The 144,179-nt window shown below is 39.9% G+C and overlaps 5 protein-coding genes across 7 annotated transcripts; 3 read left to right on the forward strand and 2 right to left on the reverse strand.

The window, feature by feature from the left end:
* Nucleotides 1–1,338: 1,338 nt before the first annotated feature.
* On the forward strand, nucleotides 1,339–9,732 carry LOC125879626 (uncharacterized). The gene is made up of 4 exons (XM_049561588.1): nucleotides 1,339–1,497; nucleotides 3,645–3,968; nucleotides 8,731–8,865; nucleotides 9,033–9,732. The coding sequence occupies exons 1-4, from the start codon at nucleotides 1,374–1,376 to the stop codon at nucleotides 9,374–9,376; spliced, it is 927 nt and encodes a 308-aa protein (XP_049417545.1). The 5' UTR covers nucleotides 1,339–1,373; the 3' UTR covers nucleotides 9,377–9,732.
* Nucleotides 9,733–29,102: 19,370 nt separating this feature from the next.
* LOC125879537 (GTPase IMAP family member 8-like) lies at nucleotides 29,103–52,447 on the reverse strand. Its single transcript, XM_049561477.1, has 5 exons — nucleotides 52,371–52,447; nucleotides 47,405–48,161; nucleotides 47,000–47,012; nucleotides 33,952–34,021; nucleotides 29,103–33,763 (listed from the first exon to the last, which is right to left on the reverse strand). Exons 1-5 carry the CDS (start codon nucleotides 52,393–52,395, stop codon nucleotides 32,907–32,909), a joined length of 1,722 nt encoding a protein of 573 aa, XP_049417434.1. The 5' UTR covers nucleotides 52,396–52,447; the 3' UTR covers nucleotides 29,103–32,906.
* A 26,464-nt stretch (nucleotides 52,448–78,911) lies between these two features.
* LOC125879630 (NACHT, LRR and PYD domains-containing protein 3-like) lies at nucleotides 78,912–82,634 on the forward strand. Its single transcript, XM_049561595.1, has 5 exons — nucleotides 78,912–79,037; nucleotides 79,282–79,401; nucleotides 79,507–79,670; nucleotides 80,385–81,458; nucleotides 82,571–82,634. Exons 1-4 carry the CDS (start codon nucleotides 79,018–79,020, stop codon nucleotides 80,921–80,923), a joined length of 843 nt encoding a protein of 280 aa, XP_049417552.1. The 5' UTR covers nucleotides 78,912–79,017; the 3' UTR covers nucleotides 80,924–81,458; nucleotides 82,571–82,634.
* Nucleotides 82,635–105,596: 22,962 nt separating this feature from the next.
* Nucleotides 105,597–134,329, reverse strand: LOC125879637 (trafficking regulator of GLUT4 1). Of its 3 annotated transcripts, none has more exons than XM_049561605.1 (6): nucleotides 134,199–134,329; nucleotides 129,862–129,963; nucleotides 115,205–115,490; nucleotides 113,890–114,179; nucleotides 110,497–110,629; nucleotides 105,597–106,652 (listed from the first exon to the last, which is right to left on the reverse strand). In XM_049561605.1, the coding sequence occupies exons 3-6, from the start codon at nucleotides 115,434–115,436 to the stop codon at nucleotides 106,639–106,641; spliced, it is 669 nt and encodes a 222-aa protein (XP_049417562.1). In that variant the 5' UTR covers nucleotides 115,437–115,490; nucleotides 129,862–129,963; nucleotides 134,199–134,329; the 3' UTR covers nucleotides 105,597–106,638. The 3 variants fall into 3 exon arrangements, with proteins under 3 accessions (XP_049417562.1, XP_049417563.1, XP_049417561.1); XM_049561606.1 differs by lacking the exon at nucleotides 134,199–134,329 and adding an exon at nucleotides 130,238–130,260; XM_049561604.1 differs by lacking the exon at nucleotides 134,199–134,329 and having other exon boundaries at nucleotides 129,862–130,189.
* On the forward strand, nucleotides 134,169–138,847 carry LOC125879616 (zinc finger protein Xfin-like). The gene is made up of 2 exons (XM_049561578.1): nucleotides 134,169–134,361; nucleotides 135,255–138,847. The coding sequence occupies exons 1-2, from the start codon at nucleotides 134,169–134,171 to the stop codon at nucleotides 136,286–136,288; spliced, it is 1,227 nt and encodes a 408-aa protein (XP_049417535.1). The 3' UTR covers nucleotides 136,289–138,847.
* The last annotated feature ends 5,332 nt before the right edge of the window (nucleotides 138,848–144,179 follow it).

Consider the following 144,179-nt stretch of genomic DNA (forward strand, 5'->3'; position numbering starts at 1 on the left):
ATAAGACAAGTATTCTAAATTATCTATTAGACAGAGGTATCAAGGAAGAGAGAAAATAAGTACATTTATAACTCCATAGCTTAACAGTAAAATAATGTAATCTGCTTTCATTAAATTCACATTTCTTTAGTATTTCCATAGTCAATGCTCCTTTTCCCCTTCTCAACTTTCCCTTATACCTATATTCATCAAAGGTCACTCTCATTTAACTTTAATTCTGAAACTCCTATATTCCCCCTTTCCTTACTAGTATTCATATATAGGCTAATAGAAAACCAAAACATAAAACAGACTAAGCGCAACCTATATAGTCAAGTATTAAACTTGGGCTTAGTACCAAGTAGGAAAAAGATAAAAGCATTTAGCATATTGAACTGAAAAGGAGAGAAAAAAAAGAAGAAAAGAAACTAAAAAACTAACATTGAGCTACAAACACACTACATCACTTGTTATTATTTGCTTTTTTACAGACAGATGAAAGCTTCAAAATTTATGAGTGTGCTATTTACTGACGTATTTTATGTCATACAGCAAAATGTGAAAGTCTTTTAAGCTTGTGTTAACCACAGACCTTATTTCAGATATCTAACCAAAAACCTTTTCAAAAAACTAAAAATGCTAAAAATGCTAACTCATTTCCAGGTTTTAGGACTCATTCCTGGGGCACTCTACTTAGTTAATGTAATATTTATATATTTTTTAAAAAGTTCTTATTGCATCATTGTATATCTGGTGTTAAAGCATTTTCTCCCAATGTGGGTTTCTTGATTTGGAGTGCATTTCTTCAATGCTATTGAAAGAAAGAACAGTCAAACTGTCTTTTTTTAATACACACACACACACACACACACACACACACACACACACACACACACACACACACACACACACACAGGTGAGCACACTAGAGCACGGCTCGGGCCACATTTTCCTGACCGAAGCCTGTGTCACATAATGAACAAATTCCAGCACTTGAATAGGCCACAACACAGCAGCATGTCAAGTGGGCCAAACCTGTGCAAAATACCACCAAATACCGAAACCGATATGATTTACAAAAAAAACGTGAACGAATTTTGTCATACCGCCCGGCCCTAAGTGTAATTATAAATGTTCACATACACTACATGTTTATTGAAAAAAGCTAATAAAGCCATGATCTAAGCTATAATATATTTAATGTTATATCATTGTGCTATTTTTCAGCAATCCTCCCAAAGCCCAGAATCTCAATGAATCCTGCTGGGGAGGTTACCTGGGGTCAGAATGTCGCCATCACTTGTTTGGTCTCAACTCAAATTCAACAGCTTTTAAATGCAACATTCACTTTGACAAAGACTTCAGGTTCATTCAGAAAGACCCAAAGTTCGAGTATGTTTAACATACCTGCAGTCAACTTTGATGACGAAGGATCGTACCAGTGTCATTATCAGACAACGGGACCAAGTCGAGACTTCAGCTCCCCCTCAAGCGACTCTGTCAGTCTCTCTGTTGCTGGTAAGGAAATTAGTGAATGAATAAAATAACACAACACAACACAACACAACACAACACAACACAACACAACTAAGAAGGCAGAATAGCAATACCAAGATTATTCAATCAAAAGTAAATGTTGTATTTTAACATAGCAAGACTATTTAATCTGGTTTGAAAATTGTTTGGTGGCACCTGAAGCCAAAATGGTTCAACTGCCCAAATTAAATTACCCCGATAATCCAGGGATGATGGACACTATTTCCTCACTGCCAGTAGAGCAGGCCCCGAGTGCGTCTTCCCCGACTGAACAGCAAACTTCCACTTTAGTGCTCCGCTAACTTGAATGGGGATAAAATTGATTTAATCATGCTGCTCTTCTAGGCTTCCGAAATGTAATGGGATCAAATGGGTTAAATCCTGATAGTGAAAGGAATCATTTTGCAGGGGTTGTGATGCTCAAATAAATTTGTCCACTGATTCACAGACATCTCTTTCACCTTGTAAGTCAATGACAAAAAGTCTTTTTGGACCACAGGGCATCACGTGACAGACACCAGATATTGCAGTTTCACAGTTTGGCCACAACGAAATCTGGCTTCAAAGCCCAGCTCACTTACTGGAGGCCTGTTTCAGAACAGTAGGAAACCTGAAGTTTTTGCACATGGGGATTATTTCTATTGCCCCTTTTACACTGCCAGATTTTCCACGAACGTTGGGCCGTTTTGCCGGCAAGCTGCAAGCATTTAGACACACAGAGCCGGATTGGCGAGTTGATCCGAGGTGCCCAATTATCCGCCTCGTAGGGTAGACATATTGGCTAAACCTTTTTGGTTTAAAAAGAATGAGGCGCCTCTACTGCCACGGGAGGGGCTGTTGATGACTTGTGGGAGGAGCTGTTGAGCCTCTGGCGGTGGATAAACAGGAAACAGCTGATAGCAGGAATGAGCAGCTAGTACCAAGAGGGAAACGCAAACCTGAAAGACACTGTAAAGATGAGCAACTGGGGAGACAAGGAATTGCACACCCTCTTTGCCTTCGCAAATGAACAGGCCATTAACCGTCAGATGATGGGGACGGTGAAGGACGGGCCGACTTGCGAGAGAATTGCCGAAGGCTTCCCCGGGAGCAAGGCAAGTCATTAGTCATACGTCACTGTTTACATCACACGCTGATCTACACATTTTGTTAGTGGCTCAAGCCCCCTATTGCCCCAACAAAGGCAAAAGGGCAGGCGGCATTTCACTGCACTCCCTGATTTTGCTTTTATACTGCCAATGCTGAAAAAAGACTGATTGGGCTTTCCTGCTAATTTGCGCAATTCCTATTTAAAAAGGCTATTAATTCTGTATCATATGTTCACCTCAACATTTGAAATTTGGCCACGTTTAATATGAACATCCTTCATTCTAACACTCTTTAAGAGAGGCCTTTAAGACATACAGTAAAATACAAAAAGCATAATAGGTCCTCTGTTAGACTGAGGCTTCATCAGATTGATAAAACACATTAAGGCCTCACCAAACTATTTTTTGTTAGGCTATGTTAATATCTATTGTTATTGTACTGATAAAGAGTTTAAAACCATTTGCCTCTGGCTACAGATTTGTGCTGCATTGTTTTCACATGCTGCAGCTCTGATTCCAATCATGTGTCACTATGATCGCACAGCTGTTTAAGAGAAATGACCCAATTGCAGGTGTGGAGACGCCCACACAGACTTCGCTCCTTAAACCGATGATTTTAAAATTGTTGTTGCGTGCAGGGCCCAGTATATCTTTAAATGTGACTGTATCTATGCAAAAAAGTTAGTTCAGGATTTCAATACTCAACCAGAAATATATTTCTGGCATTGGAAATATTTCAAAAATGAGCTTTGTTAGTAGAGGAAATGCACTCAACTAAGTTTGTCAGACTCAAAGGAGACACACAGTGAGCTTTGGAGAGAATCACTGAATGTTAACATACCATTTGTTTGTTACAAGAATATTCTACAGGGTGCATTTACACTGTAATATTCACCGTAAGTGATATGTAATAAGAAAAAAACCAAACATCTTTGTTTAATAAAGGTTTCTGGATATATATATATTTTTATGCAGTCTTTACTGATTCATAAGAGCACAAATTTAATATTGTCTTGACACTGTTGTCTCTTTTGTCCTCAGTGCCACTGCAGCAGCCCAACATCTCCCTGACATCTCCTAACAGAGGGCTGGTCTGGAGTCCTAAAGGAGCAGAGGTCACCAGGGGTTACAGCTTCATCTTCACCTGCACCACTTCCTCCTTTTATCCTGGAGGAGTATTGTCTCTCATCTTCTCTGACTCCAACATCACTGACACCAAGCCAGCAGTCAACCACTCAGCCTCCTTTACCTTTCCTGTAGCTGAGTATGAACACCAGGGAAACTACAGCTGTGTGTATGAAGTCACACTGTCCTCAAGGAAATTCAGTTCTACACAGAAAGCACCCATTAGTGTCATCATTAAAAGTAAGTAGAATGTAGAATTTAAACTAAACGTTGTGTTTAATGAACAATAGCTGAATTATAAATAGACTACTACTGCACTTACTGTATATGGCTGCATCAGCAGCACAGCCTGTAAACCTTCAGTAGTTTAAACCTTCAGACTAACATGTTGCAGATTTAGAAAGAATTCATGCCAGAAATAAAGCGTTTCAAATGATCATTAAGCATGTGTTTGTAAATCACCCCTGCTAGAGAAATGAAAGTTTGTAAATGTGTGGACAGGATTTGTAGTTATAGAAAAAAATATTTTTCAATACATATAACCTGTCACCTTGATTCCAATTTCTGAAACCTGTATTAGCCAAATTAAATTAATGTAAAGAAAACAAAAAAATTCACTAAAATTGCCAAGAGTTTCCTGTCTAAACATGTACAGTTATTTTTGTAAACACATATTTTCCTCTACATTTTGGCCTCTGATCCACATGCAATCTGAGTTTTAGGGTGACTGAAACAGAGATGTAAAACTCCTTCCAAGTTGCAGAATTTTTAAAAACTCTGGTTATGGTTTATATGTTTGGACGAGCAACACGGAGCGTTTGGGAAACTATGACAGACTGTGACTACGATGGGGTACCGGTTAGCTGATGTTTTGTTGGCACTGTTTGATAATGTCTTCTTTATATTTAAGTAAGTAAGTAAGTAAGTAAGTAAAGTTTATTTATATAGCACCTTTCACAGATACTAGATCACAAAGTGCTTTCCAGTAGACAAAGCAAGTATAACAATATAACACAACATTAAAAACAAAGCACAAAACAAAGCATTAAAAACAAAGCAAGGCAAAAGACAAGGTATCTGCAAAATGCAAAATGTAAATAAAACATTAGATAAAAGAAAAATAGTAAGAGATTGATGGGGTGAAAAGAGTTAGTTAACCAAAGGCCTGGCTAAAGAGCAGTGTTTTCAGTTGTTTTTTAAAAGTGTCACATGACGCTGCAGATCGCAACGAAAAGAGGAGGGCATTCCAAAGTTTGGGAGCAACCGCTTGGAAAGCTCGGTCTCCACGAGTGACAAAACGAGTACGTGGAACTGACAATAGGAACTGATCCGAGGATTTTAGAGTGCGACAAGGAGTGTGAGGTTGAAGGAGGTCTGTGATGTATGCAGGGGCTAGACCATGTAGGGCTTTAAAAGTCAGGAGCAATACTTTAAAGTTGATTCGGAATTCTACTGGAAGCCAGTGCAAGGAGGACAGGATTGGAGTGATATGAGCCCTCTTATTGCTACAGGTTAAAAGCCGAGCAGCATTATTTTGGATAGTTTGGAGACGGGCCAGAGAGGATTTATTCAAACAGGTAAAAAGTGCATTGGCATAGTCTAAGCGAGAGCTACTAAAAGCATGAATGATCATTTCCATTTCAGCTTTGGACACAACTGACCTTAATTTGGCAATGTTCCTAAGTTGTGAGAAACAAGATCGGTTGAGTAGGCTGACGTGATTATCAAATGATAGGGCTTGGTCGAATATGACACCTAAATTACGAAGTTTGCGTTGGACACAATTGGTTAAAGACCCGATACAAGACTTCACGTTTGAGATTTCAATGTCTGGGGCAACAATTAGGGTTTCTGTCTTTTCATTATTAAGTTGGAGGAAGTTGTCTGACATCCAGATTTTTATGGCCTCTAAACAATCAAGTAAATTAGATAGTTTGTGAACCTCTTCAGGTAAAAATGAACAGTACAGTTGAATGTCATCTGCATAAAAATGATAGGAAATGCCTTCGAATCTGTCAATAATGCGACCTAGAGGCAACATATAGAGGGCAAATAACATAGGACCGAGGACAGAACCCTGCGGGACACCACATGACAAAGGTGCCGGGACAGACATGAACTGACCCACAGACACAGAAAAACTCCTATCAGTCAGATATGATTTTAAAAAGTCTAATGCAGACCCAGGGATACCATAATGGTACAACCTGCTCAAGAGGATCTTGTGATCAACTGTATCAAAAGTTGAACTGAGATCTAGTACAACGAGGAGAGAGCATTTCCCATCATCCGCCGCCATCAGGATATCATTAGTAACTTTAACCAAGGCCGTTTCAGTGGAGTGCAGCTTCCGAAAACCGGACTGAAAGGTGTCATACAACATATGTGAATCTATCAGTGAAGAGAACTGCCCAGCAACAGTTTTTTCCAGGAGTTTGGAGAGAAGAGGTAGCTTGGAGATAGGCCTGTAGTTTTTTAGGAGGGAAGAGTCAAGATTTGTTTTTTTCAGCAATGGCTGCACAACAGCATGTTTCAGCTGGGAAGGAACTGAGCCAGTTGACAGGCAGAGATTGATCATGGATACGATAGATGGGCCAATGGAATTAAAGACTTTAAGAAACAGAGATGGAGGTAGAATGTTGAAAGGGGTGGATGATGGCTTGATTTTTGACACCAAATTTGAGAGGTCATCTATAGATATAGGTGAGAAGGAGTTCAAAATTGTGGGGCTGGGGTTACCAACGGGCAGATGATTGGAGGATGGGGAGATGCTTGCTCTGACAGTGTTGACTTTATCAACAAAATACTTAAGAAAAGAATTACAGTCAGTGTCTGAGAAAACAGGAGGAGGTGGCAGAACAGGAGATACAATAGAGTTGATGGTTTCAAAAAGGACACTAGAATTTCCCTTGCTAGATTCAATAATTTTGGCAAAGTATGCAGACCTAGCATCTCTCACCATTTCATTAAAATGCCCTAAGAGTTCTTTAAGATGTTGTCGATGGATGTCAAGTTTGGTGGCTTTCCATAGACGTTCATATTTCCTACAGTCCCGCCTAACACTACGAATGTGGTTATCAATCCAGGGAGAGGATTTAACAGTAGACACAAGTCTGGATTTAAAGGGGGCCACTCTGTCAAGTATATCTGAGCACTGCTCATTAAATAACTCAACAAAAGTCTCTACCTCACTACAGTTAAAAAGTATGTCGGGGTTAAATAAGGCTGAGAAATTTTCCACTGTGCTCTGGTTGATGATGCGGTGGCGGGAGAAATGTTTACTGGGCAAAAGATCCAGATCAAAAGAGAAATTAAATAAAACACATTTGTGATCACTAAAATGGAGGTCCTCTAAGCGAATACTATCAATACAAAGACCATAAGAACAGACTAAGTCCAGGGTATGACCAGCTCTGTGTGTAGGGCCAGAGACATGTTGCTTAAAATTAAAAGACTCTGTAATGTCAAGAAAATTAGAGGCAGCCTGTGAAGTAGCATCATCGATGTGCAGGTTAAAATCACCAAAAATTAAAACTTTATCTAGTTTTATAACATAGGATACTTAAACCTACCCCCGGGTCACACTGCCTACATGTGAGCAATATGTGACGACTGCTTTGCTGAACTGCTGCAGCTCACACGTGTGTGGTGTTTCCACAGACAGCGATGCTGCTGCAGAGCTGCCTACTGCTAAAACTACTGTTCTTCCACAATTAAATACTGTATTGTCATTGTGCCTGAGCAGGGCTGGTCACATGGGCAATATGCCCAGCATTAATGTTGCTGCACCACTTCACAGATGAACAGAAATCTGCTGCATCCAATGTTTTTGCCCAAACTCAGTATCCATGGTTTGAAGTCAGCCAGAAAAAACGGTTTTAGATCAGGCCCAAGCATTTTGCAAAAGGTAACATTAGCCTGTACACTTCACTGTCATTTTTTAGGAGGTGTGACTTCTAAAGACAGCTCATGCCCGGACCACACTGCCCACCTGAGCATCGCTAACATGTGCAGTTCTCAGCCAAAATAGGCAGCGAAAATGGTATTTTGATAATGGTATTGACATTGTACCATTTTTTACTATAGTTTCAATGTTCGTTTCACTCATAGACATGAAATTATTAGTTTTTGTAAAAAAAAAATAAAAGCCCTCTGAAAATAGTTCTGTGGACAGAATCCCCTCATTTAAGGCTTTTTATTGTAAAATATTTGCAGGGCCGCGTTTTTGACAGTGGCTTCATAAATGAGTACAGTACTGGCTTTTAATTATGGAAATACCTTAGATACAGCGACAGGTGGCTCTACAGCAGAGCTGCAGCAGCAACTTTCCTTGTGAACACCACAAGCGTGCAAGCGTTTGGTGTCAGTTTTGCTTTTTAGTGTGGATGGATATTTTTTTTTAAAAGGAAGGTTGTGTGGACAGATTTTTTAAAATGGAGGGGGAAAATATTTGTTTTCAAATTATCTGTATATGTTTAGGCAGGGCCTAAGGGCTTCACGTTAGATAGAGATTGACAGAGTCTTCTGCCCATACTCATCCGTATTTGTACACGTTTTCTGAAAGCTTTTGGATACAGACGAGGTGGAGCAGTAGGGCTAGCACTGGAAATCATTGAGGCAGTGTGGCGAAGTTCAAGGGAGATATGACTGTAAGAAATTTAAGTAATTTCTAAATCTAAAATTTAAATAAATGAATCTTGAGACTAAATCTGAAATAGCTGCCAAATTAAACACTGCTCAACACTTTATATTTAGTCCACTAGGTGAAGCAGTCCCTTGGTTTCCAAGCCAAGTGCCCACAGACTGAGCTATCACCACCATGTTTGAGATCCTGAAAGCTTGTTCTTGACCAGGAACCATCCCCTCCAAATAACACACTAGAAGCAAAAACGCATCTTCTCATACAACACAGCAGTTCGTGTGTAAATACAGCAACAATAATCCCAGCAGCAAAAAATGGACACAATTTTCAGGTTAACAGTTAAATGTTTTTCTTTCCCAGTGCCTTTGTTGCCACTGGTCTTCTCAGTAGCTGCTGGGGGTCTGCTGTTGGTCCTGCTGGTCTTGATAGTGGTCTGTCTGGTCTACAAGAGAAGACAACAAACCAAGCGGCCTGGAACTCTCGTCCAAACTCAAAGTCTGTGTTCACCAGGACACACAGTGCATTACATGAAAAGACTAATTGTTTCTGATTGTTTTCCTTTTTTCTTGATACACTTTCATCACAACATTTGTGTTTGAATGCTTGCAAAGACTTTATTCTGATGCTCATGACACATTTTTGTCCTGATGCTTGTGTTTCAGTGCCTCTCAGAGTCAGGTATAAGTATGAAGATGATGAGGATGAGGATGAGGAGGGTGACTATCAGAATATGGATCCAGTGAGCACCAACAGGAATTTCAAAGAGGGAGCAGGGAGAGTGGAGGAAGAGGAGATTAATGATTATGAGGATCCAGAGAGTGATGACGATCACGATTATGAGGAAGCATGCCCCCATGCAAATTTCATAAAAGCCAAGGAGGACTGTTTCAGTGTCGAGGAGAGCACGGGAGAGGAAGAAGAAGAGGACGAAGAAGATGAAGAAGAAACCGGCGATGATGAAAACCTCTATGCAAATACAAACCAGCCCTTTGCGCTGCGAAACTAGCTCTGTGCGGGGTTCGCCACCCTGCACCGCGCCAGGAAACTAGAGGCCGACTTGCTTTAAATATGAGGTGTTTTGCAATCTTTTAAGTTAACTTTGAAAAAGACTGTATGCACCTAACCAGCAGAAACTGTACATTTCCTGTGAAAACTGTTTTGAAAAGGCACAATTCACATTGTAAGCGTAAATTGACACAGCATCCTGGAACATCAACAGCAGACGCAGGAGGACAGCATGTCATATGTAGACTGTCAGTCCACTGACCAAATGGTGATATTTGACAACTTGGGATAACAACATGTTGAGATATCATGTACTGGCCTAGATATCTGTGAACTACGCCGGATCAGCCCGAAATATGCCCCCCCCCAGAGGCTTTATCACTGTCATATGATAGCTGTTGGGTTCTGAGATTGTCCTCTTATCCAACTCTCAGCAAAAAAGAAAATGTTTTTCTTAAATGTGAAACTATTCCTCAGTTTTATTGGTTTCATTTATATAAATACCCTTTTTAGATAAATGTTTAATGTTTTTAAGTGGAAATGTTGAATTCAAATGCTTTATGTTGAATGTATCTTGCTTAAAATAAAGTTCTTGCCGATCTTTCTGCACATGCACACAGACTCAGATATAACCATTGGGAGGACTTGATGGTGAAATAATCACCCAGTATTTTAGAGCTGAGGAATCTGCAGCCACTTTATTTTTCCAGTAGCCCTCCCGATGACAAAAAGATTTGTTTCGTTGTTATTTTTTTTTCTTCTTTCTTTATTTACTTTTTCTGTTTGCTGATATTCTGGGATATCTTATGGTTTGTTTAGGAGATGTATAAATAAGCCTTTGGGCTTCAGCCTTTTCCTTTTTTGGTTAGTGATTGTGTGGAGTATATTGTGTGAAATCAGTGTGAATATGTATAATGTTTTGTATTGTTTTGTTTTTGGTAGTTTTAGATTCGCACAAATTGTTAAGCTTCGTTCCCCATAATGTATAACCAAAATAAATTTAATTCATTCATTCATTCATTCATTACTATTTTATTTTTTCCAGTCTGGTGATGTCTTAATGTATCCATTTTGAGCTCAAATGTGTGTTTCCAAATTGACATGAACACATGATGTAATCCAATAAAATAAAAGCACAAAGCCTAGAAATGACCACAGCTGAATCAACACCTTTGTGACACTGTTTAGGATAACTTTGTTTTTTTGACCTGGACCCTAGTTCCCTATGTAAACTGGTCAGAGACTGATGTGAACAACATTTTTTTAACTGGTCCAGTATTGAGCTGTAGCCACAGACTGAAGTGGCCCTGTGGCTTTTAAAAAGTTAGTCTGTGTCAAAAACAGTGAGGATCAGGTCTGAATCGCTGCAGCCCACAACTTCCTCTTCAGTGCTTTGATGAACAGCGCTCACAGTGCGCCTGTCAATATGAACTCTCCTGTGAAGGTTGTGATGCAGTCATCATGAAACTCTTTGTATATTTGATGCTGATCCACAAAGGCAAATAGTGATGGCAGGTATTGTGTGTTTTAAGCTTTAAGGTAAAAGATATTTATCAGCATTGTTTCAAACAAATGGTTTTCACAGGATTACAGTGAAGTACTCATCATTTGAGGAGATTAAAGATGAAAACATGTAGTACTTCACCATCAGTCAAACTGTTTCTACTAGTCACCTCGTTTTTTTTATATTGCACAGTATGACAAATTCCAAATTTGCCTGAAGGGGCTTTACAATCTGTCTTAAAACTCAAGATTCAGGTATGGAAAAACTACAGTACCTGGAGAATAACCAACAGAAAAAAAATGACAGTATAGACAATGCAATGAACAAAAAAATATTCATACATTCATCAGACATATTTTAAAACACAGGTGGAGCACAGCAAAAGGCCCTGCCAGAGATCCAGATTCACCTGTCTGAGCATTAATGACACCTATGCTGTGTCAGTAATGCTCTGCAGGTATCTGGTTAACTAGCTCATTCTGACAGCCACCAAGTGAGAGGTTACACAGTTGCTATCTACTTTTTCTGCACAAATATAATCACTGTAGTCTTAAAGCTATTTTATTGTACAACTGTGATCCTAGGTAAGAGGTAAGAGATATTTCAACACGTGAACATTGATCAGCTCCAATTTTTCCTTTAAATTCCCCTTTAACATTTTTGCCAGTGTTTGACATAAACACATAGAGCTTTTAGTCAGTGTCTGCTTTTACCAGCATATGATTAACTCCGAGTGATGCTGCCACCACCATGCCTATAGTGTGATGATGATGTGCAGTATAATCATGGCATTTTGTCCAATTGTCAAAAGTCTGGTCTGTTCGCTTCTTTCATCTGACTTCAGTGTCTCCCACGTGCCTTCAGGCAAACTGCAGCTCAGATGGCATGTTTATTTGCCACTCTCCCATCAAGCTGTAAATGAAGTTTAGCAAAGGTTCAGTTATGAAGACTTTGTTTACACTCATTTCATTCACATCTCTCCCTGCTTCACTCTGGCTTTTATTCTATCAGTTGACTATGGGCTTCACTTTATATTAATCCAACCAGATTTTGCTATGGTCTCCCTAAGCAAATCATATTTTGCTGTCAAGCTTTAAAGCTGTTCTCATCTTTGTTGCTGTCAGTTGTCTTTGTAGGATGAACAGATGCCCTCTCTTCACCTCCACCACCAGTGTCTTGACTTTATTGGTGGGAGTATTCCTAACCTAACCATGGCATCTCGACCCCCTTAATATTCACGTGACAATGGGGTCTAAACACCAAAGAACTTTTTGCCAGTCATATTGTTCATTTCGTAATAGAATATTGTTCACTCTCAAATAAGTGTCTCCTGATTGAACTGGTAACACACCAGTTAGTGAAGCAGCTGTTGTATGCAGTCGCTTACCGAAAAAAAAAAAAAAAAAATCTCACATACGCTGACTGTGCAAGCTGCTTTCTATGACCTTCACATTTATTTTAACGAGGCGCCTTCATAATAATCACTGCACAAGCAGAAACTTGACGTGAAAACAACAGTTTATATTAAACTTCAATATACTGCTTGTCAATCAGAGAATAAGCAGGTAGGTAAACCACAGTTTAAGTGAGTTTCTTGGTTTGGGGCCTTCTGAGACACAGGTTCAATCCAATACTTAGGCGTTGCACGATGGAGCAGAGCGCCGATAATCCCCTGGTGTCCGCTGAATACACACAAACAGCAAACAGCCAACACTTCTGTGAGGAGTCGGCTGTAGATAGGTCAGAACCGGCGTGGAGTTGAGGAACCAGTGGTGATGAGTGGATTCTGCGGCTCACACACAAAGGCTGAGTGTGCAGCCACATGGCAAGGTAATCCACAGCACTGGAAATCACAGGCAGCAGAACAGGTGAACTCAAAACACAGAGCTGACTGGCAGTCCCTCCGCATGGCCACATGGAACAGACGAAGAGAAATCAGGAATGTGGAAGCAGAGCTCAATGGTTTAGGACAGAAGGCTGAGTGGTTTACCAGGGAGCAGGCAAAGCAGGAAAGTCAGACCAAGGCAAGGTCAACAACAAGGAAACAGTCTGGGAACACATGCTGGAAAGTCTTGCATTGAAATAGCAAAGAACAATCTTAACCACAAAATTTCAAAATTAACTCATTGACCAACATTTTTAACAATAATTACATGAATAATCTTATCAAGTTTAAAGTTTACTTACGTGAAAATGAATGGAAGTCCAAGACACCAACAAAGTTGGAGTAAATGTTCTTTGAGCATCACACTTGTTTGCCACTCCACTGGCTGCCTAGAGCCCTGTGCGGGACTATTTTCTTAGGGGCTGAGTGACAGTTACAGAACATTTCCTGTGTCTGGGTCTGGGACAATTCTTTCATTTATTTGTGAAAAACACTCTGCCGGGTCACACCAGAAAGTGGCACAGCAAAAATTCATTTGCTTGAAAATTTGATGTGCTACTGTGGCTGCTAAGCTAACTTTTAGCATGCTAGCTAGCCAATAACATATTCGCTGTGAGCCTGGAAATTTAACAGGTTCATCATCCCAGGCTCATGTTACATCCATCCACAAAAATTTATGAAAATGTGCACAGTAGTGTCCTTGCTCACACACACACACACACACACACACACACACACACACACACACACACACACACACACACACACTCACACACACACAGGTAGACATACACATGCAAATTTCACCTAAAACATAACATTTTGGCGGAGGATTTATAAAAAACTGAGAACCTTATTTCACCGGCATACGATGGATTTTTATTTGGGACATATTGAACCTTCAAAAAATGTAGTATGCTGACTTTTCTTCAAAAATGTCAACAGGGTTACAGAATTTTGAATTTAGGCTACAGCCCTGACTATGTCAATTATTGAACATCCTATCACTCATTTAGACAAAAGTAGATCGGAAAATAGGGCCCAGGTTGAAAAAAACGTTAGTTCCCCTTTAATTCTTGGAGCCAGCAGGGCGCTGTGAAACTTTTTCAGTCTCTTTCACAAGGGTAAGTTAACATTTACAGACCACAGCAGTATATGTAAGAGATTTTGAGGAAGTGACACTCCTCCTGGCCCAGTCTTTGAAGAGTTGGGGTTTGTGTTATTTAAAGAGGAACCAGTGTTAGTTTCAGCCTGTTTACAGCTGTAAGAGAGAAAGCCAAATGCAGCTGTGGTTTCAGCAAAACGTCATTGTGTAAATCACACTGGTTGGGCTGTGAAATGAAAGCCTCTTAACTTTCTTCAATGTAAAGTAATCTCACAGTTATATGTAGGCTGTGGATTTGTAATTGAGTAGCAAACCACACTGCATCACTGCCTCTCTGTGCCTATATCAACCCACCTGAGCCTGGAAGCTTCTCTGTGTCACCACCTTCAGTGACCAGCATAGTGAAACTCACACCTAGATTGGTTTTTGGTGAGTAAAACATCCAAACAGGTGAGCTGCTGTTCCTACTGTGTGAGTCTGTAGAGCAGAATAATACCTGACAGACAGGTAGAAACTAGTGATGACCACTGTAGAAGCTTGCTCTGATGTGTGTGAGTCAAAGATCACACCAGCTTCGGGCAAAACTGCAGGATTTATTATATTTAACAATGCCGAGCAGACCAGGTGAATACCACTGACATCTCGCAAGTTTTACTTCCCGACTGTCTGAACAACAAGCATTCTGATTGGCTGGCTGAGAACAGAACTACAAATACGGTGGCTAGTAAGGGACAAACAGAACAACCATTTGGCCAGATGATCTACATCCTTTCCCTCTAGCTTGCACTTCCCACACAAAACATAGCATTGAGTGAATATCAATTAAAAACAACATTTCTACTAAACATATTGTTTCTCAGCAGTCATAAAACGACCAATTAATGATATTCCTGGTAAGACTTAAACCTAACCGTGGAATCAAGGTAGGTGAATATGTTACTCTGATGTGTAAGTGCATAAACTTAGAACATTGTGCAAATATCAAGTAAACATCACCTTTTAAACTTAAATCTCGTTATAAACAACTGTATTAGTTTATTGCAGTCCATAGTCTCTCTCACTCTTTTTTTTTTTTCATATATATTTTGGATTTGGCCGGCAGACACGACCTGAGCGTGTGATGTATTGTCTATTGCTCTTCTCAAGGGGGGGGTGAGCTGCGGGCAATGGCCGGAGGGGGGACTGGTGTGGTGACTGTATGGCATTAGGCTGGGGTGGTTGTGGAGGGGGGGGAGCACTGTTCATTGTGGAGGGGCTAGTGTCGTGGGAATCTGGGTCCTGTGCATAGAGCTGCGGCGGTGGTGGCTCTGAAACAGGAAGGATGTGGCGGCGATTCCTTCGGAATGTTCTCCCATTTGACTGGACAATGTAGGAACGTGGCTCTTTGCTTGTCTCTTTCACAGATCCAAGCTGGTCGTAGCCTTTGGGGTCTGCAGGCGTACCACTTGTCCCTCTGCCAGAGGTTGTAGTGAGCGACTGGACTTATCGTAGTGGTGCTTTAAAGTGAGTCTTTTGCTGAGGAGCTGGGCACTGATTTGTTGAGCATCCGCGGGCTGGTTCCAGTAGTTTGGTGCTCACTGGGATGGCTGCGCGCGTTTGTCGTGACATCAGGCGTTCAGCAGGGGAGCCCAATGTTGGATCGCGGGGTATGTTTCTGAGGTTCAGGAGATTTAGGAAGACATCTGTCCCATCCCTGTGTGATTTCTCCATTAACTGCTTGGCACTGCGGACCGCTCTCTCTGCGAGCCCGTTCGATTGGGGGAACTCAGGGCTGCTGGTGGCATGGACAAAGTCCCATTGTTTGGCAAAATTTTTGAAATGCTGGCTGGTGTACTGCCTGGCATTATCAGATATGAGGGTGTGTGGGGTGCCATGAACTGAGAAGTGTCTCTTTAATTTGGAGATCACAGCTGATGAAGTTATGCCATGGAGAAGGTCAATTTCAAACCATCCAGAATATGAATCCACTAGCACTTGGTAGTGTTTACCACGCCACTCAAAAATGTCTGTGGCTACTGTGGACCATGGGAGGTCTGGGACTGGGTGGAGATGAAGAGGTTCCTTTTGCTGATGACACTTGGTGCTGTTGCACGTTGCGCATGAGAGCAACACCTCTGTGATGTCATGTGACATTGCTGGCCAGAAAATTATGTTTCTAGCTCTGCGCTTGGTTGCTTCAATACCTGGGTGGCCTTTGTGAACAATGTTAATGTACTCTCGCTGCAAAGAGTGGGGGATGACTGTCTTATGGCCTTTCATAACAATCCCTTCCTCTACTGTTAGCTCGTCCCTGTAAGGAAAGAAGGGCTTGACAGCAGGCTGGAGCTGGTTTTCTCTCGTGGGCCATCCTCTTTGAATAACTGCACTGAGGGTCTGTAGCACCTCATCCTCTGCTGTGTGCTTTCTCAGCTCTTCCAGGCAGGCAGTGGAGATATAACTCACCGACATGACTTCAAAGCGTCGTTTTCAGCAGGGCTTTGCGAGGCTTGTGTGTTCGAGCTCTTGACAGAGTATCTGCCAGGTACATGTGTTTGCCTCTCTTGTACACCAAACTGATGTCGTAGCTTTGTAGTCGAAGCAACATTCTCTGGAGACGAGCAGGGGCAGTGTGAATGGGTTTTTTCAGGATGGTTACCAGAGGTTGGTGGTCGGTTTCCACGATTGTGGGCTTTCCATATACATAGTCTTTGAATTTTGTGCAAGCAAACACGACAGCCAGAAGCTCCTTCTCTATTTGAGCATATCGTGTCTCCGTATCTGTGAGGGTGCGTGAAGCGAATGCTACTGGTCTACCGTTTTGCATGCATGCAGCTCCAAGTCCATAGCATGACGCGTCGCAGGTGAGCGTGACTGGCTCCTTGACATCGTAGTATGCCAGTACAGGTGGGCTTGACAAGCATGATTTCAGGCGGTCGAATGCCTCCTGATGTTGTTGAAACCAGCACCATGCAGTCTCTTTATGAGTCAGGTTCCTCAGTGGTGCTGCGATGTCACTGAAGTTCGGAATATACTTGCCAAGGTAGTTTACCATGCCAAGGAAGCGCTGCAGTGAAGCGACATCCGTGGGGACTGGCATTTCAGTGATTGCCGCAGTTTTAGTAGGGTCAGCTTTCAGGCCTTGGTTTGTGAAGATGTGGCCTACATAACCTACTTGGTCCAGGCGAAATTTGCACTTAGCTGGATTTAACTTGAGGTTGACTTCTCTCACCCGCTCAAGCACTCTCTTTAAATTGGCATCATGTTCGGCTGCTCCACGGCCTCCAACGATGATATCATCAACAATGACTGAGCATGGGTAGCCAGCAAACAGCTGTTCCATCGAGCGTTGAAACACCTCACTTGCGGAGTTGATGCCGAAAGGCATCCGTAGAAATCTGTAACGCCCAAACGGAGTACTGAATGTCGTCAACATGGAGGATTTTTCATCAAGACGTATCTGCCAGAAAGAGTTTTTAGCATCCAGTACAGAGAACAGTGTTGCCCCTGACATCTGTGCTGCCACCTCCTCAACACTGCGCATTGGATGGTGGGGCCTTTTCAATGCAGTGTTGAGGTCTTTCGGGTTAATACACAGTCTTATTTCTGGCTTGTCTTTCTTATGTGCAGCCACCATGGAAGATACCCAGTCTGTAGGCTCGGTGACTGGTGTTATGACACCTATTCTTTGCATGCGTTCGAGTTCAGCCTTGACTTTACCTTGCATTGCAACTGGGATGCGGTGAGCTGGTCGGACCACAGGCTCTATGCTGGGATCCACCGTCATGGAGTACGTAACCGGAGTTGGCCAAGCTCATCATCAAACAGGTCACTGTATTGTGTAAAAATCTGTGTGCTGAAATTTGTGTTATTCTCCATGGTGACCTGATGGACGTCAGGACTTATTTTGATGATTCCCATGTCCACACAAGCACGAAATCCTAGCAGTGGTTGCACCTCTCTGTCCACTATGAAAAAGGATAATTGGTGGCATTGCTCCTTTAAAAACATGACAGTGTAACTGTGCCCTTGGTTTCAATCTTGGTGCCACCATAAGCAACAAGGTTTGTGGCTTTCTTTGGTTTTACGAGTTGCTCACCATTACTCACTTGTTTGAAAGTCTCTTGTGACATCACATTACATTTTGCTCCTGTGTCGACTTTCATTTCGGTGGGTTTGCCATTTATGTGGATTTTTACAAATCCCTCGTCCTGCTCATTGGTTTGGGACTTAACACAGTCAACATGACTGTCAGCCTGGACACCGTCCACGTAAAATGTGTCATCTTCACATGTTATGGCCTGGTCCACAGTCACTTCATGCACAGACTGTCTGTGACTTTTCCACTGTGAGTTACTTTGGCTTTGTGATTTGGACTTGCAACACTTTTTGTAGTGGTTTAGCTTTTTGCAATTATGGCATTGTTGTCCGTATGCTGGACACTTCTCCCGCTTAGCTGCGTGGCTGTTTCCACAGTTCTTGCATTTTGTGATGGTTTGGGAGAATGTCTGTGATTTTGACTGGTGCTTTCTGCTTGCAACTGGCTTTACTGCATCAACATTTATAGCTTGTGTGGCTAGCGTTTTGCTATTTTCCTCGGTCATCTCATGGATGCGGCAAACTGAGATGGCTTTGGCAAGTGTCAGCTCGCTATCTCTCAACAGAGATTTTCTTAAAGAGTCACTGATAATGCCACACACTATGCGGTCACAGATAAGCTCATCAGTCAAGTCTCCAAAGTGGCAACTTTTGGCTCTGATTCTCAAATCACTGATGAATGACTCGATACTCTCACCTTGTTTCTGATTTCTTGAATGAAATTTGTGTCTTTCCATTGTTTTATTGTTTCGTGGATTGCAGATTTCACTGAACTTTCTCTTCAAGCAGTCCGGATCCTCCCTCGACTCCGCTGGGGTGATGACGGCTCCGTCTTCCCCGGGTCCGCGCACTTCAGCTGCGTAGACAAATGAACGCTCCCGTTCAATGGCTTCGGGCCCGGCAAGGTTGAGGAGAATGTAGGCTCTTGTTCTAGCAGGCTTGTCGGAGTGTGCGGCGGCGATAAAAATATCATATTCCCTCTCAAAAATTCGCCAATTCTCGGCGACATTTTCGTCAAAAACAACAGGGTCTGGTCTGCGAAATCCATCCGCCATTACGTCCGGCTAGTGTATCTCCCGCTAGCGCCAGCACAGAAAAATGGTTGACCGGCGGAACAAAATACTCACAGGCGAGGAGTTCGTGGTGTATTCTGACACCATGTAGAAGCTTGCTCTGATGTGTGTGAGTCAAAGATCACACCAGCTTCGGGCAAAACTGCAGGATTTATTATATTTAACAATGCCGAGCAGACCAGGTGAATACCACTGACATCTCGCAAGTTTTACTTCCCGACTGTCTGAACAACAAGCATTCTGATTGGCTGGCTGAGAACAGAACTACAAATACGGTGGCTAGTAAGGGACAAACAGAACAACCATTTGGCCAGATGATCTACAACCACCAAAAAGTTCATAAACCAAATTCTTTTTTTTCTGAGCCCACTAGAGGGCACTCTCTGTTCAACAAAAGGTTGAAAGCACACTGAATTGAGCCTTTTTTTCAATTTAACCTAGAGCTCTATCTAGTGGCGTCAATAAATACAACCAATGATTCATGATGCTTCATTTGGACGTCTTAAGTAGAAACCTCTCTTTCCATTCATGCAACAAGAACATGTAAATAATATGTATTATGTATTCATTATTCAAATGAATAGTGTATAATCACCTGAAAACAAGAATTCATGGTTTTGTTTCCTTAGAATGAGCTGTTATATCTACACAGGTAGCAGGTCCTTGGTTATGGAGCTCACCATGTTCATCGCCATGTTTCTACAGTAGCCTAGAATGGACAAACCAAACAGTGGCTCTAAATAAGGCCATTCACATTTCCGCGTAAGCCACTGCAGTTAGAAGCCCATCTGCAAAGAGCGGCATTGGAAAAACAGTGATTTGTGATGTGAAACTGCTTTATTCAGTGTTTAACTGGATTAAATCAACTGGTCCATTTGTTCTGGAGAATAAGAGACCCCCAGTAAAAATGTCCTGAATGTCTGGATCTTAAGTTATCAGAGAAAAAAAGGTGAGCACACATTAGCATGTGATGGTTGAGCCGCCTGTCTGGGACATGTCAAACAGTGATGGAAAAACACTGATTTGTGACATGAAATTGCTTTATTCTGTGTTTTTACCAGTTGAAATAAAACTCTGAAACGTCTGGGTCAGTTAAAGGTGAGCACACATTAGGTTATCGGTGAAAAAGTGTGAGCACACAAGAGTATGAGACATGTGAGCCTGTGTTCAAGATGCAAAACAGCTTTGTAGATAGACTGATTTGTAATGAGAAAGTGCTTGCTTAGTCAACAACAAAAACTAAAGGAATTCTAGCCACGAAGTGTCAGCTGGTTGCAATCTCCAATTCCCTGCGAGACGCCACCGAATCCCCCTAAATCTTACACACTCAACCTTTAATTACAACTTTCTTCCCATACTGTTTGACATTATCACATGCTGTTTGTAGAGTTTTTCTGAAAACTGTGACACAACTATGTTTTTATTTACTAATACATGTTCAGCATTTCAGATTCTTGCTGCTCAGATAGTCAGGAAACAAAACATATTTCAGTATAATCTAAGAGGAGAATACAGTATATTCATGAGAACAGTGGTAAGAAATGATACATTAGCTAAGCCTTGACCCTCTTAATTACCGTCACTAAGCCTGTCCAGCTTTCCATTCTTACATATATATTATTACATACATTAACAGCAGTCATGGAGGCAGATTTACATTTGAAATTATTGGTCATTTTTGAAGGAATGGTTCGCTGATTTCAGACAGGTAGATATTTGTCTTTTTAAAGGCAGCAGGTATAGGTTATGCCATTTTTCTTTATCTTGATTAATTTTGCACATCTGTGCTGTCATATTTGATTATGTGTGCACGCAAAAAAATCAAAGCTACATTGCATCCCCCTTGTTAAAAATTAAAAATTCAACCACTGGGTATGGTCACTGTATCTTTGTTGCTGTACTCAGTTAGTTGAAACAAAACCCACACAAAAATACTGAGGACAGCAACAAAGAAACATCTCCGAATCACTTAGTCTGAAAAGAAAAAAAACCTCTGTACTGTTTAATTGAGTAGACAAAATGAACCTAATCGAGTTGATAAAGCTGGTGTCAGTTGATAGCAGACCAACATGACTGTGCTGGTGGAACATGTCAGATGGTTGTAGACCAGCAGTATTTCCTGAATTTGTGTTATAAAACTGCAGAATGCCATTTAAGTCAATATCAAATAAATAAATAAATAAATAAATAAATAACTACACTCAAAGCTTGATAGTCCTGTTGTGTCTAGTTACAGTTGTCTTTAAAACCAGGAATATGCTGATGGCTGTGTATATGTGGAATTTTTGCTTCTCACTTGCCAAAAATATTGTATCTTTAAATATTTTATTCTAGAGAATCAAGAGAATGAACTAAAGTTTAGGTAAATTAAAGGAATACTGCAGATTTTCAAAACATAAATGGCTCATAAAATGTGGTTAATGATGCATATATTCTTCAGCCTGATCAACTATGTTGAGAAGCTGACTGTCTGAAACCACACTTTGGCCATTAATCTTCCAAAAATCCACATATTCTTCTTTTGGAAAATTCAGAACAGAAGTAATTTAAAGAACAAAAGTGACATACAACAAATGAGGCTGAGGGCCAGATGACAAACGTTTTTCAAGTCTGAGAGTAAAGTCAGAAGTCTGATGTTAAAAATCAAGAGAATTAACTAAATTAGGGTAAATTAAAGGAGTACTGCAGATTTTCAAAATATAAATGGCTCATAAGATGTGGTTAATGATGCATATTAGGCTACTGTCATTCTGATCAACTGCTGCTGTGTGAAGCTTTGACCCCGTTAATCTTGCAGATTATTGAGAAGCTCCATTGTTATCGGCTCTTTTATCTGTAACTGCTACTTACTGTTTTATGTTTTAGTGTAATTTAATATCATGCTGCCAGAGCCTCTCCTCCTACTGTCTGTGCGTCTTGGCTTCTGCATCATTTTTACACACACACACACACACACACACACATAAACACACAAACACAGAGAAGAGATGTCATGGTTGAGACAGAAAAAGTTAAGATAACTTGAGCTGATGATAGCTAAGCTTGTTACTGTGAATGCAATAAAACGTCCATAAGGAAACAGTCAATCAATACAGCCGTTGAGCAACATGTAAACATGTAGAAATTGACATTTCAATCTGCTGTGTCTGAAGTCCTTCATTCACTGACGCTAATATTATGTTTTAAATAAGCATAGAGCTCTTCTCACCATAAGGAACACTTCATTTTTTAGTGTATCACAAACATTTAACATCAACACAGCTGGAAATACATGGTTTTCAGTGGACAATAAAAATACTAAAAATAAAATCTGAAAAGTAACTGAAGCTGTCAGACCAATTTAGTGCAGTCAAAAGATCAATATTTCCCTCTAAGATGTAGCCCTAAACTATTTCAAATGTAAGTTATACAATTGGTGTCTGAATTATGCAGTTTGTGTCTCTATCAAAACAGCCATTGTAAAGGGAAAGATGATTTGAAACTATTACAGTTTTTCTCAATTGTTTACACGCAATTTTGAAAACAGGGCTCCTTTTTTCAAAATATTCACACCACACTCAATTTGCATAACTCCTAGATTGTTTGCAAAATGACACACTTCAGTCAAAACATATACACATATTTATAAACATGCTGTTTTGTTTTCATCTCACTAACACAGTCTTCAAATGATCAGACACTATTGCAGACAGTTACACACTACAGTGATCAATACAAAATACATTTGTAAAAACCCCTATTTTAGGAAACAGCTGGTCTAGTGCTAGACTTTTTTGCCAGACATTTTTATGTAAGGGATAATTTAGTTGACAAAAAGATATTGTCAAACCCACAACATTCTTCATGATTACTTTGAGGTATACAGAGAAAGTACATAAATACAACAAACAAACACAACACTGATTGCAGACTGCTGCAGACTGAAAATATTTATTTCTTACCATACTCAGTTACAGTAACAGATCAACAATGAAAATCAGAACAAAATAGTAGTTTTTCTTACTACTGTAAAGTGTAGACAAATAAAAAATCCTCTATTGGGTTTAGGAATGGGGAGTATGGTGGAAGGTATAAGACTGCAAATTCAGGGTGCTCATGGAACCAATTGTGGACCACAGCAGATCAATGGAAAGATACATTGTCCCAAACGACAATGTACTGCATGTGGTCCACTTGGTTTACAGTAAGCACCTGTGTGCTTCCACACCAGGTGGATGTGATTATCCAGTTCATTCATTAGTGTGGTTGTTGGCAAGAAGGGGCTTTGTAATGAGAAGGAAGTAACCTCACAATCCTTATCTGTGTCTAAGGTGTGATAATGCGTGCAGAGTTTTGTAAATCACTGTGTGTAATGTTTTGCAAAAAGTGTGAAGCTGAGTCTGTGCTTATTGTTGTGCAACTATGGACAGGTGTTTTGCTTCTTGAGTGTAAAGAGCTGTTAATTGTGTGAAAATTTTTATTTTAGTGCGTAAACGACTGTAAAAAACTGTAATGGACTCAGAGCTGAGACCTGCAGCTGTTGCCTTTCAACTATGCAACAGTCCACTAGATGGAGCTCACTGATTCAAAAAGGAAAATATCTGGCGTGTATGTGTGTCTATTCTTTAAGTGTGTGTGTGTGTGTGTGTGTGTGTGTGTGTGTGTGTGTGTGTGTGTAAGTGACCGAAAGGATTGGAACACCAGCTTTCATGCATTCTTTTCCCATTAAGCCATTATTAGTCCCATACAGTTGGGGCCATATCAAAGGGTGAGAAACATAGAGCATAAGTGACTTTTGACTACCTTCACAGGACAGCCAAATCAAAAAATGACAATTTTTTTCCATCACATTTGTTGATTTTAATTTTTTGGATTAAAACATTCAGATGACAATATATTTAATAACCAATGTGTTGAAATTTAAATATGTATATATTTCTAAGTAAGTAAATAAGTGCAATTATGCCCTTTTTGGCCCCAAATAGTTCAGTGTGATCTGTGTTGTGTTGTGGTAAGTATTGGTTTTGAGTAATAACTCTGGATTGGTTTAGAACTCAAACGTACCCTTTTGGCTGTAGAAAGAGCTCATTATAACTCATTTTAACCCAAAATGTTACTTACACCCTTAAAAAAATACTTACTTCCTGATGTTTCAGACACAGAGGAAGAAGAATAGGTACAGAAAACCTGAGATGAGTCAACAGGAGCTGAGATTTGATGGCTGGCCTCTGAACATCTGGAGGAAGGAAACCTCATGTTCTACCAAGTTTATCTGAGCAGTCCTACTTGAAAATAATCTGTCATCTTCCTCGTTTGTCCTCTCTTCCATCTCTGTCCATCTTTGAGAGTTAAGCTATCACACAATAACATTATTAATGTACTTTCAAAATGGAAAATACATGTACTTATGCCCCTTACGACAGACCAGGGGAGGAGGGCCAGGGATTCCTGACAGTCATCGCCAGCACGACCAGTCAGGGCAATAATTAGTGTGCACCGGCTATCTCCCTGGCCAGCGCTGCTAGCAGAGTCCATCAAACCCCCTTAGCAGGATTCCCTCCCTCTGGCCTGAAGCACTGAAGTGCAGAGGCAGCCATACTACCAGACCGGTAGCTCACAAGACCAATGGTGAAGTTGCACATAAAACAGCGTGTGTGTTTGGTGATAATTCTTGAGCTCTGTTTGAAATATTAGGGTGGCACGGTGGTGTGGTGGTTAGCACTCTCGCCTCACAGCAAGAGGGTTGCCGGTTCGATCCCGCGCGTGGGAGCCCTTCTGTGCGGAGTTTGCATGTTCTCCCCATGTCAGCGTGGGTTCTCTCCGGGCACTCCAGCTTCCTCCCACAGTCCAAAGACATGCAGATTGGGGACTAGGTTAATTGATAACTCTAAATTGTCCGTAGGTGTGAATGTGAGCATGAATGGTTGTTTGTCTCTATGTGTCAGCCCTGCAATAGTCTGGCGACCTGTCCAGGGTGTACCCTGCCTCTCACCCGATGTCAGCTGGGATAGGCTCCAGCCCCCCCCGCGACCCTCAAGAGGATGAAGCGGTTAGAAGATGAATGAATGTTTGAAATATTGCATTTAACATTACAAATCACTTCAGATAAAAAACAACTCTCTTTATACTTGTGGGACCCCTGTCCGTAGCCAGCTAGATGCTGACTGACTGATGGACAGACTGACTGAACTGATGCAGTACCGCAACTGCAAGTTTAATGATAATGAGCTCTGTTTATATTGCGAGATACTTTGCAGAATTAGTACCACAGTGTAAAACTATTCCCTTGCAAGAGAGCTCTCCAGTCACCTGTCTGTCAGCTCTGCTAAATTTATGTTCTTACATCTATTTTGCATGTGTTGGTGGTGCTTTTTGTGGTTGGCTTTGGACGGTGGTGGCATGTAGCAGTGAATCACTCATTAGGATGAGGAAATCATCTCACTAGTCTGTAAACTCTCCTTCTGCCAGCTTCTAGCCAGCTGCTAGCTAGCCAGGTCAATGTTTTCAAATGTCAAAATCAGTAAACATTGAGGAAAGATGCAACAGAATAAGCTGAGATAGGATCCTGCTAGTCATTGTTCAGGTATTGGAAATAAACTGGACAACCTCTGTGCTGCATCAGATATTAATGATAATAATAATAATAATAATAATAATAATAATAATAATAACTAGAGAAGCAATTTCTGAAGAAATTGCGGGTGTGAATGCTGCGAGCTGAAACCACGCTGCAATGCTGCCTTGAATACAATGAAGTTTGAATGATTTGAATGTTTGAAAGTTTGTTGAAAAGCTGACTCCACACTGAATAGCTGCCTTTAATAAAATAAAGTTTGAATATTAGAATATTTGAATGTTTTACTGAGATTTATGAAATCCAATATGGCCGCCGCCTAGTGACGCCACAATATGCAAATTAAATTCAAATAAACACAAGAAGTTTGTGCTCTTAAAAAAAAAATAAATAAATAAAAGGGATCAGCACTCAGTGAATAACCTCCTAAGCCCTACGACAAGCTATTATGGCAAGGCTTAACTATACAGACCAGTGAGCAGTGATAACTAACATGTCTTTGGGGTCATCGGGTGGGAACCTCCTTTCACCGGTGTTTCATCTAGTTGGTCCCACGACACCTCCAGGAGGCTAGACAGTGATCTCTGGCGTCCCAGAGACACTCCCCTAATGCCAGGTCTCACTGCTCCCCACACTAAACGAACAACCTACTTTACCTTACCTATACTACCACAGAGGAGGTAGACCCAGGGAAGGAAGCCTTGTTAGGCTATCACACTCCCCCGCCGGGTTAGGCTGTACAGTCTACCTCCCCAAGACGAGCCCTCACAACTATGACACCTCCAGGAGGCTAGACAGTGATCTCAGCCCAAACAGCACTGCCACCTTCAACCAAACCCAGGCTCTGTTTATGCGAGCTCCAGGCAGAAGCAATGCTGATACTACATTTACTAGCACATTCACCGTACTCTATTTCACACGCTACATAGCATAACTCCAATATAAGCTAAAGTTAAAGGAGATAAATAAACTTACAGGATCAGCAAACACACTCACTTTGCAGCATGGTCTCAAACAAAATGGATTCAGATAGGCCACTCCCACACTTAAATAACCTTCCTCTTCCTGGATTTCCTCCTTACTTACACATGGCTTTCTCAGCCCAAACAGCACTGCCATCTTCAACCAAACCCAGGCTCCATACATGCGAGCTCCAGGCAGAAGCAATGCTGATACTAGCTTTCCTGTCACATTCACCATACTCTATTTCACACACTACATAGCATAACTACAATATAAGCTAAAGTTAAAGGAGCTAACTGGACTTACAGGATCAGCAAGCACACTCACCTTGCCGCATGGCCTCAAACATGAGTTAATTTACTCTCATCAGATTCATCTTCCTTTATTTTGAGGATGAGACGATAAAAAAAGCACAAAACAAAAGAAATCTGCTCTGCAAATAAAATGCTGTTTTACTGAGATTTATGAAATCCAATATGGCCGCCGCCTAGTGATGCCACAATATGTAAATTGGATGAGTTAATTTACTCCCATGACAAACTTTGGGTAATGATGAATAGTTTTCTCATTTACAGTATGCCTTTATCTCTCACCACTTTCAAGCCACAGCCTTTTGAAATGTTGAAATGAATATTTTCCTCAAATAACTCAACTAAAGGGTTAAAATGGAGATTCTGCCCCTGTCATGTCTGCATGTAACACACACAGACATCATGTTTCTGTGAGTCTGGTAGAAGAGCAGAGAGAGACAGACAGAACACAGAGAAGAGAGCTCTTTTAGAGGAGATTTAACTCCTTGAACAAGTTCTTCCCATACCCAAACTGTTGGTCCTATCATGAAAATAAAGTGATGGTGAGAGAGATAAACTTCTTGTGAACACACGTGTCATGTTTTATATTTCTAGAGTCAAAAATGTGGTCACAGGAGCGAGTTACAAATGTGTTGCACCTCAGTTGTTTTCCAGAAATTTCTCCTCTGAGTTTACATGGGAGTGAATGAGAAAAAAATCGGAGCTCCCGTCGCTTTGGAGCCACTCAGCAAAAATGTGTACGTGTGACAGATTCCATGTCAACATTTCTGTGACCAGGACAAATTTTCCTACGTTTTGTGGTATAAATTGTGTATGTTCAGTGAAAATTGTGGCCGTATGAGCAAGTTGAAGAGGAAATTCAAGTATGAGTAGAGGGCTGTGTGTGGGTGTCTGTGTGTGCAGCCGTTGTCATGGCAATTAATGACTTGCCTGCACTTGAGGGGCACACAGACCGCTCATGAGAGAGAGGATCAACAAAGGCTGTTTTTAATGGGTTTGAACTCCTCGAACAAATTCTTCGCATACCCAAACCGTTGGTCCCATCATGAAAATAAAGTGATGGTGAGAGAGAGCCACTTCTTGTGAACGCACGTGTCATGTTTTATATTTCAAGAGTCCAAAATGGGGTCACCAGAGTGAGTTACAAATGTGTTGCACCTCAGCTGTTTCCAGAAATTTCTCCTCTCAGATTACATGGGAGTGAATGAGAAAAAAATCGGCGCTCCCTTCGCTTTGGAGCCGCTCAGCAAAAATGTGTATGTGTGACAGATTCCATGTCAACATTTCTGTGAGCAGGACAAATTTTCCTTATTGGATGTGAATACTTCCAGCATTCACATCCAATAAGAAAAAGTCCTCTTAACTTAGAAATTTGTTTGAAATGTTATCACATTAGCATATGGATTCTTGAGTAATGGCCAATAACATGTTTTGTGAAGTCACAGTGACCTTTGACTACTAAAATCTAATCAGTTAATCATTTAGTCCACGTTGATGTTTGTGCCAAATCTGAGGGAATTCTCTCAAGGCCCTCTTGAGATATTGTGTTCACAAAAATGAGATGCAAGGTCACAGCGACCCATGCAGCCATGGCGACCATTGGTGCTGAGGTATAACAGCAAAAATCTACTCAGATGGGGGTACTGTATTTTCTTATCAATGTAGTATCTTGCATCAGTAGATGTACAGCTCGAATGAGCTTACAAGACAGACTATTAAGCTCCATGTGCATAGGCATGAGACCAAATATACAAAACATTAATATATTCTGCATATCTTCATGCCTTGACATGCATCAAATAAACTAATTTCATATTGTATGTGTGTATTTTTTAGTCTAGTTTGCTTAATTTTCCAAGCTTCAGAAGTGAAACTGGCCCAAACTTTGTCACTTAGTCCAATTTGTCACTTTCATCAAACCAAAAAACTTTGGGACTTTTTTTCTGCCTTCCTACAAATGTGCTCACATTTTTCCATATGGTGCATGCACTCACAGGCTGAGAGGGTGAAGGAGCTGGTTAAAGCCTGCACTGCTGCGTCCTGCAAAACCACACACGTTTCACCGGAGTGAAGGTTTTTTAGAAGCCCCCAGGTGCTGCACAGGGCATTGACAGTGAAATGCAGGACATCAAGCAAAAACAGTTGAAAGTGAGAGGGCATTCTGAAACATGCCTGCATTAAAACAACACAGTTGTGTTAGTGGAGGCATGTTGTCTCAGGTACAGGAGAGATATGAAACATAATCCATGAAGCCCAATATTGTATTTATCTAATTCTTTATTTAAACCTGTAGCCTCAGTGAGATTGGAATCTCTTTATCAAGAAAGACCTGTGTACAAAATAAAACAAAACAATACAGTTTAAGCATAAACAGATGATAGGTAATACATTGTCACAATTTAGAAAAGCATTTACAAGTGTGATTCCAAATGCATAAGTACAATCTTACAATACAGCCCACCACTTATAGTGTAATCACCTGGCACTTACAGTACATGGTAAGTCCTCTTAACTTAGAGTGTAACATCCTCATATGAACAAGCACCAATGCTTTGGTGTTCCTTCTTCTACTTAAATGTAGGTACAACAGAACAAGGTAGACACTTTTAGGAATTGTAGAGACTGACTTATACTGTAAGTATTTTGGAGGGTCTGTGTAGCTACAGGGTATTTTAGAAGAAAGGAGAAATTACATACTGTAAATATTTTGTAAGTACTGGGTATGATCAGCTGACAACAATGACAACCTGTGCCACATCTTAAATAATTACGGTATAGGCTACATATAGATGAAGTAGTCTAAAATAAAAACAACAACATTCGCCTTAGTTTATTGCAGATGAAACTCTGGTAGGCAGGCTGCATCAACATTCCAGGGATTTATTATGTGGTCTACTTCATTGTGATTTGGACTAAAACAGGTCAGGAACCATGTCTGTACCTGTATCTTTCATGTTCCTGGGTTTTTGTTCATATTCTGTTATCCTATGGACTTTATTTTGGAGTTTTCTGATTGTGTTCCTTGCTTCATGTTGTTCATCCTAGGGTCAGTTCGTTCTGTTACAGTACGTGTCAGTTCAAACAAAAACCAAACTTTAATGTAGCTGATCGAAAGCATCCTGAAAACTAACCCAGAAAAACAAGATGAACGGGGATGAGCACAGGAAAAACACGTGGATGAATGCAGGAAGGACAGCAGAATGCACCCAGGAGGAATACAGGAAGGACAGAGATACAGCTGGAGTAGGAAGACATGGGCAAAAGGAGATAAATGGAGATTGGCTTACAACAAGGGAGTGGAGGGCAACAATAGGGTGGAGCACACAAGACTAATACAGAACAGGTGTGAAGAGAAGACTTTGGGAACGGGGAGGAACTAACGAGACAGGCGTGACAGAAAACAGGCAGGAAAACACACAAAGACAGAGTAAAACCAGATCTGACACATGAAGAGAGAATCTACAAAAACAAGGAGCACAAACAGAAACTCCAAAATAAAGTCCATAGGATAACAGAATATGAACAAAAACCCAGGGTCATGACAGTATCCTTAGAAAATAAGAATGAAAGAATAGCACATACTTTGTTGTTTATGTGTAAATATGTGAGTAAGAACAGGAGAAAAGTATAAACTTAGTAATACAGCACACGCCCCCAGCCTTACAGTGTAAGTAAAATTAAGAATAGGATAAGAAGAGAAAACAGAAGATACTTTATAATGCCCCCAATCTTACTGTGTAAGTAAAGGATAATAACAGCGTAGGAAGAGAAAACAGCTGATAGTATATCAGCCAGCGTGCACTCCAACTTTTACAGTGTGGTAAGAAGAAGAGAACAGCACATACCTCGTTGTAACTGTCTAATTACAGTACTCAATTACTGTATTAATACATTATTATATGTTTTGTCCTAGATGACAATACAAGCCTCCCATATCTGTGCACGTAACAAAGGAGAGATTGCTTTCTACTCCAGCCAGCCCTTTATGAGCTGCTGCATCGCCTGCTTGGAGCTAATTTTCAAAAGTATAGATCCATTTCACAAGACATAGGCATAATAAATCCCTGGAGTGTGGGTGTGGCAGGCCTGTCAAAGGGACACCTGTAAGAAGTTATTGTCACAACCGCAATTAGTGAAAAGCATTTTTTTCTTTGTACACCATCTATTACTATATTCCATATTGGTAGCACATCACAACTGTGAAACACATTACGGGATAATTACTTCAGAGGTACCCAGTACGTGGCTAGTACTTTTAAAACACTTACAGTATAAGTTATTTAACCTTTCCTTTTAAAATACCTTGTAAGTACCCGGCACAAAATACTTACAGCTTAAGTCATTCTCTACAATTTCCAACTGTTACTCCCTCATTCCACTGTATCTACATTTAAGTACAAGAGGGAACAGGTAAGTATCATACGGCATTATTATACTGTAAGTTAAGAGGACTTACATATATTTTACAGTTCTGCGTTGAATCAACACGTAGGCTACGGCGTAGGCTCCAAGTCGACGTAGAGCCTACGCCGTAACCTATGCCATAGCCTGACGTGCACCTCCCCAGAATTGTAACTACGCGTCGCAGTGATGCAGACGTCCTTGTCTGTCGCTGCACACTGACACCATTTTCCCTCAGTGGAAACGAAGCTTGTATTTACTTTTAGTTCACAGATAAGAAACAATAAATTGTGAAGACAGTAAAGCCTCCACTAAAATAGCATTTTAAGTCTTGTGTGTGATTTATCCTTCAGGGATTTATACTTAGGGATTTATCCAGGTTTCATATGAGTAGAGGAAATCTCCGCTCGTCGCTAGGCTAATTTATATAATGTAAAATGCCATAGCCTGGTGCTAATAACGTTCGCATTTTGTATTTGTTTGGAAAACGTGTTTCGTGCAGGACAGTTGTTTTGTCTGTGAACCTTGTGAGTTGTAATGGAGCCAAACTGTGTGCCGTTACCTTTGTTAAACGTTGCCGTTGTCCCTGGTTTTATATGAGAGGATGAAAAGATTGCTAGCTGCTAGGCTAATTTATACAATGTAAAATGCCATAGGCTTGTGCTAATAACGTTAGCATGTAGTATTTGTGGGGAAAATGTGTCCGGATTAACATGTGTTTGTCTGTGAATGCTGCGAGTTACTGTATAGTGAAGCCAATTTGTGTACTTGTGTTTGAAATTGTCTCTATTAAGCCATGTTTAATTTGTGTTTTGGGTGTGTTTTGAATCAACTAAACTTAACAGCACTTCACAGAAACCTCCGCCACCGACTAGTGTTTTGGAGGTGTAACTGCAGAGTGACACAGTCACACCACCGCAGAAGTAAAAATGCTCACAACGGCACAGGCGAAGGTCAGTGCCCAAACGCTTTATGTATTCTACATTAATCTACCTTATTATTTTTTTATTTTAGAAACATAACATTTAGGTCAGCCACTAGCCCACTGTGTGAACAGCCTTCTGGTTAACATTATATGGAAAGGCAAAATAAAAAACAAAAAACTGAAGAAACAAAATATATACAAAGTCCACCACCATTATTTTTCCTTATTTTGCCTGTATTTCCATTTGTAAGAATTGGTTTGTCGTGCACACCTACTCTTCCAGTATATGCTATAACTCTGCTGAGAATCAGGTCCACGTCTACGTTCCCTTAGGGGAGGTTATTATTGTCACTCCCCTGCTGAGCTGATGTTAGGGTTTTACATGCAAAGTGGTGATGTTTAAGCTTAAATGCTGTGCATATTCTCCATTCATCTAAACTAGGTGATGTTTTTGGTATTAGAATTATCTATTCAAGGGTCACTTCATCCCGAGTTTCTGGACATTGAAAGACTTTTATTTAACCAGGTTTGGAGACATGAGCCTCTATAAACATCAGCCATCCCCAATATTAAAAAATATGGGAATAAATAATTTGAAAAACTTAACGAAATTAAACCAAAAAGTTAAAGAAATATGGAAATAACAAAATAAAAAAAATAAAATAGAAGCTCCATCACCATGATTTCCCCTTTACATTATTTTCACATGTAAGAACTGGTCTGATCAGCTTAATCAGTCACTTTGTGATGCAATTCTCAATGCCGTCTTTGGCAAGTATCCCTAAACCTGCTGTTACACTTGCAAATATTCCACCTGCTACACCTCCTAATGCAGCTGCTACCGTGGACGTCACCTGACCACCACCAGCAAGATACCCCATTACACATCCGATAGCTATCCCAGAAAAAGCAAAAGTTCGAAGGGTGGCTAGCTTGGCTTGGGCTCCTTCTCCTTTTGGATCTTGCTGTTTTTTCCGTAAGGCAATTTCAGCCTTGTGGAGCATCTCTGGGGTGTAGAAGTCTCCTCCTGGTGTCTTAATCCTTTTGTTGATCTGCCCCAGCAGAGCAGTGACCTGCTCAAGAGTCTTGCTGGTGTTGTCAAAAACATGGTATCCCCAGTTGCACTGTAAGAGTAGGTCATGGAGGTTTTTATTTGATCGAATAAATTCTTCTATGTCAGTGTCTTGCAGTCTACTTTTAAAGGTGAATAAGACCATAGTGTAATCCATTACATTTTTGCCAAAAGTACTGCGAATGATTTCCACCATTTCCATTTCTTCATCTGTGTATTTATCCCCAATCCTCAGCACAATCAGGAACACATGAGGACCAGGTTTGGCAAGTGAGATGGATTTCTTGATCTCTTTCACCAAATTCTCTGTAGATCTGTCAATGTGAAAAAACCCTGGAGTATCAACAACGACCACATCTTGTTCTCCAATTTTCCCCTTTTCCACATGGCACTTCATTGTGACAGCTGATAGACTGCGCTTGGAGGGGAATACATTTTCCATGCCCAGGATGGTGTTTCCTGAAGCACTCTTCCCAACTCCAACTTTCCCAAGCAGCACCATCCTCAGCTCTGGCTCTGTATCTGTTAGAAAAATATTACAGACATGAGTGAATTAGTGTTTTATTTGTCTCAGTCACTATGGAATCTTGACCCGCCCACACATGATCAGCTTTAAAACTGCTCTACTGCACCATTGATTTCCCATGTGGAGAGCAGTGGTTTCCAACAAGATGGAAGCCCGAGCTTTAACTGGCTGCATGTTATGTTACCTAAGCAACAGCCTCTTAGCTCATTTCCTGGATTCACATCTGAATAGGCCGGGCCAGAACTCGTCTCACCCTCGACAAAAAAGGGAGAAAAAGAGACCAAGGATGACAACACTATTAGTCAACATTGCTTCTGCACTGCTGAGTATGTGTCCCATTTCCCCTTCAGTTGCTCAGTTAAGTAGTCTGTGTATTTATCACTGAATACAGATGATGGTGCTGACTTAAGATTAGTTTCTCTTTACGGTAGGTAGCTATGTTAGGTACTTTGGTATGGCACGTATCCTTACACCGTTAATATAAATACCTGCATTCGATTCTTCCCTAGGTCTGAATATAATTTGAGGGAACTGGACCCCGATAGTTGCTGAAAAGTCCTTGGATGTGATGTTTAAGAAGTTGTGGGAACCCTGGTATAGTTTCTCCCTAAAAAATAATGTACAGTACAGGCCAAAAGTTTGGACACACCTTCTCATTCAATGCGTTTTCTTTATTTTCATGACTATTTACATTGTAGATTCTCACTGAAGGCATCAAAACTATGAATGAACACATGTGGAGTTATGTACTTAACAAAAAAAGGTGAAATAACTGAAAACATGTTTTATATTCTAGTTTCTTCAAAATAGCCACCCTTTGCTCTGATTACTGCTTTGCACACTCTTGGCATTCTCTCCATGAGCTTCAAGAGGTAGTCACCTGAAATGGTTTCCACTTCACAGGTGTGCCTTATCAGGGTTAATTAGTGGAATTTCTTGCTTTATCAATGGGGTTGGGACCATCAGTTGTGTTGTGCAGAAGTCAGGTTAATACACAGCCGACAGCCCTATTGGACAACTGTTAAAATTCATATTATGGCAAGAACCAATCAGCTAACTAAAGAAAAACGAGTGGCCATCATTACTTTAAGAAATGAAGGTCAGTCAGTCCGGACTTTAAATGTGTCCCCAAGTGGAGTCGCAAAAACCATCAAGCGCTACAAGGAAACTGGCACACATGAGGACCGACCCAGGAAAGGAAGACCAAGAGTCACCTCTGCTTCTGAGGATAAGTTCATCCGAGTCACCAGCCTCAGAAATCGCAAGTTAACAGCAGCTCAGATCAGAGACCAGATGAATGCCACACAGAGTTCTAGCAGCAGACCCATCTCTAGAACAACTGTTAAGAGGAGACTGCGCGAATCAGGCCTTCATGGTCAAATAGCTGCTAGGAAACCACTGCTAAGGAGAGGCAACAAGCAGAAGAGATTTGTTTGGGCCAAGAAACACAAGGAATGGACATTAGACCAGTGGAAATCTGTGCTTTGGTCTGATGAGTCCAAATTTGAGATCTTTGGTTCCAACCGCCGTGTCTTTGTGAGACGCAGAAAAGGTGAATGGATGGATTCCACATGCCTGGTTCCCACTGTGAAGCATGGAGGAGGATGGTGTGGGGTGTTTTGCTGGTGACACTGTTGGGGATTTATTCAAAATTGAAGGCACACTGAACCAGCATGGCTACCACAGCATCCTGCAGCGACATGCCATCCCATCCGGTTTGCGTTTAGTTGGACGATCATTTATTTTTCAACAGGACAATGACCCCAAACACACCTCCAGGCTGTGTAAGGGCTATTTGACCAAGAAGGAGAGTGATGGAGTGCTGCGGCAGATGACCTGGCCTCCACAGTCACCGGACCTGAACCCAATCCAGATGGTTTGGGGTGAGCTGGACCGCAGAGTGAAGGCAAAGGGGCCAACAAGTGCTAAACACCTCTGGGAACTCCTTCAAGACTGTTGGAAAACCATTTCAGGTGACTACCTCTTGAAGCTCATGGAGAGAATGCCAAGAGTGTGCAAAGCAGTAATCAGAGCAAAGGGTGGCTATTTTGAAGAAACTAGAATATAAAACATGTTTTCAGTTATTTCACCTTTTTTTGTTAAGAACATAACTCCACGTGTGTTCATTCATAGTTTTGATGCCTTCAGTGAGAATCTACAATGTAAATAGTCATGAAAATAAAGAAAACGCATTGAATGAGAAGGTGTGTCCAAACTTTTGGCCTGTACTGTATATGCTTGCAAAATATTTTTTTCTGTTCTCACTCAAAATAATATATTCATAAAAATTCATAAACAATTTCACTTAAACTTCCTTTAGTGCTTAGGCATACGTTTAATCTAGAACTTCATCTTTGTTCAGATCAACCTCTCAAAACCTCTCAAACGTCTCAACTGTACATTTTAAGCAGCAGGGATGGGAAGGAATGGAATACAAATAACAAAGTTATGTATTTAAATGATAAAATATTCCATTACAGTTACACTTTAAATTGGCGGTATTCTTAATACAGTTACTGTCTTTAAAAATAGATTACTTGAAGGGATTACTTTGTTTCGTTTCATTTGCTCTAACACTGTGTCCTAACTATATGCAGTGCACATGAGCTGGGGCCTATCCCAGCTGACATAGGGCGAGAGGTGGGGAACACAGACAACCATCCACACTCACATTCACACCTACGGGCAATTTAGAGTCACCCATTAACCTATCCCCAACCTGCATGTCTTTGGATTGTGGGAGGAAGCCAGAGTACCCAGAGAAAACACGGAGAACAAGCAAATTCCACACAGAAGGGCTCCCTCCTGGGATCGAATCAGGGGGTCCATGTCATTGGTCTGACAGCCCATTAGTCGGTGCTGAACGGCTCGCGGTGGGCGTATGGTGCGCCGCGACCGGCTCTGGGTCAGCTGGGAAAGGCTTGAGGCAGAGCAGGCTCACGGCTTATGTGTTTGTCACTTTCTTTTTCATTTTAACCCACACCATGATCTTTTCCTGACCCTAACCAAGTGGTTTTTGTGCCTAAACCTAACCAGACCTTAACCACAGGGCATCATGATGATTTCGGAATGGACTTTGGAACAATGGGTTTAATATGGTCGGAACAATGGGATGTCGAACCAATGGGCAGTTCCCGAATCAGGAACCCTCTTGCTGTGAGGCGACAGTGCTAACCACCACTCCACCGTGCCGCCATTGTTGGATATATTGTATGTAATTTCTAGTATATATCACAATATATAACTTGTGTTTTTTGTTTAGCAAGTAAAAACATAGAAAGGCAGAAAGAACAACTTTTAAGTGGTTACGTCCTCAGTCATGCACACAGCTTATAGGTAGCCTACTTGGTTTGCGTACATGATGCAATAGAAGTGCATATTTAACAGATTCAGTGGGGACAAATTACATTTTAGGGTATGTATTCAGTAATCTACAGTGAAATATGTTTTAAAAGTAACCCAACACTGTTAAGCAGGGAATATGTCATTTGTTCTCCTTTTTTTGGACTGAGCCAGTGCCCCTGAAAATGTCTGTTACTATAACAGCCCGGATGCTGCCCCGAACACCATCTGGCACGTGACACCTCACACCTCTTGTTTTGCCAAGGAGTATGAGGTTATATTTGCCAGTAAATGAGAGGCCCCGCCTACATCTGGTCACATCTAACTATTGCAAATAAAGGTGTGAGTTGTGGACAGTTTAACTTCATCATACCAAATAACAAGATACAAAGGAGTCCATTCATTTGTTGCACAGTGGGCCTCATGCAGCAACACTGTCTTCAATTTATCTTATAGTTTCTATTAAGAGAAGCTATAAGAGAAGTCGACTCCAGATGCACCAAACATTCTTAACCATCTCAATCTGCTTTTACTAAGGTGTGCCCAATGATGAATCCCACTTGATCATTAGTAACCTATTAGCATAGGTAACGGCCCCTAAACACGGACAGGTGTTGTGCCATGTGCAGTAAAAGTATTCATACCACATTTTAAAAGTAAGAGTATCTAATGCAAAAAATGTAAACACATTTTTAAATCAAAAAATTAAAATAATAAAAAAGAAAAACATGTTTTTGCATGAAAAATAATTTAAACAATTATCAGAATAGTTGCCAATTAATTTTCTAATGAATCAAGTAATTGTTTCAGTTGCACTTATATATATATATATTCTTGTGTTTTGTGTGGAAAAATCTTAATTCATATAAAGTAACAAGTTACTAAAGTTATTCAATAATTGTAGTGGAGTATAAGTAAAATATTTCCTTCTGAAGTGTAGTGCAGTTAGTGAAAAGTTTCATGAGATTAAAATACTCAAGTAAAGTAAAATTACTTCAGAGTGCAAAGATAAGAAAACAGTTTCATGAGATTAAAATACTCAAGTAAAGTAAAATTACTACAAATTGTGTACAAACAAATGTAAGTTAGATTCCAGCACTGGTCTTGCGTAGGATGCTCAGTAACTGAAATTACAGTAATTGATAATGATCTGTGATGTTAGAGACAAAGCCTAAAGTAATTACTCTGCATTCTGATCTAAGTGATTATTTGATATTCATGATGTAAGAGTGTAAGTATAAAGTAGCACATTTTGAACAAGATGTGTAACTGATGAACTTAGATAGAATTGCTTTGATGATGGTACACCCTTTATCATCCAAAAGCTAACAACTGAAAGACACACAACCACTTCTTCTAACATGCCAACTTCAAGTGGCAGAACCTGCTGTACTCTCTGATAATACAATGGAACGTAATGTCCCTTAATGTCCCTTAAAAGCAAGGCTTATCTTTACAGTCTTGAGCTTTAGGTTACTGTAGGATCTCACCTGAGATGCCTCTCCTATCAAAATGACTAAAAAACTAAAACATAAAACACACCTAAATCATGACAGACACATACCAGTCATGTAACATCACCTCTAACATATGTTAATGTCCACACCAAACGAGGTTGCTACCAATAATAATCAGGTTTAGGTAGGTATTTGTCATCAGGCCTCAATAACTAGAACCATAAATGCATGGCACTTTAATTATTAACAACTGTAATTATTTACTATTCAATATTGCATTAAACATGATGCAGAATCAAGTCTGTGTGTGAAAGAACAAGTGCACACAGACACACAGTCACAAAAATGTCCCTAAAAATCTGAAAGCCAATCTTAATCAAAATGGGTGCTGTAAAGTTATAAAATCAGAAACTTCAAAGTTGTAGATGTCCACTTGGTCAGTTAATATAATAATAATAATAATAATAATAATAACAACAATGATAATAATAATGATAATAATAAGTATAGTTAAGGGTAAAAGTAAAGGGTTAAAGAGCTGGTCTATGTCCGAAATGTAATTGCAAACATCATGGATGAAACAGATCTAGGAATTGATCATTGACCAGACTTCACTATCTCTAAAATACTACTCAAGTCACTTGTGTGAAGATGATAAACGTCTCCACTGCAGATAGATACATTAGGTAATATCTGTACTTCACCAAAAATCCAAATTTCATTGAAATTTTTTTAAACTAAATATAGATAGTTTCTGTCAAAATCAATTGTTAAAATTTACCCTAAACGTGGATCCACGAAGAGATTAAGAAGAAAATGAGCTGTTGATGAGCTGCTTGCTGATAGTTAAGGAGATAAAAATCCATGTATCAAATCCAGACTCTACCCTTAGCTGTAGAACTGCAGAAGAAAAATACTTACTAGCCACCAAAGTGTCCACCTCTGGCTTGGAAAAGCACCTCATCTTTGATGTCTTGTCGCTGTGGATGTCCTGTTCTGACTATTTTAATTTCCATCTATCCATTATATATTATAGCCTGCTTCTAGATCCCTCCCCTTAAATACACATCACCTGTTTCTAGCTAAGGACTGGCCAGTCACAAGTCAAATTGTGGCTGAAATCAACAAATCAGGTTGCTGAGCTGTAAAGTATATTAAGTAGAGTATACTTTAACAGCTCTACCTCCTCACCAGTTTCAGCTTCTTTTAGTTAAGTTCATAGAAAAAAAAAGAAAAAAAAAATATCCCAATGTGAACAGAGACCTTCCCAGGGACGCCTCAGTGACAAAAGCAGTTTTATGTTTAACTATTACTTAGCAAATAACCAACCGAATCAGGAGCACTTCTTTGAGCTCTTGTCACTGGGAAGTGAGCTAGTTAGCTGTTAGCTGTTAGTAGCCAGTGGGCAGCAGTAGTGTGTTGGCTGACGGGGCTACCAGCTTTGAGTTAAAAGAGCTAACAGCTAACGAAGCTAAACACAATCTGTTAATGTCTTTTCATTTGTTAAAGTGTGTGCGAGCCACTCATAGCATGGCCAATCGTAGCGTGGCATCAGCCAGCTCCGTCACAGGTCTGACAACTACACAACACTACACTGTACTCAGTAGACACTCCTGCAGTTGTTCAGATTCCTTCATTTTCAGGCTGGTTCTGTGGATTTTTAGCAAAATGTTGTGTCCAGAACATGTCTGATAATCGTATTGTTACCTGGAGATGTTGGAAGGAGATAGGTTTCTTCCCTGTTCCAAAACCAAAATCAATCCCTGAAAACTGTGGGATTAGCTAGCTAGCTGCTAAAGCTATAGCTTGCTTATCGTATACACATTACTTTTGTTTTTCAATATATATGACACCAAATAAAGACCTATCCTGCTTTACAGGAACCAGTAAAAGGAAACAGGGAAACTGCTGATATTCAGCCAGCTGTCTGTCATTGCAGTGTGTGCAAATAAATTGTGTTTGGTATCCTCTGGAGCTCCTGCCCATCTGACAGCCGAGGTGCTGGAGCTGGCATTGGCGCAGGGGAAAGACATACACTGTTCATCTGCACACAGTGTGATGACACAGCTGGATGGAAATCGGCAAGGCTTCCATTTAAATTCATTGTCTTCTGTCTTGATTGCCAGTGGTGTGGTGGTTCACTTTTACACTGTGATCTGTAGCCTATAGTTCAGCTTTAGCTTCTATCTATGTTTATCTTTTTAACCTGTTTTTGCTGCTGAGTGAGTTTGACATTGTGCTTATGCCTTTCAAACACATAGACCCCTGTAGTAGTAGACCCCTCTGTTTGCTTCTCTCTGGAATCACTTAGTGGTTTTTCCAAAAATTTGATATTTCTTCAGAGAGTGCAGTTAGTGACAGTGTGGGCTCCATGCTTACTGCGACAGCTTGACGGACCACCACAAACAGGCGGGGCTTAGCAAAGGGTCAGTTACACACGGCTTCTCTTTGCTTTCACAGTAGAATAGAATAGAATAAAATAGAATAGAATAGAATAGAACTTTATTGTCCACCAGGTGGAAATTTGTCTTTGGCCCACCAAACATAAAAACATAAAGAACATAAAACATAGAGCAAGATAGCACAGACAAAGTACCATTACAACATATTAAAAACAGTTCATTTCTGTGGTTTCAGCAGTTTTCATTCACTTTGTTGAATTAAGAATAGTGACGGCACTTTGAATGAAAGACTTCTTAAACACGTTTTTAGGTGCCAGAGGAACTCTGTAATGCCTCCCTGAGCTTAGAGGCTCAAACTGGCAGAAGAGAGGATGGGAGTTATTCTTTAGGATACTCTTTGCACAGTGATTGTCAACTGGTGGCCACATCTGGCCCGCCAAAGCTTTTCATCCGGCCAGCAGAATATTAATTCTGTATTTAGGACATCAAGTAATCAAACCCCAAAACAGTTGAGATGGAAATAATTTTATAAGGAAGGATTTTTCATGCCCAAAAATGTGTCGTTGACCTGCAGGTACTTTAGATGTTATAAATCCATTCATCAGCTTACTTTTAGCGGTTATGATATGCCAGGCTTGGTAAGCTTAGGCTACAAGAAAAAAATAACATCAACTGTCAAAAAGTGACAAAGCAGCGTAGAAACATTTTGCAGTGGTTTAACCTCCACCTTCTCTTCCCCTCTCTGTCCTCAATCCTGACAACTGTGCTAAAAAAAAGGTTGATTAACCCAGATGTTGCTGGTTGGTGTGGATTGGATAAATGATGCTGAAACAGATCTTTTATAAATGGGATGCTGCTTGGGTCATGTCTTAATGCAAGAATGGGGAAAAACTCATAGCGCAGTCCCCACAACCAGGTGATGATACTGAAGCAGCCCATATCAACAAATAATTTTACTATTCTGGGCAACAGACAAAACCAAGTAGGTCAAATAAAGATAGTAACACATCTTTGGACAACCCTGTTCACTGATCACACAGCTGATCAATCCATCCGAGCACAATGATGATGCAGTGAGAGAAACAGTGGAGTTTTTCCTCACAGCACCGAAGTATCTGATCCCAATAGATTTATAACTGTCTTGGCCCTTTTAGTTGTGGGTGCAATAGTAAAGTCCACCCCTGATAATTATGATGATTCTCTCATTTCATCATACAGAATACACCCAGTGATGTCATAGGTTATGTATCCTTCAAATGTTAAAACATAATCATGCATCCATGTAAAAAAAATATAATTTGAAAGCGCAGCCCCCACAGGGCCCTTAGTCAAATCTAGTTGATGGCCCCTGTTCTATGTGTTTTCAGTTTGGGCTTTGGCTGGTCCACTCAAGGACAGTTAGAGACTTACCCAAAGCCTCTACAGCATATTCTCAGCTGTTTGCCTTGGGTAGCTGACGTGCTGAAAGGTGAAATACCAATAAAGTCTGAAGTTGCATGAGCTCTGAAGCAGATTGCCTTTCAGGACCTCTTTGTATTTGGCTGCATTCAGCCTTCCCTCAGTTTTGACCAGTCTCCCTGCCTCTGCAGCTGAGAAGTGTCCCCACAGCATAATTTTGCCACCAAAATGCTTCACAGCAGGGATTGTATTAGCCAGGCACATTAACATGAAGGGCTGATTAATGGCGTGCTGCTGAGAGGGTTCTCCCATCTCAGCAGAGGACTTCTGAGGCTCTCTTAGACTGACCCTTGGGTACTTGGTTACCTCCCTGGCTAAGGCTTTTCTTGCACGGTACTTTGTCCTGGTGGTGGTTCCAAACTTCCTCTATTTCACAATTATTGGTACCATTGTGCTCCTGGGAATGCTAAAAGCTATAGAAGCTGTTTTATACACTTGCCTTGATCTATTCCTTGCCACATTTTTATTGCAGTCTACAGTTAGTTCCCTGGACCTCATAGCTTGGTTATTGTCTTGACCTGCAGAGCGAAAGGTCAGTTTTATCTATTTAAATTGAAATGTAAAACTAAAAGCGTATAGGGATCTGAATTCTTTTTAAAGCTAATGGCCCTCATTCACAAAACAAGCATGCAACTTATAACTGGGTGCATGGTCATTTCCACACAAACACAGGGCGCGGCCCCTCCTTTACGGCACCACTGGCCGCGCACATGTGAGTTGTCGACAGTGACAGCGTGTGTCAGCTTTGTCGAGTGTACCAAGTGCAGCACGATGCTGGTATGTGACAACAAAAAGACGGGGACCTCGACACTTAAGAGGCACATGACAAAGGCTTGCCATGGAAAGAAAGAAGCGAGTCAACATTCAATGTCCACGTTCGTATCCTAAAATGTCGGGTTTAAACCAGGCTTGGGCTCATAATTACAGTTAAAGGGACGGGCCGGGCCGGGTACGGACAGAACATGCACAGGCTCGGGTGGGGTCAGGCTGGATTTTTTGGGCCTGATCTAAGCGCTAAGGTGGTGCATCTGTGTCCCTTCCGCCACCTGTTATGCCTGAAATGGAAGCAGACCTGTTGCGCAGGGCGCATATTATTGATGTATAACTTAAATATATCAACCTTGAGTTTAATTGAGTCCAGCAGCGATTTCCTCCCATACTGCTTTTCCGAATTCCTTTGATGCCACGTTTTTTGGCTGCCAAATTGAAGCAGTTGGTTACATTGGACTTGGGATGTCAGTATTTTCATTTCTAGCTCAGAAAAGTTTCTCTTCTCGGCCATATTACGCCTCCCCATGTTGTAAACTCTTGGGGCGAAGCCTCAAAACCCAGAATATATTGGGGAGAGATATTTAAATGAAGATTGTTTTTAGCTGCCACAGTTATCAAAGCCTGATCATTCCTATGCTGTGACTGGTAATAGTAAGAGCGTGGATGCTGTGTCACATGCTCTCCTCAAGCCAGTGTGTTCTTCTTGTTGGGACTTACAACAGATGAGCCATTGCAGGCAGTATTTGAGGAGTCCACCTCTCCTGATGGTCATTTGAGAATAAATCTGTCATACTGGCTCTGTCATCAGAATGTTAAAAGAGTAAGAATAAACAAAACAAAAAATATTTTTCCATTCTTATTTGTATTGAATAATTTACTGGAGAGTGATTAATCCATCAATAATTTTTACAAGCAGCTGATCATTTTGTCACTTTTAGCAAAAATGCCAAACATTCTCTAGTTTCAGCTTATTAAATGCTTATCTTTGAGAACAATTACAAAAAGCATTATTCATATTACTTTAAGGTAGTAATACAAATATCTTTGGTTCTAGTCTGATGGTCAGATAAAACAAGGGATCTTAGGATGTACCTGGGGACTCTCATAAATTATGACAGGCATTTTTCACTTTTTGAAAAACCTTTTGATTGACAAAATGATTGACAAGAAATGTATCTGCAAATTAATCGATAAGGGAATATTAAATGCTTTCAAAATTAAGTTATTTTAAGCCTTATATACAGTCTCAATATATAGACTGTAAATGCTGAAAGGGTGGAACATAATATCTAGGACATACATTACAGCCCAGTAGGGGTAGGGTTAAAGCTTAGCAGGTCTGAGACAAGCTGCTCCAACCATTAAAAAGTCACTTCTCAAGAATTTAGGAGAGAGGAGGACTGCTTATTTTATCAAATTCTTTTGAAATTATAGGCTGAACATTTTTTTTTAGTTTTAATGAGTGTCATGAGCTCAGTTAACGCATTTGTAAAATGAGTGAGGCCTGATCAAAATATAATGCTGCTGGTTTGTGTTTTAACTGTGGATGCACAAGATAACACTAGTACACTGACCCTGCAAAGGCAGTAACATAATCAAATTTGGTCAAAACACTATGCTGGTTTATCTTGTTTCAGTGGGAAAGTGTGCTCTAGTTGACAGAGGAGGGCTGGGAGGCGTAATGATCTCACCAGTTTGTCAGCATTCTTGAGAATAGTTTTGGTTCTGTTGGGCTCCTATTGTTTATTTGTCTCCAGAACATGGAATCTGAAATGACTCTGTAAAATGCATTTACCAGTTTACCACTTCATCACTTAAACATGCCTGAAAACACACACACACACACACACACACACACACGCCCATATGCACGCACACACACACACACACACACACACACACACACACACACACACACACACACACACACAGTTAGCCCCATCGAATGCTACCATACTGCTCTGCTTACTCATCTACACTGAGGCACATAATATGCCAGACTTGGACCCACATAAGTGATGATGTTTATTTGGATTCAGCTGAGCCCTCTTTTTATATTTATCATCCAGTTAAAGCACATAAGGGGCCTTCATTTGTTCAAATAATGAGAGAAAGCTCAAACAAGGTGTCATCATACAGAAATGTTGAGTCATGTACTTTTAATAATAACCCCAAATGATAGGGCATGTTATCCCTAATTATAGTAGGGGTAGTCGAGGGGTAATATAGACATGTCTGTAACCACAGCTGGACAGAGGGAACTGAACACCAGATGTTTTTATACGGCAGAGATTACGTATTGGAAAAAATGACTTTAGAGGAGTCTTATGATTATGGTTTTGAAGACTTAAGTGCGTGAGCAGCTGCAGTGCCTCACATGTATTCTATTTTTTTTGATGGGAGCTGTAGTTTTGTCTTGTACTCAAAGTAAATGTTTTACTTGAGTGATTGAAATTTGATTTCAATTTCTAATATCAGCTGCTAAAGCCTACTATCAAGCGGTAAACACCACCAAAACATGATACATTTTTTTTATTTCCAGTAATCTAGAGGATAATAATATGTATTTATTGACTGGTATTCATTCATTCAGCTTTGACCCAAAGTGACAGGGTTTAACATCAACTGTCTTACAGGGTTGTAAAATCATTCTGGTAAATAATCCTGAAAATGAACCCTATGAAGCTATGAAAGACAAAAAGACACATACTGCACACTTTTGAATCATCTTTCATTTACTGATGTGATTTTGTTGCATAAAAACATATTCCTCTGATAAGAAAATGAATGTTGATAACAATGATTTAAAATTTTACACATCAATATTTGTCTTTTTAGAAAGAGTGCAGGAGTGATCAGATGCACTTTGATTGAAACATATTTCTGTAAAGATTTGATTAATGCTACACAATTACATATAGTCATTTAGTGCATTTTACCTTTATTGCATCATACACTGTGGAGAGACAACAGGACACATGGGAACAAAAGGTGGGTGGATGACATGCAACAAATGTTTCCAGCCACATTGAAACTACAGTTATAGTCTGAGACTACACCATGATATCACACACTGGTGTTTTATGTCAGTGAAGGATTAGTCAAAATTTTAAGTGGTAATTTGGAAACTGTCAAAACCTCAGCTCATTCTCATTGTACACATAAAAGGATAAGCACGTTCACATGTACATGTGCAAAAGATCAAACTGGCATACACTTTGAAAGCAGATAAAGCCAACTTTACAGCTTGCATGCAGTAGATACATGGCCTTCTTATATATTCATTTTAATCTCACCAGAGACTGGGTGGGTTTGTAGTTGTGATAACAGCACATTCATCAGTTGTTTAAAATCATGTTTAACCATTGAGGTCCCATTAGCAATGTGAAATAACAAACACATCTGATATGTATTTACATGTACTTTCCAGTGATGTCACAATCCCCAGTCTCCTACCAAAAACTTTTGCCAAATACACTTTGAAGGGAACACAATTTCTGCCTGGATTTTGTTAACTGAAAATGTTTCTTCCAGTTGGAGTTGTGTAGTTAAGTTTAGACAACATAAAACATATTTAACCAAGATAACAATCTTTCTTTCTCTAACCTGAACCAATATCTTAGGAAAACTAATTAAATACATTGTCAGTCAACATTTTAATAATCATTACATGCAACATGTTTCCTTTCTGGGTGATATTATGTTTCCTTCAAATTGTATTTGGTGTTGCACATTATATCAAGGTAATTTATACTAATACACAGCTGGATGTCATTATGTACAGTTAGGTTTCCCCACTAACCATAGTAATAATGCTGAAAGAAAGATAGAACATTGTAAAAGCACAACTTCCCATTGGTGTTAAGGCATTATTCCGCAACATGTCAATTATTTTAAATTTCACCTACTTATGTAAGTATATAGTGAATTTTACTGTTGATTACTAGAATAACTCCAGGGACAGAAGACAAGAGCTTCATGAGCTGTTGGTCTCTTGTCTGCAGCATCTTTGTTGAATTCTAAGCATTCAAATTACACAATCAGTAGTTTTAAATCACGCTCCATGTATCTCAACATACAATGAGTAGCCTTTAGAAAAATGTATATATGATAATTCTCTCTGTAAAAAATATAACACCTCTCTACCACTATGATTTCTCTATTCCTTTTTTTCTCAGTGTTGGTGAATCTTCAGCTTATTGTGGACTATGTGATGAATTTAGCAACTATCCCTGTCACAAATTCAACAGTATCCAGCACCAAACGTCCCAAAGGTTCACCCACGGTCCCAGTCAAAATAACAGTAGCTGTTTTATGCGCAATATCTTGTGCTGTCATGCCATTAGGTTGTACTGTCTTCATTTCCTGGTCTTTGACTTTCTGTGCCTCTTCGAACATTTCGTTGGTGTAATGCCCTCTGTTGTTTTTTTCAACCATTTTGTCAATCTTCTCCAGTAGCTCAGCCACTTGGTTGGTGGGCCTCTTGCCTGTATTGTCGAAAGAATGGTGTCCCACAACATTTTTACTGATGAAACTTCTCTGTATGTCTTTGTCATCAAGTTCACCTTCATCTCTGCAGGTGAACAAGGCCAAAGTATAATTTTTGGACTCTTTACCAAAAATCCTCTGAATGATTTCCACTACATCTTCATCATATGTTGTGAAAGCCTCTGGCTTCAACACCAACAGGAACACATGAGGACCAGGAGCAGCATATGTGATGCATTTCACAATGTCTTCCTTCACCTGATCTCTTGATCTTTTGGTGTTCATCACACCTGGAGTATCGATAACAACCAGTTTTCGTCCATCAAATTCTCCTTCCTCTATTATGCACTCTGTTGTCTGCGAGGAAGCCGATAACTTAGTCATACCAGGTCTCCCCAGGAGGGTATTCATGGTTGAAGTCTTCCCAACTCCAGTCTTTCCAACGAGCACGATCCTCAGCTCTGGCTCCTTTGACTCTGTTGGAAAATGTTATACAGTCATTGTTAATATTAAAAGTCTTTTGATTGTTTCAAACCACTAAGGTTCTGTCATAATTAAAGAGACCTGAGCACGACTGCATTTAGGGATGTCAAATGTTAAACATTCTCGGTTAACTGCTAAGATTATTTTTGAATGGTTATGCATGACGGTCCATAGGATAATTCTGCAACTCTTCAGTTTACTGCACTGCACACCAACTGAGTCTGGTGAGAGACAGCTGACCAGCGGAAACATAGTGGCCACTGCCCACCCTCCAACCCTGGTTAGCTGGCCTTGGACACTCTGCACTGTGCACCAGCAGGGTCTGGTGGGAGCTAGCTGGCGTTGCCACTTGTTCAGCGATTATGACAGGTAAAGCCATCCTGATCCAACAGTGTTACTGTACCCACCCTCCAGCTCCCCCCAGTTGCCTGGTAATTAAACCCCTTCAGCATCACTGCAAGCTCTGCTTGCCGCGTTAGCAGTGTCAGCATGGCTAGCAATGCTGACATAGTTAACAATGCTAAAGAGGTTTTGAGTGGCATCGCTAGCTACCTTAACTTCCACTCGACCCTGCTGGTTCACAGTGCAGAGCACCCAAGGCTATCGTTAGCTAAGCAGTGGAGATCACACTACCTGCACTAGTCTAGATGTGTTAGATTGAGGGTGTAGAGAACAGATCACTTAGGCTTAGTTACTTAGGTTCTGACAAGAATGTGGGGCCTGAGCCCCACACTTGTACAAATGCGTCTGACAGACAGTCTGTATATAGGCATGTTTCATATAAACAAAACAATAATGCCTCGGTTATACCTTCACCTGGCTCCGTCCATGAAGGCATTTATACCGCATTTTCCGTTGCAGTATTCGCTGCAAAGACAGGGGGGTAGAGAAAAAATACTATAGGAAGTAATAGAAGCAGGCAAAAAACAGTAGAAGTAGAGGCAAGTGGAAAACAATGTAAACAGCAATGATGGTGGCATGAAAAGTATGGATTGCAGAGCAGGAGGAATTGTTATGTTTATGGCTTTTGAGCAGACAAAAGCATTGCAAAAGAAGATGATCTGTCCGCCTGTTACGTGTAGCGAGATATCTGACTGGGAAACACAGCCAGCCTGTGAAGCCAATGCGGGCTGTAGATGAAGAGATGCACTTCAGCTAGTCCTCCCTCAAATTCCTCCATTTTGAACTGAGCAACACTAGCGTGGCTCACAAAAAGTTTCAAAATCCTGGAGGTGCGCAAGCTCGCAAAGCGCCAGCGTGCGCGATTACGTCAATTGTGGCGCACAAACCTTGCGCACTTGCGACTGCGTCAAGCATAAACTAGGCTTAAAGCTATAGTGCGTAACTTCTACAGGTCCGTAAATGTCCGTTTCACCCAAGCCATTACTAGAGGAGATGACACAATGCTGATTAAGCCGATCGGCTCCTCTAACATCTCGCGGTATTTTTCAATATATATCATTTTTAGTATGCGTGTAGACCGGCGACATTCCCGCGCTGGCGCACAGGAAATGCTTCCTCACAACAAGAAGGGAGGGGGAGGACAAGCAGAGAGTGTCACAGCAAGAGGTAGAGCGCAGGTAGAAAGAGAAAGCAACATGGCGGAGAAGCAGCCAAGACACGGTTCAGAAGTGGATCCTACCACAAAGGCAAGTGTCACTCTGTGTACGGTGTGTGGCGACTGGCGAGTGTTACTCTGTGTACACGGAAGTACCGCCGGCTTGTAATAACGCATTATCCGCTGGGAGGCGACAGAAGTTACGCACTATAGCTTTAAGTATTGTTGTGCATTTTCAGTATAACTCTTGAACCAGCACATGTTGAATGCTCAGAAAGACAGTGTGTACTCTGTGTGGGCATTTTGACCAACAACATAATGGTAACCTGATCAGTTCACAGTGACACAGTTCAGCACTATCTCCTGACTGTTTTATATCATCTTATCTATGTTCTTCTTTTGTTTTTTGTTGTACAGAGTGCCACTACACTTAGTACAATAAGTGCAGCCTCCACCTGTCCAAGTGTAATTTAACATAAACTTGACCCTGTGCCAGTGAATGACAGTTTTTGGGAGGGTCAAATTTCCTGTACATTGGACACAGTGGGGGAGTACTTGTTCCTGAAAAACATGAGTTTTTAGCTCATATACATTACTTTTAATGTACTACCCCCCCTTGGTGGCTATATTTATTATTATTACTATTGCACATCTGTTTACCCTCCATAGCCGACACCAATCATTGCATTAATGTATTTCTGTACATCTCCATCTGCCTCTTTATATTATGGACATTGACACAATTCCTTATTCAGATTAGTCATCTATTTGATTCTCTTTGTTTTCATGACTGTACAGCTCTTACTATAAATACATATTGAACATATTTTTTATAAATGTCTTTTTTATTTTTCAGAGAACTTTTTGCTGTACTTGTATTTTTCCTCTACTTGCACCCAAATCACAATGTTTCCATATTCTAAGTAAAACTTATTTGAACACACACTTTGATCTTACCTCACCCCATCCACATGGATTTTCTCCCTAATGCTAACTAAAATGAAATGTAACCAGTGTTGTCACATCATAAAACAGATCATGTAAGGTCATGGACCAAAAACACATTTTGTTTTCTAATCTGAAGGATTCGTAAAAAAACAAAAAACAAACAAACAATTAAATTGTTGTGTAGTGGGTAATGACCATCACTGCATTACTAAATGCTGACCTGCCTACAGACTTGTATTCTTTTTTTTTTTTTTTTTTAAATTTTACTTCAGTAATCTTAAAGCAGCTCGGTCATGTAATATTTCTCTATATGCTGATGATACTGCTCTCTTTATGTGCTGTAAAGATAAGAGTATCTATGTGCAGAGCCACAAAATAAATGAATATTTAAATAGCTTGTTTCATGGTAACAGGACATGTCTTCACCCGTGGAGAACTAAACCTACCCCCTAACCTCTTTCTTTTAAAAGAATTTCCATATAGGAAAAATATAATTAGTGCTTCTTTACTTTTTCATTAAATATGAATAGTTTATCATATTTTTGATTTGACCCACACAGGCATTTATCAAAATCTGTCTTTGAAAGCCTTTACCAAGGTTAATCGGTGGAAAGCTGCTTTTCCTTTAATTGAAAGCCATTCTGACTGTGCCACCTATTTCTTTACTGCTCTGCCAGCACAAGTCATTAAATATTAGTATCAACAACCCAACTGCAGGGTTAGACTAAATTACTCAGTATTCCAGAAAACAACCCAAACATTTGACCCAAGTCAAGTTCCCTCATGGTTGGTGTAACAATTACCAAAAAACAACAACAGTGCACAGTGCAGGTCCTTAAAACACAAAATTTAGAGAATATAATGGAGTTACAGTAGAAAAAAATACTCCTAAGAGTATGTTGCTCACATACCAAAAAGTCAAAGGCAATGGCAAGACATCTAATGAGTTACTTATTAAGAATTTAAAATGCATGCAGTTACTTCATAAAATAGCACTGAGTTAAAAGGCAAAGCACACACGCAAAAAAAATGCAGCAGTACGGTGGAATAATGTCTCTAACTGGTAGATGCAAAGTAGTCCATATTTTACTCTGTATCCTTGATTATTTTTATTGAAATTAATGGTTTGTTCTACAAAATTGTGTCCATATCATCAAGTAAATTCAGTCATTTAAAACATAACTCATTAAGCCATCAATAAAATTAGTTCTATGAGTTCAGGATGATGTAAGTACTGACGTTTTCAATCATTATTCATTTTTTCATTTGCACTTCTGCACTTTGCACTAGATTTGTCTGAAAATCCTAATCACACAAAATATAAAAAATGTCTAATTTTTATCACATATTTACATATATATATATTATTTTGATTTAATCAATGACACACAAATTCTAAGTCAGACTGTAAAAGGTGGAGTTGTTAAAAGTTAAGTCATCGAGACATATAAAAAAAAATAGATTAACACACAAGCTTAAAAAGTAATGATATATAAAGCAATGCAATTATTGCAGATATGAATACATTGTATCCATGTTTTCTTACATGAATATAAGAAAAATTATGTTTCAAAATGTGATTTTTTAAAAAACATTTGATGTTACTGATATGTAAAAAAGAGTAGAATAAGATGTTGCTCTGCTGGTTTATCAAACACAACCCTGATTAAGAGTACTATATATGAAATATGCTTACCAGGTGATGGAAGTTTGCTGGCCATCTTTGTCTTTTAAAAGTAGTTGATCCGTGATGTCTTGTTGCTGTTGGTGTCTTGGTGTTGAATAGTTTGTCATTTCATCTTTATATATTATAAAGACTGTGTAGTTCCCTCCCCCTAAACACATGTCATCTGTTACCTAGCCAGTTTGAGGAAAGACGGCACGGACAGCCAACCAGTCACAGGCCAGAAACCAAAATGTAGCTGCAAACAGCAAATCAGGGGCAGAGCAAAAGTGCATCAAACAATGTACATTTTCTGCTGGGTTTGACCACTACTTTACCACACATTTAAGTTCTATTTATTGTTATGTTTAAGTTATTTATACAGTGGATTTGTATGTACCATTATTTCCTTTCATGTAACAATTCACCAAGGGTGGGAGTAATGCATTACATTTACTCTTGATACAATAACAAAATGCGGACTTTGGTAGTTTGTGGACTTTTTTGAGTATCTAAAAAAATGGGTATTTTACTTTTGTTTAAGTACTTTTTATCACAAGTATTGTACTTGTCTACATTTCAAGTCCCATCCGTTACTGAGTGAAGCCAAAAGGCACATGATTCGGTCCTGATTAACTCTGAGAATGGAACAAAAGAAAGGAAATCAATCAGCAGCTGCAACAGAGAAGAAGTTGCAGGTGTGTCTGTAACGGCAGGAGAGCAAAACAAGAGAGAGGTGACAGTCTGCATTTAGCTGACACCCTGGGAAGATTCATCTTGTAAATGTTTACTTCCCAGCCAACATTTGTGTGTGGGGTCTATGTGGGTAGTAAATGAGTGGTACCCAAGTAGCCATAGCATAACCCATGTGTGGCCCTCCAGGGTAAACCCACCCATGTGGGCAATTGGCATGGGGCCATGCCAGTGTGGGAGTGGAGAGTGTGAGTGGGAGTGTCAGGGAGTGGAGAGAATGAGGAAATAGAAGTTGCACCTGGGCTGTGGCATAGCAGTGGTTATGGTTAGCATTAGCCCACTGTACCTTGGCGGGGTAAAAAAAAAAGAAAAAAAAAAGTGACCCAAATCACACCCATGAAGTTACGTTACACAGGTGCAGACTAGCCTGACCCAGGCTAACATGCTAAAGTGTTCATGGGATCCACCAGCAGTGACTTCTGCTATCACTGAGGAACTCTTACCTTCAGCGAGGGGTGTGAGGACTGTTTTTTAAACAATCCCTGATGTGACTGCGTTCAGATCTACATGTTGACAACTTGGAGTGAGCAGTAAGACAGAGATAGACAGGGAAACAATTTATTCCATGGCACAATGCTGCAGTGGTTAGCAATGTCACTTCACAGCAAGAAGGTTCCAGGTTTGAACCCACTGGCTCGCTGGGGCCCTCCTTTGTGGAGTTTGCATGTTCTCCCCATGTCAGCGTGGGTGTCCGGCTTCCTCCTACAGTCCAAAAACGTGGTTAATTGGTGATTTTAAATTGCCTGTAGGTGTGAGTTTGAGCACGCATGATTGTCTGTCTTTGCATGTGTTAGCCCTGTGGGGCAACCAATCCAGGATACTGAATGAAAAGTTTGTCCTGCAAAAATTCAAAAACCAAAAGGGGCTTGATTCTAAGCTGGTATGAGTAAGAGTCTTAGCTGGAATATTCTGTCACTATATATGTTATATAAATGACGTTCTACAATACAACAAGCACTTCACTTTAAGCATATTGACGTCTCCCAGAGAGAGCCTAATTGTCCACAAGTGGAAGCCCCCTAAATGATTAAAGGTTAAACTTTATTTTGGGTCCAAAGGCTATTACGGATGTTTCATTCAAATTTTTCTAACAAAGCAACCATTAATACCACTTTAGGCCCAGACCACACAGTTGCAAGGTAACAAAATGTGAGGTACATTTTTGATGAGGTCAGCCCTGATCAGACAGAGCAATTTTTTAGCAACCAACTAGTGGTGGCAGTTGCTGGAATAACCATAGTTACCATTGTATGAACAGAAAACAGCAGGCCTGGAGGCAAATAAGTGTGATACTTGAGCTTTTAGGTAAGCTGTTTTCATTCATTTTAACTGTAATAATTTCATCAAGAGTACAGGTCACGGTTTGATGGTTTGTGTTAAGAAGAACTTAGAACTTTATTTTATTTTTGTCCCCAATGGGACAATTCATTCATTCATCAGTGTGGACATGACATATAACATATAACATGACATTTAAAACAACAAAACACAGAGGCAAGGCATAGATATAAACAAGCTAACGTTATCTCACTTCAACACTGCTGAGTCATCTGAACAAATTACAGCCTCAATTACTTTCTATTGTTAAGCAACTGATAAGCTGCTAGGTAACATCCCTTTTGTCCTGTAGTGCTGTTTTCTGTTCAGAACATCTTAACGATGGTTCGGAAAGTCATAGAGCTCCAGGAATTAACAGCAACAGCCTCCACTAGTTTGTTGCCATTGCCACCACAGAATGCTCATCTTTCAATTCATACAATTAGGGAATGGGGAAAAAAAGTGGTAACGCCCAATAGGGAATACAACTCAGGTTAGAGCTGCTCTCAAATGGATTCTGACCACAAAATGTAAGGACTATTTATTGGGGTGTGTTCTTTGTTGCCTTTACAGACTATGTCCCCTCTGGTTTATCAGGATACAGCATAGCACAAATAGGAGTTGTAAAGCACAAGTGGTTTACCAAATTGGCGAATGATCGGTTTACCATCAAGTACAAACCTTGACCAAAGGCAATGCTAAAAACCAGTCTAGAGTTCCAGACTGCAAACACTGAGGCAAACATGTACACTGTCTCATAAGCAACCACCAGTCCTGATGGACTGAATGACTGGTTCATGTCATAGGCAAGCTGATCCAGCACTCTAGAAGTTATACCGGTGGCTTTAGATAGGAAGCTGGCTAGCCTCCTCTTCCACAGGAAACACAAGGGCTTCCCTAGCAGTAAGTGAATGATCCACTCACAATTCAGCATGTACAGAACTGGGGCTGTACTTCTTTGCTCGTGGTTGGGTGAGGATGTGTGGGCCCTTATGTGGCCAATGTGTAATTATGGCAAGGCCTGAGGTAAAAGCATCACATGTTCTTTCTATCGACTTTTTATCCAGTGGTAGCAGAAGATGGAATCCAGAGCAGGTATGAACACTTAAGATGAACAACAACTCATGGGAGCCTCTTTGTTTCAGGCACTCTTATGTCTTGATAATGACCTAATGTGGATTGCCTTTCAAAATATCACTGAGCTGTTACTGGCTGTTGGGGCTCACCACATGTATGAACAAAGGACAGGCCTATTTGCAACCCCAAAAGCCTGAATAGCAGCCTGAATGTAAGTTCAGAGGCCTAAAAACAAAGGAAAGGCACCAAGATCCCTTCAGACCATGCAAATCTCACCTGGGTTTGAGATTTCATTTGAATTCAGATCTTGGTGCTCCACTGGACAAGACCTGCGGGAGCTGCGGGGAACCCCTGTGATTTGACCCTGACATCACTGGGGCTCTGGACCCATCACCAAATCCGCTGCAACACCAGCTGCTACAGGAGGCAGTCTTCAACAAACCTAGGTAACAGTTTCTTTACATTGCTGGATGAGTAATAAACTGTTTTTGTGTTCCCAATAACACATTTTTGGATCCTGAGAAGATCGCTGCACAACCAGCTGATCTTCAATTTTTTCCTACAGAAGGAAGAAAGGGACGTTTTCTTCAACAAAACGAAAAATGACTTCTGTGCCCAGCTCCTTTTGTTTTAAGTCGACTCCTTCTGTTTTCCCTGATGCCACTCAGCTGCTGTTTAATCTGCTGATGACAGGACTTAATGCCCCGTCTTTGTCCAACCTCAAAGGACCTCCGCTGGGCACATTGGACTGAAAAAAATTCTCATCGCTATGAAAGTAAAAGGCTATTGTCTGGGTAGACACAGTTTATGTAGTATAAAATTTTGTTGTGCAAATTCAGTATCTTACTGTGATTTTAACAGGTCACCGTGTCTTGTTGCTGATGTAATAATAACATTATTGTGAATCATTACTCAATGTGTTGTTTCTCATGTTTAATGTTGATTGTGTTGGGCCATGACATTGGGCTCTATTTGTGTTAGTTAATGCCACTGCCTGTAAAGTCATTAAGCTGCCTTTGTCAGTTAAAGGACCAGCGCTGACAAACATGAAATTTGTGCCGGATGTCTGAGTGATAAAGAAACAATTTGGGTCTTTATTGTGTTGCTTCGGTGCTTTCGTCTCTCTTTCTCACCTCTTTCTAACACAGACACACACCTAGATGCCCTTACATGCATTCACGCAAGTGCACAGATAGAGTGGTGGCACCGTTCAGCTCTGCTCTAAACCACTGTAAGCCTCCGACGGACTGAGATTTTAGCAGTCTGATAAGTTCAGTGCAGCTACACTGTGTAAAATGGATCTAATAAACTTGGGTAAGGGGCGGCACGGTGGTGTGGTGGTTAGCACTCTCGCCTCACAGCAAGAGGGTTGCCGGTTCGATCCCGGGCGTGTGTTCTCTCCGGGCACTCCTGCTTCCTCCCACAGTCCAAAGACATGCAGACTGGGGACTAGGTTAACTGATAACTCTAAATTGTCCGTAGGTGTGAATGTGAGTGTGAATGGTTGTTTGTCTCTATGTGTCAGCCCTGCGATAGCCCTGTCCAGGGTGTACCCTGCCTCTCGCCCGATGTCAGCTGGGATGAGCGACCCTCAAGAGGATGAAGCGGTTAGAAGATGAATGAAACTTGGGTAAGACACCAAGTCTAATGTGTGTAGACTGTATGATGACACCACCTACTGAATCACAGGCTACAATGTGGACTTATTACTTCTCCAACTGTGAAGCTCAACATAGAGGGTCACATTATTAAATAAATAATAAAGTTCTGTAGGCACTATAAACTGTGGTGTGTCTGTGTGTATGTGTTTTCTAGCTGCTTGGTTGCTCACCTGGCAGCTGCAGCTCTCCACTATTTCCTTCCATGCTTCATCTTTCTCTGCGTGATCATGGTAAGAGCTGGAGGACACATCATACAGGCAAGGCTTCTGCTGCCACAACTCTACAAGGTTTTCCTCTTTGCTGAAATCCTACACGTCTTTCAGCGCGTTTTCCCTCCATGGCGAGCTGCCTTCCATCTGTTTGTCTGGGTTTAGCACCAGTGCATCACTTCAAGCTCCATTTCTATTGGTTGGTTAGTAGACATGGTCATCCAAAATTTCTGACACTTTGATTGCAAGACCGTGACAATGGCCATCTTTGAACCTCTCTCACTGTGTGATGTAGGACCACCGTTTTAGAGCCACGACTAAAGAAATCGGCACATTTCTTTGACGTTGGTCATCTTTCAGCTGGGATGGCCCAAAATTGCACAGTGTATACTGCAATTAAGTGTGTCTCTCTCACCCACCCACACACACACACACACACACACACACACACACACACAATCAACATGCTTGTTGCTGTTTAATGCTTGTTGTTGTTTGTTGTGTTAGTTGCTTTTTAGTTATAGTAAGATAGCAGATGTTTATTAATTGAAGTTTTATTGATTATTGATCATTTTTGCGTAAGTTAAATGAATTGTATTGTATTTTAAGGAGCAGTTGCCTGTGATCAGTTGTGTATATTCTATTGCAATAACAGCTGGCTGTAAAGGTCAGTACTCAATTTCAACCCTTCACTGTTCAACTTATAAATATAAAATAGTTAGTGAACACCCAATTTTTCCGAGAATGCATCCACGATTTGGCCCCTGATCCTGGGGTTGTGCCCTGCATTTATGTACTCTAATTATTATTTTGTTAATGTAGAAATATATTTTTGATTTTTGCTAATTACAAAACCTGCATCTACCCAATCCCTACAAGGCTAAACAAAGTAGTCTTGGCATTCCTCTCCCCAGGTCCTTCTGAGGGATCCAAAGGTGTTCCCAAGCTAGAGAAGTGACATAATCTCTCCAGTGTGTTGTGTTCTCTTGGGTCTCCTACCAGTTGAATCTGCAAAGAAAACCTCCAAAGGAAGGTGCACATCCTGATCAGATACTGGAACCCCCTCAGCTTGTTTGTTGTAACGCAAAGGAGCAGCAGCTCTACTCTGGATGGTGATAATTCATTTTTACAGCTTATATCCCTGATCTACAGCAACACAGGTCTGACTCCTGTGTCTGTGCAAAACTCACTGTGGAAAGGATACCTGGTGTTCTATCACAGTCGACCCAGGAACTCCAAGAGCCTCAAAAGCTCTAACTTCAATTGTAAGAATTCTTACAAAATTGGTTTGAGAAAATGCTCACCAAAGGATGGTTATGACTTGAAATGGGTTCTGCTCCTCAAGGCCCATCGAATGGAGTCCCTTTGTCAAGATTTCAGCTTGATGCTTATATGTTACATGTTCCTGATGTAATGTGTTTAATCAAACTACCACACAGCAAATCTAGAGTCAGGTCATATCTCAGCACAGGGTTAGTATACACACTGCAGAGAGACAGGGCCTCCACAGGCTTATTTTTTTTTAGAGTTTTTATGAACTAGTAGGACCATAAAGGAAAATAAGATGGGGCCTAAGATACAGCCCTGTGGCACCTCAGGAAGAGAAGACAGAATACTGGATTTAACATTGGATAGTCCATTAGAGAGCAATGGACACCATTTGACTTGGAAACAATTTCCTATATGGTAAAATACATCAATCCTTTGTGTCAAATATGGTACAACTTTGATCATGCTTCAGTAGCATGGTTATAATGACAGAATGAAAGTTTGGTCTCTTTTAGCGAATGCTATTTTTCATGAATAAATAAATGAATTCAGATAAGTAAACATAGAAAGTATGTATAATGATATTCTTCATGTCCTCATATAATGTTACTAACATGCTGCACTTCATTGTGCTTCATGTCAAACTTTTTCACCCAGAGTCCAAGAGGTCTGAGCTGCAGAAACACAAGCACAGCTTCCTGCCAAACCAAACACCAAAACTGGATTTCACCACCTGATTTCCATCAACATCATCTGATCATCATCAGATGAGTCATTTGGAGTCAGGAAAAGCTAAACTGCAAAGTTATTGCAGCTGCATTTGTGTCAGTGCTGGCTTTGTGCAGATGATAAGGCAACAGGCTCATGAACTGGGTGTTACTTGGGTGCAATGGAGATCAGTGTGTGGATGTTTTGATATCCTTTTATTAACACACAACTTGCACTGAGCACCAATGTTTTTTTCCTCTTACACGCAATTTTGCCAATATTAATATGATTGCTATCAACAGATTTCCTTATGCCCTTCAAAAGTATATCAGTGTGTGTGTGTGTGTGTGTGTGTGTGTGATATTACTCAATAGTCAGATTTGGCTTTCCTCCGACTTGCTAAAAATGCTGTTTTTTCTTCTTTTGGTTGTTTGGAGGAAAACACTTCTCTGAGCCTCCCAGATGGGAGAGTTGCAGTCCAGGACGGGGTGGAAACAAAGGCTGTCTGAGATTTTATTTTCCTCCAAGGATTTATGTGCAACAACGCCCACATTGTCAGAAATGAAGTTGTGCAATGCGTAGTGGGAGTCATGAGTTCTGTATGTCCCCCGCCCTGTCTCTGTATGGTATTCTGTGATTCTGCTCTTTTTCTTTGCTGTGTTGGTATGGCAGGCCGGGGAAATGCCCTCACAGTTTGAGGAAATATTGGATGTAAATTCTGGTTTTGCCATGAGCAAACCTTTTATCATTCCAGGCAGACAGTAGACATCTATGGGGTCATGAAAAGACAGTTGAAGATTCAACCTGCTACTTAACAGGACTAAAAGTCTACAGTCATGCCAGCAGCTCTGTGAGACGGTACGAACACACAATGCTGCTTTGACCTACATTAGCTACAGAATACATGCTTTTATGATGCAGTTACACCATAACTATATTTAATGAATATCGAAGATAACAAATTAAGCTGCCTAAACTGTCAAGTACACCCTAATGTATCAGTCAAAGATCAAATAAAAATGTGATAAATCCAAGAGAGAACAAAGACAAATTATCATGTCATTACAGCTCATTCTGAAGCAGTGCCCATGTTGATAAGATTCCTCAGAATGTGGTGGTAAGCTAACTTATATTAATGCCTAACAATGTGTGATAACTGCAGCACAATGATCCCAAGTGCATCAGATCTGCACTTTGCATTGTGTTTATCAGCTCTGAGTTGATTACACAGCCAATAGTGGTTTATTAAAATATGTCTGTCAAAGATATGTTTGAGTTCATTTAGAAACTGCGACCATTGTACGACTCATGCTGATAAGGTTCCCCAGAATTTGGTGACAAACTGAACTCTGCCCAAACTAATTAGGATTCCCTGGAACAGGCAGGCTTGTCTGAGCTTGGAAACTCAAAGAGATCAAAATATGTTTCCAATGGACTATTGATTAAGGGAGGCAGCTGTTTGTCACTGAACTTTCATTATTTTCTGTAACCATGAAGTTTTGATTTTTGCGTAAGCCGGGCTGGAACATACTGACAGTATGACAGTCAGTGAAAAATGCGTAATGAAGAAGAAATCAACTGTTGTGAGCTGGTTAGCTCAGTGGCTAAGGGGACAATAGGTCCACACATTTTATTAAAAAGCAGTGTCAGTGTGATGCCATCCAGTGCCCTTAGACATTATGCAAAAAACTGTGTGGATTCCCTTGGCGCCCCCCGAGTGAAGCCACTAATCAGTGCAGTTCCATTAAAATTAATTGATTTTGCCATACCAGTTCGATGCCAGTTTGTGATACCAAATAGTTTGAGGATGTTTGGTGTAAAAGCAGTTTTCACATATGTAAATGGTTGTAATTTAAATATGACAGGGTGTCAAAGGTCCAGTGTGTTAGATTTAAGGGGATTTAGTGGCATATAGCAGTGAGGACTGCACATTTCAACCAGCTGAAACTTCTCCCAGTTAGAATTCTTTTAGTGTTAATTGTTCAGGAAGTTTTTGCCAGGAGCCAAATTATCCACAGAGGTCTCTTCCTCTTTAAAACAAACAGACTTAGGGATTTAAACCAGATCAGTGTTTGTCAGATGCTGTTCATGGTGGATGGACTTCAAACTACAGTGGCTGACGTGATAAAGCAAATGGCCCTATCTAGAGCCAATGTTTAGTTTGTCCATTCTGGGCTACTGTACAAACATGGCGGTGCAACATGGCAATTTCCATAAATGAGGACCTGCTCCCTGTGGAGATAAAAAGAGCTTATTCTAAGGTCATGAAACACAATGATTTTTATTTGCAGGTTTAATTATACACTAGAGAAAACATACTTATATTATACTCCATTTCTGTCAATAGATCCCCCTACATCCTACACAGTGAACCTTTAAGAATGTTTTTGGTAAATATAAATATACTTATATATATTTATTTCGTTATTTTGTTAGAAGCTTCAGTACATTGTACTGTAGCTGAATCTTTATGAACTATCTGCAGTGGCACGAAGCTTTTATGACCTGTTGGTACCTGACCCTATTTTATAGGCCTCTGCTCGAAAATTGCATATCCATAATGAAATGAATACATCTCTGCAACCACAAGGTCTATTTGAATACTTTTGGTGTCATGGTAAAGGGAACACTTGTGAGATTTATTAAGATGTGTAAATATCAGTTATGTGTTATATGTGAAGAGTAAATGAAGATGGCACACAGCACAAATGAAACATTTTGAGGTTCGCCTAAAAAAAAAGAGCATTTTTAGGATGAGTATCCCTTTGGAATGATGCAGCAGCAGCTCTAAACCTCTATCACATCATAGTACAATATGTGAACATTAACTCTGCAAAGGTTGATTCTGATAAAGTGAAGCAGAACAATATTGGAGAGTTTTTAGTACAGAAAATTTAGGCGAGCTCTCCAAAATTGCATCATGTTCGCATGTGATTTTTGTCAATTACAATCCCATTTCTTTCATTTTTTGTTTCTGTAAATCCCTACTGATGTTTAGGGTATACACATACACTGTCTGTTTCGTTTTTTTACTCTATTTCCCACTCAAAACTGACCAATATGCACCTACTACATTTGAACCTGTTTCTATTCTGAGCTTCGGAGGCCCGTATCTCCGCAACGGCTTGGCCGATTTGAGTGATTGACACCTCGTTTGATTCGTTAGAGCCAATAGAATGACGCCACGAGACTGACAGCACTGTAAGCCAATCAGAGTCAGCAGAACGCGCTGTAGGGAGATGTCAGCTGCTGTTAGTGGTCATTGTTTTTGTTCCCCCGGAACCTTTTTTTCCGCCCGGATTCATTTGAGTGACAGACAACTTTCGGTAGTACGCGAATGGAGCTTGAATCAACAGCAGAATGCGCATTTTACGGCGAAATTAATAAGGTAAGAGCCATATTGCAAATGTATTTTGGCAAAGAGATTTCTGTTGTTGTTGTTCTGTGGGCTGTAGCTCTGTGATGGTTAAAGGGAGAGTGATTTAGAGTATACACGTGGAAAGAGTGGCGTCTCAGCTTTCATTTGAGATGAATGGTGTGTGTTTTGAATAACATCGAGTCGAGTTAGAGCCCGAAATATACCGACTGGGTCGGGATATTGGTGCTGTTTGGAGTTGTTAGTTGTTGTTGTTGTTTATTTAGCTGATGTTAAAACTGAATTTGGGGCATGTAAAAAGTTATTTTTACAGCCTTGTAGCTGAGGTTCTGCTGTTAAATTTGATGGGCAACATCACTATATACTTCTGATCAGTGAATTGATACACACCAGGCCTTTTTTAGCAGCTCTAGAGGTCCCCTAGTTGGGGGACTTTAGGGCTCAACAGGTTTGTGTGTTTCTAATACATATATCTATATAGATATATGTTCACACTGTTATCTCCCTCACAATACCTCTTTTATTGTACATGGACATGAGGAAAATAATTTCGTCATAAACTTCATGTCCATGTAAAAACCAAAACAAATGAGGAATCAGACAGCAGTATGCAGGCATCTTTTGACTTTATCTGCAGATTATTGTTATACAACACCTACCAAGCATTTATGGATGTGCATGTACCTCTTGATGATGATCAACATTTCTCTGTTACTGTCAGAATATGTTTCATGGTTATCAAAGAGAACAAAATATTGTGTTTAAAACTGAACTGTAAGACTTAATGTAGTATTGTAGTAAATTCAGCCATTGTTTTGCATCCATGTGGTGATGAAGAGCTCCAGACTGTTGCAGCTGAACGTTTATGAACCAGATGACAACATGTTTTTTATGTGCTGACTTATCTAGAAATCTGTCTGAGGTCAAATAAAACTAAAGTCAATCCAAATGTTCCAGGGAAGACAAATCAACCAGTTGCTCCAGCTCCCCTTGAATCAGTGCCCATGTAAATGACATTCCTCAGAAGAGGAAGCAAATAAACTCTATGGTGTTACAACATCACACTGAGCAGAGCTGCAGGGTGTGACTTTCCCTAAAGCCTAAAAACAAAGACAATGTCAGTAAACCTTTTTTTTAAAAAAAAAAAAAAAAAAAAACACTCAAGTTTTTGCCTTCTTCCAAAGACGCCTGTAAACCTGCCAAAGTCACACTAAGAAGTGGAGTTATAGATGTCAAACTGTGAGCCAATAAACAGATATTTCATGTTGCTGCTTCTAGTACTCTCCGACAGGAAAAGCAATATCCAAAACCTGGTCAAGTATTCTCAGCAAAATGTACATAAAGCAAAAGTACTCATTGTGCAGTAAAATGTTCCCTGTTAGTGTTTTACTATCATATGTGCAGTTTTAGGATTAATATTACTGCTGCATTCATGTGTACGCTGCATTTTACTGCTGTAGATGTTTAAGGTTGTGCTCATTTTAACTCCTCTATATAGTGTTGGGTAGTTTAATCTACAGCATTGCATCATATTCTATAGGATCATCATATGTTTGTAGTATTATATGTTGATAGTCAAGGAATCCACAGCAGCAGCAGCTTTAAAATACATCTTTCCCCAGTCAAAATCTTTATAACATTAATATAACTGTCTGTCTCTGTAACATGACCCAATACCACAGAGGAAGACTGTGGTAAGAAGCAGCTTCTTGTGTGCAGTAATTTGAGAAGTTGCTGCACTCTGGTGGTCACAAAAGAAACACAGTGCATCTTTAATTCATCAGTGAAGATAAAATATTTCACTTTGGCAAATCAGTGACATCATTTAGCTCACATTCCTACAACATGAACACACAACAATAATAACAGTGAACAGGGTTATGTTTGACGGCTGAATAGACCTTTTTCATGGATGACATTTTGATAACTCACTAAGAACATTAATGATGGCTGAATTCCTGTCACACTGGCAGTGGTGTAAGACCTATTTTTATCCTTTACTTACTAATAAATACGAATACATACTGTGAAAATACTCCACTAGTAAAGTGCTGCATTCAAAACCTTACTTAAGTAGAGGAATGTATGTATCAGGAGCTAAATGTACTTGTAATACTTGACATATAAGTTTTTATTGTGGAGTAAAATGTTCCCTGTCAGTGTTTTACTATCATATATGCAGTTTTAGGATTAATGTTACAGCTGCATTAATGTATATGTTGTATTTTACCACCGTAGATGTTTAAGGTTGTGCTCATTTTAACTCCTTTATGTACTGTTGGGTAGTTTAATCTACAGCATTGCATCATATTCTATAAGATTATCACGTTTGTAGCGTAGCTGTCCTGTGAGAACCACATATCTCTAAAAAGTCAACTTTTCATGGTGTCAGAAAAACAGCCCTGTTTTCAGCTTTGTGACGATGCATTTTCCAGCTGATCCAAGAGGATTTAAAGAGTTTATTTAGCCTAACAAGTAGGAGGATTTTCTCAACATATGAAGGAACACTTCATCCTTCAGTTTATCACAAACATTTAACATCAATACATCTGAAAATATGTGGTTTCTACCTGACAGACAAAAACTTGAAAAACTCAGAAAAGCATCTACAGCTCTCAGACAAATGTAGTTCTTCTTCTTCTTCTTATTGTTATTATTATTATTATTATTATTATGGTAAAATAGCCATTATAGGTGGAAGGAAGAAACACAGCAGTATAACAGATGATTCCAAACTTTTTGATGGTCTTGTTTCCTAGACCTGCGCCTTTGGACTTCAAACTATGCAGGAGTCTAGTGTGTGTGTGTGTGTGTGTGTGTGTGTGTCTGTCAGTCTGTGTGAAAGAAAGTATTGACCACATAAAAAAGACAAAATATTTCTAAACTGTTTCAAGATGCAGCAAAAGAGATAAAGAGAGATTACTGGTTTAAGGGACCACAGCAGCTGTCATGCATTTTTGTCCCATTTAGCTCGTAATAATCACATGACAGTTGAGGCCATATATTTCATTTAAATACACCTAGGATAAAGACTTTCAAACCCAAATTTTCACAACTCCACATTTTTCATGTCACCACATATTTCTTGCGTTAAATCAGTAGTGTCTTCTTTTTCTTCCATAAAAGTTTTAGCCAAGAAAGATTATGCTGAAAATGTTAATAAAACTTCACATCTAACAAAACTCTGATGTCAATAAAACACCTACCTGAAAAAATTAATAAAGGAAGTGTTACTGTACGTTCACACCAAACGCTGCCAGAGCTGCAAAATAGCTATATTCGCTCTAGCAGCGCCGCAGGTAAAATATCTGTGGCAGCGAAAGCAGCTCAAGTCTCTCATGACGTCAAATTCTGAAAGTTCGATTATGCTTCTCAATTTAAAGGAGCCGCAAAGGAGGTTGCTGGCTGGAGCACAGAAATGTGACTTTGTGCATTTGCCTTTCATGTTTGGACAATGAAAACAGGATAAAAACTCTAAATAGGTCTGACATTAAACATTAAACACACACAGCCTGTGCTGCGTTCAGGCGTTGTCAAGTAAATAACAAATTCCAGCACTTGAATAGGCCGTAGCACAACACAGCAGCATGTCAAGTGGGCCGAACCCGAACCAAATATGAGCAAAAGTTTTTGATTTGTTATTCCCCCCCAAAGCTGTAAACCTAGGGGAAACAGTGTCAGTGGTTTGGGTTCGAGTGCCTACAGTGCGATTAGTTACTGTAAATTGGTGGTAAGGAGAGCAAATGAATTGCATTCCCGCTAATAACAAGCGTTCCAGAACACAAAGAAATTGTATAAGTACTTGCGCTTGTCAAGACTTGTATATCAATTCAACATGGAAGAAGACACTCTTGTACAGTAATTTGTGCTGCCGTGTGGTATCTGTGTGGACATAGCCACCATAGGGTCTGGGTTCACAATATCCTCCGGGGCTGCGAACAGCACGGGGAATATCATCGGTTGGTGCGGGAGCTGCGGCTGGATGGGGAGAGGTTCCAGCGCTACTTCAGGCTGAACATATCAGTTTGACAGCTTGCTGCTTGTTTTGAAGTAGGAACAAATGTGTGGTAGGAATTAAAAGTTTCCGAGGATGTTCTCTGGGTTCCACACAAGCGATGGACATCTACATTTCGATTGGTTGCTGGTCATTTGCAGCTCAAACGCGTCATAGCCAATTTGCATAAAGTTAACCAGTCTTCAACTTTCATTTGCAGTTCAATTTGCCAAACCGCCGCCGCTCATCGCTTTTGCAGCTCAAACGCCTCTAGTCTCCACATGTCCATTGAAAATGAATTAGACCTGTTGCCTTTGCAGCTCTGGCAGCTTTTGGTGTGAACGTACAGTTAGTGTATCAGGAAAGAAAATAAAAGAAGAAGATGTTAATAAGAACCAACTATAAACAGCACTTGAAATATACATTTTCTCCAAGAGATTCAAGAGATTCTTATTCAGTCTTTTTTTCCCATCCTCCCTAAGAGTAAATGGGTTAGATTTCATTAATGACGATTTGATACCATTCTGAATTTTTATGTCTTTCAAGCTGGCTCAAAACAGATCTCAAACTAACTGTATTTTGACAGTGGTAAAAGTGGACAGCTGACTGTGTATTTGAAGGGTTTGGGCTCTAGTTTCCCGGCGCAGCGCAGGGTGGCAAACCCCGCGCAGAGGTAGTTTCGAGCAGCACAAACCGAGGGTTTGCAAACCACCCGATGAGGGTGGCAGCTTTCTAATTGCTTCCTCGATTGTTCTCTGGTCGGTAGCGCCACTCATAGCCACAGCAACAACAGCCTGCCGCCTCCCTGACTCCTCCGGCGGGTGGAATCTAGTTACATGGCTCCTCATGTTTGTTGTGTTGCCAAAGTATTTTATTTTAGCACGACACAGCTTACATATAACGTGGCTCTTGTCCAGTTCTCTTCCGCCGTCGACGTTGTAGAAGCTAGACTTGCCACCAGACAATCAGAGATCTCCGCCTTCTGATAGTCTGGGGACACTCCTTTCTAAAGTGTGTTTAACACACCAGTGAAAACAGCCGGCAACAAAGCAACACCTCTTGCATTTTTGAAAAGGACACGCCTTCTTGGAAATGTGCGCTCCCCCTTTTCTCGTCCGCAAGGAAACAAACACACTGAGAGCTTGAAAATGAATGCCAAGAGATTTAACTCCGTTTTATCAAACGTGTGCTCATCCGTGAAGAAAATATTTTTTTCCAGCGGATGTCTTAGTTACAACATGATTGAGCTAACTGGAGTAGTTTCATGTTGTATCCAACAACAGGAGGCTTTTAAGAGATGATGTCCTGTTGTTAGCTTTGCTGCTGTCAGCTGTCCCTGTCACCTGCAGCCACTGATGCTTTCTAGACATGGTGATTTCCCAAAACTGAATAAATACCACACATAGCAACACAAAACTGCTTTGCTAGCTCAATCATGTTGTAACTAAGATGCCCGGACCGTTTAATGAGTTATTACATATTACAGACACTGCTAACGGCTAACAGGGCTAACAGCTAACGGTTAGCCCAGCTAAACGTGCACACAGAAATAGTAATGTTTGTTCAATCATTGTGTTTATAGACTTTACAAACATCGGATTAGTCCAAATGGTGATACAGTGATGTGAAAAATGTGATATATACATTATATATTTATATATATATATATATGTAAAAGCTCTTCTGGTTTTCTACCCGTAAGTATTTGTAAACAACAAGGCGATTCCCTCTAACGTTATAGTCCGGCCGGATGGATGAGTCATGGCCTTGTAAAAGATTATGTTTGTTTCTTTTAGTTGGTGAGAATGTGTCGCCGCAAACGCGACAAACATCCACTAACTTTGACGGCGTTTTCTGTGAGCACGGCTGAGCCATTTTGTACCGCTACACGTGTTTCTAGTGGGACTGTGGTTACAAGCACAAGAGTTCAGCGAGCCACCTAAGGACCGCCCTGTGGATTTACTATTGGTTCTGCAACGTAGGGAGTTTTTTTAAACTCTGAAATTGTATCCGCCCATCTAAACACAAAATCAGGGAGAAAGTCATCAGTCGTTAGTTAAGCAAAGCGTCTGAAGACTGACTTGTGAGTCTATGTAGAAGCCGAAGTGTTTCCACACGTCTGCTTTTAAATTAGAAGGAGCTGTTCGGATCTCATGGCGAGGTGGGTGGCGGTCAGCCATGTTTGTTTTCCTCTGTGCACGTGTCAGCGTGCCCGCTCCAGGTGCGCATCCCAAAGTGTCCCGGAGATGACGCGTACCACGCTTCTTAGTTCCGCATTATTCAGAACCTTCTGTATTACTCTAATTAACAGATTTAAATAATCGAAATTTGGATGTTTGTGAATCGATTCAGATTCGTCCATGTCCGAATCGCGATGCATCTAAGAATCAGAAATTTCCCCCACCCTATGAAATTTGTAAAAACATACATATTTACGAGTGAAATGTGTAACGCAGGATGCAGAAATACAGATTTTTATCATAGTCCCTCTTCTGACGGTGATGTTATAAGGCATCAGATTTCATATAATCAACTGTGATCCACATCTCTCACATGCATATGATCACTTATAGGTGAATAGTCTTGGGTAAGCATGAAAAACAGACACCTAAAGGAAAAGCTACTGTCTGAGTTAGACAGTGACAGACTTCAGGCACAAGAGTGGAGGAATGTGTTTGTCACAGTGAAGTGTTCACAAAAAGAGAGAACGGAATTTGGACCAGCTTGTTCGTCCAGTTGTACTCTTCCTATGTGCGTAGGTACCAACTGTAGTCGTGCATTTCAATTTTACATTTTAAGAATATTATGTAGACTCAAAATTATATATATTTTTTGGTATGAATAAGAATTACAAGGTTTTAGGCCTCAGAAATAGAAATAGAAAAGATGAGCATTTTAAGTGAAATTGAAGATGCTCAAACAAATTAAGTCAGTTTTATGTTTCAGCAAATGTCAGGGTGTCTTTAAAACTTCCTGTCTCTTGCTTTGATTCATTACAAAGTGGCAAAGGGATGTAAATTGTGATGGTCATTATAGAATGCAGGAAACCTAACTGTTCACTATGTGAACTTAACAGACTTCAGAAATTTCAAGCAAAATTTCTTGAGCTCCACAATTAAACGGTTTCATAGTTTCACTCCACAGATAGAAACACTAAAACTTTTTCTTGTCGTACGCACAGAGTCTTGAAATTTAATTTTCGTTTTTTGCTTTAAATGTTATTTCTGCTGTCTGTAATTCCACAAGATCTTTTAATTGTAAGAGTTTTGACTGTGAGAAGAGTTTGTATGATTCTTACCTTTTTTTTTTACAGTGCTCATTCAAGCATTGTTAAAGTATTAGTATAATACTTTAGTATTAGTATAAGTAGTAAATAAATAGTATAAGTAGTAAGATGCAAACTATCTTGTAATTCTAGGACAGTGAGAACTTTGCTCTTGCCATTTATCATCTTTCACTGCTGTAAAGGTTCAAGGTTCATTGTATTTGTCATTTTTTAAACAAGGGTTGCACAATCAAGTGTAAGGTGCAGCCCCTTCATGCTGCACACACATAAAACAAAAGAAAAGAATGATAAAATGAAACAAAATACTTATACAGTTATGAATTTATAATGTTTTTGTTGATTTGGCTGTTGACCACTTCAGCTTTTGGCTGAGTGAAATGAAAAATGGATGCTTTGAACTGTTTGGTTATCATTTTAACATGACAAATAGAGTTTCTTGGATTATTTGTGTGCTTAAATACCACCTGAAACCAAAAGTCAACAGTTGTGTAACATTTAATGTTCTCTATATCCACCACATATGCCTTAAGGGCTTGGTAAAATGATCCCCCACTACAGTGAAATTACATTTAGTTCAGTTGTTTACTCATTTTTAAAGAACAGAAATGACAATAATCTAGGGGTGGGCGATATATATCGTTAACGATAATATCGTCATTGTTGTTTTAACGATGTGCAAATTTACACTATCGAGTATGCAAATGACTTCACAAAAACAACTGAAAACACACTTTAAACCAGGTTCAAACCCCACACATTCACCGAACAAGAGTTACGTAACTTGCATGCAGCAGCACGCTGCAGTACGCCTAGGTGGTCACATGATCTCTCACTGGCACCTTCCCAGCAAGTTAGCCTGCTGCTAAACAAACATTAGCGAGACAACATGGCAACACCGCCCACGGATGCTCCAGCAGCTTCGGAAGACGTGGGTCAACTGTAGTGATAGGTCCCAGCCTGAAAGGTGGGAACTCATGCTGTATTGTGTTGCAGGGGAACAATTAATGGGTTGCTCAAGTACCTGAAGCCTGCGTGGTTCATGAGTGGTTTCTATTTAACAAAGAATTATTAAGTCTGATGGCTGTGGGTATAAAAGAGAGTGTGTGTGAGAAATAAACTCAATCAGCAATCAAGCATTTTCTTTATTAAAATAAATTAATACATTTATTAATATGCTATACTATGTTTTGTATTGTGTATATTGTGTTTATACAGTACAGTACCGCCTATATATATATATGTGTGTGTGTATATCAATCAATTCAATCAATTTTATTTAGAAAGCCCAATATCACAAATCACAATTTGCCTCACAGGGCTTTACAGCATACAACATCCCTCTGTCCTTATGACCGTCGCAGCAGATAAGGAAAAACTCCCCAAAGAACCCCTTTAACGGGGAAAAAAACAGTAGAAACCTCAGAAAGAGCAACTGAGGAGGGATCCCTCTTCCAGGATGGACAGACGTGCAATAGATGTCGTACAGAACAGGTCAGCATAACAAATTAACAGTAATTTGTATGACACAATGAGAGAGAGAGAGAGAGAGAGAGAGAGAGAGGACAGAAGGCAATAACAGTAACTTACAACAACATTAATGAAAGTAATAATATAGTTCTGGCTACTGTGGTACAATATGTTTAAAGTATATATTAATATCTGATAGTATACATGTGTGACAATAATCATATGTTTATAATGACAGTAGAAGTATGACTAATGACTAATGATGGCAGCAGCAGCAGGAGGCATCTGGCAGGACCACGGCAGCAGCACAGTATATGTGTGTGTATATCTCTATCTATCTATCTATCTATCTATCTATCTATCTATCTATCTATATATATATACAGTACAGGCCAAAAGTTTGGACACACCTTCTCATTCAATGAGTTTTCTTTATTTTCATGACTATTTACATTGTAGATTTTCACTGAAGGCATCAAAACTATGAATGAACACATGCGGAGTTATGTACTTAACAAAAAAAGGTGAAATAACTGAAAACATGTTTTATATTCTAGTTTCTTCAAAATAGCCACCCTTTGCTCTGATTACTGCTTTGCACACTCTTGGCATTCTCTCCATGAGCTTCAAGAGGTAGTCACCTGAAATGGTTTCCACTTCACAGGTGTGCCTTATCAGGGTTAATTAGTGGAATTTCTTGCTTTATCAATGGGGTTGGGACCATCAGTTGTGTTGTGCAGAAGTCAGGTTAATACACAGCCGACAGCCCTATTGGACAACTGTTAAAATTCATATTATGGCAAGAACCAATCAGCTAACTAAAGAAAAATGAGTGGCCATCATTACTTTAAGAAATGAAGGTCAGTCAGTCCGGAAAATTGCAAAAACTTTAAATGTGTCCCCAAGTGGAGTCGCAAAAACCATCAAGCGCTACAACGAAACTGGCACACATGAGGACCGACCCAGGAAAGGAAGACCAAGAGTCACCTCTGCTTCTGAGGATAAGTTCATCCGAGTCACCAGCCTCAGAAATCACAAGTTAACAGCAGCTCAGATCAGAGACCAGATGAATGCCACACAGAGTTCTAGCAGCAGACCCATCTCTAGAACAACTGTTAAGAGGAGACTGCGCGAATCAGGCCTTCATGGTCAAATAGCTGCTAGGAAACCACTGCAGGCATGTGGAATCCATCCGCTCACCTTTCTGGGCCTCACAAAGACACGGTGGTTGATATACACAAAGATCTCAAATATTGACTCATCAGACCAAAGCACAGATTTCCACTGGTCTAATGTCCATTCCTTGTAATAAATGTTTCTTTATTTTAAACAAATGCTTGTTGCCTCTGCTGATTGAGTTTATTTCTAGCAGCTATTTGACCATGAAGGCCTGATTCAGTCTCCTCTTAACAGTTGTTCTAGAGATGGGTCTGCTGCTAGAACTCTGTGTGGCATTCATCTGCTCTCTGATCTGAGCTGCTGTTAACTTTCAGGCTGAGGCTGGTGACTCGGATGAACTTATCCTCAGAAGCAGAGGTGACTCTTGGTCTTGCCTTTCCTGGTGTCCTCATGTTTGCCAGCTAACGTTGTAGCGCTTGATGGTTTTGACTCCACCTAGGGGACACATTTAAAGTTTTTGCAATTTTCCGGACTGACTGACCTTCATTTCTTAAAGTAATGATGGCCACTCATTTTTCTTTAGTTAGCTGATTGGTTCTTGCCATAATATGAATTTTAACAGTTGTCCAATAGGGCTGTCGGCTGTGTATTAACCTGACTTCTGCACAACACAACTGATGGTCCCAACCCCATTGATAAAGCAAGAAATTCCACTAATTAACCCTGATAAGGCACACCTGTGAATGTAATTTCACTGTAGGTGACTACCTCTTGAAGGCATATGTGGTGGAGAGAATGCCAAGAGTGTGCACAGCAGTAATCAGAGCAAAGGGTGGCTATTTTGAAGAAACTAGAATATAAAACATGTTTTCAGTTATTTCACCTTTTTTTGTTAAGTACATAACTCCACATGTGTTCATTCATAGTTTTGATGCCTTCAGTGAGAATCTGAATGTAAATAGTCAAATGAAAAAAACTATAAATTCATTAACTGTATAAGTATTTTGTTTCATTTTTCATTCTGTATTCTTTTGATAGATAGATAGATAGATAGATAGATAGATAGATAGATAGATAGATAGATAGATAGATAGATAGATAGAGATATACACACACATATACTGTGCTGCTGCCGTGGTCCTGCCAGATGCCTCCTGCTGCTGCTGCCATCATTAGTCATTAGTCATACTTCTACTGTCATTATAAACATATGATTATTGTCACACATGTATACTATCAGATATTAATATATACTTTAAACATATTGTACCACAGTAGCCAGAACTATATTATTACTTTCATTAATGTTGTTGTAAGTTACTGTTATTGCCTTCTGTCCTCTCTCTCTCTCTCTCTCTCTCTCTCTCTCTCATTGTGTCATACAAATTACTGTTAATTTGTTATGCTGACCTGTTCTGTACGACATCTATTGCACGTCTGTCCATCCTGGAAGAGGGATCCCTCCTCAGTTGCTCTTTCTGAGGTTTCTACTGTTTTTTTCCCCGTTAAAGGGGTTCTTTGGGGAGTTTTTCCTTATCTGCTGCGACGGTCATAAGGACAGAGGGATGTTGTATGCTGTAAAGCCCTGTGAGGCAAATTGTGATTTGTGATATTGGGCTTTCTAAATAAAATTGATTGAATTGATTGATATACACACACACATATATATATATATAGGCGGTACTGTACTGTATAAACACAATATACACAATACAAAACATAGTATAGCATATTAATAAATGTATTAATTTATTTTAATAAAGAAAATGCTTGATTGCTGATTGAGTTTATTTCTCACACACACTCTTTTATACCAACAGCCATCAGACTTAATAATTCTTTTGTTAAATAGAAACCACTCATGAACCACGCAGGCTTCAGGTACTTGAGCAACCCATTAATTGTTCCCCTGCAACACAATACAGCATGAGTTCCACCTTTCAGGCTGGGACCTATCACTACAGTTGACCCATCTGCTGGAGCATCCGTGTGTTGTCTCGCTAATGTTTGTTTAGCAGCAGGCTAACTTGCTGGGAAGGTGCCAGTGAGAGATCATGTGACCACCTAGGCGTACTGCAGCGTGCTGCTGCATGCAAGTTACGTAACTCTTGTTCGGTGAATGTGTGGGGTTTGAACCTGGTTTAAAGTGTGTTTTCAGTTGTTTTTGTGAAGTCATTTGCATACTCGATAGTGTAAATTTGCACATCGTTAAAACAACAATGACGATATTATCGTTAACGATATATATCGCCCACCCCTAGATTATTGTCATTTCTGTTCTTTAAAAATGAGTAAACAACTGAACTAAATGTAATTTCACTGTAGTGGGGGATCATTTTACCAAGCCCTTAAGGCATATGTGGTGGATATAGAGAACATTAAATGTTACACAACTGTTGACTTTTGGTTTCAGGTGGTATTTAAGCACACAAATAATCCAAGAAACTCTATTTGTCATGTTAAAATGATAACCAAACAGTTCAAAGCATCCATTTTTCATTTCACTCAGCCAAAAGCTGAAGTGGTCAACAGCCAAATCAACAAAAACACTATAAATTCATAACTGTATAAGTATTTTGTTTCATTTTATCATTCTTTTCTTTTGTTTTATGTGTGTGCAGCATGAAGGGGCTGCACCTTACACTTGATTGTGCAACCCTTGTTTAAAAAATGACAAATACAATGAACCTTGAACCTTTACAGCAGTGAAAGATGATAAATGGCAAGAGCAAAGTTCTCACTGTCCTAGAATTACAAGATAGTTTGCATCTTATATATGTATTCCTGTGAGGAAACAATCATATATATACCTCATGTGTAACTGTATAATGCTATCCAAACATAATTTTTGTGTGTTTGAGGTATAAGATGATTTGCATCTGAGACTATTGCTGCCAACAGAGGACCAATTCTGCCAAGTGCTTTCTGACAGCTGTCTTTTTTTTAATTGCAGAAAACTGTATTCATCCACATGTGAAGTTGGTCTTCACAATGGACCTCTGTGAGGAAGATGAAGTGGAAGTCTACACGGGCCTCCAGAAACAAAGGCTAGAGTCTTCTACCTGTTTGTCTGCAGAGGATGACAGGTCTGTGGAGCCTTGTTCAGTGTTTAATTAACAGCCTCAACACTGTGTGTTTTATCATCTTTGGGGATTATTTAAAAGATGCCTAAAAAAACTGACACAGCCAGACTTTAGACAGTGTGACATTTTAAACAGAGCTCATCCAGTTTCACATAAGGCAACAACTAGTCAATGACTGTGTTTACAAGGACTTTAGTATCCTGGTTTTGAGGCTTATCCCAGCTTTGAGCATATCCGGGATATGATGTTTACATGGAACACAGAGAAACCCGGTTATTCATATCCCTGTATACATGATAAATACCAGTAACCTGTTTTCTGATCACTGCATCCTATCTGCGCAGGCGTGTGTTACATCTTTTACGTCTTTTGGGTATAACAGATTGAGCAGGAAATGTGATATATTTATTATATTTAGAAGTAAGACAAAAATGAGATCTCTGTGGCTTCTAGCGGGCTTAGCGTTAGTAAATACTCACGTCGCATTACAGCTATGGCTCATCCACTTCATCTTCAGCAATGGGAGGAGAGAACAACAACAAATATTGCATTTCTGTGTCTTCTGCTGTCTAAACACATAGTTATGTTGAGTTCTTTCATCATTTTCAGGCAAAATTCAGTCTCTTCGTCGCTCCAAAAATGGGAAGCTGTCATTGCCGCCATGTTGTCTGTATATCTGGTGCGTCACTCTGGCACCTGCGCACACGGCGGGCAGCCATCAGAGACCAGGATAAGGTGTATACATGCTCCAGTATCCCGGCTTCTATCGGAGTACTCCAGGTGGCAAAACCGGGTTTCTTGAAACCGGGAAAAGGGCATAACCCGGTTTCTGAAGTCGGGATATGGTGTTTACATGCACAAACACAAAAACGGGATACTTAAAAAACCCAATCAAAACCGGGATACTAAAGACCTTGTAAACACACTCACTATGATGAATTCAGTCCTGGTCCAGCACACTCTACAGGTCAACTGCTGTTTGACCGCTGAGCTTATTCAAAAATCATAGATTTAAATTCTGTTCTTTTAAACAAGGCTCGTTATCCAATGTCAAGAAAATCTAAAATAAATTAGACAAAAATAAACAAAATACTTCAGTCTGTCTCGATGAATGTTTAGAAATCTTTAAAGATTTAGGGTCTGGCCATGAGTAATGAAAATGGCCCAACTTGAGGGGATCACTGCACACAATTGGTTAACACTACAACCAATCAGAACAATACACGGGGTGACGTATCCAGAGCTTAGCTACCAGCAGAGCTAACTGGTAGATTAGACTCTTGCCGTATCCGGTCAGCAAAACAGCAAAAACGTCCTTCTTGCAAAGGAAAGACTCGAGCGCCGTCTTCTGTTCCTCTTTTAGAGAAAAAGCCAAATCTAACTCGTTTATTGTAGCGGCCAAAGCTGTTTCAAACAACTGGTGTTCATCCATAACCATCTTGGAATGTTTTCTGACTGATTCCGGACTTCGTCATCGCAGCGCTGTCATCATCTGTTTAGCTCGCCTCTGGCCCGCCTATATCAGATACACCGATGTGATTGGTGCAGCTCGGCTCCAAGGGCATGGGTAATGAGCATCATTACTGATTGCCAGAGTGACTTGCTGAGCAAATTCAAATTGTACTCTCGCGAGAACTCTGGATTTCCAGGGTATAATGTTTGCAGTCAAGGAGCTCAGATCTTAGGTTGCTAGCTTGAACTCCAAACTAACCAGACATGCCCATTTCTGGTTGTTTTCCTCATATCTTCTTCAATGTTTACACTCAAAACAGTTGTTTTTTAGCCAAATCAAAAAGCCCTTGTTTACTAAAAACTTGGCAGACTTAATTATAGGACAGATCTGAATGAATAATGTTTCACTTACATGTTAAATCTGGTGAGATTGATCTGCACTTTAATTTGTGTGTAAGCACTGTTGCTCAAGATACTTATTCAGTTCAACCAAACTGAATTTACTTCAAAGGCTCCATACAATCAAAGGTGCTTTTAAACAACTCTAAACGCTCACACTACCCGTTTTCTGTACTCAACACATAAAAAAACCCACTGAGGCCAGTCTCTGTGCCAGTCTAATACAACTTGTTGAACCTGTCTGTTCACTGTACATAGAGAAACACAACTTATAAACATTCAACTCTCGGCATACATCCTTCCACAACTTTTCACTGAAAAAATAATCACATTACTATAATGCATCATGAAGTATGGGAATGCAAACAGGAAAAACAGCAAAAGCAAAACTTAAAGTCCAACGAAACTGACATTTAGTTATCTCTTTTCGTCGTCAAACATTATGTATCCAGAGAGTTCTATTGTTGCAGTATAGAGAACTGGAGAGTGCTGTTGTTAAATTTTAGGTAACGAGAGAATGCTGCTGTTATACCATAGCAATTCAGAAAGTGTTGGCGTTAACACCGAAAGGACTGAAAGAGTGCTGGTGTTACACTGTAGAAAACAACAGAGTGTAGTAGTGTTGCTAAGCCATCGTTAGATTGTATAGAATGAGAGAGTGCCGTTGTTACCATGAAGGAAATGAGAGCGTAAAGCCCTTTTCACACAGAGCGCGCAAAGCGCAGACCTCCGCCGACGAACCCATTCATTGTGTAAGTGCTTCCGCCAAGCTGAGCAGCGCGCAAGATGGCGCATGCCACGGCGTCTGCGTGCTGCCAGCCTGCGCTCGAAATGAACATTTTTTAATTTCACCGCAACGCATTGTGATGACACCTCAGCACATCCAATAGCAGACAAGAGCCTGAAGTATACCCGGAAGCGGTCACCTTGGAGCTGTAGCTCCTGAACGAGCCTGTACTCCCCCAAATCCTGTCTTGTGCGCCTTGCTCTCCGCTTGCTCTGCGCCCTGTGTGAAAGAGGCTTACACTTCAGGACACCAGAGAGAGCCGATGTCACACTGTAGGGAACCTGAGAGTGTCAGTGTTAGACTGTAGGAATCAGAGAGTGCCGCCACATGTAGCTTACAATGAGTGGAAACACATATTCCAAAATATACAGTAAATTTCTCCACTTTGGTTTCTGATTTTTTTTCAAAGAACAACACAGGACAGGTGATGTCCAGAGCAGATTTGTTGCTGAAGCAGACACAATTATGCAATTTAATTCAAGTTTGACTTTGCTAGATTTGATGTTGATGTCATTTGATCTATTTCTTTTATCATTTACTGTTATGAGAAACGGGGAACCACCCAGTGCAGCCAGTTTTCTTTTGTTGAACTTTGAACTCTGTGATGACTGCAGACGAGAGTTGAAGGACCAGCGTCCTAATTCTCCAACAGCCAGCTGTGTGTCTGTGAAGACTGACAGGTCCAGAGATGAGCCTCCATATTTAAGCAACAAGCCACTACCAATGGACTCAGCTGACTCCAAGTAAGCTGACAAATGATCATGACGATGACACTAGGAAATCATTTTTACTTAGGGTTAAAGCGATGAGATAATGACATTATTTTTATTGTGCCACACAACACCCCATCTCACATGGGCTAGCTAAACACCCTTAAAGTGCAAAAAGTACAATCTGGGGAACTGCAGCACCTGCTCAGTATACTGTACTAGTTCTGGTAGCTACTATAGTGACATGAGCAATTCTTCTGGATTTTTTAATTTCCAGGCCCAAAAGTCAAAAACAGAGGCCACTGTCTCCAACACCTAGCTGTCTGTCCATGAGGAGTGACGAGTCCAAGGGACTTCCTCTTGTCTTCAAGAAGGAGCAAAGTGGCTCTGATTCAAAGTAAGTTTGAATACTGATATAAAATTGATCAAATATGATTTTGTTAATGTTATGATAAAAGATATTAGAATTTGGGCACAAAAACGTTTTGCTGATTTACTCCAGAGACCAGCTCTATCAGAGCCAGAGACCTGACTCCCCAACACTGAGCCATCTGTCTATAAGTGACCAGTCCACAGGAATCCCTCTTGCTTTCAACAGTGAGACAATTCCAGCTGTCCATGTACAACAACCACTCAGTCAAGCTTTTAGAAAAGACTCTGAAATTGGTAAGACCAGAGTCCATAAAGCATGAAGTTTTAAATTCTGCAGAATATTTATTATTTGTAGCCAAAAACTACATCATTTCAATGTTACCAGTGTGCGTTAGGACACAGCAAGCTTGCAGTCGTGGAAGTTCAACTGAACTATAACTTCTTGTCAAGATGCATGCTGATGTATTTCTGAAAACATATATGTATATATATTTATATATATACACACAGTTTTTAGTAAACAAGACTTTATCACCAGAGAAGATCATCATGCTCATTTTCCTTCCACACTAGTCACTTAAAACACAAAAGATAGCAGTAGTTATTGGACCAAGGTGCTTTGGCAAAGCAAGACGTGACGAACAATTTGATTTTACTGCTCTCTGGTAGTCCGCCATTGTTGTTGCAGGAATTGGCATGTCCAAAATGAGGTGATGACATCATCATTTTCAATAAACTACATCTATATGGATACACGGAAACTGGAGTTTTGAAGAATCTGCACCTTAGTTGGCGTTTTCAAAAATCTGCCTATGTGACCTAAAACTTGCATGGATGTGAGGCAAAAATGTTGAGGGAAAGAGTAGTTGTCAAAAATATCCGTAGACATGTGGACAAGACTTGAATGCTTCCTCCTGTAGTGCTTTTATTTTTGTAAAGACATAACATTGCTTCCTTCACTTCGCTTGTGACTGTAATTCTACTTTTTCTTTCTGATGCGTTTTTCAGTGACTGACGATGTGCAGGAGGCTTTAAACAAACATCGGATCAATCTTAAAAAGAAGTTTGAATATGTCATGGAAAGAAGTGCTGAAGAAAAAAGTGGAATCCATCTGAGCACCATTTACACAGAGGTCTACATCACAGAGGGGGAGTGTGAGTGGATTAATACTCAACATGAGGTGTGGCAGCTTGATACAGTATTCACCCTAAAAACCTTCTGTGGCACAGCAATCAACTGCAATGACATCTTTAAGCCCTCAACTGGACAAAACAAATGTCTAAAGGTCTTGACCAAAGGCATCGCTGGCAGTGGAAAAACAGTTTGTGCACAGAAAGTCATCCTCGACTGGGTAGAAGGGAAAGCAAACCATACAGTGAAGATCTTGTTTGGTCTTCCATTTCGTGAGTTGAACTTGATCAAAGGTGCAAAGTACAGCCTGCTGGGCCTGCTAAGCCTTTTCCATCCATCACTAGAAAAACTCACAGTGGAGATGCTTACTATGTGGAAAGTTGCATTCATCCTGGATGGCCTTGATGAAAGCTGACTTACAGTGAATTTCAAATGCAATGAGCATGTGTCCAATGTCACACAAATATCCACAGTAGATAAACTGCTGACAAGCCTGATCAAAGGGAAACTGCTGCCCTCTGCTCTACTCTGGATAATCTGCAGACCTCCAGCAGCCAGTCTGATCCCTCCTCAGTATATCCACAGTGTGACAGAGGTACGAGGCTTTACTGACCCTCAGAAGGAGGACTACTTCAAGAAAAGATTTCGTGATGACGAGCAAGCTGGGAAAATCATCTCACACATCAGGGCACTGAAGAGCCTCAAGATCATGTGCCACATCCCAGTTTTCTGCTGGATGATTGCCACAGTGTTTGAGTACATGCGGAGTACAAATACAGGAGAGCTACCCAAGACCCTGACTGAGATGTACGCACACTTCCTGATGGTTCAAACACAGAGGAAGAATAATAAATATGGGAAAGCTGAGATGAATCAACGGGAGCTGATAAAGACCGACAAGGAAGTTCTTCTGAAGCTGGGGAGGCTAGCCTTTGAACATCTGGAGAAAGGTAACCTCATGTTCTACAAAGAAGACCTTGAGGAGTGTGGGCTTTATGTGAATGATGCTGCATTGTACTCCGGAGTGTGCACAGCTATCTTTAAAGAAGAGTGTGTACTCTTCAGTAAGATGGTCTACTGCTTTGTCCATCGAAGCATTCAGGAGTTTCTTGCTGCTGTCTATGCTTACCACTGTTACTCAACTCAGAACATAAATGCCATGAAGAGTTTCCTCAAATGAGATTCCACTCCCCCTGTACCATCAGAACGTATTGCAAATAAGTTATTCAAGAGAGCCATGCCAGAAATATCACACACTGAAAGCACAGGCAGTCTGTCTTTACATGAGCTTTTGGAGGGAGCTTTGGAAAAGGCCTTGGAGAGCAGGAACGGTCATCTTGATCTATTTGTCCACTTCCTTCATGGACTCACAATCGAGTCTAATCAGCGTGCTTTAGGAGGCCTGATTGTCCAGAAGTCAAGACCAGAATCCATTAAAAAACACATCCGCACACTAAAAATGGTTCAAAGGAAGGCAGCCTCAACAGAGAGATGTATCAACCCAACCAACTTAACTGATCTGTTAAAGTGGAACCTTTGTTACTGTCTATGTAAGGAGGAAATGTTAGTGTAAAATGTTTGAAGGTGCAAAATCTGGTGGCAACACAAGAGGTCATTGAGAGCATACATACAAAACTTAGGATACAAACATGTAGGAGCAATGACATAAATTATGTGAGTGCATCATGTAATGTAAGTATCATATTTGTGTTGGGCTAGCAACCAATAAGTAGCTGCATGTAGCCACGTGCTAACAGAAACACGTGATGTTGTTTGCCGATGTTGGTAATTTGTCCCACGTTTAAGGTAATTTTTCTGGCTGAAACATGTCGGGTTGTGAAGATCTTGGTTTACAAGTTTTTCTAAGAGATTTTTACTTTTTCCACTTTGCAATCAGAGCGGACCAGGCTTTTTTGGGAGGGGAGTTTAAAGGGCCAGGTGCTATAATGGAGTGTCTCAGACAGTGTTTTTTGAACAATGAAGCATGCACACGTGCTCTAGTAGAAACCTAAAATACAATGTATGAACCTGAGTATAATATGTCTCCTTCAACTCCATTCAGGCTGTCAGGCTGTCTGATCACAGAGGATGGCTGTGTTTCTCTGGCCTCAGCTCTGAACTCCAACCCCTCACATCTAAGAGATCTGGACCTGAATCATCCAGGAGACTCAGGAGTGACACTGCTATCTCCTGGGCTCAAGGATCCACACTGGACACTGGACACTCTCAACTTACTTGACACTCTCAACTTACTTGAGAGTGTCCAGTGTCCAGTGTGGATCCACACTGGACACTGGACACTCTCAAGTAAGTTGCACTTAGAAGAGTTACAAAGTGGGCAAATCTGGCTCCAGAATGAGCTCTAATAATCATTGGTTATGATTAGGGCTTCCTAATGCTGTGTTCACATTATGAGTGACAACACAACAGCGTGACAAGCTATGTCATCGCTGAGTCACTGTTGAAGTATTTGCTCAAGCGCTCGTTGATATAGTTACATCGCCACAGGCTTGTATGTGTCTGCTACTTGCCACAAAGTATCTCGAGTGAACATGTTCTTAAGTTTGTACTTGGTTAAAAATAGATATTTTATCAATGTATAAGCATTGCATTTTCCCACCCCATTTCATCCCGTGTGCACCACAATGCACAGACAGCTAGCATAGCATCAGCTAACTAAGCTAAATAACACAGCTAAACCAAAATATCTGATTGGTTGATGCCTCACTGAAGCATCATTGGAGCGCTGCAAACAGGTGAGGCCAGCTCAGCTTTGATTTGTAGCACATCATGCCCGTCCACAGCAACAAGTATCGGGTGTCATTTTGTAGCCTCAAGTCAGGGGCACCATCAGGAATTTTGGGCCCCATGAAAAAAAATCACATTACTGCTAGTGAACTGTACATGCAACAGTCTGCATACAGTATGCAGTTCACTATTTGATGCAAGATTAAAAGCCACCATAAAACATGTGATAAAGGCCATCTTTTACAGTTTAATTGTAATTTTTATTGTAAAATCCCAAAATGGAAAATTCTCTTAACATTAATGAAAGACTTAAAAAAAAAAACCTTAAATATATATTAACTTTTCAATCAAAATAAATTAAGATCATCATCTCAAAATAATGAAAACAGCAGATTTTTTTAACTTAGCTGCACATATATGCCAACAAGAAAATAAAGTTGAAATGGAAAATTATATTAAAAGGCCTCATGAAGGTGCTGAGTTAGGCTACTTAATGTTTCCAACTGTCCAGCATCCAGTACAGGCACTTGTAGGCTACTTTTGTTTCATAATAATCATTATGTGGAAAAATAATTTGTTTGAATTTCTGTCATTAAAAAATACTTCCTTTTCTTTTTTGCAATGGTAAAAAAGAGCAAGAGACAGACTCCCTGCAATGATGCTAACTGGCATGTCATTCAACACTGTTGCTCACCTTCTTCAAAGTTATGAGGAGACAGGGCTGCTGCTTCTGACTCATCTGTTGTTGAGTCTGGTAAAAGGGACAGGGACAACTGATTTAATATGAATATCTTGCTAAACATTTACCTACACTGATTAATGTAGGCTAAAAGGAGTGAAATGTAGGCTAACGCTAGTCTGTAGCTGGCTTATTTCACTATGGACATTAAGCTAACAGGTTCATTTCTACCACTCACAGACTATAGGCTACCCACCTTTCTTGGAGAAAAACTGGCTCACATATTGACACCCTTTCTTTTGCCTCTCCTCTCTCTCCTTTCTCTCTTTCCTTTTGTGAAAACTGAACACTGTATTGCAAGATTGCTAATTACAGCAGAAAATAACTTAAAAATATGTTGTCAGTGAACTTTTTGCTGATGTGTTGGGATAAACATTTTTGTGACTGGCCAGATACACTAATGAGCAGTATTTCCTCATTGTAGTAATAGAAAACATAATTCGCTCAGCATTACTTTCCCTTAAAACACATGTGCTCTTTCAGATTAGTTGTATACAAACGGAATTTCTAGAAGACAGGCCTGAGTGATACTGACGTGTACTGACATAACTGTAAGGTGCAAAGGGCATGATCACCTTTCACACATATGTGCAGAACACACACTTGTGGTGGTTTTGCCTCCCTTTGTAGTCAATATGCATCTTTTCATAGTTTTTTGTTATTTTGTAGTAATTTTGTGTCTCCTTGTGGTTGTTTTGTGTCTCCTTGTGGTCAGTTTGAGTCTTTACCTGGTTAGTATGTATTAATTCAAGTGACATTTTGTAGGTAAAGGCCAGGGGGCCCCTGTCACTTTGGGCCCCTGGGCCTGTACCTGGTCGTCCTGTTCAGTAATTCATCCATCATTAGATTGAATTATAAACGCATGTTACTTAAGTGTCCTCTCCTAACAATGACTTTACTTGACTTTCAGACTGTCTGTTGTTTTTTTTTTTCTACAGAGTGGACCATGGAGGTGAACACAGGTTAATCTCTGGGCCGAGGAAATGTGAGTAATGATGTCTGATTAAATTAGTAAATTATCAGTAAAAGTACAGAGGTATTATTAATAAAATTTAGTATCAAAGTATCAGCAGTAAAAGCACACAAGTCTTACAGTGCAGTGCTGGCAATAAATCCATTCCCTCAGACAGAAACCATTCAACATAACATCATCTTCCTTAGTTGTACAGTGGATCAGCATGCTTTATTATTTGTCTTTTTACACTTTCACATGAGAAAAAGCTTTCAGGGAAAAAAGTGGATGACTTTACTGAAGAAAGAAAGTGATAAACATTTCACACAATATTATAATCTTTCACTGCGTCTCTACCTGCAGATTTATTCCGGCCCACATTGGACCCAAACACAGCACACAAACGCCTGTCTCTGTGTGAACAGAGCGGACAGGTCTCACATACAGAAGAATGACATCCTTATCCTGATCATCCTGAACGATTTTACTAACAAGATCAGGTGCTGTGTCGAGAGGGTCTGACTGGGTGCTCCTACTTGGAGGTAGACATGGCTGGTGGAGCTTTCATCGGTGTGGCATACAAAGGAATCGACAGAACTGGTTCCTATGAAAGCTGGCTCGGATACAATGACAAGTCATGGTGTGTCAGCTGTTTTGGTCGTAACTACAAGGTATTGCATGACTGGAGAGAGACCAACATACCAATTGCCATCACATCACCCAGAGTAGGAGTGTATCTGGACTGGCCAAGAGACACACTGTCTTTCTATAAAGTTACTTCTGAAAGCTTAGTCCACCTGCACACTTTCCACCACAGATTCACAGAGGCGCTCTACTCTGGTTTTTATGTACCGTACAATACATCACTGTCTCTGTGTTAGTCTTCTAAAGACTGCAGTTACCACCTTGCAGTTCTATGCCTCTGTGAACCTGTCAAGTCGCAGTTCACATCCATGTCTGTCCAGACTCATATGTCATCATGACAGAAGACAATGCTTCAACTACGGATCTTGTTGCAACAACGCTACATATTCTAAAACATGGATGCTTCACACACATCTTCAACCTGGCAGCACAGTTTTATACACTCAGCATAGTTTCAAGGTGGACACCCAAGATTAGTGTCACCAGTTCAGTATCTGATCAAAAGTTTCCCCTTTTGTTGTTTTTCATAAGACGTGGTGTTGAATAGTGGGCAGAAAACATTATAATGTCACAGTGGAGGTGACCTTTGACCTTTTGGATATAAAATATCAACACTTCATCATTTTGTCTTATTAGACACTTGTATTAAATGTTGTTAGTGCATAGTGTTTGTTTATTCTTGAGTTATGGCCAAAAACATGTTTTGTGAGGTCATAGTGACCTTGACCTTTGACCACTAAATTCTAATAAGTTCATCGTTGAGTCCAAGTGAATGTGTAGAAATTCCCTCAAAGCCTTCTTGAGATACAGCATGAACAAGAATGAGAGAGACACGAGACCACAGTGACTTTGACCTTTGACCCTCAACCACCAGATTTGAATCAGTTAATTGTTGTGTCCAAGTGGATGTTCGTCCCAAAATTAAAGAACTTCGCTCAAGGTGTTCTTGAGTTATCGCATTGGACGTACAAAAAGATGGACTGATGAATGGACAGATGGACAACCTGAAGATATAATGCCTCTGGCCACAGCTGTTGCAGGCATGGAGTCCTAAAAAGTCAATACAAGTAAATACAAGCTTTGTTTCCACTGAGGGAAATAGTTTCAGCTTTTGAAAACACCCCCATTTTCACAGGTAACTTAGCCTGTCCCCCCGCTGCAGGAAATAATGGATTAATCCTGGAAAGCTGTTGATGTAGCACTTTTCTCCTTATGAAAGTAACACGGTGATTATTCGACTAATGAGAATTTGGTCGGACGAGAGCATAGCGACCAAATATAGACTAGTCGACCAGGAGACTACAGCCCTACAAATTTGGCATGGACGTGGAAGAGTCTGGTTAATAATTCCACTAACACAAACGAAATGAGCAGATGACAATGCTGCATGTAAAACAACTGTGTAGTTTCCACAGCTCCGCTCCCTCTGCCCCTCTCCTTCTCCAGATACACACAGGTGACGGTCAGTCAGAGACTTTTCACATTTAAATTGCGCGATTAATGGAGGTTCTTTAACTATTTCGCTACCAAGTGGGCGAAATATGGAAAGAATACAATAAAGAATTGTAGAAAAAGAGAGGATTAAAAGATTCGACTTCAAGAGAGGGACGATTCAAAGGCAGTGTGCAAATTCAGATTCTGTGTGAAATATGTACTCATCATTCAGATCTTGTTCAGCATACCAGCACTGTTACAGTGAAAGTAAAATGGCTCATTATATGCAACTTCTTTACTTTCATTTTCATTCATTCATTATTTTTTTCCATGTTTTGGGTCGGCTAGTTGGTTTGGAAGAATTCAAGGGCAGTAAATATCATGTATTTGTAAAGTAATTTTGAAATGGTTGCTTATGAAATGCTGATAAGTCCATGCATATACTGCATCCTATATATATATATATATATATATATATATATATACATAGACAGATTAACTAATACAGTGGCCTCTAGCTATAGGTTGTCATTTTCCTGCCAAACAATGCAAACATTCCATAAACATTCCGCATTTTCTATCACTTCCAGAGTGAGCAAGTACCTTGTTGCCGGTATAAAAACAAAAATTGTGGAAAGAGGTATGTTGAACTGCACTCTGTTTTGGTAGTTTTGCTGAAAAAGTCAACTTTGTTCATTTGCAGAATGAGGGAAATTTAGTGTTAATATTGAGATTTAGTGTTAATATTCAGAATTTCTTTTATTTATTTATTTTTTTAATCATACAGTCCAGATGTAAAAACTATTATCCAACACTTAAGGGCACTTGCCCCAGGATATTTATTTTTTATATTAAGATTTGGACTTCTAGCAAGATGGTCATGATGGCTCAATGGATATGTTCTGTTTTGGACACAATATTCTTCCAAATTAGCGTTAGTGTATTTTAATATTCAGAATTTTGCTTCGACAAGCTCTCTCTTTTTTGACCATACACCTGTTTGCATCTCATAACGTTGTGACTATTCATTCCCACTCCGAATTCCCCAGATCCACTTTGTGTGAACAAATCCAACACCATCAAGTTGCGGGAGAGAACCACGGAGAACTAATGTTAGATTACGGAGTATGATTTGGAAAAATTGATACCAAAGACAGTTTTGTTCATTCACAAAAACTTTGTGGTGGTCAAATTAATTGCAGTATGCAAAACATTCAGGCTAAAAGTTACAGACTTACAGCAACAGCTTCCAAAAAAAAATATTTTAAGAAAAAAAAAATTCTAAAAAGCATTCAAGATTTTGGTAAATTTAATATATTATTTTGTTGGCATAAATGGCATCTCATTTGCTGAGGAGCACATTATATGACTTGTTTAGGACTGAAAACTGAAAGTTTAAGACTTGGGAATTGACTTGGGACTTGAGTGCAAAGTCATGAGGCTTACTCATGACATGCAAAACAATGACTTGGCTCCACATCTGTCAATTAAGTCTTCAGAACTATTAAGACCACATAAAATTCATTGGCTACAGTCAGTTAAAGCCAGGTGACATAATGCCCACAATGTACTGTTGCCAGTCCACAGGATTACAGCTCCTCACATCGCAAAAACAACCAGACAGAAACATTAGATGCAGTGATGAGTTGACACGGTTGTATGAAGCTTTGGGTCTTTCTTTCTATTTGTGGTCCCTGGAAAGTGGGAATTTTGAGGATATCCACATATTAAAACCTGCATAAAGAGTTTGAGGTTTATTGCAAAGGAGAACAAATTGTTATGTTCAGTTTTATTTAAAATGATGGCAAACACTTTGTGTGGTCACTGTGATGATTCAGGAAAATTTTGAAAAGAGATCTAAATTCAAACAGTGAAGAGGATATATTGAAACACAGTAGCTGACACTGCTGGGTCAGTCAAAGAGACCGTAGACAAATTTACACATTACAGAATTATATAAAGGTAATTCTATCCGCCAGTTACACTTCAGAGAGCAGGTACATTTCTTCATTTAATGTGGGATTGTTCTTTGGTTTCTCCTTTCTGGAAACAAGTAAGAAACAAGTCTCACCACCTGATCAAACTAGCACTTGGCTTGTATTGGAGGGCTTTACCGTGCTACAAGAATTGTTCTCCACCATTGCAAGAGTCAGACAAAGCCTCATTCTGATGAATAGTTAATGTTAATGATGGACATTACTTCTTCTCTAATCACAGGAACTAATAATTACCAAGGTGAGTTTTTTGATGCCAGGTCCCAATTTTTTTTATGTATAAAGACAGAAGCATGGCATGATGAAAATACTGCTGCTATGTTATATTTATGTTGTATTCTAGGTTAACTACTGTATGTACCCAGATTTGTTTGGTTTTGATCTACATTTGTTATTCAAAAAGTTATTATCACATCTTTGATGAAGGCTATTTGTTCAAAGGGGCTGAATTAAATGATGTAATTGTGCAACATATTACAGTAACATATAAATAAATGCATTGTACAAAAAAGTCTACGTGCAAAATACTTTTGTGCCTTAATATTGGTGTAGGTTGGATGCAGTGACACTGTAGGCTTCATGGTCCATGTTTATCAGACATTTCATAAAAGTCTTAAAAAATTAAGATGAACAATGTCACCTACGACAACATTAAGGGTATATCAATTCAGAGTCTGATACAGATTGTCTGCAGATGGTTCTCAGCATGGAAGTGGGAGGCTAACAGGGTAACAGTGCTGACAGAGGTAACTGTTAACCTAGGGGGGGCTGGAGAGTGACACTAGGCCCGTTTCCACTGAAGAAGTTCCTGGTACTATTTGGGGGGCAGGAACTACTACATGAACGTCCTCTCGCTCGGCCCTCTCAACCACATTGTCTCCACTGAGAGAGCAGAGTAGGAGGAAGGTTCCTGTAAAATTACCGGGCTCCGGATGTGACGTAATTATTGCGCGACCATTTTGACCGGGGCGGCGTAGGGACATAGTTAGCTGTTAGCCGTTAGCGGTGTCTGTATTAACTCAATAACTCAATAAACGGCCCGTGAAAAAAATATTTTTTCCAGCGGATGTCTTAGTTACAACATGATTGAGCTAACTGGAGTAGTTTCATTTTGTATCCGACAACGGGAGGCTTTTAACAGATGACGTCCTGATGTTAGCTTTGCTGCTCCTGTTAGCTGTCAGCTGGGAACTGCCCACTGGTTCGACAGCCCATTGGTTCAACATCCCATTGTTCCGACAATATTAAACTCATTGTTCTGAAGTCCGTTCCGAAATCATCATGATGCCCTGTGGTTAAGGTCTGGTTAGGTTTAGGCACAAAAACCACTTGGTTAGGGTCAGGAAAAGATCATGGTGTGGGTTAAAATGAAAAAGAAAGTGACAAACATAAGCCGTGAGCCTGCTCCACCTCAAACTGGTCGCGGCGCACCATACGCCCGCTGCGAGCCGTTCAGCACCGCGGACAGTCGGACTAATGAGATGACGAACCAATGGGCTGTCGAACCAATGACATGGACCCCTGTCAGCTGCAGCCACTGATGCTTTCTAGACATCGTGATTTCCCAAAACTGAATAAATACCACACATAGCAACACAAAACTGCTATGCTAGCTCAATCATGTTGTAACTAAGATATCTGCTGGAAAAAAAAATTTTTCACGGACCGTATATTGAGTTACTGAGTTATTACAGACACCGCTAACGGCTAACGGCTAACAGATAACGGTTAGCCCAGCTAATCTACGATAACCATAGTAATTACAAAACGTCACATCCCGCCTTGAGTATATCCAATCAGCACCAAGTAACCCCCAAGCCCCAGCCAGGAGTCTCTTGGGGCCGTTCTGAGTACCTACTCCAAGGCAAGGACTTGTTTAGCCCCTGTAAAAGTTCCAGAACTCTGTCCTTCAGGGGTGGTTCCTGCGGTGGAGACACGCACCAACGGCCCTGGCCCCGTAAATTTACCCCGAAGTTCCTGCGGTGGAACGGGCCTATATGTAGTGGGTGGGAATGTCGTTATCACGAGTAACTGCCATATGAGCAAGAGCAGCAGCAATAAACTAGCCAGTGGGATACACACACAGGGACTCACATGCAGAGAGATGCATAGACCAAGGGACAGTGTACCAAAACAACAAACTGAGCAGCTCACTGAACAACACAGAGTATGTGGCTTCACCATCTGCTCAGGACACCATTACATCACTATATCTTTACATAGCAAATAGTTGTTTGCTGCTGTATTAATGCTCTGAATGTGGCATACACAAGGCTGCCCCTGACCAAACTGGGGCCCCAAGCGAAATTTTACTACTGCTACCACTATTAGTACTGGTCTGGTAGTACTACTACTACTTCTACTAATATTAACAAAAAACTACTACTATTGCTATCTATTATTGCATTATTATTATTATTATTATTATTATCATTACTATTATCATTATTATTATTATTATTATTATTATTATTATGTACAGACTACAGTCCTAAGAAAACATACTAATTCAGGATCAAACAGACTGATATTTCAAACTTTACAGTCAAGTTTAGTTCCCTCTGTCAACAAATGCATCAGTTACACACTCATTTCAATCAGTATTTCCCTCTCTCCTCAAAAGCTGACTGTTATGAATCAAATTCACCAACAGATGGCGACATTTACCTCCATATAAATCGTCAAAAACTTAAATTAACAACATAAATTGATAGGCTATAAACTTTAGCTAATATATATTGGCTAAAGTTTATAGCCTATCAATATATACGACCACCAGCTGGTCATTTTACCACTCCTTTTCATCAGAGGTGAATACATAGGGCGTTAACAAGATATTCAATAAATGTTAATCAGGGCCACTGGAAAAAAAAAATTCTCCAGTCTAGACAGAGATTCCTATCTAATGAGTAGCAGCTTAGGTGTTTGTGCGACAAAGTTTTATTTCAACAACATACCCACCTTCAAGTGAAGCACGAGCTTCCTGTTGTTTTGCCCTTTTTTTCCCTCTTGCTCGCTCCTGACTCGTGGCGTCTTTTGGACGACATGTCGACAACTCTTCACCTGCTGCAGCTCTGCAAGTGCCTGCCAGCGCACCCCTCTGATTGGTCAGATATCGAGTGCTGTCAATCATTGCAGTTTAGGGAGGGGCAGGCCTGGGCATACAGCTCCTTTAAAACATACAGTACCTTCCAACTGGTACTTTGGACTTGAAAAGCAGTCCACTAGGTGGAGCTCACTGATTTAGAGAGGAAAACACCTTAACTCTCTACTGGCTGTGATGTGATGCTGTGGTGGTGGTGGTGGTGTGTGTGTGTGTTTGAGACATAAAAGACAAAACATCTAAACTCAGGATGCAGCAAAAGAAATACTATGTGAATTGCTGTCTAAGGGACAGCACCAGCATTCAAGCATTTCTAGCCCATTTAGTCACATTAATTGCATACTCTGTACTTTACTGCTGCTGCAGTGTTTTAGATGGAACAGTTTTCCTTATGAAACTTATGAAAATTTGTTTGGTGAGTTTGGTGATTAGTCCCCATGAAAATCACAATTGTTCTTGTTGTTTGTTGTAAATTTTACTTCTATGGTGATATTGTATGGTTGTGATATACACTATAATTGAAGTATTGAAGTGTTGAATCAGCTGTTTTATCGATGTTTTTACTTCTCTCCTTCAATAATAAGTATGGGTAAGTATTTAATGGAGATTAACATAATTCAGGCACTAAATGTGTTATTTCGATTTAAAATAGTTTTGGCCCCAAAAGAAGAAGAACGAAATGATTCAAACTTCCATTAAGCTGATGCTGAGAATACTGTTGAAATTCGGATTTTGAATTTGTTTTCCAGTCCAGAAAAGTTTAACTGACCCTCGACCATTACTGAACCACAGTGGTACAACTGGGCTCTAAATATTTCTTTCGTGAAGTTTGAAGAGGAGCTGTGCTTACACATTGCCTGTTAATTCGAGCTTGTTATAGACTGACCTGGCTGAAACAGCAACCTGTTCCTGTTTAAATCTGCACACATTTTCTAAGCTTCCAGTTTTTTAACCAGTGACTGCTGATTTCTTCCCCTCTTATTGAACTGTTGCTCAGAGGGATCTTTGTCTCTTCCAGCTGTCAGTCTGGTTGAACCATTGTACAGCATTTTGTTCTCCATGTACAAAACAAACCCTTCATACAAAATATCTATTTGTAAAGAGGACTTTCTACAGTCTAAAGGCATTAAAGATTATTCAAACATATAGAGTAGTCCTCTCAGACATCTGGGTGGACTCAATCAAGCTTCTATAGCAGGTGATTATAAACTTTGTGATATTTGACTAACCACACAATTTAACTCAACAACAATAATGGATTAAGAAACTCAAGTAGGCTGAGGTAAGTTTAAAGTCTTTTGGATGCTAATGGAAACCTGCCTAGAAAACATTTACAACCTTACAACATGTTTGGGAACAGGGTCAGCACTATTGTAAATAAACTATCCTCACGAAGAAAATGCAGTATTTGAGAAATTATCTCATAAGAGGCAAAACTCTGAGTGTAAATCATTTTTAAAGAATTTTTTTTTTTTTTTTTAAAAATCAATCATGGGGACTTGTTCATATATCCAAATCTGAAGTTGATGCTTGATTTAATTGATTTGTTTTTTTGTTTTTTTTCTTGAACATGTTTGTATTACTTACGTGACAATTAAATATCTGAAGGATTTTTTTTCAGGTTTAGTTGTTTTCAGGGAAAAAATATTAAACATGAAACTATGTGAATGTCATCACAATAATGTATGATTCATCCATGAATGAGGACTGAAGGTTAAGATGAGGACCAATAAAGGGACTAAATCAAGGATTACACAACAACAGTTTTGATTTCTTTTAGGTGACATGATTGCACTACTTCTCTCTGTCTGTATGATTTGTGAAATACATTGTAAAAGACTGAATCATTGCTCTGTTACTATAAGATTTTGGTATGTCTCTGTCCATGCACACAATGCTGTACCAAAGCATCTCAAATCTAATTTGTGTTAATTTATAATTTATTATTCATCCAAATGGAGGCTGACGACAGTGCAGATTTTTCTACACCAGGTGATATTATTATTTCTAATTTCTTTGTAGTTTTTTTTCTAAGAAGAACCTGAGTATTGCTGCAGTATTGAAGAACCTTGTAGAAATGTTGTTTTTGTTTGTTTCTTGGGAGGCATTTCATAAATAAAACAGGGTTAAACATATTAAACATTTGGCACACACAGAATATAATAACAAAACTGTACAATAAAACACAAACAATACTTTGAATCTGTACCAGCCAGGTGCCAGGTTGGTGTCATTAAGCCTGGACAGTAACCACAGAGGACATCAGGACTATCAGACAGAAGAGGTGGCTCCTCTTTAATTCAATCCATCGATTAGATAATTCAGTCAGAGCAGGATAATGAAATCCCTCAAGTTGACTGTAATTCTCTCCAACTGTCTCTTCTCATATATTTCTCTCTTTATCTTCTGTTATCTGTCCATCGGCCTCCTCTTTCTCTCTCAGACGCCCGCTTAGGTTTTGACCTCCATGTTTGTGTTCGTAAACTAGATTATGGTAAAATTCCATCAACACAAAGAGAACACTGCTGTATGCCTGAACTATTATAATCAAACTATAATTTCTTGAATTTCATATTGATGCCTCCTTTCCCCCTCTCTGTAACACCTGGCAACACCACATTTTATCTCTAAACTGATTAGCATTTGCATTTCTATATTTCCTTCCTTGAAAGCCGCCCTTGCCAACATATCCACTATCTTATCCAGAGTTGCTGCTACCCATTTGGGTGCCCTAAGCACAAATGCTTTGTTGTGCAAAAAACTGACTGTATTTATGACTGCAATTTAACCTAAAAGCTCAAGTGCACTGCTGGATGAGCTCACGCCCCCTTTGTGCTGTGTACGCTGAACCAGCAGCAGCACAGCTCAAACTGTGTAGTGTCTGAAAGGACCATAACTGGGAGAGGTAATACAATACGTATGATTATGATTATGATTGATGATGATAATATTTGGCTGTTTTGGGGCTCCCTACAGCACTGGTGCCCTAGGCACAACACATGATGCCTGTAGTGGCGGCACTGCCCCCCACCCCTCACCCCTACATGTGGTGTGACCCACAGAAATTTTACCTGACCTCCCTAATTTGTCATGAATGTGACTGAGTGAAGGACTTCATATATGAAGCTTGTATGAACCACAGACCTCATTTCAGGCATCTGACCTGAAACGCATTTAAACAATCCACTGACTCTGAGACAAGGGAAGCGGGAGTGCTAAAATGCTAACTCATTCCCAGGCTTTAGGGCTCATTCCTGAACCACTCTGTTGATGGCTGTTTGAATGAAAATACCTTACATTTAGGGCAAAGGATGAGTCTGAGCATACACTGTCAAATCTCACAAGTTGATTTTACAAAAAAAAATTTTGACAAGGGTAAGCAAATATATATATATATATATATATATATATATACATATATATGTGCACACACATATATATGTAGTATATATAATAAAGTTGTGTTGTACTTTATATCTAATTGTTAAGCTTGAATTAAAATTTTGTGTGTGTTTTTTTTGTGTATACTAAATTGCGAAACTGTTGCTACTTAAAAATGACCAGTGTTATGAACTTGTTCTTTCTAAGTGTTAGTAACTTAAGTAAATAAGGTTAGTGTGAGTTAACTGAACATTTGTGTTTACACGGTAGAATTTAGGAAACTGATTGTCTGAGATAAATAAAGTAAGCACAACAAAGAATGATTAGTTTGCATGATTATTTTTTAAATTGAACCAAATGTCTAGTATCTTACATATTAAAAAAATCCTTATTCTGTTCTTACGTTTTTGCTTGTTTTGATGCTTTTCCTTGGATTTATTTATTTATATATTGTTACTTTCCTCAACCTCTGGATTCACTTGGGGACATTACACAGTTAAAACTCCCATCTTCTGCAACTCTATGTGGCTTCTGACTCACCTGCACCCATGGTCCAACTGGAAACAAAAATTTGGCCTTAGCATTGTTCCTCTGAACTGGTCCCGTTGCTATCTGTTACCCTCTTATTTTATTTGTCAGAAATAAAACGTTCTCCTGTTAAATGGGGAAAAAAGAATCTGAGTCTCACACAGTGATTATTTACTTCCCACCCACCCCTTCTACAAATGTCAAACCTGCAGGGTTAAATGTTCCACAGTGACCTTTTCCATGAAAAACAAGTTTTCATCAACTGTGATTTTTTTTTTCTCATTTGACCCCCCCCCCCCTTCTCTTCCTCTTCCTTCAGCTCCTCCTCCTCCCACACCCTCCTACTCTTCCTCGTTATCCTGCACCTCTTCCTCCTCCTTCTTGTTTCACGTTTTTGTTGTTGTTGGCACTCAGTCACTTTTACACTGACAAAAAGAACAGAGGGAGTCATCACACTCATTACTTGTCACAGCGGGCAGCACACACACACACATACATCCTTGTACTTCTGTCTCTATGAGGACCCTACTCATTCCCCTTACCCTAACCTTAACCATCACAATTAAACGCTTAACCCCAATTGTTACCCTAACCCTAACCCTAACTTAAACCTTATTGCACTCTGAATGCACCCAAATGTTCATGGGGCTCTTCCAACTGCTATCGGGACTCTTAAAAGGACATTTCTAAGTATTCCCATACTACCAGTCCCCGAGAGCCTCTCTTTTCAGAGATCTGCGTTTTAACCCTGACCTAACTTAACCTTATTGCACCCTGAACCTCAAAACCAAGTCTTACATTCAAAAAGGTCTTTGAAGAAGTGAGGTGTGGCCAAAATGTCCTAACTTTCTTAAAATATCCTCAGTCTGTTGCTAAAATACATGGTCCTCACTATGCAGCAAGTACAAGTTCACACATTTCCAAACAAACTCTATTTTGATGCTTTTCCTATGCACTCTGGCACATTATTTACATTCAAATTACAAAGAAATTTCCTGTGTGAATCAATTTATTTTCATTGTGAATTAGGAAGTAATCGGAGGGCCACCTGGCACCCTGTTGGGGCCTTAAGTTGACTGTCACTGGTCTAGTATGTGGGATTTATTCACATCTTGCAGTGAGGTTGCAGAACTGAAACATCTCCCACGTGCCAAGGAGCACTACTGTGGCTGACACGAATCGTGAATGGTCCTATCTAGAGCCAGTGTTTGGTTTGTCTGTTCTGGTTTGTCCATTTGTATGTATATATAAATGACACATTCGTTCCTTTAGACCACTGTATTTTAGCTGGTCTCCATTTTTTCATTTTTTTCATTTTTTTTTAGAGCATATATTAACATACTTTTTGACTTGTCTGTAACTTATGCTGCTGTCTGTCTTGGCAAGGATACTCATATGAATGAGAAAACATAACAACAGAAACTGAATTTATCTCACATTGTGGCCCCCAAAAAGCAACTGATTCCCTACATCTTTTGCTGTCTGTATTTCCCAGTAGTTTTATGGCTTTTTTGGCGTATGCGCACTGTGAACAACTGTGACAGGATTAAATGGGACGCCATCTTTGAATGTGGTATTCAGTTGTGCTGTATGCAACCATGATGGGCTTTTAATAGTATCTGGATGACAATGGAGCTCTATGGCACAGAGGAAGAAGATATATCAGGCTTTGATACACACACAGTACTTGTCAGTAGATATGTTCACTGCCGGTTTCAATCTGAACAAAATCAATTTTGCATCTCCCTTTCCTTTGTTATTATTGTCTTCACCACCGCCTCCTCCTCCTCCTCCTCCTCCTCCTCCTCCTCCACCCCTGCTGCTCCATCTCACCACCCTCAGCTGCATTATGACACTACCCCCCGCAACCTCCATCTCATCTCATCTTTTCTTTCTCTGTGTCTGATTGCTTTTCCTGCAGCCACCCAGAGACACCTCCACCTCCATCCATCTAAGTCTACACCCACACACATTATAATGCAAACACTCTGTCACTCTGCTTCTACTCTTTCAGTATCCATCCTTTCATCCTGCAGCTTCTTCTCCTTCTTCCCTTCCCTCCTCTCCATCTCGCCCTCCTTGTCTTCCCTCTCTCCATCTCTCATCTCCTCTTGTAGCCTCAGCGGTGAGGTCTCTTAATAATTTATAAGAATCTAAAATTCAAATGAAGCACACACACACACACACACACACACTGAAAGAAAGAGAGATCTTTTATTAACAGTGAGGAATCAGACCAATCTGCCCCGTCCCAGCATCCCCGGCTGCCTCTCCTGCTCCCTTGCCGACAGTTGCCGTGACAACCTCTCGTCCTAGAAACAGGGTGTAAAAAGAAATGAAGCCCACACCCTCATTATGTCTCAGTCTATGGCTAAGTCTTTTTCTCTCTCTTTAATGTCTTCATGTCACATTAAAAAGAAACAAAACTGCAAAATAAAAGCATGTGCATGACGTTTAAAAAAATAAAAACATTTCCTGCTGGCTGAAAGAGTTTTTCTAGGCTGTGAAAGAGGGTTTTGTGATGATTACTTTTGCACACTGAATACTATTATTAAGTTTTCTGCATTGTATTGTTCTTTTAAGATTTTCTATAGACCTGCTACTATGAATATGGCACTAATTATATTTCATTGATCTTAATATATCCACCATTAACAGTGGGTGTATACTGTGTGTGACTGATGCAACCCTTATTTCTAACACTCTTCAGATATACTCTTAAAACAGCAGTTTATGTTCTGTGTAAATAACTTTATCTGTCACATTTTAGGTTGTTTCAGTCTTTGTGGATACTAAAAGAACCCTTAAACATTTGTTTTAAATGCTTCAATTGGATTGCAGCAAAGTCTTTGGCAGTTTTGGAGGGATTCTGTCATACAAAGCACGTCTGAATCCAAATTATACTTTGTATTTTTGGCCTCAGAGAACACTTATTGCTGATTGGCTGGAGGTCCTGCATTATGTACAGATACAGAGTGTTCATAGCTTCTTCATCAGCATTCTTAATAAACTGGTAAAAAAAAAAAAAAAAAAAAGATTTCAGTTATAACAGTAGTATGCTTTGATTTTTAAGGTTAGAGAAGTGTGGTAAATCAAGAGCTTATAGCCTCACAGACACTGACAAATGTTTGCCAGGGTTAAACCAACATTTAAATACAATATTTCAATAGAGTAGCCAGTACAGTGGGAAAACAAAGCAGCCAGAGGCTCGATTACAGCCTGCAGCCCTTTGTTGCATTTCATCCCCTCTCTCTCCCCCCTTCACACTTAGACTGTCCTGCATAGTAAAAGCAAAAACAAAACCCAGAATTGAATTCACTTACAAAGCTCTAAATGGTCTTGCTTAGAGAGCTCATAGTGCCCTATTATCCCACCAGAACACTGTGCTCTGAGAATGCAGGTTTACTCGTGGTCCCTAAAGTCTCCAAAAGTAGATCAGGAGCCAGAGCCTTCAGCTATCAGGCTCCTCTCCTGTGGAATCCTGTTTCGATCAGGGAGGCAGACACCGTCTCCACATTTAAGACTGGACTTAAGACTTTCCTCTTTGATAAAGCTTATAGTTAGGGCTGGCTCAGGCTTGTTTTGGACCAGCCCCTAGTTAGGCTGACTTAGGCCTAGTCTGCCGGAGGATCCCCTATAATACACCAAGCTCCTTCTCTCCTTCTCTCACTCTCCTTTGCTAACACTCATGTCCTGTTACTGCATCTCGCTAACTTGGCTCTACTGCATGTTTCTAACTTCTCCAGAGCCTTTGTGCTCCACTGTCTGGCAGGTTACCTTGTATTGCAGCGGCGCCTGGATAGTGTAACGTGGTTGTGCTGCTGCCGTGGTCCTGCCAGATGCCTCCTGCTGCTGCTGTTATTATGAGTCATACCGTTATTATACACATACGATTATTGTCACATACATATACTATCATATATTAATATATACTTTCAACATATTGTACCACAGTAGCTGTAATTATTTTTATAATATCATTACTTAGATTAATGTTGTTGTAAGCTACTGTCATTACCGTCTGTCCTGCATCTCTCTCTGTCTCCGTCTCTCTTCATGTCTCAATTTGTCATATGGATTACTGTAAATTTATCATGTTGATCTGTTCTGTACGTCATCTATTGCACGTCTGTCCGTCTTGGAAGAGGGATCCCTCATCAGTTGCTCTTCCTGAGGTTTCTACCATTTTCCCCCATTAAAGGGTTTTTTGGGGGGGGGGGGTTTCCTTATCTGTGAGGGTCCAAAGGACAAAGGGATGTTGTATGCGCTAAAGCCCTGTGAGGCAAATTGTGATTTGTGATATTGGGCTTTATAAATAAAATTGAATTGAACTGAATATGTTCAGCATGGATGCATTCGTAAATCCTACCTGACAAGCTACAGTAAAATGAGGGCGCTGTTGTGTAAAGTAACAGAGCGTTCGTTTTCTACATGAATTAATAAATGGTTAAGTTAATTACACATTCACTCCGGTCAGTGCTTTGCTGCTCCGTGAGACAGAGTACCCAGAGTTCGCTCTGCCACTCCGACAGTGTGGATTTCTTAATATCTAAACGGTGTGTTCCAACAGCGCTCTGAATTTACCAGTGGCCCAGTTTGTACCAGAGTGCATTCTGGAACGTGAAGTAAGTATTTCCAAATGCAACTCATGTTAGTTTAGCGTGTTAACATGCTAACATTGGCTAATTAGCAATAAACACAAAGTCCAACTAATACTGATGGGAATGTCATTGGTTATTTGGTCATAACCCAAAGTATTGAACACATCAAAATGTTGACCTGATGATGGTGCTGGATGAAAAGTCAGAGGATCACCAAAGTTATCACAATCCATCCAGTATTTGTTGAGATGTTTCACGAAAAGCCAAAAATGTCAGCCTCACCGTGACACTAGAGTAAAATTCAGGGGATCACCAAAATCAGTAGGATTCATCCTCTGGGACACATGAATGTCTGAAACAAATTTAACAGCAATCCATTCAATAGCTGTTGAGATATTTCAGTCCAGGCCAAAGAGGTGGACCAACCAACCAACATTAGCATTTATAGGGTCATGTAACCAGCATGGCTATGAATTATGTCTTGATTTTCCCCTGAGGTATGCATTGGGGATAATACTAAGTAAATGAAAAAGCAATTGGCAGCTAGCTGTCTTGACATAATAACCTCTGGTACAGACTTTCTAGTGAACGGCGGGGCCAGGACAGAACATCTTGCAGAACTGAGATATTTTGGTAACTAAAATTCATTACGGGAGGAATGTTGAAATATGAACTCAAGGTAGGAAACCTTCTCAGCAACTTCAAGGAGAAAATAAAAGGTGTGAGGTGGATGTAAATGTGTAAAGTAACAAAAAACGCAACAAAGAAAAGTTATGTTTAAGTCAACCAAAATTATGGAAAATCAAAAGTGACACACCATTGTCACTAGTTTCCAGAAGATAATCCTGTTGACTTTCTCAGTCAGCGGCTGTGGCGGAGTAACTAAGTAGCTTACATCACTATTGTACTTAAGTACTAAAATGAGGTACTTTTACTTCTTACTTATATTTTATGCTACTTTATACTCCTAGTCCTCTGCATATTTGAGGTAAACATTGCACTTTTGCTCCATTCCATTTGTCTGACAGCTTTAGTGAGGTTACAGTTTTTCATCCCTTTCCTGTCTTATGAAAACCATTTATCTACAGATGTGTTGATGATGAATGTTTGTGATAAACTGAAGGATGAGGTGTTCCTTTATGTGTTGGGAAAATTTGCCTAGTTCTTAAGATAAATAAACTCTTTAAAAACCCTCTTGGATCAGCTGCAAAATGCATCGTCACAAAGCTGAAAACAGGGTTGTTTTTCTGACACTGTGAAAAATTGGCTCTTTAGAGATACATGGTTCTCACAGGACAGTTTGTGTTTAGAATGCAGGAATTTTAATTGCAGTGGAGTATTCTTGTAATGTGGTATTAGTATTTTCACTTCACCACTGGTCAGTGGTGAGTCTTATTTTCAACATTCTCCCATAGTAAATTTTACAACCCTGTGAGTGAAAGCAATTATCAGTTTCCTTGAAATTTGTATCCAGGACTGTGATATATATCAGGGGAATCCTGTATCAGTGTAAGTGAAGCCTGTAACTGTACCAACAGGTGAATTTAATCTCCCCTGGAGTACTTCCAACATTGTACATGTGTCACATCTAGAAAATATACAGTAGGCCTGTTTACCCACAGATCGATTCATGAGCCTGCAGACTGGGCGGAGGTCATATTTAACTGGGATTTATTCCCTTCAAACATGTTCAAATACTCAACATCAGTAATCAAGATCAACAATGTCGTTGATAAATGTATTTGTGTACACCCATTCTCATTCTGTATGCTTCATAAAGCAGTCAATTTAAGGCATGCACAGGCACAAAAAGAGTTCGTGTCAGGAGATAGCAATCAATATCAAGAGAAGGACATAATGAATTTGGCTGACAGTCTACTCATGCTTACAGTGTCCACTATTTTCTCTATTACGCTATATTTACTGGTCTACTATACACTTTGAAATGATACTGGGCTTATCTTGGGCCTTCACTGGACTTAAGTATATCTATCAAATGCATCTTATTTTTTACCGCTCATACAGCTCCATCTCTTTATTTTGATCCATTTTTAAGGAGGCTCAAAGGTGCCCTGGAAATTAAAAAAAAAAAAAAAAAATCCTTGCGTTTAGTGAACACAATTGATCAAGTTATACTCTCACATCAATAGTAAATTATGAGCTTTTAACAGAAAATCAAACATTTTAACATGTATAAAAGGTGTAAAGATAACATTCGTTACACATTCATTCAGTAGGCAAAAATCCCATGTATATGCACATATTTCTGTCCAAAATTAAAACATAACTGCATAAAATCCAAGTGGTAACTTCTTTATTTGTATGCACAGGTTAAGTCTTTTTTTCCTCTCCAGGACATGTTTTACTTTGTGTTTTTTGGGGAGTGTTCATTGAGCGTGGGTTGGTGGGGAGCTGTTATGAAAATGTCGTTACAGATTTAATATTTAATGATCTCCCACATTCAAACGCTAGTTTGAGTTTCATATGAAAGGTAGTTATTTATTATTATCATCATTATATACTTATTATCAAAGATAATTCTCTGCAGGCTGTTCTAATGCACTGTTCATAAGTATACCTACAAAAAGTAATGCACCACAATTCGTACGTATCTCCCGTAGTCATAACCCAGTAATTCGTGCATAACCCATGGAACTGGGAAGGTTGTGATCACGTGACCTTTGCGCTGAGGGGAGAAAGAAGGAATTAGTCCATGTAAGGAGGCACGTTGGGTTGGTGGATGGGTCACAATACGCAGGACTTTCCAGGACTTTACCCCAGGAGGCCGGTGTTTGAAACTGTGTGAAATCAACTGAATTTAGAGTTATTTTAAGGTACATCCTCACCATGTTTTTTCCTAAACCTAAACCACATTACTTCACGTTAAGTACATAACTTAAGGTTAAGTACTGTACCTATCGTCATCCCTGGGGCACTAATTCGTAAGATATCACACAAACCGTTGTGTGTATATTTTCGTAAGATATCATATGAACCGATTTATGAGGATACATTTGTCTCTGCTGAAAACCAAAAATCTTCCTTGGAACTGATCTTTGCGTGTAAATATATGTATTGTAAGTATATTATAGAAGTTTACTATTTACAGAACTTGTACCGGTTGAATTCGAGATAACTGTAAAGATTTGTGGGAACCCTGAACATTAATATCATAATTAGAATGTTAGTTTGTGAAAAATCTCTGATAGAAACACAATAGAGGAAAATACAAACAATAGCACAAGATATTGAACAGTCAGTTAAAATCATCAAAGTGGAACAATGTGAGGCGCAGTTGATAGAACACTGTAGGCAACTCTGAGAGGTAGCGCAAGCAAAGTCCATACAAAACCGTGTACAACTATACAACCATAGCAAAACTCAGGGAAGCTAGCATTCATACTGACATCGAGCTGGGACCATTGTTTTGCATAATGTGATTAGTAAACAGGCATGCTACATACAGTAAAGGAGTGGGTTGAGGCGGAGTGAAGGTGAGAGTGGTACTTCCTTTCCCACCTCTGAGCCTGACCTCACCTGACCTCACCTCCAGACACCGTCATGTCACTGCTTTGTCCCTTTGAGTGGAGCTTTATTTTCACAGCAGCAATGTCCTCTATAAAAACACCCATGTGTATTTTTGGCCGCAAGTTATTTGTTGGTCAGTTACATCTCCATGAAAAAGAGAAAAAGGGGGATGGCTTTAACAGGCGCACATACTATAATTTATCATATTATTTATTTACAAACTGCTACTCAATTAGCTCTCCTGCTAAATGAGGCTACCGTTTTATGTAAAATCATTCTGTAATAAATACTGTAAACATGCACAGGTTATAAGAGATGATTTACTTCCATAACAACAGCTTATTTCCTTAAAATTTCCCCCGAAACAATCTGTCCACAAAGCCCTAGTAGCACACACATTTAAACAAAAAGAGAAAGCTGTTTTTGTGCAGGTTGGCTCACACCCTGGTGTTTGGCACAGCCTCACACTGAGGCTCTGAAAGCTGAGAAAACACTGACTTCACAAGGACGAGATGAGCTCTATGGTTATGGTTTACTGTGTAAAAATCAAGCTGTTCATCAGCCAGACACCCAGCCACTAAAAACTATTTGTTCCAGTGAGTTATTTTTATAATTTAATATGTCCCAGGACATGTTTATGGCCCATAAGGTTACTTCAACAAGAAAAAACACAGATGTTAGGCTTGTTAAATGATCAAATGCCATAAAAAACCTATAAATTGTGCTGCTTAATCACAGACCTTCATATTAATGATGGGCAGATTGATGATTTAAGTATTGATATTACCAATGAAGCTGTGTTCCCAGTGCTACTGCTACGCAGGTTTTGATTATGTGCTGTGTTCATACTGTAAAAATGACAGAAGTATACTTCAAAAATTATAACATGAAAATACGCTGGATTTTCCACAGCCAGTGGTGGAAGAGGAACTCAGATCTTTGCCCATCACTTCATATCCTACTACTGTGGTCAGAGGGAATAATTTAATATGTTTAAACCAGACAGACTCAGTTACAGGCCATGAACTGCACTCAGACATCTCAACAACCGCAGCTCAGCTCAAACGCAAATTATAGTTAAAGATGGTAAATCATTCCAATCATTTTTATCTCATTTTAAGATAGTCAGGAGAGGAGTGAAGACTTCCTAGCTGAACTAGAATTGGAAATTTTGTGATTTAACTGTCATATCTTTAACTCAACAGTGTAATATCATTGTAATAGTTCTCTTTTATGTCCCATGACTGAGGGGTTACAACGCGCTGAAGTGAAACCCCATTTAAAATCCCATTGACATTTGTAACAGTTATAATAACTAAAGATCCAACCTTGGAACAGGGTCAATCTCAAGAGCATGTTGTTTGGAGTGCTCTAAATGTTGATGAGGACAGTATTTTTTTTTGAAAAGCAATCTAATGTTGGGGTTAATTTAATTTTTTTTTTTTTTTTTTTTTTTTAGTGACCTTTAATAAACATTTTCCATAAGCCCTGGGTGCTTGCTGGCTAAATGTCAAGGCTGAAGAGATGGTTACAGCTAGCAAACTGAATTTTGGAAGAGCAGCTGATGAGTTTATTGAATATGGTTTAAACCAAGCTACAATGACGTAAGTAAAAACATTTTCATGGGATCTGTAGTTTTCTCTGTGCTCGAGTAATCATTGTTTGACTTAATTACAAATCACTTTCTAATATCAGCTGCTGTATTGGAGCTGACTTGTCTGAGAATATGGAAAGTTAACAGAAAAAGGAAAGAACCGTGAATGAGTATTAAGTTATACAATCTAGTAGAACAAACAGAAAGTGATGTCAGAACTTGAGCTCTCTGATCACCATGCAGCAGCAGCAGCAGCAGCAGCAGCAGCAGCATCATGAGTGTGTCCATCTTTATGTATGTGCACCATAAACACCAACAGGAACAGTTGGGTGATGAAACTCAAGTCACTCTTGCAGTACAAAGACTCTGACAGTTCATCTTTAGGTTCCTGCTGAACTATCAGCAGCAACTTGTCCCAGTTTCAGTTCAGCTAAACACCACGTTTCTAATTATTTGGCATCAAAAAGTGAAAAGTTTGCACCATCACTAAACTTGTTGCATGTAGACTCATTCAGAGGTCAGAATAATCCCATTTCCATACAGACCGATGTGCATTTCCACGACAACACGTGTTCATCGATGGGAGAAAGTGGTCTGATGAGGAGATAAGCTGTTACCACAGAATGAAATGAGTGTTGTGTGATCCATCCTTTTCTCCTAATCAATATCCAAACAGGGCGTCGGGTTGGGGAGTGTTGGTTGTGTCGGAGGTAGAGCGTCAGGCAGACCATGCTCGTCGTGCAGCAAGAAACAACAGCAAAGAACAGGAATAGATTTTTGTTTTTCATCCGGTGCAGGCGCTTGAGAACGATAGTGCTTCAGGGAGTTGAGAAAAAACGGTGTCATGTTGTCAAGTCAGTGTTGCCATCCTGGAGGATTTTAATCATTTTAATATCACTGGAAACAGAGAGAAAACAAAGTATAAGTACCGCATAGCCTCATTTGGAGTGCATTTGACTACTTCAGAGTGCCACAGGTAGTTGTTAACTTAGTGAAAGCATACTTTCAGGATATTAGGTTGTGTCTAAGTACAGCAGGTTTCACAACAGGTTGGCAGAGGCTAGAAATAGGCATCATGGCAGGGTGTACAATTTCTCCGTTAGCATTTACTATGGCAATGGAAGTAATCATCAGGGCTTCTAAGTGGGTGGTAGGTGGGGAGAGACGACAGAACGGGTTGCATTTTCCACTAGTTAGGGCTTACATGGATGACATGACACTGGTGACCACAACAATACCATGTACAAAGAGGCTACTAGAGAAGGTAAATAAGAACCTCAAGTGGGCCAGCATGAAGATCAAGCCTAGTAAATCTAGAAGCATCTCGATACGTACAGAGAAGTTAAGTGATAGGAAGTTTGTCATAGATGATGGGGAAATCCCAACAATTAGGGAAAAGTCAGTAAAGAGCTTAGGTAGGTGGTACAATGTGGAGTTGAATGATGAGGAACAGGTGGTGAAATTTAGGAAAGATGCGGCAGAAGGATTGGATAGAATAGATAAATCAGAACTTCCAGGAAAGTTGAAGTTGTGGTGTTTGCAATTTGGGCTATATCCTAGGTTAATGTGGCCATTGTCAATTTATGAAATTCCAATATCCGTAGTGGAGAGAATTGAAAGGTCGGTTAGCTCCTATATTAGGAAGTGGTTGGGTGCTCCTAGGTGCCTAAGTAGTGTTGCATTGTATGGAAAAGGGATACTTCAGCTGCCAGTATCTAGTTTAACAGAGGAATTTAAATGTACCAAGGTCAGGACAGAGCTCTTGTTATCTGGGAGTAAGGATGTGGTAGTTAGGAGTATGGTCCCAAATCCAACCAAGGGGAGGAAGTGGAACCCACGATCGGCAGTTCAGGAGGCAGAGGCAGCTCTTAGGCATGCAGAGATTGTAGGTAATGTTCAGTTTGGCCGGGGAGGCCTGGAGCTTGGCTCAGGTAAACCAGTATGGAATAAAGCAGGTCTCAAAGATAAAAGAAAGCTGGTTGTAGAACAGATACGTAGACAGGAAGAGATGTTAAGGGGTGCAAAGGTAGTGGCCCAGGCTAAACAGGGACAGTGGTTGAATTGGGAAAGTGTAGAGAAGAGGAAGCTTAGTTGGAGGGACCTGTGGAGTTTGGAAGAGAATCGTATTAGATTCCTGGTAGGGGCTACATACGATGTGTTACCAACCCCCCAGAACCTAAAACTGTGGGTAAAGGAGGACCCATCATGCCCATTGTGTTCAGGTACTGCCACCTTAAAGCATATTTTGTCAGGCTGTAAAGTTAGCTTGTCACAAGGCCGATATACATGGCGACATAACCAGGTGTTGAAATGTTTAGCTGCAGGCATTGAAGGGAAACGAAGACAGGTGAATTCAGAAGGTGTTAAGGATAGGAGTTTAGTAATTCAGTTTGTCCGTGAGGGAGAGAAATACAGAAGGTATAAGTTAGTGAAGAGGCAAGGGTGTGGCCGCCTAGAAGGTGCTTGTGATTGGGAAATGCAAGTAGATTTAGGGGGAAAGCTTGTTGTTCCCCAGGAAATAGTTTGTACCAGGCAGAGGCCTGACTTAGTGTTGTGGTCAGTGAGTCAACGGATAGTTTATTTCACTGAGCTGACAGTTCATTGGGAAGACTCAGTGGAAGAAGCCTATGAAAGAATAAAGCTTAGATATGCAGACTTAGGAGCAGAAGCTGAGCAGCGAGGATGGAAAACTAGGATTTGTCCAGTGGAAGTGGTGTGTAGGGGATTCATAGCAAGATCAGCTGTCTCGCTCCTGGGGGAACTCGGAGTGTGGGGACAGAGTTTGAGGAAGACAGTGAGGGAAATGTCAGATGAAGCAATTAAATGTAGCCAGTTTATCTATAAGAGAAGAAATAATGTCAGTTGGGGGCCAGCAGGGGGAACTACTAAGCAGGGCACATAACTCCTTGAGAACAAGTGGAGAGATCCACTTCCTGTCAGGAGAAATCCAGGAAGAGGAAGGTTATTTAAGTGTGGGAGTGGCCTATTTGAATCCCTTTTGTTTGAGACCATGCTTTAAGGTGAGTGTTTTTGCTGATCCTGTAAGTTTATTTATCTCCTTTAACTTTAGCTTATATTGGAGTTATGCTATGTAGCGTGTGAAATAGAGTATGGTGAATGTGCTAGGAAAGGTAGTATTAGCACTGCTTCTACCTGGAGCTCGCATGTACGGAGCCTGGATTTGGTTGAAGGTGGCAGTGCTGTTTGGGCTGAGAAAGCCATGTGTAAGTAAGGTAAAGGAGGTTCTTGGGTTGGTGCGGGGAGGGGAGCAGTGAGACCTGGCATTAGGGGAGTGTCTCTGGGACACTAGAGATCACTGTCTAGCCTCCTGGAGGTGTCGTGGGACCAACTAGACGAAACAGTGGTGAAAGGAGGTTCCCACCCGATGACCCCAAAGACATGTTTGTTATCACTGCTCATTGGTTTGTATAGTTAAGCCTTGCCATATTAGCTTATCATAGGGCTTAGGTTTTTCACTGAGTGTTGATCCTTTCTCTAGAGCACAAACTTCTTGTGTTTATTTGAACTGTGGGCTTCTACGTCTTGGAGGGCCTTAGAGGTGCAGTGGTGGAATGTAACTTAAGGCCCTTGCAGAGACAATGCAATTTGAGCTGCAGTCACTGTGAACCATGCTGAAATTCACCACTATTAAAACAAAGGGAAAAGAAACAGAAAAATTGCTTCATATAACCAAGAAAAATCTGACACACAGCATGCTGGTTTTCCAGATTTAAATGCCATTTTCAAATGTGGTTCAGAGCACTGTGATCCCAGATTTTTGCCTAATCTTACATTTAAGCATGGGCGTTCATTCTTGACCTTAGAAACGGAATGTGTGACAAAATAATTTAACCTCAAAGGTCCACATTCTAGATTTTGTAGGCTTTCTACTGCATCTCATGGTCTTTTGCAAAAATTGGGAATGAAGGAGTACACCTTTATCTGTATCTGTATTTGTTCAGCCAACTACATTATCAGTGCTCATATCTGTACTGGGAATGGGCGGAGTTTGAATTGGAAGTGTGTGTGGCCTAAAGTGAAAAGGGTTGATGGGGCGCTATCCAGAAGTTGCTACTCTAAATTATGATGTTACTATAATAGAAAACTATTTACAGAGCAATCTCAGAATGAAGCTTCAGATTAGTTTCCATCATAGTCGTACTCGTAAAAAGTACATAATCTGTACTGGATACTCATTTCATCTGATTACTCAGCTAAACCCTAGTTAAAACACTTACGTATATTATTGTGTACTTTTTCTGCACATCTGATGTGGATCAGTCAGCATTCTGTCTCCTTTGTCAAATCATATGTGAGTTCTGAAGTATTCTGAATATAAAAAAATTTAGAGCTGAGGACATTTTAGCTGCTTCTATTAAAGTAGAAGTATTTATATTCAGTAAACAGCCTTTGTTCTCTCAGACCACATGAATGACTAAATAAGAGATAGCTAACTGTGACAGATCCATTTTAAAAAGGAGTCTGAAGTCCCTGGAGCCACTTCAGTGCACTGGCAGATCATTACAGCCCTGCTCAATCTGTCAGACCGAATCTGGGGGCAAAATGTCAAAAGTGTTTCAAAAGAAATCCATAATATTTGTCCTTGGTTTAAATATTTTACTGTGTAAACATCATATAGCCTCAATGAAGAGCTGTAACAAGCTGATATGGAATATAAGTCTTGAGGGAGAGGTGCAAAGGAAAATCTGTCCTAAGGTATTAAAATCCAAATGTTACTTACATCCCCAGTTGAGGATGATGGCTGCGGTGATGATGGCTATCCCTCCCAAGATGGAGACGACAGACAGAACCATGGCATTACGGCCCAAACGGCGAGCTCCATCCACATTGCCCTGCTGTAGACTGTTTCGGGACTGAACAGTAAAAACAGTGGAAAAGATCTGATATAAACTAAAACTCAATGAACTTGTAAAGCAATGTTTGTATTTGCAGAATAAGCCTACCACAGAAAACAGTTTCCTCATAAAACCATAAGTGTGTTGTAACAGTACGTTTGTTGGTTATCACATTTTTTTTATTTATCCATCATCTTGAAATAAACCTCCACTGTGATCATTTTAAAAAATCATGTTACTATAAATAGTAATCAGCATTTGTAATTTGGTTGCTAACTAAAGGCTTACCCACCAGCCAGCTGGGAACATGCTAGAGCTAGTCAGTCACAACAGCTTTCAGAGCTAAGCAAAACACTGTATATGTAAATGTATATGTACAGTATGTAAAGATAGATGACATGACAGCTCCCAAAAACTGAACCCAGAACATCTCTATCGCCTCCTGGGGGCTGGCTGCAGTATAGGTCATAAAGCCCACCCTCCATGTTAGTGGATGGGACATTAGCCAAACTAAAACTTAATGTACACATCAAATAAATTTTTCCCAAAGATGGTTTCCGTCATTTAAGGTAATTGTTTTTACGCTGCTGTTTGTTCAAGTGTTCATTTTTCTGAGAAGTTTGGTTTTAATTAGGTATTTAATGCAATAAAATAGGGATTTCACAAGATGATTGACAACTGTGTGAGCCAGTCGGTGGGTTTGGATTCAGTGGCACTGCTTGAGATTGGTTGGAAGGGTGAATGGGCGGGAAACTTGATACCGCAGAGATTGCTACTGCATAGACTCTGGCTCCGAAATATGTCACCAGAGCAAGATGGCAGCGACCATATACGGGAAATTTTAGCTTCACTTCTCTACAGTGGGGGTAAGTGGAAACACGGTGTCCATTTTTATATACAGTCAATGGAGAAAACTAGTTAGCCCTTGTTTTATTGACTCATGGAGGAATGTGAAAACTGATGGTCGTAACACAGCTTATAAGCCACGATAGCTTCCTTTGCTCTGGACTCCTGTTCCCTCAAAGATCAGAACTGTCAAGTGTTTGCTGTAAGTCAGTGGCACAAATTTGTGTGTCATCCAGTTTTGTCAACTCTCTTTCAATGAAAGTAGATAGAACTAGCTTCAAAAGTTGCTAAAGCCCAGTTCAGACCCATGATTCACAACGAGACAAGTTGAAACATGCAACTACTTGCAATGTGCTGTTCTGCAACTTTCTAAAAACCTGCCAGGTCACACAAATGCAGGTAGATGAGATGGTGTATCTCTATGCAACAACTCTTTTTACCTTCCTTCTGATTTCCAGCTTTTCAGGCTTATTTTGTGGCTGAATATAATTTGTAGTTTCTTAAAATATGAGTGAGGACAGTGACAGTGAGATACTGGCTACAGTTGCATTTGTAGCAGAGATGAAACAGTGAAAAACAGAAACAAAACAAGCATCAGATGAACTGTATTCATAATAAATACACCACAATAATATAAATATCCAGCGGCAATTAATCAGTCAATGAGAATGTGTATGTGGGAGAATAAGCACATACAGCAAGCAGCAGCAGCGACCCACCGTCCGTCACCGGTACACTGTGAGGACGTAAACAGGGCTTAGCAGAGACAGAGTACCTGCTGCAGCAAGCGAACATGCTCTCTGCATTCATTTTAACTTGACCAGTGCACTTCACTACAAGCAAGTTGGCTGTAGAAACAGGTGACAAGCTTTATGTTCTAAAACCAGCTGCCAGTGATCTGACCAGCTGAGTTACAGGTGACACCATCAGCCGGCCTGAGTCGAGCTCAGATGGCGACCTTCTAAAACAGTTTAATCTCGTTGCCAATCTTTGTCTGAACTGGGCTTAAAAGTAGCCATATGATGTCATACGTTTATTTGCATACTGGTGATATCATTGCCATTAATGGCAGCCTTACTTCCCTGAATTAGATTCAATAGAAAAATCCTTGAATGGCATTAAAGTTGTGGCACTTCCAATCCAGAGAGTGAGATTGTCAGCGTAACCACAGAAACTCACCACTCACTAGTCTCCTTTTTAGAAATAAAGTCTCTAACAGAGTATTAAAAGTCACTACATTGAGCGAGAAATTCGCTAAGTTGGCAACACTGGTGTCACTCAAAGGAATTCAACACAAAAGATCAAAGTGAATTTATTTCCAAAGGAATCCATTGTGCCGTGAAACGTCACTGATTGATCTGACGAAGAGTTGATTAATACCAGTCTTATGTGTGTCTGTTAAATATAGGGCTACAGCCAGCAGCCTAGAGTCTGGAAATAAGGGAAAAACCACTAGCCTGGCTCTGTCAAATGGTTACCAGCACCTCTAAGCTCACTAATTAACATGTTTATATTGTTTGTTTGATCCAAACAAAAACTAAAGTGTAAAAATGACCATTCGCCATTTCCTCCGCTGGTTGCCTGGCAACTGCCTAGAGCCAAGCACATAGTTGGGCAAATTCATATCTCTCCAAGTCATCAGTGTTGCCAACTCTTTTCCCATTAAAGTAGCTGGCATTGCTCCAAAAGTCACGTAAGGTCACCAGATGATGTCATCTCATAATCATAAAGCTTTGTGGTTGTGTCCGCTGTAGCGAGGGAGAGACTGCCTGCCTGTGTACAGCAGGAGAGACTTTGCATTTGCAGAAGAGCCAGGGACTGTGATTATTCTGAGCATGCATGGGAATTAATCATAATCTAATATATTTAAATGTATTTTTTTCTTTTCCCCAATGGTCTCATGAAGTTGTAAAATTTGTTGCTAGCTGCTTTTTAGAAAAAAAGTTGCTAAGAGGATCTGAAAAGGCACTAAATCTAGTGAGAAAGTAGCCACACTGCCAGACTGAAAACATCTTTACAAAAAGATAAAGAGGCAGGACAGTGTCTGGCAGCTTGTTTTTGGACCTCCAATGACCAAAACTCAATTGGCTTTAACCTAAACTGAGACATTTTGATTGGATCCCTCACAAGTTTGTATCTGTATTTTTATCCACAGCAGTTTTGGCATTAGTAGTATAAGTTATTATTTTTCTCTTTTCAACAACCTGTCTGTTAAAAAATGAGAAGGATAAATTCATCAAAAACCTCATTCTTCTAATAAAAACACAATTCAGGTAGCATCACAGTTCTTTCAAAAATGAATTGCTGCTTCAAACTGGTAGAATAAAACCATTCTTTTTAGAAAACAGGCTATTCACTGGAGAATTTTGTTGTTTCGTTGTCTAATTAGTCTTTGTTAGGATGTCTAAACAAAAGAAAGTCTAAAGTCATACCATCACGGAGAAGGTTAGGGCTACAATGTTGATGGGCCACAGTGGGCAGAAGCAGGACAGGATGGCCAGGAGCAGGTAATCTCTCGGCTTGGACCCATCCACAGTGGCCTCTGTGATGGCGCTGGGCTGGCGGGTGAGCGACGGCCTGGGGGAGCCCGCCGCCAACGAGCCAGACCGACTGCCCAAACCAGGCCGGCCGTTAGCATGGCCACCAGGCTTAGCATGAAGCTTGGGCGACACAGAGGACACTGTGGGAGACGTGTCCACCATCACAGGACCGATGCCATTACCTGGAAGTGAAGTTGTTAGCAGGAAGGAGTGGGTAAGTAAAAAACAAAACAAATATACGTATGTATTTGTCCTTCTAAAGATTCACGTCGCTAGAAGGAACCAGTGGGTTCCGAACTGAGAACCATAGTCAGGAAGTCAGACAGTATTGAGAGACAGAAAAAGAAAATACTGGTTTTGATCTTTTCCAGAGAGGCAAGCCAAAATCTACCAAAAGTGTATATTCATCAGTTTTTATACATTATGAAAATCAGAAGTAGAAATGATAAATCCAAAAGATCTAATGTTAACACCAATAACGTCCCTCCATTTGTTGTGAAGAAGATAGTACTACTGATCCCACTGTGGATCAACAGTCTCTACATCACAGTATACATGTTGAACAGTGAAGTGCTATTTTATTGATATTTTACTAAACAAAGACAAAAAAAGAAGGATCAGAATGATTTGTTGGCATCTGTAAATTGGTTCTGGTGTTACTTTTATACATGAAATAGGTTGTGTATTGTATATTGGGTACGTGCAATAAGTAGAAGCTTTATGTAGAAATCTTTATGATATGTTGTTTGTATTCTTAAGTTAAAGTGCTCCACATATGCCATATTTTATGTTGTATCAACAAAGTAAAGCAGACTTTAATCACTTTAGAACCATAGTTTACAATGCATTATATATTGTGTAAATAGGTATTTCATTTGTTGATTATATAGGATATTACTCATCTGAAGCTTAAAAGTAACTAAAGCTACCTAATACATGTAGTAGAGTAGAATACAAATTGCAACACTCTTCTCTGAGATGTTGTGGAGCAAAGGTATAAAGAAGTGTACAATCAAAATATTCAAGCAAACATCAAGTACCTCAAAACTGCACAGTACAATACTTAACAATAAGTACCTTGTTTCCACCACTGATTGTTTTCTGCTGTAGCCTACTGTTTTGAAGAAGAAGAAGAAGAAGAAGAAGAAGAAGAAGAAGAAGTAGAAGAAGAAGAAGAAATGTCAGGGTACAGGACAGGTGGACTTACTGGTCTCCGTATTGTCACTGATTACTGTCAGGTGTTCCATTTCCTCCGTTTGTTTGGCATCAGCAGGGTGTGACGTCGTGGGCGGGGCTTGTTGCTCTGCGCTGGTTGGTTGACAGGTAACGGCAGCGTGGTTGGCCTCTCCTTCTTGCTGCATGCTGATTGGCTGTTCAGGCTGCTGGGACTCCGCCATGGTGCTGTTGGACGGCTGGGTGACGCTGGGACTCGTGGCCATGAGACGGTGAAAACGGAGGTAAGTATTGAACAACAGCTAAAGGCAGGGCGTACTCTGAAAAGGATCAAAGAAATGGAGACAGAGGTTTCACCACTGTGGTGCTTTCTTAAATTGATTTGAAGTGAATAGATTTTTCAATTACTGACTGACTATGATTGTGTGGCAGCGCTGTGCGTCTGGCAGCTTGTTTTGGAGTTGCTGCTGCCCTCTACTGGCCAAAAATTGATTGTTGTGGCTTTAACATAAATGTAGACATTTTGATTGGGTTTCACAAAAGTTTTAGTCAGTAGTTCTATTACTGGGGGGAAGGGGGGCTGGAGGCTATCCCCGCTGTAATTGGACGCGAGGCAGGGTACACCCTGGACAGGTCGCCAGACTGTTGCAGGGCTGACACATAGAGACAGACAACCATTCACACTCACATTCATACCTACGGCCAGTTTAGAGTTATCAATTAACCTGCATGTCTTTGGACTGTGGGAGGAAGCCGGAGTACCCAGAGAAAACCCATGCAGACTCAGAGAACATGCAAACTCTCCCCCACCCTGGGTTTCAAATCAGAAACCCTCTTGCTTTGAGGTGACAATGCTAACAACTGCACTACCATGCTGCCTGTCAAACACCCACCTTTCAAACAACCAGTCTCTTAAAAATTATGATAATAAACTACAGATCATTTTAAAAAGTTTTCCTCCTCATGTTGGCAGCATTACATTTCTTTAAAAACTTAATTTGCCAATTTGCCAATTTATAAGAAACTATTCAAGTCAAAGTGTTCTTGCCTAATTAGTTTTAATGGATTTTTAGTAGAAAATTTGGATCATCATGGAGAAGGTGAGCATTGCGATGTTGATGAGCCACAGCAGATAGAAGCAGGACAAGATGGCTAGCATATAAAATATGATCCATTTGTTTTTAAAAGAAACTTTACAGCTATGAATTTTGGACCAACTGTGCTTCAGTCAGCTGTAGCAAGTACTTCAACACACAGTGTTCATCAGTGTTCATAATATTGTCAACCAGAAATGTGGTGAATTGTAAAGCTTTGTAAAAGACAAATACAGCAAAATGCACTGAACACAAATACGTTAATGCAAGTAGTTCATAATCATCTTGTATGATGAAGCTTTTCATGAAGGGGGGTTTCAAGAATACAATGTTTTTCATCAACTAATTAACAAGTGAAACTAGTAACTTAAGCCAGATTGCAAAGTACAAGTATCTTCATATTGTACGTGAGAAAACTCAGTACTTATCACCACTGTAACTAAAAAGCGCAAGTTTAACATTTTCATGGTTCTGTTTCGGCAACACAAAACATCTTTTAAGGTTCATAAAAGACGTTGGTCTCATTTAAATACTTAGAAAGTCAACAGTGACTTCAAACAACACATGATGACAAAATCACTGTCTTCCCAGAAACATCAACCAGTGTTGAAGAGACTTTTCACACAAGAAAGTCCAAACCAAGGTCCATGTTTTTTGTCACATTGTATACATTTGATCTTGTTAGTTTGGTTTTACATTACAGTGATGCTATTGCACTTCAGTACACTACATGACATACCTACATCCTGTCCTGTGAAAAGATTGAAAGCTCCACAACTGAGAACATGTTTTCCAAAAAGACGAAGAAAGTTTTTGTTGCCTTAAGCACAAGATCTAAATATAATACAGATTCATCCGTATTATATTTATATAATATGTATAATGCAGACTTATCTGTGTGGGCTCATAAGGTTGTTGATTTATTTCGGTGACTCAACAGATTCTGAGGTTTCTGGCTCCTGCTCTCTTGTGTAGGTGGATGTGAGCTCAGTTGGTGTTTGTTTTAAGTCCGACTGGGCGGTCACCAATGAACAAATATATCACTGAACGCCTCTTTGAACCAGAGACACCATTAAACCATATAATAATTATTCAGCAGCAGATATTAACAGTCCTGTGACAGTGAAACTGTTGTATGAACAATCACAATTGGTTAGTACTGCAATGATACACAGTGGTGCAATGTAACTAAGTACATTTAGTCAAGTACAAATTTTAGGTACTTGTTCTTTACTTTTCATGCCACTTTCCACTTCTATGAGGAAGTATTGTACTTTGTACTGCACTATATTTATCTGACAGCTTTAGTTACTTTACACAAAAATATAAAAGAAATTATGATGTTTTGTTAAAAATTAAGTCCCCAAAAGTTTACACAAGTACAGCTGAAACAATTAATCCATTACTGAATAAGTCACGTGACAGATTAGGACACTGTGAGGATGGTTGAAGTCATTTTTCCTGTCCTGGTTCCAGCATCACAAACGTGAACACAGTATTTGCTTTTCCTTTTAACAGTTTTAATATTTTTAATTTATTTTTGAATAATTTTAGATTTTGAACAGTTGGATGAATAACACAAACACTGTGAAGCTGCTGCTTTGAACCTCTGGACCTTAACAAAATCGTGCTTATAGCAGGAATTATTTATTTTATTATTTATTTCTCTAAATGACTGATATGCAAGAGCAATATGCAGGAAACTCTGGAACCTGTAAAGTAATGATTAACCATAATAAAATAACTGCAAAATAATTTTATAGTTTAATTTAAAGACAGACTCATGAAATGGCATTATTTATAGGCACGTATCTGCACGTCTTTTTACTAATCATTTTCTTATGCAATTATTGAAATGCAGACTTAATTAAACACTCTTGTTTTATTTCTCTATATATAACAATATAACTGCTTTTTTATATTTTGAATGCAGCACTTAAAAGACTTTTAGGTTTCCCGCAGCAGCCTCCACAGTGCAGCTCTTTTTATATCTTATCCCATGGATCTTGTATCTTTGTTACATAAATAAATATTTCTGCAATATGCTGTTTGATAAGATGTTCCTCGGTCAACAGTGTGGATGTTATGAACAGATCAGTCAGGCAGAGATTCATTGTTGTGAGCGACAGCCTGCAACACACACTGTTTCTTAAAGAGCAGATTTGGGAGAAATCTGTGCCGCAGCAGCAACACACTGAATACTATAAAGACCTGCCAGAACTGGATCGATGACTCGTACTGCCCCCCCTGAGGACCAAACACTGCGGCTCTGCTGCTTCGCTCTGTAACAGCTGACAAATGCAGTCTTTTGTTACAGAAGTACACTTAATATTCATCTGTGTCTTCTGTTACAGCAGTCTAAGGGGCTCTGAGCTGCAGAGTCATTTCAAAAAGATCCTGCTCTTCAAAGGACCTCTACAAAAACCAGGGAACGTCCTCCATGTTTGACAGTGACTTAAAGTAGAGATGAAACACTGAACAAAAAGACTGTGGTTTGTTCAATTCATACCTTGGGCAAGATATGGCACTGAAATCAAACTTGATATTCACCTTGATTTGCTAGAAAACTATTTCACTTTTCGGCCAGCAGGGCACAGCTATCTTTCAAAAAGCTTGTTGGTGATGTCACTGGGATGGTTTGTCTCTGTTGTTGGCTTGTTTGCCAGTATGAGTTGTTGAGGTAGGCTTGGGAAACAAACATATTTTGTCCTTTAATGACCAATTTGTTCTCAGACAGTATGGTTTCTACAGCCAGTGTATGAGATAATTTGAGTGGAGTGATGCACCGAAGTACAGGAAGTCACTTTTCACGGTAGCACCCAATAGCAACATATCCTCATACAGCGGTCCATATCTTATCTAATGAATAAGTGCCACACTGATGACATTACATATTTAATGTAACATTACATAGTTCAGGTTTAGGCAGGTAAAGTTACATAGGTTAGGTTTAGGAAAAGAAACATGGTTGGGTGTTTTTAGGGTTCGGGTTACCAATAAATTTCCATGACTTTCAGACAAATTTTCATGACCATACACTCGACACAGGACTACTACTCTTATTGATACTCCTTATCAATTCTGTTCTTTATCAATAGTCTTATTTGTTCTTTTTCATTACTGTGCAATAGCTTTATTAAAAAGATATTATTTAAAAAAAAAATGAATTCAGAACTGCATTAGAACTGACGAGTTTAAATATAACTAAATGTTGTTTCTAGAGCAACAGCAGAAATGTTTACAACAGCAAAGTCACTAAATAAACCTAATAATATTTCACTGGAAACAAACTGCCAATTAAATAAATCACATCCCTGACATCACATTACTAAATGCAGACAGCCAGCAGGTAACGCTGGAAAATTTTAAGATATGTGGCAAACTAAGTAAAAAAATTTCGACTTCATACAGACAGCCTTTGTTTTAGCTTGTTTGTAACAATATGCTATTAGCCAAGCATGAGCAATGTGCTTGTGTAAAACAGTTGATAACAGACTTCAGACAGAGCAGATTAAAATATTGCTTGCTACATGTTAATGCTTGTTGAACAGGTGTGATGTTACTGATTAAGTATTGGCTTTGACTCAATAAGATATTATTAGCCTGAGTGTCAGACTGAAGCTCCCAGAACCTTCAGTCTGACATGGCTTCCATTGAAGGTGATTTACAAGGGGGAGGGAATTTGATTTTTTCCCTAACCAATCAGTAGAGATCAACGACTCACCCAGAATCTGATGTCATTAGTATCCATGCCTCGGGGGTGCCGAAAACAAGCGAGCATTGCCCGTTTAAAATGTCTCCGTCATCGTGCACGCCCAGCTGCATCGCCGTTAAATCCAGTTTAGCAGCTTCCTTAATTTGGTCCTCTATTAACGCGAGTAGTGGCGAAATACCTCGATAGCATCGTTAATGTGGTCTATAGGATCTGTAGCAGTCGCCATTGTTGCTATCCTCACCAGTTACCCACCGGCGTATAGCTTGACATCAGTGTGGCGCTGATTGGCTAATCGTTAGACCCGTCCATTGGTCCGTCCATCGTTTGGACGAGATAAATCGCAAATTCATTGAAGTATGCCAGACCAGAGATGCAAGCCTACTCAGTTGAGTGGGCGGGGTCTATGGTCTGGAACCAGGCTAAGATATTATTGCACTTATTTAGAGTGACAGGTGCTGTTTGTTGTCTCCATAGGCAATGTCAAGTGTGTTTAAAAAAAGTATCAATAAAAGTTCTGGCAACTTTATCAATACTACAATCTTTGCCCTGTAGACAGTTTTAATGGGTTCCAGTACCCATCCCTAATGCAGTTAGGGCTTCGTTTCTGGAAACAGTACCTGAAATAGTCTTTTGTCTGGTGGTGGATGAGAGAGCAGCACTGCAACTGGCAGCAGGTGTGTCATGATGGTTGTCGGGGTCAATAGCCAGTGATGCGAGTTGATATAGCGTTTACAATTAACTCCTTTAGCATGGCTAGCTAGCCCTGCCTCTCCCAAAAATAAGTCGTAGAACATTTTACTACACACAGCCCACATTTTGCCCATCCTGTGTCTTGGTCTTTCTCAAGCTATGCCCTATCTTTGTCCCAATAACACCAGATGTTATTAAATCAGAATTTCCTGGCATTGCGTGAAATGACATTTCGTCAAAGAACAAAGTGTAACTCAGGTCAGAGTTTGACGTTACCTCTGCAGAGAGCAACATAACATCAAGTGACATGACTGATTTGTTTAACCAGCATAGATTGTTCTCAGTTGATCCTAACTGAACCACGTTTACCGTATTATATGGGTATTTGTGAAACAAATTTCCCTAAATTTTCAAAAACTTTGTGGGTGTATTTAATTTTCAAAAACTTTTCCAGGCCTGGAAATTGCTATTTACAAAATTCCATGACTTTTCCAGGTTTTTCATGACTGTACAAACCCTGAAGGTTGGACAAGTAAAGATATGTAGGCATAGTAAAGTTACATGGATTACTTTTAGGCAAGTTACGTAGTTTATATTTTAGGTAGTTTAGGCAAATAAGGTTATGTAGGTTAGGATTAGGAAAAGAAACATGGTTACAGTATACTTTAAAATAACTCAAAGTTCACTTGGTTTCATCGGTTCCGAACACTAATTTCCCAGAGGAAAGTCCTGTGTTGTTTGACACATCCACCAACACATCCTCCCTCCTCATGCAGCCTTCCTGATAATTTGGGTTATACACAAATTACTGGCTCATGATCAGGTGGGTTTTATACAAATATGGACCATTATTTTTCGTAGGTCTACATATGAACAGTGCATTAGAATAGCCTGCCAATAGATGAGACACATGTTGCAAGAGGAGCCATTAACAAGAGTGGTTTGGTTTATGATCTGAGGCAAAGCTAACATTATCAACCAACCCATCCTTATTAGCCGATGTTGTCGCTAAGTAGGGAGCTCTTTGTTTCCAAAACTCTACCACAGACCCAGCAAGATCTTGATCGTATCTCCAGTCAAGGATAAAAGGCTATTATGTACACTGAGAAGAGGATGGGCACACAAACCTCACTGGCACCACCAGATATCTAACCAAACATGCACAGAGGAACAGGACGGTTTAAGTAGCATTTTTCCACTGATGGTGAGTCAGACCGTTTGTTTATTTTAGCAAGCTTCTTGATGCAGAAAGTGTTTGCCTATGTCTCGGCTTCTATAGGTGGGAATGATGTTGTTCATGATATAAAGTGACTTGTGGATGTCACAGCTGGGTTAGGCTAACTATGGTAGCTGCAACATGATAACATTAATGTAATGTTAAATGTATTCTGCATTGTAGTTGAGGTGCAATGACTTGATGGAGACAGTGGTAGATCACTTGTTTTGTGAGAAGAAGTTCTTTGTCAGGTGCAGCAACCTGACATCATATTTAGCCATGCACCACCCAATGTCCTGACTTAAGGTCAGGCAACCTTTCACTTTCACTTTTGCCGCTGTTGTCCAACCCCAAGGGAACAGGTCTTACCACTGTGGGGGGTTTTTTGTTGGGTTTTATTTTGACTTTGTCCATGGTTCATTGTATCTCATCAAAACTTTGCAGTTTCTTGAATAAAATTATAGATTTCTTTAAACATTGTTGCAAAAATTTGGAATAATGTCAGTAAACAACTCAACAATATAACATAGGTCCAGTCGTTTTAAGACTTTCGTAACAGAAATGTTTTATATTATATCTCAACGTGATCTCATCCGTATTCATTATATTTTGATGCTTCATCAGAAAGTGGGGGCAGTCTTTTTCCATAAATCTTGAAGCAGGGGGTCAGCAGTTAGGTTTAGGCAACACAACTACTTGGTCAGGGTTAGCCAAACATCATGGTTGTCATTAGTCACCTGAGTCAGCTCAGGTGACTAAGAAGGGGTTGGTGGTTATGTTTAGCCAACAAAACTATGTGTTTTGGGTTGGGAAAAGATCGTGATTACATTAGTAATGTCAGTCAACTCATGTGACTAACAAGGAGTTAGCAGTCAGATTTAACCAACCAAACTATTTGGTTATGGTAAGGAAAAGATTGTGGCTGACCTTTATCAAGGAGTGGACTCACATGCTTAACAACGAAGTAACAAACTATGTGACTCAGACTGATGTAGCAAAATAAGTCAACATTGACACTAACATCAGTCTCCTGGGTCAAAGTCCTGTGCTTGCTGGGCCTGTCCACCGATGCAAACTTCCTTGCTCTTTTTACTACATCTGTTGCTCTGACTGTTTCATCAGAGTTGGTCAAAAAGCCATATTTGTCTCATACAGATGCCTAAGGGTGCATTAAGCATCTGTATCAAACGCTGGGGGTCACTGCCCAAGCGGCATTTTTGGATGCCCTGGGAATGTGACCAGGCTGTATATCTTTAAGTAAGGTTTTGAATGCAGGATTTTAAATTGTAGAGTAAGTATTTTCACAATGTGGTAATAGTACTTTTACTTAAGTAAAGGATCTGAATATTTCCTCTGCTGTAGATATTTAAAGTTTCAGCAGAGTTAAAGTTTGGGGACAGTCTCTAATTTTCCCTTTTTTTCTTCTTCTTGGCCTTCAGTTCTGAAGAAAAGGTGAAAGGTCTTTAATGAGGGGTCATTAAAGGGGCTCGGGGTCAGCCAACAGCCAACTCTCACATCAATTAACCTGCTGTTGCTTTCATTCTTTTCTCAGTAAGTGGCAGGATTAGCGTCGACTGCATCTCTTAGGAGTCAGGGGGGAAAATTAGCAGGAAGAGACGCCCATTAAAACCATCAGAGTGTGTTGTTTTTAGCTCTGCAGCAGCAGCGTAATGACTCCACACTCTGATAATGTTTGTTTCATGCTGATGGTTTAGACCATCAGTTAGCTGATGTATCGACGTGATACAGACCTGTTATTAAATACTGGATAATGGCCGGTCAGTGTCGTCCACATTCAGGGCTGTCAGTCTGAAAGCCTGGAGAGAAACCTGCAGTTTCAGTTAAGATTGTAGAGTTTTGTACCCTTGTGGAAAAAAATAAATCACTATTTTATGTATGTGTACACAAATACAGTATGTCTGTTGTTTTTGAACACTTTGGTGCAAAACCTGTATTGCTTTTGTACAGTAATAAATAACTTAAAACTTGAGTAAATGGCCAGATATATTCTGGAAGTTAACCATATTTATGATCTTATTTGGTCAGTTTTTGGAATAAATAACATTTGGCATACAGACTGTCTCTAACTAATTATGAACTTAGACAGTCTTTCATAAGCTCTTTCATTTTCTTGTATGTGAGCTTATTCATATATCTCATAATTGTTTTCCAGGAAGCTTCTTGGGATAATATGAGGATATTATGGGCCTATGTCTAGCAGGAAATATTACTGAGAAAAATCCAATAAATGCTCTATATGCAACAGCAGTATACAGGAATATTTGGAACCGTAAAATAGAGATTAACCATTAAAAATATATTGAAAAAACCCCCAACATTTTTATAAATGTATTTAAAGACAGAATAATGAAATATAATTAACTGGCACAAATCTGCATGTATGTTGTCTTCTTACGAATCATATTCTTATTCAATAATTTAAATGCAGGCTTAATTAAACAGTTATGGTTTATTTTTTCATAAATGTATTAATACATCAATTACTCCACTATGATAACTGCTAAAAAGACTCTGTTTTCATGCTCTTATAGAAATACATGAAATGGATACAAAGTTTTTGCGTTACATCATGGTGAGAATGATGTGTTTAGATCATGTGCTGGCAACACAAAAACAAATACAGTGCAAAGTCAGTGAAGATCTTTTGTTGTGGTGAAAACATGAATTAAGTATAAAGACCTAAAAAAGTACGCGTAGGGTGGGTGGGTCAAACAAACACGGACTTTCCACCAGGAGATGGCTGTTAGTGTCGTGTGTGAAAACAAAAGTCAATGTTCATGATTATAGAGACTTCGCTACACAAAGAGGGTAGGTTATGTAACTTATGTCCCATACAACAAAATTTTCCTTAACTTAATTTTAATTCTCAAAACCTAACTGTGTTTTTCTTCCCCTAAAGCTTACCAAAATGCAACAGTTTCATATTTCAACAGTTTTCATATTGCTAGCATGTAATTTTTTACACATTTTTGTGCCCACCACCAAGTAATGCATTGTTACAAGTTTATGTCCGTTTTACATATTTCTGTGAGACTGTTTGCCTTTATTTTATCTTATTCAATCGTCCATTTTATCACACAACTCTATCTGTTAGTTGTCTTATTTAAATTATTACGATGATCAATTTCATGACATGGGCCTCTAGTTTCACGGACCGGGCGAAGTGGAGGCACAGCACACCTGCACTTAGCCAACTGGGTGTGACCAGGCGGATTTTGCAAGTTTGGCACACCGTGCACCCTGGCGCAGCTACTCCTCTTTCCCACCTCCGTCCCTCCTACCTGCGCAAGTCGGAAAGAGGGAGGAGAGAAGGCGTGGAGTGGGTTTTACACACATCACACCAATCAAATGAGCCCCTCTCCTCACCCTTAAATGCGCCGCGCGAAGGCGTAATGAGAGTTTACTCAATTTGCCATGGCAGAAGAGAGCAGCAGCGTCAGACGGCCAAACTTCTCCCAGGAGGAAACTGATGTTTTGGTCCGGGAGGTCCAAGCTCGCAGTGTCCGAATATACGGAACCGCGAGCAGACCTCCACGGGCTGATGATGCAAAGGTAGCCTGGGAGGAGGTCACCACAATTGTACATCAATGTTGCGTTTCTCTCGTGCGCGCTCTCTCTTTCTCTCTCGCAGTCTCACTCTGTTTCTTTTCTTTTGACTTTTCTAAGATGACAGATGCTGAATATATACTCCCTATCTGATGCTGTGGCTGTTTGTGGTTGGCTGAGAGGGATGTGAACCCATTAGTTTGCAGCTGTGTTCATCTAATCAGGTTGGGTTTCCATTACACATGCCAAACGTGCCAAACGGTGCCAATCCCCTTTGATCTGACATCAGATGTGACGGGACAGTCGATATAGAGATACATTTATGTGCTGATTGCAGATAGTTGCATTGAATAGTGGTTTTGTGGCTATTTATTGCATTGTTAATGTGCCTGATATTCTGGAAACCTGCCTGTGAGGTTTTGGTGACGTGTGCGCACTGTCCGCTGGTCAGCCAAACTTCCACTACACGGCCTGCACTGACAGTAGACCTGGTTTCAGCTGGCGAGCTTTTAGCGCACCTTCGGCGAAGCCTTTTTGGCAGGAAACTGTCACTGCGCCAAGCTGGATCCGTCGACACCTCCCCCTGCTGCGCCACCACACCCATCTCAGCGCACCTCGGTCTGCCAAACTACCAAACTGAGCGCGTCTCGGGTTACGCTGCTTGAAACTAGCTCTGCGCGGGGTTCGCCACCTGCGCCTCCCTGCACTGCGCCGGGAAACTAGAGCTCATGGAGTCGTTTTGTCCGTAATTGAGTCCTAAAAGTAAAGGATTCTGCTGTTAAATCAAGTTGTTTCAAGACTACAATACCACAGTATTAGCTATATTTACATTTGCTTTTTGTTGTATTTTACATTTATTTTTCATTTTCCATTTTTTATTTTCAATTTTTTATCATATTTTATATATGTTTGGATTCTCATTTGTTCATGTGTTTTTCTTTTCATAAACTTTGAAGAATCATTGTTTTAGGGAGCCTGAGAACAAGAACCTCATTGCCAACAACTGCTTCCCTGTAACTGTTGTGCATATGACAAATAAAAACTTACTGACTGAGTGTCATTCTGTTTTAAGTTATTAAGTCTTTAAAAAGAGAGACAATGTGATTCTTGTAATAAGTTAATTTTAACCTGGAAACTAAACAAAGCAGGCAGTTTGGTACCTCTACAGTACACTGGAATGGAAATAAAGCTCACATACACAAAATTATGGATACATATTGCAGAAGCTGATTTTCAGCCTGCTCAGACCACCTGTTAAAGCACAGAGATCAATTTTCTAAGCTCCATGGCAGACGTGCAAAACATCCCTTCATTAATGTCGAGTTTGACCTCTTTAACTTTGACATATTTCATTACGGATTTCAGCACACAGCAGCAGATATGTGCACTAACTCCATGGTCTCTAATTTAGCATGCTGGTGCGGGATACTGATTACTTCAGTCACACTGGGAATTAACAGCAACTTTATCAACGGCTCTCTTCACACATTTAGAGAGAGACCTAATTTATTCACGTCACAGCAACAGCACACGAAGAATCCACACTGTATGGGAATAGTGCAAAAAACAAAGTCAAACACAAGTGCACACATGACTGCAGAGCGGCTGTGCAGAATGAATGTAATTATAAGTTGTAAGTTACAATGTTGTATTTTAAGTCCAGTTAGTGAGTCCAGTAAGACTTCAGGAGCCACCCAGTCCACTGGTGTCCACACTGCGACAAAGTGGAGATGAGTTATTTACAGCAGCAGCAGCATCTGGGGCTCAATTAAAAATGTTGGAACCTTAAACTAAACTCCAAACAACTTAATCAGCATTTTCAGAACACCTCAACCAGAACATCACTGCAGCAGCCTTAATGTGTGTCAGCCGGTTTATGGGTCCTGCCTTATTTTTAATGTTTAGGTTTCTTATGCTAGTGAGAGAAAGAAGAGGAAAAGACTGAAACCCAGTGGTGGAGGAAGGAAATATTCAGTTCCTGAATGATACTCTGTTACCAGTAGAGTCTTGCACTGAAAATGTTACTTAACTAAATGTATATAAGTTTAATCAGGAAAATGTATTTAAAGTATTAAAAGGAGCAAAATGTCCCTTGTGACTATCACACTATTATTTATTATATTATTAGATTATGTATTAAAGGATCAGTGGGGCATCTTTTGACAGAAAGGGAATCTAATATTTATAACTGTGTTTTCATTAGTTTATAATCACCTGAATTAAAGAATCGTTGTGTTTGCGTTACCTCAGAATGAGCTGTTTATGTCTATATTTGGAGCAGGTCCGCTTCCACTGAGTCCGCCATGTTGTTTCTACAGTAGCCAAGAATGGATAAACTTAACACTGGCTCAGTTTTAGTTCTCCTACATGCTTGGCACACTAGGAGAAGCAGGAGAAGCAGGATTTTACAGTTGCAGTTGGTTGAGGTGGAGCTCATTTTGATCTGAAAACAACTCATTATTTTTTCATTATGGATTTATCTGCTGATTATTTTCTCTACCTCACACAGAAGATTTAGCGTCCCATAGGCAAGACTGGACAAGTTGAGGAACTCTTTTGTTCCTCAGCCTGTTCAATCTATTAAATCAGAGTATAGGCTCTCTAAGTAACCTCAGCATTCCTTGTTGTAATTTGTGCCATTATATCTACTATTTGTAATGTGTAGTTCTAGTATAGTTTTGTTGTTTGGTTAGATTTTTGTATTTATGTGTATTTATGTGAAACCAGGGGTGAAAATATATGCAGTGCAGGCAGTGCAGGCAGTGCAGTTGCTCTGGGGCCCATGAGGTGGAGTAATTCAGACTGCTACCTTAAATATATTCCTGTGTTCAAAGAGGAATGATAAGAACAGAATGTTCCTAATTTAAAAATGGTGCAATTTGCTTTATATGCCCTTAATAAAGGAAAACCCATCTACACCATGGTTTACTTTTTAAGTTTTATTTCTTTTAAATAGTCAAGTGTCTAAAGCATTTTTTAACTTTTTCCATCTATAAATAAATTATAAGGCTATACAGTTCCGTTTTATTATTATTTTTCTGTGATATTTCATCAGATATGCAATCCTGATTGCCAGGTAATATTTTCAATGTTTTCCAATTCATTTTCCGTCACTCAACTTATTGATTAATCAACTAATCATTTCAGCTGTACTTGTATAAGCTGTTGGGGAACAAACACCATATTTTACAAACTCTTAGCATTTTGTGTGTAAAAAATATCAATTTTTAAATTAATAAAACTATAAGATCTTGTTAATGTAGAAGAGTAGAAGTAGAAAGAAGCATAAAAAGAAAATACTTAAGTACAATATAAGTGCCTTAAAATTGTGCTTAAGTACCATATTTGAGTAAATGTACTTTGTAACATTCTACCACTGTTTTAAAAGATTAGCTTGTTTTGATCAAAATTTTTAAGTTTTGAGTTAATTCCTTGTCTGTGTTTTGTGTCCACAGTGCAGATCTTCATCCCACTGACTCTCAGACTGACACACTGAGTTTGTGTCACCTCATCTTCATCACCCTCATCACACACACACACACATACTTTGACTACAGAGAAGACTTGGGAGGCAGCCATGTTACTGTAACTGTGAGTTAATCCAGTTACAGTCGCTAACTTATTTGATCTCCTCACTGAAATTCAAACGATTTATTCTTCTGAGGCGTTTTATAAGCCAGTCAGACAAACATCTGTATCCATAATTTTAAATCTAAACACCTCATTTCTGTCTTCAAACAGGTAGCAGGGGTGTTGAAACAATTCATCTACAAAATTAACTCTTCACAGTTTTGATTGTGGTTTAATTAATTTATGGAGGAAAAGTAACATTTATCTGCCGGTTAAAGCTTGTCCAGTGTGACCATTTGCTGCCTTTCTCTCTTTAATATCTCTGTACACTGAATATTTTGCATTTCAGACAAAATAAGACATCTGACAACGAAAAGGAACCATTATATACTCCAATACTTCCACACAGAGGGAGGGCGTGCCATGAATGTTAACAGAAGGAGCACATATCTGATAAACCATCAGCTTCTTATAGCATCTTTCTAGGAAATGACGCCAACGGTTTAAGCTGCAAATATAAGAATATTAATCAGTCCTGCCTGTGTAGAAAAACATACAACCCATTCTTATGTGAAGCAGCAGAGCCTTAAAAGGTGCCTTAAAAGCAACATGACTCCAACCATATTTAATACATAATTAAACACACTGATGCATGTCTGACATCATGTACAAACGCACCATCATCAGTGGAAAGGAAAAAGGGAAAGCTCCAGATGGAAGTGTGCTGTAGCCAGAGCTGAAGACAGCCGACACACCCCTGAGCACCAATAACAGCAGCAGCATGTTTTACACACCCAACGTGTGAAATAACACAAAAGGTTTTCTCAGTGAGCTCTTACCTGGTCCTAGTCTACAGGAAGCTGCCGGCTGCTGGTCATTGTGTCTCTGCTGCAGTAGGTACAGGAGGCACAGATCCAGTGGTGTGAGACGAAACAACGACACTGAAAAAAAATAAAGGAATCAGACAAAAGATTCACTCTGTTAAAAAATGGTGGAACAGCTCTTTAGTCAGTCCCTGCTTTTATTGATTATTGTTGTGTTGATTTCTGGTGATGCAGAATGGTGGGACGTCGCTGCAGCAGCTTTCTGTCTGTTCCACTGCAAGAGGTAAAAGGAAAGGGAGGGGTGCTTTAAAAAGTGTGTGTGTGTGTGTGTGTGTGTGTGTGTGTGTGTGTGTGTGTGTGTGTGTGTGTGTGTGTGTGCAGGAGGCAGCACTTGCAAAATAGTGGCTTCCTTCATCTCCATCTTCCTCCACTGTAAAGCTGACTGAAACTAAAAGCAGTGCCTGTCTAAACCTGCAAAATAAAAGCTTAACGGGGGTCTTTGTGTGTGTGTGTGTGTGTGTGTGTGTGTGTGTGTGGGTATGTGGATGGGTGGAGTTTAAACACACAAATCTGCAGATTCATATATTTCATAAGGTAAATATTCAATAACACATAAAGAAGTTAAATAATATAATGTAGTGCTTGTCACAGGCAGGAGTGATTTACAAAGGCAAAATGAAAAGAGATGAAAAATATACATGTTAGGCCTATACATGAAATTCTCACATACTCACAATACTAATATTTTTGTATATTCATGATATTTATATATTTGTACACATATTATTTTCTTTGTTGTTGTTGTTGCCATTGTGCACATATCCCTCCAGTATCTAATATACCTATCGCTCATGTTTGTGGTGTATTTTCATATTTTTTGACTAAATGTTTTAACTAATAACTAATTTTTCAAAAGATTTGATTTAATGTGATGTTTAGATTTCCATGTTCTGCTGTGTATTATTCTCTTTGCTGTAACCTTCTGTTCGTCACATTTTTAATAAAAATCTTTCCACTTTTTAAGACTTCAACACAAAAACGGTAACTATACCCCTGACAAGACTGAATGCAGGCTGAGTTGAGAAACATGAGAAAGCACTGATTAAACAAAGGTAAATGATGAACAAAGTGCACACGGTGAGGTGAGGTAGTGTGAGGTAAGTGAGGTAACACAGCTACCTCAATAAATCAATCACTATGGCAGAATCCAAATATGAAATGTAATAAAAGATAAAGGCATCACTGAGATTTATCACATGTCTCAAATGACTATTTTAAAACCTTTAATAAAATAATCACAGAATAGAATATTCCAAAAATAAATGCCCAAATCACTTCAGTATATACCATCATCTTAAAGAGTTTTCCCATATGAAAACATTCTTTTCAACCACAATTTGTTCAATAAAACACAGTGAAAATATGTTATACAATATTAAAATGAAAGCACCAACAAGAAATGTCATGCTTGCGCAGTGAAATGAATCAGGAACCTCCACAAAAAAGATGATATTTCTTGGTCAGACATCTAACAAAATGCACAGAAGCCTTTCCGCTATACAAAAACCCCCAAAAAACTAAGACAATATAAAATACTCAACAGATTGTATTACACTCTGTCACAGCTGTAATGGGCATAAGGGATGAGAGTAAAATGTGGGGCTGCTGAAGGAACTCGGCTCCATCTGTTGTGGGACCTCAATAAAATTAAAGATCTTTGGTTTGGCATTACAAAGGAAGCTATGACTCATGCTAATGAGAGATGCCACTAATCATGTATACCAAGAGATTTGCATAACTTCAGCTGAGACAGAACGGTTCATGAAGCAATAGAAATGATTCAGTTGGAGAAGGTTGCTTGTGAGAATGTGTACTTTTTGTTTCTCTGTTTGTATTTTGTGAGTCAATAAAGACAAAACTACAGTGGAGAAAAAGTGGAATTCTTTTGGCTTTCTTAAATTTGCATTTACATTGAGCCCACAGGCATGCCATAGCATTACTCTTATTTTGGAGGAAATTGAGCCCATTTCCTGTATTGCCTTGGTTAACTGTGGTTTACTTGCTGCACCTTTTTCTGTCCCCATCTGCTGCGATTCTGCTGACAGAGCACAATCCCAACAATGCACCAGTCACAGTCTCCAACCATACTTTCTTCACTGGGAATCTAAAAATATATCATTCATATTTAGAGGTTAAAATACTGATATTCATGTCTTAGTATCAATAAGAAACCAAATGAACCTCTGCATCATGAAATATTTTGCAATGAACAACAAATGGACACTAATGTTGTTAATATTTTGACCACTTATATTAATATTCTTTGCACTGGATCTCATTTAATAGTTTTATTTTGAAACGCTTCCTGTAAATATACCTTAGAAATAGAGTGATTTCTATGAAATATACCGAGTCTAATTAGAGTCTTAGCTGCCCTCCAGTGGTCACAGTGAGGAGCTGCAACGCCACATTTTAAATCTAACACACGGTGTAAATATATCAGTATAACTATTATCAGTATCAAGATGTAGACGTTATTATAAGAGTGATTATGACAAATAAAAACACTAACATCAGAACTGATAATAGTTTTATTGGTAGAAAAAAAAAAGTTGTTCAAAGCTGTTTTAATTTTATTGTATTCTATTTGATTTGATTTGATTTGACTTTTAAGACCAACCTAAATTTCAGAAAGCAATCACAAATGAGTGATGATACCTCACCATGGGGAAAATATCATAAACGTATTAATTGTTTATTCTGGCAAAAGAAAAGCTGCAGGGTCATAAAATGATTAATGGAAGGGGAAGGATGAAGAAACTCAGTTTAGAGACATGCATTTTATTAGATGTTTCAACATTCTCATATTCTTTTTGATCTCTTTGGGGTTCAAACAGTATTTAAATCTAGTAACTTCTATAAAAAATACTCTTTTGTCACATTTGCTGAAACTGTCACCATAGCTACACAGAAGCACATGAGAATGATAATCTGTAAATATATATATATATATATATATATATATATATATATATATATATATATATTGTATTGCTTATACACATATGAACAAAAACAACCAATAAGAGCTGAGGAGTCTTTAACACAGCTATCAATCATTTCAATCGCCTCATGAACTGTGCTCAAACTGTCAAACAAGGCAGCACTGATCAAAAATGAATCAAGGTTCTGTTAGTGTGTTGCCTATTTTTCTCCTCAAGTCTTTTCAGGAACATATTTTAGTGTACTGTTTAGCTGTAAAATGAGAAAGTTGGTACAGCTGCTAGGCGGTGCTTGATGCGATGCTCAACTATTTCCAATATGTCACCTGGGTTACAAACTTTCTCATTTCACAGCTAAAAAGTGCACTAAAATATGTTTGTATAATATTTGAGGCCAGAACAAGGCAATGCAGTGACAGAATATTGATTAATGTTGTATCAGCACTGCAAAGTTTGACAGATTGACTGCAGTTCACAAGCAGTGAACTACATGACTGACAGCTGCGTGAAAGACTCCTGGGCTCTGATTCTGGCAAATGCTATTACAGGCAAAAGGAGGCGGAGGAGGAGAGACATCACTGTTTCTTTACAGACTTTCTGCCTCAAATTATACTTTGTGGATGAAGTGACAGTTTCAGCAAATACAATAAATATTTTCATAAAAGTTACCAACTGTAGCTTTAAATTGAATCATCTCAACAAAAACAAATTGAGAGGAAAAGTCACATCAACAACTAATAGACATCTGTGGCAAGACAATGAGTTCAAACTGGACCTGAATACTACAATCAGCCCATAATTTGTCCTCACACTGTCACACTAAGTACAGAGAAGGAGTATTGTGATCATATTGCCAATATGAACAGTTTTTATGTATAAAATGTATTCTTGTAATGATAATACTTATCTTTGTTAGCAATTAATCGTGTTCTCTATTTATCAAGTAATTGTTTTATCTAGAAAAAATTAGCAAAAAAAATAGAAGAAAAGTATACATATATGTACTACTTGTGATTACTGCTGCTGATATATGTTTTTGTTTGTTTATTTTATTTTCAACTGTCTGTATTTGTTCTTACCTCGTCATTACCATTAAGTTTGTCTTGTGGGTTTTTGTGTTGTATCACCATGCTATCGTCTATTTTTGTTTGTTTTGTTTTCATTGAGAAAAAATAGTTGCCGATTGAATTTTATTTTCAAATTAAGACTTTTATTCTGAAGGAACAACGTCTGTTGATGTACAACCAGAAGCGTTTCCTGTCTCATTTGTTGTTGTCCGGCTGTGTTTCCGGTGTCGATGCAGCTGTTTATGGTTCCAAAATGACTAAACTACAGCTACTGAACGCCTACCTGACGGAGCGGCTGACGGTTGTGGTGAAGGAGATTCTGGACGTGGTGGAGGACACGGTGACCGAGTACCGGGAGGAGACCGCCAGGACCAAGCGCGAGAACGAGAGCCTGCGGAGGCAGCTGCGGGACATCCTGCTGCTGGAGGCCGAGACGGAGTGGCTGAGTAAGGGCCGAGCTAGTCTGCTAGCCCCGAGTCTAACTGTGAAAGAACAACGTTCCAAACCGCTTTGATAAATAAGTGCGGTTTAGTCTTTCAAAAGGAAATTTACGTTAATACCGGCGAAAACACGGACTTCAAAATCTTTACGTGTAGTCATGACGCCGGTTTTCAATTCGGCACCCGCGACATCAGCCCACTCGGTCCAGATTTTATGACAAATGTGACTTTTCGTAGCAGTTTCTCTGTCACTTCCTCTTTTCCCCTTCAAACCGCAGAGGAGGGTCCGAGAACTGTTTACATTATTAAAAGTGAGAAGCTCTGCTTTTTGGATCATCTAACATTATGCCGAACTAACCATTAAAATTTATGGTTTCAGAATTTCTAATAACGCTGTGCTTATGTGCTCTATGTTGAATATTAAACGGTATTTCAATTAATTGTCAGATTATCGCATGGAGTCTGGCGTGACACGCAGAAGATTTAAGTTTTAGGGTTACTTGCAAATTTTCTTTATTAAATTTGAATTCAGTGAGTCTTAGCTGACTGCCATTCATTCATGTTTGCATTAAAAGAGAATTATGTATACATTTTTAATATTATTCAGGGCTGTGCAGCACTCACTGCTGTATGACTAGACACTGAAATTAGCTTTTAAAAGATATTTTATAAATGTTATTCAAGTAATTCAAATGTAAAATAATTGATTGAGAAAAAAGACTTTTGAGTGCAAATATGTAAAGGTTCAGTCTTGTAGTGCAACCTCACTAAATTATTTTTATTTATCTTTAAGACTGCACTTTTGCACCTGTTATGCCGAATGAAGGTTACTGTCACTCAACTGAAACTGCCAGTGATATTTGTTTATGACTTTGGTGCTATATTTACTGTTGTTTCAGGGTCGACCAGGTCCAGTCTTGGTTTTGCGTCTCCTCAGCAGCAACCCCGTGATCCAGAACTGAGGCCCCGCTCAGAGGAGCCAGACTCCACCCTTAACCAGCCCAGACAGCCAGCAGCTAACACGGCCAAGCCAACTCATGAGCAGGTTGTTTCTGTGCAGCTACTGTCAGTCCAGAGTGAGACGCCACCAGGGCCGACCCTCCTGCCAGGGGACAAGAAGCCTGCTGAGCCCTGGGAACCAGTACCGAAGCGGGACCCTCAGAAGGAGGCATTTGGGAAAGTTTCACCTCTTCCTTCTCACTCCTCCCGAAGTCCTCCCTCGGCCTCAGGCCCTAAAATCCACATTGAAGTTCCTGTACTCAGAGAGAAGCCCAGGGCCCCGGCTCCTGCTGTGATAAAAAGTGAACCCGAGGAATACAAAGTGAGTGAACCTGAAGGTCACACAGACTCCCTGACAGAAACTCACGTCTCACAGGAACACTCAGGTGTCAGGAATAGGACAGCGGTGGTACGTGCAGACCGACATGAAGCTCATCAAAACAAGAAGTCCTGTCAGGACGAGGTCACAGCTGATGATGTCACAGCAGCTGGATACATCCCTGAGCTCGTCCATCGCTGCCCCCGCTGTGGAGAGGCATTCGGCCAGGCCAGCAGCCTCCGCCTTCACCTGGAACAGAAGAGAAAGACGTACGCCTGCGACTGGTGCTGTAAATCCTTCGCACAGTCGGCGGACCTGCGACGTCACCTGCGCACGCACACAGGCGAGAGGCCGCACCGATGCACATTCTGCTCTAAGAGCTTCAGCCAGAGAGGAAACCTACGGCGACACCTGCGCATTCACACAGGGGAGCGGCCATACAGCTGCCCGTACTGCTGCCGCACCTTCAGCGATGGAGACACCATGAAGAAACATAAGCGCACACATTCAGGAGAGAAACCATACCGCTGCGTCCAATGCTCCAAGACCTTCACCAGCGCCAGCGGCCTGCAGATACACTTAAAGAAGGACATGTGCTTTGTGGCCAACACCTGACTGGTCAGTTCAGGCTAAAGGAGAGTAAGAGGCTATAAAGCATTCCCACAAAGACACATCACTCAGTATAAATGCTTATTCTAATAATAGAATGTGACCGTCACAAGCCAGCAGGGTTCAATATATACATATATATAAATTAGGGCTGTCACGATTAGTCAACTAATCAATGACTTATCGACTATTAAAATAATCGGTGACTATTTTAGTAGTCGACTAATCGGTTTGAGTCATTTTTCATAGAAAAGCACTATAAAAGTGCCCCAAATTACTCTTACTGCAGCTTCTTACGTTCAGATATTGGCAGCTTTACACACTCTCCCGTGACAGTGAACTAAAACCCTTTGGCATGAGTATGAAACAAGACATTAGATAACGTAATTTTGGGATTTGGGCGAGACAGACCGACATTTTTCAACATTTTAACACATTTTTCGATGAAATGATTAGTCGACTAATCGCAGAAATAATCGACAGATTAGTCGACAATGAAAATAATCGTTACTGGCAGCCCTAATATAAATATGTGTATCATCATGCAAAATCTTACTGGGCCTCATTCACCAACTGTTCTTAAGAAGAAATTTCTTAGTAGAGCCTACTTACACAGTTTTCATGAAGATTCTAACATTCACCAGTGTTTTCTAAGATCTAGGTCTACTCGCACAATGGCATGTTTACTGCTGCTCCAATATGCTGGAGGATGAGCACATCCTCTAGGACCATGTAGTTGTGTTTGCAGAGAGCAACAAGTGCGGGCCTGTCCTCCTCCAGTACTGTGGTCTGCATCTCTTCTGTGTTAGGCAATACCTTTAACTTTATTTCTTATCTTAATCTTTAAGATCAAACCATCTTTTTTTTTTACTTCATCTGTTGTCCCCAGATACAGCATTCTCTGAACAAGTAACAGCATCCCATGCATCTTCTGTGTGTGTTACTTTATATCCATAACTGATGCTATGATATACGACAGCTCGTTTGGCGTTCACTTCCTGCAGAAGTACCTCCACTTTGGAACTATTGAAGTTTTTTTAGGTTTGGAGTCCGGTGCTCCTCCTCCCTATTTAGTGTGCACCGTGTCAGTTTCAGTTTGTGAGGACAATGGGATTCATCTTTATAAGAGCACGGATGTCAACAATTCTGACGTAGACTTTTCTTCGGACCTCTCTCAAGAGCAAATTTATGAAAAATCTTAGGAAGATGTTAGTGAATGAGGTCCAATGTCTTTACACACCAAACTGCTGGATCTTAAAGTTATACTGTGCAGGAACTTGGCCTCTCTGGACATTTTACTGTAGGCCAAGCTGAAGTGAGTTTCACCCTGGTTCCCTTGTCAAATAACCTGCAGGATTTTTCCAATCAATTGCACGTTTTGTCCGGGAAAATGACCTTCACAAATGAACACCACTTTTATGAGTAAAGTAAAAATTAATGGTAGGCAATAACAAACTACACCACAGTAACATGACTTAACATCACCACCACAACAAGGCTGTAAAAAGCGGTGTTCGGCGTGTAGTCTCATTTAGCCACTTGTTAGCAACCACCTTTTTAAAGACACATTAAAGCAGCAAACATTGATTTCATTTCAGGAGTCACAGCTACCTAACAGCCTCATGTACTTCAACATGCCTGTAAACCTAAACAGCCAGTGGATATTATGGCCAAATGCAACTTAGTAATACACTTTTAATATGTTGAGAGGCAGTCATTCTGGTGTGTAAAGTTCTTGCGATAACACACAAGAAACTACATGTTTGTCACTGCTGGCTTGTGATGCAGCTCTGTGATGTGGCTGCAGCAATGATCACCTGTCCAACCATAACGAGCAGCCAATGAGGTAAACTAATTTACATTCCCGCTGACTTTCTCTCTCTGTTCCCTCTTGCTGCGAGCCTTCAATGCACTTTGTTTTTATGAATTAGGGCAGGATGCAGTTGCTAGGCAGCTACAGTCGCACTGATATCATCCATGCCTTCATAATTATTTATTTTTTGTTATGTCTTACGTTGTACTTCTAAGCAAATATGCGAGACACAGCCCCCAGCTGAACTTGTCTATCCTCCACACATGAGACCACAGTCTGCAGAGGATCCATCGTGTTCTGTCTTCACTCTGCTGTGTTTCTGGTTCCAGATCAACAACAGAGTGAAAACATGCAGTCGGCTGTGTGACACATTATATAACTGAAGGACTGTTGAAGAGTTTGTGTCTGAAATGAGAAGAGACTTTCCTGCTTCAGAGCAGACTGGTTGCTGCAATACTAAAAATAGAATAATATATTATTTATTTTCCTTTTTTTATCAGTGTTAGACGGCTTGAACTTTGTCTGATCTGCCGCCTGAGAATATTCATGTTTGTGAAGATGGCTGATCATGAAGCATGATGGGAAACTGCTTCATACTGCAGAAATGATAAACAGCAGATTGTGACGATTCACAGAAAAAAAGAATGACCATTTTCTCTGTTAGCAGACAGGAACAGTTACAGTGTGAATGTGTGTAGATCTTTTCTGTGTGATTATCAGTATTTTGTATTGATGTGAAACATCTTGTTTTTTTAGGCAAAATAAATGTTCAGTGAAACTGTTGTGCCTCTAAAATGTTGATTGATTTCTGTTGTCTGGCTATCAAAACACATATTTAGAACTGTGCACACTCCTCACTTATGATTTGTATATTAAGTGCTGCCACAATTACTTTCACTTAATGTTCACTACTGATTATAGTTCTTAAATTAATGGATTACCTGTCCAATTTGTTTCAATTTGGCAGAACATTTTTTGACAGATTGATCTTTATTTTCAGAAAACAAGATCTGAACTCAACAGATATTCAAAAAAAACATGCAAATGAATACAAATATTTTGCAGTAAAGAAGAAGTATGCCCATCAGTCACTACATTAAAACCACTGGCTGGTCAAGTGAATAATCATCTCATTACAATACAATATTCTGCTGGGACACCTTTGGTTCTAGCATTCATGTGGATGCCACTTGACATGCTGAATATTTTGGCTGAACCAGAGTCAGCTCTGCAGTGTCTCCATTTACAGCAGGATGTGACAGTATTGATTGTTTTCTTGTGGTTTGTATTGATTAGTTTATTCACAGTTTCAGGAGGCATTCAGTGACCTTAAGGTGTGTGATAATGGAGAGTATGAACTTCTCACCTGTACAGTCAGCGCTGGATGTTGACTGAAGAATCAATACATCACAACAGTCATTATAATAATCAATATATTAACATCAACAGCCTCTAAGAATACTAAATGTTGTTACTTAATTATGACCGGACCCTATTTCATAATTATTTCCAGTGGTGGAATGTACAGTGGCATGCAAACGTTTGGGCACCTCAAGACATTTGAGCTCTCAGACAACTTTTACCAGGGTCTCAGACCATAATTAGCTTGTAAAGGCTATATCTCGTTCACAGTCATCATTAGGAAAGGCCAGGTGATGCAAATTTCAAAGCTTTTTTATAAGTACTCTGACCCCTGAAACCTTGCTCCAACAAACAGCAGCCATTGGGCTCCTCTAAACAGCTGCCTAGCACTCTGAAAACTAAAATATCTGATGGCCACAAAGCAGGAGAAGGCTATAAGAATATAGCAAAGTGCTTTCAGTTAGCTGTTTCCTCAATTAGTAATGTATTTAAGAAATTGCTGTTAACAGGAACTGTGGAGGTCAAGCTGAGGTCTGGAAGGCCAAGAAAACTTTCTGAGAGAGCTGCTTGTAAGATTGTTTTTCATATTTACCTTTAATTAAATCTCTTAGCAAAAATATTTAACACAGTTGCACTTGTGTAACCATAATGACAATAAACACCATGAATCTACAGGATCATAATCAGCATACTTACACAGAAGTCCGTCTTTCAAGCACAGAATTTTTGGCTCGATGATGTTTTTCATTCAACATGTCTGAAACTAAAGGATGGTGATGCTGTCACAGTTCAGTTCAAATGAGAACCCAAACGCAGAACAGCGGGCAGGCAGGTGGTTTTAACAAAAAGCAAGCTTTAATGTGGCTGGTAAAACACCTCCAAACAGGCAGGCAACAAAACTGACGATACAGCAGGCATACATAACACAAAGTAAATACGAAAGAGGAGCCAAAACTAAACTAACAACAAACCAGGATGTCATGATGAACACAGGGATAAACACTGGGAAGCAATCCAAACACGGAACATGAGAGACCGACACAGGCAGGGAAAACTGAGCAGGAAATGACACCATGAACATAGACAAACTGACAAAGGACAATGGGAAAGACACAAATAAAAAGTGATTGAAAACTAATCACTAATCAGATTTGTAGTCCTAACCCATTATACCTATTTCCGTCAGGACCATTTTAGTCAAAGAAAACTTTATTTAAATTTGCAGTATTATATTTGGTGGTATGGCTCTGTTCTGGGGCCTCTCTGCCTTTCCATGCGCCTACATGGAAAGCCTAAGGCGGGGAGAGCAATAACAAAGACCCCCCAGGAACAGAACAGAGCAAGCATTGATGACAAACAAATGACACTGATAAGTCGGACACAGCCTGAAAAGGAGGAGCTGGAGTGGAGGCAGGTTGCAAAGCAGCTTGCAGAGGAAGCAGCAACAGTAGGCAGGCCAGAGCAGTTTAAATAGGGCACCCTGAATGAGATTTGCCAGTTGGTTGCATAGAAAGGAATCATGATCTATCAGCTGACTCCCTTCCATCAATTAGCTGCTCCATCAATTCATTGGGCTGCTTGAGATCAGCTGATATAGCTGGGAGGTGAGCTGAGCTTGACATCGTTTCCTGCCTGAACTAACACTATGCTCAATTTTGCATAATTAGGGACAGGCGAGGACCCTCTTGTTCTTGTAGTGTTTATTATTATTATTATTATTATTATTATTATTGTTTCTTTCTTTCTTTCAGCGTACGCGACTTTCAACTGGAATTTGACCCCCTAAACATGCTCGAAAACTCACCAAAATTGGCATACCTGTCAGGACTGGCGAAAAATTTTATAAACTGACGAAATTAATCTGAAAAGTGCCAAAATGGGCTCTCTAGCGCCACCTAGAAACACAAAAATGGCCGCTGCAGCCAGTAGGAACGTCGTAGGAAGATCAAACCAAAACAGCCTCGTTCGTCTCATCAAGACCTACAAATCACGCGCTCGCACCCATGACCTAACTCCAACAGGAAGTGAGATATTTCCCTTTCAAAATAAGAGTTTTCCTCAAAAAAAAAAATTCCTTTAAAAATCAACTAGTCCGACACCGTTTATCGTATCGGCTTCAAACTCGCACACATTATTCTTCAACGTGTCCTTATCAATTATTGTGCGTAACTTTTTCAATCCTCGACTGGTTTGGATGTTATGACGCATTTCAGGTGATGTGCGCCAAAACCTCCTGAGGATTTGTTGTGCCACCTAGACACACTAAAATGCCCGGTGCGACGGGTAGGAACCACTTAGAAAGACCAAACCAAAACTGTCTCGTTCGTCTCATCAAGACCTACAAATGTCGCGCTGCAACCCCTGACCTAACTCCAACAGGAAGTGAGCTGTCGGTCTTTGAATGTAAGATGGCGTTTTTCACAAATTCTGTCGATCAAACATTATTTGCTCCTACACCGTTTATCATAACTGCTTCAAACTTGCACAAATTACAGCTCTACCCCTGCTGAACATTACTTGTGAAGGACTTTGTCATAACTTGAACGGTTTGGATTTAAGAAGCGTTAGAAGGTGCAGGACACAACTCCTCATGATGATCTCTGGAAGAAAAGATGAGGGCCAACACACTGTAAACCTGTGATTAAGGTGACATTTTTCAGGCCATAGACATACAAGCTTTATATGTTTGCGTTCAGAACAAATTTATCTATCTGGTGATGTTTTCAGATTGAAGATGGGACCCACGGTTTGGCATCTGGAAGCATTTGTTTGAGAAAGTTTCAAGCCATTCTGCTCTGTGTCTGAGCTGCATGCAGTCCTTAATTAGCATAACAAAGGCTTCACTCTGACAGTCTGTGTGTCAGAGTGAAGTGTGTATGTGTGTGGTCACACACACATGAGGTTTGAAATTACTTTAAAAATGACCTTAAAAGTATTTCCATGTATTTTATCAATTTTATGTCTCTGAACCCAAGAGACTGACCTGGAGGGTTGCAGTAAATCACCTCATTGCAAGTACAAGTCAGTAACAGTGTTACAAACATCAGGAAAGAATATACATCTTTGAGGAAATGTAACATTCAACAACACAGTAGTCTCATCAAACACCTTTCTTTTGATGTAATTGACAGAAAAATTAAATGCTGTGTTTTTGATGCATACAACATTATGTATACTTCGTGCAATCTGTAACTTTGTCTGCCACAAACAGGAAGTATGTGAACATGTGAGATATGTCAATATGTCAGCAAACTCTCTCTCTCCCTCCCTGTCCCCCCCTCTCTCTCTCTCTCTCTCTCTCTCTCTCTCTCTCTCTCGTGTCCTGTTACTGCATGTCAGTAACTCGGCCTCTTCTTCAGAGCCTTTGTGCTCCACTGTCTTGCAGGTTAACTTCTATCACAAACTGTCAAAGTTTCATTAGGTCACATGGCTTATGTCTACAAATTGCAAAATATACGCTCACACCACCTTCATAAGAACCCTTTACAGTTTTTAAAATTGAGTTTGACTTATGATCCTGGCTATTGTGGTACAACATGTGGGAAGTATATATTAATATCTGATAGTATACATATGTGACAATAATCATATGTGTGTAATAACAGGAGAAGTATGGCACACACAGACAGACACGGACACACACAGAGACACACACACACACACACACACACACACACACACACACACACACACCAGTCCCTATCCCCTCTCTCTCTCTCTCTCTCTCTCTCTCTCTCTCTCTCCCCCCCCGTCCTCTTTCTCCCTTCTCTCCCTCTCTGCATGTTGAGAACTCGGCCGTCTATGTCTGTCTGTCTGTGTTTCTCATACTTCTACTGTTATTATACACATATGATTAGTGTCACATATGTATACAATCAGATATTAATTCAACATATTGTACTATAGTTGCCAGAATTATAATTATAATATTATTACTTTTATTAATGTTGTTGTAAGCTACATTATGTGCAATAAACATTTGGGAGCTGCAATGACAGATTGCCAGTCTGATCCTTGTGCACAGTGTTATTAAATCAAATAAATATAAAAACGACAGAGGTTTGATTTGAGCTGAGGATGAATTTGTGCAGTGTAATATTTGAACGTTAAGACAAAAAGTGATGCTCAAAGAAATGACTGATCTGCAAAAATTCAGTAACTTAAGACAGTCCTGAGTAACAAAGAAATGTGCAGCAGGTTAACTTCTATCACAGCGGTGCCTGGCTGGTGACATGTGAGGTTGTGTTGCTGCTGTAGTGTGAAATGCCTCATGCTGATTTTGTTATCATTACTTATTAGTCAAACTGAGCTTGAAGTCACCTAATGACATGGTCATTAATTAGCATAACAATGGCTTCACTCTGACAGACACAAGCCTGTGTGTGTGTTTGTGTGTGTGATGTTATTTGAATGTAAGGTGCCGTGTTCACAAATTCTGTCGAACAAAATTATTTGCTCCTACACCGTTTATCATAACTGCTTCAAACTTGCACAAATTACAGCTCTACCCCTGCTGAACATTACTTGTGAAGGACTTTGTCATAACTTGAACAGTTTGGATTTAAGAAGCGTTATAAGGTGCAGGACACAACTCCTCATGATGATCTCTGGAAGAAAAGATGAGGGCCAACACATTGTAAACTTGTGATTAAGGTGACATTTTTCAGTCCATAGACATACAAGCTTTATATGTTTGCGTTCAGAACAAATTTATCTATCTGG

Source organism: Epinephelus fuscoguttatus, linkage group LG19, assembly GCF_011397635.1.
Source record: "Epinephelus fuscoguttatus linkage group LG19, E.fuscoguttatus.final_Chr_v1".
Classification (NCBI taxonomy): Eukaryota; Metazoa; Chordata; class Actinopteri; order Perciformes; family Serranidae; genus Epinephelus; species Epinephelus fuscoguttatus.

Excerpts from the sequence above, each read along its gene's own strand:
- LOC125879616 (XM_049561578.1), top strand. The coding sequence starts at position 134,169 with ATGACTAAACTACAGCTACTGAACGCCTACCTGACGGAGCGGCTGACG. Across the intron at positions 134,362-135,254 it reads GGCCGAGACGGAGTGGCTGA|GGTCGACCAGGTCCAGTCTT; the intron begins GTAAGGGCCGAG and ends CTGTTGTTTCAG.
- LOC125879626 (XM_049561588.1), top strand. The coding sequence starts at position 1,374 with ATGTTTAACATACCTGCAGTCAACTTTGATGACGAAGGATCGTACCAG. Across the intron at positions 1,498-3,644 it reads TGTCAGTCTCTCTGTTGCTG|TGCCACTGCAGCAGCCCAAC; the intron begins GTAAGGAAATTA and ends TTTTGTCCTCAG. Across the intron at positions 3,969-8,730 it reads CATTAGTGTCATCATTAAAA|TGCCTTTGTTGCCACTGGTC; the intron begins GTAAGTAGAATG and ends TTTCTTTCCCAG.
- LOC125879630 (XM_049561595.1), top strand. The coding sequence starts at position 79,018 with ATGGACTCAGCTGACTCCAA. Across the intron at positions 79,038-79,281 it reads ATGGACTCAGCTGACTCCAA|GCCCAAAAGTCAAAAACAGA; the intron begins GTAAGCTGACAA and ends TTTAATTTCCAG. Across the intron at positions 79,402-79,506 it reads CAAAGTGGCTCTGATTCAAA|AGACCAGCTCTATCAGAGCC; the intron begins GTAAGTTTGAAT and ends GATTTACTCCAG.
- LOC125879637 (XM_049561605.1), bottom strand. The coding sequence starts at position 115,436 with ATGGCCACGAGTCCCAGCGTCACCCAGCCGTCCAACAGCACCATGGCG. Across the intron at positions 114,180-115,204 it reads CAGTGACAATACGGAGACCA|GTAATGGCATCGGTCCTGTG; the intron begins GTAAGTCCACCT and ends CTTCACTTCCAG. Across the intron at positions 110,630-113,889 it reads CCCTAACCTTCTCCGTGATG|TCCCGAAACAGTCTACAGCA; the intron begins GTATGACTTTAG and ends TTTACTGTTCAG.
- LOC125879537 (XM_049561477.1), bottom strand. The coding sequence starts at position 52,395 with ATGGCCAGCAAACTTCCATCACCTG. Across the intron at positions 48,162-52,370 it reads CAGCAAACTTCCATCACCTG|AGTCAAAGGAGCCAGAGCTG; the intron begins GTAAGCATATTT and ends ATTTTCCAACAG. Across the intron at positions 33,764-33,951 it reads GCTAAGAGGCTGTTGCTTAG|ATACAGAGCCAGAGCTGAGG; the intron begins GTAACATAACAT and ends TTTTTCTAACAG.